General features: G+C 28.5%; 1 protein-coding gene across 2 annotated transcripts; it reads right to left on the bottom strand.

Moving 5' to 3' along the window:
- Window positions 1-21,778: 21,778 nt before the first annotated feature.
- Window positions 21,779-80,239, bottom strand: LOC122511963 (S-adenosylmethionine decarboxylase proenzyme). 2 transcript variants are annotated; one of them, XM_043627546.1, is made up of 7 exons: window positions 79,676-80,239; window positions 34,467-34,553; window positions 31,638-31,764; window positions 30,352-30,454; window positions 25,801-26,084; window positions 23,037-23,387; window positions 21,779-22,646 (listed from the first exon to the last, which is right to left on the bottom strand). In XM_043627546.1, exons 1-6 carry the CDS (start codon window positions 79,804-79,806, stop codon window positions 23,085-23,087), a joined length of 1,035 nt encoding a protein of 344 aa, XP_043483481.1. In that variant the 5' UTR covers window positions 79,807-80,239; the 3' UTR covers window positions 21,779-22,646; window positions 23,037-23,084. The 2 variants fall into 2 exon arrangements, with proteins under 2 accessions (XP_043483481.1, XP_043483480.1); XM_043627545.1 differs by lacking the exon at window positions 21,779-22,646 and having other exon boundaries at window positions 22,659-23,387.
- Window positions 80,240-141,711: the final 61,472 nt, after the last annotated feature.

Genomic DNA, 141,711 nt, shown 5'->3' with positions numbered 1-141,711 from the left:
AATTTGAACTTCAGACTCCATTTTTTAGCCGCCATTTTAATTTTTAATTTTTTCTATAGTCCTATCTTGTAGCATATAAATTTATTTCACTTCATTTCTAACATTTAGAATTATTTTTTTGCTATTTCGTAGTAGAGAAAATTGAAAATTAAACAAAAATTTGAAAAAATCGGACTTTTTTTATAAAAAACATTAATAAATTTTTTGTTTATAAATTTTTGATTTTTTTATAACGCCATTCGATAGAGCGCATATGAAAACATAAGAAATGATGATTGATGAATTTTTCTATTGATTTTTAAGTACCGAAATAAGTCCTCAAACTTCATGCCAAAATGGAATATTTCGAATGGTAAATTTTTTAAATTTCTGACATTTGTTTTTACAGAAAAATCGTGATTTAAAGATTTGTATGTTTTTGGGCCATGTGTGTGGAGCCGTACCGATAATTTCCGACGATGCATTTAAGTAATTATATTTTAATTATTTATATTTAACGGTGTTGCGCAATTTCAAACAGTGGTCGCCTTTTAAAAATGGCTGCTTGAACGTAAACATAATTTGAAAAGGATTTTTCTCCCAATTTGGACAATTATTGCAAAATAGGGAAAAATACCAGTTATCCTGAAATTTTGTTTTTTCATTTGTGCACAAGAAGTTGAAAATCCAATATAATACACGACGTCAAGAAGTAAAATGAGAAAATTAGATGTGTCCATTAGGTGCTGCCCTCTGGTGGTAAATTTATGTATCGCGCATTTGTTTAACTTTTTCCTATTTTACTTCCTGTCGTCGTAAATCTAAATAAATCTTTTACTTCTTGCGCGCAAATGAAAGACAAAATATTCAGGATATCTTGTATTTTTTCCGATTTTGCAATAACTGCCCGAATTGGGAGAAAAATCATTTTCAAATCAAGTATACATTTGAGCAGCCATTTTTAAAAGGCGATCACTGCGGAACACTATTAATTTTTATTTATGATAAAAAGACACTTTAAAAATTATCAATATTTTTAGTACAGTAATTTATTTTTTATTCACACCACCCAAGGAGCACGTTAGCTTATCTTGACATCACTGTAATATTACATTGGAGATTCGTTATATTACACTGTAATATTACAGTGATCTTACTGGGATATCAAAATGTCCGCCTGGAGGTAATATTACGTTGTTATATCAAGAGAATATTACCTGGTAATATTAAGGTAATATTAACGTAATGTTAAGGTAATATTACAGTGTAATATTACCTTAATATTACCAGGTAATATTCTCTTGATGTAACAACGTAATATTACCTCCAGGCGGACATTTTGATATCCCAGTAAGATCACTGTAATATTACAGTGTAATATAACGAATCTCCAATGTAATATTACAGTGATGTCAAGATAAACTTACGTGCTCCTTGGGCACAATCTGTCAAATTAGACTAGTTTTGTACATGAAGGAGGATAAGGAGTTGAAACGCCTATAGTATATTGCGGAAAAAGTTGACACCAAAATAGGGGGTTAGAGTAGTGCGGTATTTTCTCTGCCAACTGGTTACAGCGCTCACAGTGATACAATTTTTAACTATTTGGTCACGTGATCAAACGATAAAAACGTAAAATAACCTCAATGTTTTTGAAGTGAAATGACAGCATGAATGAATTTTTATATTAACCCAATATTATTTACTCATGAATTTATTATTTTATACTTACTTTTTATTTATACTTCCAATTTCAGTCATAAAATTCGTTCACACTTTTAATATAAGCCGATTCATTCAGCTGTCATATGTCCATAGAGATAATATAAATAGAGTAGGCAAGGTATGGGCGGCAGCGTGTGGGGGAAGTGTCCTGCCATAAACAGAACTACTCTGACCCCCCATATGAGGGCCAATAAATATAGGCCGTTTCATCTCCTTATCCTCCTTCATAAAACGTCACCTCGAGATAGTACTGTTCTAAGTTTTGCCAGAAGATAGGATTGTATCACACTGAGGTACCGCATTCGGTGTAAAGAAATAGTGCCAAAGGATCAGAACTGTGTAATTCAGTTAGAAAAGGTTCAACAATATTTGCGACATACGAGAAGAAAGCTAAGTGTGCTCCAATAAAGAAAGTCTTTTAGAGATTCATCCACAATTTTATAGCCATCTTGAAGAACAGAATTTTTTGGAAACTGGGAGCAACCACAGTAGGTGATAAAGTAATTTCTTCTAGTAGGCACATCTTTAAAAATATTATAAATAGATCGTAAAAATGAAATAATATTTCATCCTGTACCTTTGACGCCAATTTTCAAAATATTATTGCAAAAGTGTAATCCACAAAAGCATCTTAAGAATTTGAGGATCTTCTACGTCGTGTTTCTCGAGCCTATAATCATCTATATCTTTCAAAAATTTTAAATTCACATTTGGTCTATCCATCTAGATATGTAGAAGTTTTTTAAAATCCAAAAATTATACTTCTCTTCTAAAAGCATCTAACAAGTCAGTAACTGTCGCTCGATTTAGAAAGGCAGAAGCAAAATAATTTGTGCACACTTCGTCACAATTTGCGCTCAAAAATCTAATAGGTTATATCCATATATCTTTCTTCGAAATATGCAACATAGTGGTCACTATGGGGCCATTCAAGTATTACGTAAGCATATTTTTGAGGTTTTTAGACCCCCCCTCCCCCACCGTAAGATTTTTTTATATGCATTAGCGCCATTTTTTAAATGAAAATAAGCAATAGCTAGACCCCCCTCCCCCTTAAATGCTTATGTAATACTTGAATGGTCCCTATTAAGTTTTTCCCCCCCGAATTTTTTCATGGAAATAAGATGACAAACCGGAAACACAAGCGTAAGATATTTTTGTTTTCCCCAATTGCGTAATTTTTTTTCTTTGGTTGGTTCTCTGATAAAATTAAATTCTGACTTTTTAAGCCATTCTTTTAAAAAGCACGCTTTATTACTCATGTTTTTCTGAGGAAAAAGTTTTTTGCTTAATTTGCATAAAAATAATAATTCACTAAACACTGGTAGCTTAGCTGACAAGATTTTCGGGGCCGTTGAGTTGATCAACTGAAATAGAAAAAATGCTGTCTTTGGGTTTAATGGAACAGATTGAACAATTAACATTAAAAGTCTCTAAGACCAATAATTTCTACAGCATAAATAAATTAATACTTACAACACAACATGTATGAATAATTTATAGGGTATAACCCAGTCATTTTGGGACAGTACAACACTTACTACTGTATTAACGTTATAAAATCAATAAGATCTCTATTAATCGTTATTCTGCAGCTCCAATTTCTTTTTATGCAGGTGGTTAGCAAGCACCTTCTTTTCTACAGAGATTCATAAATGCTTTTCTGTCCTCCTCATATAATGGTCAGTCCAAGAGAACATGCATCGATGTTTCCTGTTCACCACAAGACCAATACTCTTTGTCTGTTAGTTTAAAGCCTTTCAACTTAGAGTTGAAGTCTCCATGTCCAGATACAAACTGAGTTGTATAGAAGTCATGCTCAAGTGTGCACCTCAGCCTCAATATTTTTTTAACAGAGGGAAAGAAGCCAAGTCGTCAGCATATGTCAAAAACTTGATGCCTCTCCTTTCCCGTCTCTTCAATGGTTCATCCATTAGGAGATTCCAGAATTCTGGTCCATTCTCGACATCTTAGTTGATACAGAATCGAGCTCCATTTAACATTGTCAAATGCCTTAGTGATATCAAACTACATGCCCAATGTCATACTTTTATCGGTTCCTCTTACTAGACTTTGCATTTCCACTATTGCATCAGTAGGGGATCTGCCTGTTTGAAAACCATACTGTTCATCCGAGTTAAATGTAGGGTGATCAAGCCAGGGTCTCAAGAAGTTCCTGATTAGCTTTTCCAACACCTTACTTAATACTGAGAGAAGGCATATTGGTCTATATGATCGTTGAAGAGTATAAACCTTCTCTGGAGACTTTAACATAACTCTGAGAACTCCAGTCTTTCTTCTACCAACTTTAAAGGTACACAGACGACTTGAGTTTTGAAATGCAGACAGATCCCACTGGGAAATAAAGGCACAGACACAATGTGCCGTACTTACATCCTTGAGAAGCATTGCCGTATACTCTGTCTGCGTTATTACAATGCTGGCCCACGGGGGTTCATCTATTTTATAACCAGTAATGATCTGGTTTGAATACTTTCCTAGGCCAACAACTTGATTTTTGTATTGATAAGGTTCGTCGCAGTTCTTCCTCGTCCTACATTTATTTACAACACCTCTAACAAAAAATGGTTAGGTTGGTTGAACACCGTAATTAGTTTTGGCTCTTAGCATTTCCAACTCTAACTTATAGGTAGGGCAGTTGGCTTTTGCTTGTTTTCACGACTCGGGCATTTGGCATATTCATGTCCCTCGTCTGCACAATATGAGCACACATTTGTCTCCTTCTGACAAAACTTGAAAATATGTCTAAACTTTAGAGACTTATAACATCTTAATATGCCACGGTACTCCTGCACTTTGCATGACTGCCAGTCGATGTATATCCTCTCGCTACCATTCCCGTGCAGGATATTTTCTCATTTTAGGTGTCATTTATTTATAATACTAAATATACCAACATATTAGCTCAGTCGGATAGATGCCTCGCTTGGCGGACGTTTTAGGACCAATGGTAAGTACCCTTGGTTCGCGCTCATTTGGCTTGGTATTTTTCCACCACGTGAGATAATCTGAGCGGGAGGTTTGACGTCGAGGTATAATTATGTGTGATCACCAGATAAGGATCCAATGCAAGCAAGATCCTATAGACCTCTTTGTCTACTATCGACGCTAAGCAAAGTTTTGAAGAAGCTCATAAGGAACTCTTTTGGAACATGGCTGAATTACTCGCACTACATAAGGCCTAAGCACAACTGTTCGGTTTCGGGAGACGGTTTCGGGATATGTAAGATTTACATACATTTTGAGGTTAGGAAGCCCATATCCCGAAGTCGTCTCCCGCACCCGACTCAGTTGTGCTTAGGGCTTTATCAGAGAAACAATTTGGCTTCAAAAAGGGTAGATCGACAGTGAATGCTATTGTTGAAATGCAGAAACTGGTTGAGGAAACAGATAATAGTATGGCTCTTGGTATTCTAATTGATATAACAGGTGCGTTTGACATTTTGATAAGTAATGTAGGTATTTCGTAAGGTATTTCCTTAAAATAAAAGAAAAATGTTAAATTTTAAGAATTTTCGATTTTCGGTGCTAGTGGTCAAAGTAATTATTTTTACCCAAGGGTGAAGGTTAAAAGACTAGTAAAGTATTTTTAAAGAGCCAAAAAATATAGAAGCAATTTGCCTTAAAATAAAAAAAAATTATAAATTTTAAGAATTTTCGATTTTTTGTGCTAGTGGTCAAAGTAATTATTTTTACCCAAGTGTGAAGTTTAAAAGACGCGTAAAGTATTTTCTCCAACTCCTGCTCTGAAAGGAGTACTTTTCTTGTTAGAAAAGTGTAGCGAAAGTAGAACTTTTCTCAACTCCTCTGAAGAGCGTGGCAAAAGTAAAATTTGTCGTGGCGAAAGTAAATCTTGACCTAATTTTTTTTCTTGTTCATAGACCGAGATATATTTTATGTCTAACTTCTTCCCCACTCAATTTTTGCGATCTCTCTGGAACTGTGACACTTGCTCCTTCAAATAATTTTTAAAAAAATAATAAATTAATTATTTAGCAACTAATTAATTTTAAATAATAAAATACAAAATGTGAGATAATATTTTCATAGGTTAATACTTACCATCTTACACACATGTGTATTACACTGTGGAAGGGACTAACTATAATAAGTGTTAGTAATTTAATAAATGAACATCAATTTGTTGATTATTGCATGAATCGAATCTTAAAATGTTCATTTTCCTACTCCAAAAGTTTTTTCAATAAATTCGTCCGATTTACTAAGTTTCATGTACTGAAACCGAAAGTGCGACTGAAGTTTGACGAAGGATTGTCACAGATTTAACAAATTACATACAATTTTATGATTAATAATTCAAATTTAAATTAATGTAAATAATGTGTATATCAGCTCTCAAAAAGTCCATGCAATAATTCCAAATACACTGGAACTCCCAAGAGAGTCCATCGCAGAGTCTTATGTGACTCTCTTGGAGAGTGACCTTGACCTTTTGAAAATGTAAACATTAAGGGCCGTAGAGTCTATGAAAACAATATTTGTACGTCCACAAATTTTATATTCCTCTAAAATTTCCTCTTTATTCACACCACTCTTAATTTTTTTTAACACTTCTGCCTTCGATTCAAAGCTAAGAAAAGTATTTTTTCTTTTTTGGCTCGCATTTTTAAAATTAACTATTATGAAACGAACGAACTCAAAAATATATATACTTGAAGTTTATTCTTTCTAATTAGAAATTATACTGAATTATCACTCGAAAATAAATAAATTCTTAGCTATTGTTTCACTTAATAATTGTATTGTGTTTATAATAAGTCTCGTAAGGACAGTAAATATTAAGATTTCAATATATTCTAAGTGTATGAAACAGTTACTATCTTTAAAAATAACTTTTTAATCGTTTGATTACAAAAATTATTCATTTTTAGATAAAAAAAATTGATAGTTCAAAATTAAATTTTATTTCAGTTAAACAAAAATTATGTTTCAGATATTTAGTTTAATTCTATGATACTATTAGATAATATTTAATTTAGAAACAAATTTTATGTTCAAATAAAGTATATGATTTGCATTAATTAAATAAACCGTTTTCTCAAAAATATTAAATAAATACAAAATTTGATCAAACTATTACTAAAAATTTGGATTAAATTATAAAAAAAATGTTTGGTATCAATTCATTGCAATTTGATCAATTTTATTTAACAGTGAAAAAAAGTTTGAAACAAAAAAATCTTAAAAAAATAGTATTTAAATATGTAAATAACCAGGGCCTTGAAGGAACACTTAAAATTTACACTCCTGCTTTTCGTTAATTGATTTTGACCCCGTCCATCTGTACCCCCCTGACGTCTCTAAACGCCGCGACCACAGCTGGTGACTCTCTTGGGAGTTCCAGTGTAGTTGTTCTCAATGTTTGCTTAATTTATCACGTTGTTTTGCTTTGGGCTGAATCCAACTGAAGTTTAATTCAATGTATACCAAACTGGATACTTATTCAATACGATAAATTCACTAGGGAGCAGAAAAACTCATACTCCGAATATATATGATATATTATATGTCATCACATGGACAATTACAAAACGTGCTGCATAATATCTTTTTAAGACATTATTGTACAAGTTTTATATTACATTTCTCGCAATATTTCCACTCCTTTGTTAATAAATGTTTAGCACACTCGTTTTTAACAATATTTTATTCAATAATTTGTGTTTGTTTATAATCTACAACTGTATAATTTTTACTAATCACGATTTCAAAAACAGATATTTAAATTTTGCATCTCTAAAAACATTTTAAAACTTGTTTTCTAATAAAGAAACTTCATTTTTGACATAAATAACTTGTTTCACGACGAACACATAGGAAATAGAGGATGTACACAAGCGCCGTAACATAATCCAATTAACCTATAGGCTTTCAGCAAATTTCATTGCAAGCATATTGTAAGTAGTAAAATGTCCTCACAATCCCACAGCATGTAACTTGTTTAGTAATTTTGCGCAAAGTAAACTTGCGGAAACTCAAATACTACAGAGTTAGAAGGACATTTTACAACATGCAGTAGCTTTCCTGTCAAAAATATTGTGTGTTAATCATGTTTGAATAGTGTTTCATATAGTGTTTATTCAGTGTTAATTGAATTTTTGTAAATACAATTAGGTATGGGATTCGCATAAGATGTTATTAAATTATTATATTAATAGCCCTACTGAAAATCCCCGTACAAGATCTTGTACAGGAAAATGTACAAGTTCATCAGGAGAACTTGTACCATTTCAGTCACAGAAACTGTACCATTACAGCATAAGAAATTGAAACAAGATCTTGTACAAGATATTGTTCAACATCTTGTACAAGAACCTATACAGGTACATTTTCATGTTCAATTTCTTGTACGGGATCATGTACTAGTACAAATTAATTAATAACTTTAAAGGCTGCGCAGTAGTTTTCTATGGCTTTTGCAGCTGCGCAGTTGTTCTTAGATCGCAAATGCAGAGAGTCTCTAAAAATAATGCTAAAAATTTCCTTATATTTTGCATCGTTTATTTTATTTTTTTATCGTTTATTAATTTTTTTATTTATGCAAAATATAAGGAATATATTAGCATTATTTTTAGAGACTATCTGAATTTGCGATCTAAAAACAACTGCGCAGCTGCAAAAGCCATAGAAAACTACTGCGCAGCCTTTAAAGTTATTAATTAATAACAACCAACTTTTTATCTTTACTAGAAATTAAAATAAAAAACTTTTTGTAATGTCTTTATTTGCCGTAGGGTGGGCAAATCCTTTTGAGCGGCACTGTACATGTGCTGATGGAATGTTCAATATTCGATGTGGAAAGAGAAAAGCTAGTTAAGTAGATTTGGATAAATGAGACAAGGCTGGCTACTAAACGAGGCACATCTAATGACGAAGGAAATTTTTCCGGAAAAATATTTGCGACTCTACACGGAAAAAATTCCGGGACATTAGATGCGCCGAGGACAGTGTCAACAGCAGTACATTTCATTTTGCACGTCTGAGGTGCAATTTCGAGATATCAGACGTACATAAAGGCCAACGCAGAATAGATCTGTAACCGGAACCGCAATCGTAACCGTAAGCGTAAGAATGAGTTAGAGAAGGATAAACAATATACCTATCCTTCTCTAACTCATTCTTACGGTTACGCTTACGATTGCGGTTCCGGTTACAGATCTATTCTGCGTTGGCCTTAATGCACGTCAGATACTCCAAACTGGCACAGATGGCGTGCAAAATAAATGTAGAAGAAAATTTGACACAACCTGTACATCTGACGTGCTGCAACTTTTTCCGTGTAGCACTACAGAAGAAGAAGAGGCTAAGATTGTCTGAGTCAGCATAGGAAAACCTCATGTTGCCTGAGAGTAGTAAAAAGGGCGCTTTACCAATAGTTTGACAATGCATACAAAACATCTAAGAAAGAATTGGAGCTCCAAGTGCATAGGTGCATTGGATGCGAGTCGTTTAGCATAAAAAGTAAAGAGGAGCTAATCCCAAGCCGAGTCACGGTGTCAGAGCCAGATATGTTCTGGGTGGGTACCTCCACGCGGTTTCCCTGGATAGCCCGAAGGGCAATCCAAACCCAACAAATCTCGTAGAGAACTCTGCTACCACTAATTTCTCCAACCGTTGGCAACACCATGACATTGGTTGAAGAGATGAACAACGGAATCAAAAATGGGACGCTTCATCAGGATATATGCACAAGACAGCAAAAGATAAATTATGTATTTACAATAAGTAGCAAACATAAAGATGCAAAACAAAGATTATAAACATCAAGACTGAAGGAAAGTATGAATAAAGAATGCCGAGATTATGTACCGAACACTGAAACCGCTGGTATATCTAAGGATAGGGTACAGCGTATTGGAATTCAAACAACGATCATCTACTTCCCCCAGAGGTTGGGACTTCGGTCCTCACTATGGGCATGGCGTACCCTGGGTGCCTGAGCTGAATGTAAGTAAACGCTGCTTATATCCTAATACCGTAATCAACAGGTGTGCTTCAACGACCCCTGTGATGCGTGACAGAGGAACATTGCACACTAGTTGACCCGGGACTTGGCTTAACCGCCTGGTCGCGAGATAGAAACCCTCTATGTCCTAAGCCCCAACCCTAAGCTTGAGTCGTGCGGCGAGGGGATGCGTGGTTGAGGGATGTGAATCCTAAGCACGAATGCTGTGATTTCTGTTTTAAATTGTAAGTATTTTACCGTCCCTCATTTAAGGGTTGGTGGGATGGCGTGATGTTCGCTATTCTGCTAGCGGTAAAACGCTGTCTGATGGGTGAGGGGTAAGAACCAGTTGATTTATGCCTAATAAAACAAGAATTCTAATAATTAAATAATTCTAATATTAATATTATATTTCTAATAATCTAAAATTCTAATTTTATATTATTAATTTAATGTCTATAGAGATTAAATTAATAATATATAATTAGAAGTAATATAAAATTAGAATTTTTGTCAAACATAAAAACATAACCAAAAAATGTTCTTTCTAGTTGATATGTAATCTTTAGATTTAAAATTTGTACTGCAAACTTTCATTTTGTCGGTTAATTTTTTTCCTGTTTTAAATGCAATAGCCTACTGTTTACGTCTTACAACATTTTTTGGAAGCTGATAAAGATTTTCTGTTTTTTTTCAATTCAGAGCGAATAACATTTGTTTCGTTCCCGTTTTTTCTTTTCTTTCTGTCCGCGAGTAACGATGCTCTTTCAAATTTATTATAATATATTTAATAAATATTTAAACAAGTAGAACAATTAAAAAAAAACTTGATTTAATAGTGAGAATAAAACTGAAAAACTATAAAAACGTTGATATTTACATTGAACACCATGCAGGGAGTCGTGTATATATTAGTTTAAACTCGGCCACCGGAGGCGCTAGTTTAGCTGTTTGAATCGCCAATAAAAATTAAAAATTTTAAAATAAATAGATCCCATCGTTTGCCCACAAACGGACAAGGTTTAAAAATTGATAATTTAGTGCTAGTTTCTTACAAAAAATTTTAAAATCTTATCGTAAATTATTTTAAAATGTTTTAAAAATATTTTTATTAAAAACTACTCGTGAAAACAAAACTTTCCATTATAGAAATGTCAAATTTGATAAATTTTTGACCGAGTTATAAGCATTTAAAAAAAATTTACTTAAAAAATGTCATTTTTCAAAAATCTGTATCTCCTGAACCGCTTTATGAAATTTTTTTTAAAAAATCAAGGTAGCTCATTTCAAAGATTACTAAAAGAAAAAAAATGTTTAAAAAAAATTTCAGATGCAAAAGCAATATGATTTCCGACTTGGCCTGGAATGCCCCATTGTTGAGAATAAAACAGAGACTAGGAATTCTCAATATGATATAGTTTTATTTAATAAGTAAAAACGAGAGTTTACAATAAGGGAAATTTACACCATGAGCGTGCAATAATCGAGAGAGAACTAACTAACCTAAACTGATTCTAGTATAAGCATGACTACTAACTCAACCCACCTAGTAACAAATGTTTAATTGTAAAAGTAACTAAAAATTTTAAATGTTTACTTCAACACCCATATATATAGTAACACTGTTGAAACACAAAGATGTGGAAAGATAACTTATTGCATGTTTTTTGTGAAATAGTATTTAGTCTGTGAACATAGTGGTCTTAAAACATTGTACGAATCTTGATATGTATGTCAGAAAAGTGTTTCATGATCGTTCTTCCTGATTATGAGGGACTGGTTTTAACAGTGTACTTTGAAGCCTGTAATAACTAGGGTAGTAGTCGACCACCTCTAAATTTTGAATAACGACAAATCCATATGAGATAAAAAATTTTTTTTTGCTAAACGTTGGTAGTATTATTATTAATGACCCTGTACATTTGCAATCGAAAAAAATATTGTTTTTAAAGGTTTTTGAGCCGGTGGCCGACTACTGTCTGGTTTACCCAACAATTTCTGTATTTAAAAAGATATTATACTGTGTAAAATCATAGAAGCGTGTTTTAAAATAAGGAAAATTGCTCTTTTGCAGAATGGAACTATTTTCAAACATTAATGAAATGTTTAATTGTTGGTGACATTTTCGACAGGGTTGCACTGAAAGTTTTGAAATCTTTCCACAAGCTGCGGATAAAAACTTAAAGGTTAATTGGGTTTGTCATATGTACAGATATCTACACAGGTGTACCTAAGGATAACAATATTAAATATAATAATTTTCAATATTATACAACAAAATAAAAAATTTCAAAACAAATTTTTGTAAAGAAATTGGTAAATCTCAAAAATTTGAGTAAGTTGTTAAATATTTTAAGCAGAACGTTGAAAATTTTTCAAAAACTAAATTTATATAGTATCTTGGTATGAAATATACGAAATTCCTTCTTTATGTTGTACTAATTTGACAAATTTGATTATCGCTCTAGTATTACCATATGCAGAGATGCCTTACTTTAGGGAAGGCACTAAATTGAAGTGTTTTTCCCACTTTCTACTTTTTATGGGAAAATAAATTCATAACAGAATTCGTCGCTTGGGTGATAAACCATACCATTTCAACTGTGATCTGAAAAACATACTATTTCGCGAGTGCGCTAAAAAACAAGCCACTTCGGAGACGTGCAATTTTTACGTTTATTTTAGTTTGATAATTATAAAAAGAAATGTATTAGGTTAAAAATTCATAGAGAAATATGGAAATTAGTTGTAACGCAATCTATTTCTTATTAATTTTTGAAATTGTTCATATTATATTATATTTGGGAATCAAAAATCGATATGAAAAAGTCCACATGTGGATTTCTGACATAGCATGTTTTTCAGCACATTCGCGAAATGGTATGTTTTTCATACAATTGAAATGGTATAGTTTATCACCAAAGCGACGAATAATTATACTCTTTAATTAGCTGATTCTATAAACCACATAGAAAGGAGTCAAATTACGTAAAAATAGTGCCTTTCCGCAGAGTGGGCTTCGATGCATACAATTGTACAAACACATCGCTGTTAGATATATGTGGCCAGGACGTAAACCATTCATTTGTTCGACCATATGAAATGGTACACATGTATTTCTAAGAGTATGACTGCAGTTATACCTTATAGACACTTTTATACGGTCGAATCAATAAATGTCTATTACGGCCTATTGACAAGTATGTAAAATTATTACGATCGTGCCCTTTGAGTAGAGAGAATCATAAGCACAAACGGGTCAAAGGCAGACATTATTTACATTAGCTTTTGAAGCTCTAGAAGTGAACGAATGTAAAGTTCTTTTTTTTATTGAAAAAATTTTATTTCATTGAAATGTTCCTTTAATGATTCAGAATTATTTGGAAAGTTGAAAGAAGGTTTCGGCGATATCTAACGCTATGTGGAATTGACCTGAACTAGGTTGATATTAGATGGTTACCCAGTTGACACGAAAATGTAATGGTTATATACTTGTTATATAACAGTATGTAACATATATGTTCTGTCACAAGCTTGTATTATTTCTTGATATCCAAGTACGCCGTCTGGACTCGAACTCTTGTTAACCATTAGTGCTCAACCGTTATGGTGGAGCTTTAATGGTATTGAACAAAAAAGATTGAAAACTTTTCAAAAAATGACATATGTAATAAATGTCGGGCAAAACTACCTTTAACCACCAAGTAGTAAGAAATTTCATTTAAATATGTACAGGGCGGAAAGTTAGAAATTCCTTAATACAGGAGAATTTTGCAGCATGCGTTCAGCTGACGTCGCAAGTGCACGAGGACAAAATTACCAATTTCGCTGTTCTGCACACAATATCTTTTGACCACCTCCACGATAAACAAGGCAATATATGCAGATAAAAAAAATACTTTTAGCTGGTTTAGAAGATAGCGGATAATAAATAATAACTACATTTAGGTGTTTTATTATTTGATTCATTAACTAGTAAAACTAAAACATATCTTATGTGAAAATTAATGTGCTTATATGTTTTTGACAGAGCGTTCTGTTCGTGTCGACACGAACCAAAGAAAAATGTAATACAAGAGGACATTTAAACAAAAGAAAAATCTGTCTTTGTCTAAATTGTTGAAAGCGACTTTTAATAGCAGCACTTATTCCAGATATACACCCAATATCATCTATGCCTTCCTTCCGGTTTGGACAACTTTTTGAAAAGTGGTGTGCCTTCTATAAGAATGTTTTAAGTCTATGGCGTAATGGAATTGAGTACGCCATAGACTTAAAACATTCTTATAGAAGGCACACCACTTTTCAAAAAGTTGTCCAAACCAAAAGGAAGGCATATATGATATTGGGTGTACACTTGATTACATTGATGCCTTCCTCGGACGAACGTGTTGCACTCATGGAAACATATGAGTGCAACACGTTCATCCGATGAAGGCATCGATGTAATCAAGTGTACATAGATCACTGGTGGTAACGTAGTTAGACAAGTTGAATAAAAAAATTATTATACATAAACGTGTTCACTTTTTTAGAGTCTGGAAAAATTCGAGAGGGCCGTTTCTTCCTGGCCCTACCTGTTTACTTCTATGCTCTTTCAGTCTGCGCTAACGGCAAACTGGATGGGAAATGCCAAACTCTTGTAGATGAACTGAACAGTTTCTCAGATGACCCTCTTGATAATTTAAAATAAATTAAGTCCTTAAGAGAAAACAAAATAATTTGTCTCGAAAAGGCATACAAGGCATCCATCAATAAGGGAAAAGACTGCAACCAAGAAAAATAGAGACAGGAAAATGAACTCGAGTAGTGGGGTTGATGAGGTTAATGGGTTTGTTCAGTTTGTTGTAAGTTTGAAATGTAGTTTGAGCGGAATGCGCCCTCTGTAGGAATATATTGAAGTTACTCCTCCTGTCTCTAGCTTTCTTGACGACATCAAACAAATTGCAAACAGAGATAACTTTACACAAGGTTAGGAATAAGCACGTGGAGGCCGTCTGCTCCAAGTCCCAGGGAAAGAACTCTTTTTAAAAGCTTATGTCTTAGTTCATGAAAAAAAAGTGATGAACAGAGGTGAGAACCCTGCCTTTGAGTATCATTCTGTGCTGTACAGGAATTTCGAACTTTCTTTCCTGATAATGTAATATACTATTTCACCGGCCTAGTGATATCATCGGGCATGTATAAACGTTTTTCAAACGCTAATCTTAGTAGGGCGGTAAAGGTACATTTCTCCACCCCTATGGAAGTACAAATATTAAATTAAAAAAATTATACACAATTTAAAAAAGCAGAAAAAACTTTTGAAAACATAGGGATCAAAAATTTATTTAATGATATTTAATATCAACAAATTTACAAGAATGTACTGTTGCGATATCCTATACATTTGAGGTGTTTATACTTGAGTAATTTGGCCCATTTATAAAATATACTTATTGTTAGTTAGTTTAAAATAAATATATAAAATATATTTATTTTGTATTATTTTATCTTACATACTAGTGTTTTTTCGCATTTTCATTTACCATTTCATAACCACTTAGGAATTTAAAGTTATATTATTTATTATTTAATTGAAATTAAACTATAAATATACCTAATAAATTGAAACACAACATGAAATAAATTATTTTCTTTCTGTGAATGGTTACTTAACTATGTTAATCTTCATATACAATTTTAAATATCAAGACATTATATTTTAAAAGTATATATTAATTACACTTTATATTTACATTACTTTTAATAAAATAGATTTTATTTACAAAGTGCTTTACAGTCTTTTGCTAGTGATAAAGATTGAAATAGAGTTTTTCGTATGTACAATAAATATTATTAACAGTAATATTTACATAGTTATAAAGACAGTGCTACATGGAGAGACTAGATCTTCTAATAATAAATATACTTATTTACTTTTGTTCTTAAAGACTTTTAGAATTTAGGGAATTTCAGTACATTGTATCTATAAATTTAACTTCAATATATGACAATATGATAAGTTATATTAGTTAATATGACAAATAATCTTCCGTGTTCAAAATTTAGTTTCTGCATTCGAATTAATCTTATTCTTATTTGTAAAAGAATACTTTGGTTATAGCCCAGTTTTTTTTTATTACAAACGAAATATATCAAGCGAGAGGTTTTACGTTGAAAATGATCTGTACAGTTAACTATTGTGCAGTAACACCACTAGAACTCTGCTGTCGATAAAACCGGTTGTACTCTATCTCTCCTCTGTCAAAAAAAACCCATTCGATGGGTGGTTCAGGCAAATGCGAGTACTTGTAACTTCATATCGTTCTGTAGACGCAATATTTAATAAGTATAGATTTAAGGCATATTTGTAAGAAAATAATACGGGGACACTTGTGAAAGCTAGTATTAAGGCGTACACGAGTGTATAAATAAATTATTAAAATCTGTCAATATTTAAAAAAAATTCTGCCTTATATAATCTGACAAATCTTCTGAAGTTCGGAAAAGATCCTGACGAGATGGACCCAAAACTTTGTGTGGGTCTATTATTTATTAAATAAATTTAAATGTATACTTAAACAGATGCTTACAGTATAAGCTTAAGAAAAAACTTATAGTAATACATTGTGCTGCGTTTCAAAAGTTTGCTTTTCCAATTGTAACGAATCCCGGTAAGAAGCGAGGAATAGAAAAGATTAAATTTCCAGAAATATTCTGTTAAAGAGGATTTTTTAATCTTTCTGAATAGGCTAATTTCCAAAAAAACCTCTGTGAACAGCAAAATATCAGAAAAATTAATTCTTCTCTATTGCTCGTGTCAATGAGATGATAAAAAAAGAATTAAGAGTTTTTATTTTTTTCAATGCGCAAAATTTTTCTGCTTCTCAACGTACCAAAAAAAATACAGAATCCTATCCTTTTGAATCGACAAAGTAAATCTTGTAAAAGAGAATTGAATAAAATAAGAAATAGCTATTCTTTTCAATCGACTTTAAGCGATTCTACGTAGTCAATTCAAATGAATAGAAATTGTGTATTCTTTTCAATTGGATGCTTCGAATTTTAGAAACGCATTAAGAGGAATAGAACTTTTGACAAACAATTTGAAAAAGCCTAATCTTTCCAATTATTTGTAGGAGCTCCTCTAGTTATTGTCTTAAAATAAAACGCAGTGACAGCTATTTTTCACGTCGTGTGAATTTCATTGTGATTTCAGTGCTAAATTATTAAAATGAAATATTAAAACTAGTGAAAATACGGTTAAAAACGGACAGTGCTTACGATAAAATAAAAAATTCTCTTACTGAAATAAATGAAAGACATTTTCAAGCGTTCAATGTTTAACGTCAAGTTTTCAAAACCTAACCTTTTTTCAAGTGAAATATTGAGTGATAGTAAAGCAATTCAGTGGAATAGAAATTTCTACTGATTTGTTGTACTCTCTCACTCTTTTGAATGCGCGTTTTATATTTTAGTGAAGTCAATTAAGAATAATAGATTTTGCTACTTTTCCTTGCTCCACCGAGGAATTGGATTATTTTGGAAATTCGCCCATTCAAAAGAAATAAACTTCTGAATTCTTTTCAATTCCTCGTTTTTTACCGGGATCGCATGATATTTGGGTTGACTTCGTGTGTCTTTGCCGTATTTTTTAACTTTCACGTCGTTAATGGCCAGTCTGTGTATGTACAAAGAGCCAAAAAATACAAACAGTAAAGATGAAGTTCCAAACTCTACAACTTTCAATAACAACATTTCCTTCTAAAATTTTAATCGAGAGCAAGGGTAACAGGAAGACCATCCCAGTAAACGAAAAATGATTGATGCGAATTAAATTGAACTTATAAACACCTTCAGTGAATTCAGCTTAGCTACAAATACGAATCGGAGCTATATTGTAATTCTCCTGAATTTGGCAAACCGTATTGAACATACCAATCCTTCTATTCGTACCAATTTAGTTGACAAAGTTTGGAGATTTTAATTTTTTTCATTCATCAGCACGAATTCAATGTATGCCTTTTATTTGAATGCGAATTTGTTTGCACAAATTGAATCAAATTAAATCGAATATATGAAGAGCCTAAGTAAATCTCGCTTTCTTCACAAAATCATAATTTATTTTAATTCATCTGAATTAGTTTTCGTTTACATGGATGTTTTCCAAATTTTAATGCTTGCTTTAAATATGTTCCACAAATGGAAATTCAAAGCAAATTCTGGGGCTTTCCTAACTACAAGAAACTACTTTGACTTTGCTGTTTGCATTTAGTGACTATTTTTGGGTACACCGATTGGTTAATTAAGTATTACGTATATTAAAAATTAAATAACAATATTTGAGGTATTTGTATGTATATCTAGTTACAATGACATTCTTCATACACTAATGTCCATCCATCATTAGCTCCAAATAAAAATGTTTTTTATTCACTTGTTTAATACTTTTTTAATAAGCACATATAAACTTTTTTAACAAAAATATACATTCTTGTTACACGGAAAATCTTTGTTCAAGAAAGATTACAAAATTTCTTCAGGAAATGAAGATATGGAAAAAATTCTTTCAAAAGATTTAATAGTTCTTTATAATTCTTTTGAAAGTATTCAAATTTTTTGTCATGTAAGATTTATATTTCTGCGTTTCTAAAAATTACAGAACTGCAATAGAATCGTTTGATGCGCAGTAAGCACTACGCAAGTACATCTGTGTGAGTGGTGATTAAGGCCCTAGCCTAAACTGACATAACTGACATGATGCCCTAAGGCCTAAGCACAATAGGTTCGCGAATGACCTTCGCGAACCTATTGTGCGTTGGATTTTACTGATTGTTTATTTTCGTTTTCTCCATCAACTTATATTAAATTTTAACATTTTAAATTGTGACTTTTAATTTGAAAAGGTTGAAAATCAATGATAAAAGTGAAAATTTTTCTAAACATACAACTCTGTCTCGTAATAATATTTTTCAGTACTTCAAGTAATATTTTTTGTAAATGACATGTGCTTGGTTAACGGATTATTTGAAAGTGCTAATAATGAATTGATTAATCGAGTTTTAGTTACTCAAAAATATTTGAGTGCTCGAAAAATCAAAGTGCTCAAAATTTTTTTAGGTTTAATACTGCACGTGTCGGATGGAATTTGGTTCAAGTTCGGATTGATTCTGCTCAGCTCTGCTAGAAAAACGAAAAGCTTGAAATACTCGATCGAGCTTTTTGCACAACTCTATTTAATTTAATAAAGAAAATAATAATTTACTTGATTTAAAAGAATAATTTGTTATTTTATAAACAAGGCAAAAATGACTTAAGTAAAAACACATTCTGCCTATTTTTTTAGTATATTCTATCGAAAAACATCTCGTGTTAAATAATTTTTCAATTTTTAATTTCTTTGAAATTTATAGAATCAGCTTACTCCGAATTTTTTAAATAATTATATTACTCCTCAAAGAGAGCCAAAATTGTTTGTCACAAATAAATTGTTCCACTTGAATTCGTAATTTATAATAGTAAATTATTATATTGGTTAGCATTGATTTAAGGAGTGGTTTTGCATATATATTCTTTAAATATTGTAATAAATAAATTTAAATGAATAAAACATTAAAATTTATATAAAAATATTAAAATGTATAAGTAAAATAATTACTAGCTTTTTAATTTCGTCAAAATATAGAATCTTTTCAGTCGAAAAAATTAGCCTTTACTTAATTATTCCATATTACATTTATTTCAATTTAAATTAATTAAAAAAAGTTAATTTTAATAAAACCTTATTTCTTCTCACAAGTGGCTAAGAAAACGCAGGTTTAGTATATAAGAGAGAGTCAAAGCAACTCATGGTATGTTATTTGCGTGCGTGCGAAAGCGAGCGTTATATGTATTCGTATAGTTGTAAGATAGTGTTAGTTTTAGGTGCGTTATTATAGTGTGTGTAATCTGTAAGAGAATAATATACTTTGTGTGTGTCAGTGTGTGCGCGACCCCTCCTAAACCCGTGTGTCTGCGCAGGTCTGTTCCTTCAGCGTAACTCACAGACATTTAATTTTTTTTAATTTTTTTTTTAAATTTTTTTTTAATTTTTCTTTTTTTAATTTAAAAAAAATTTTTTTTTTTTTTTTTAAATTTTTCTTTTTTTAATTTTTTTTTTTATTTTGTGACGCCTGACTTTGTGCGAAATCAGACATAGAACTCTTCTTTCAGATCTTAATATTAAAATTACTGAACAATTTATCAAGACCTTCAAAATTTTTCTTTATTTTATCAGAAAAAACCATTAGTAATAATTCAATAGACACTTTGACTATTTTTCTAAATTTTTTCCCATATCCTCAGTTCCTGAAGAAATTTTGTAATCTTTCTTGAACAAAGATTTTCCGTGTATAAAATTTTATATGATGCCTTTTAATTCTTAAAACAGAGTTGGTCACCCTATTGAAAATCCCCATATGGGAAACCACATGGGATCCTATGTCAAAAACCATGTAAAACCCTACTTCCATGAAGGAAACCACGTGGTTTACCATGTGGTTTCCCATGTCAAACCATATGGGAAATTGAGACAGGATCTTAGTTAGGAATAGACATGGGAAATTTGAACAGTTCATCTATGCATAAAACCATATCAAATCCCACATGTATTTCCCAGTCAGATCCTAAACCGAATCCCATGTGAAAAACAGTATCATTCATTTATAATTATTTTCCCAAGTCAATCCCCAAGTGAAAAACAGTATCATTTATTTATAATTATTTTCCCATGTCAAATCCTAAACCAAATCCCATGTGAAAAACATTATCCGCCTTATTGAATATCCCTACATGGGAATCCACTTGGAATTTTACAAGGGATTTCACATAGGATTTTATATGGGAATTGACATAGGATTTCATGCAAGATTTCACCTAGGATTTAATATGAGATATCACATAGTATTTTATTAAAGATCCAATGAAGAAATTTTCAAAGGATTAAAAATTATTTAATAAAAAATTAAATAATAAATAGTATTAGTGTTACAAGTCATCAAAAAAGTAAAAAAACGATCATTTGAAACACGTCCTCTCTGCTACAGGTTCTCAGCTTTTATATACTTCCAGAGTCGTCTCAACAGCGAGAGAAGTCACTTTCGCCACCTAGCGGTGAAAGTATAGGAGCGACAGTAATCTTTAACATTACTAAGGAAACCATGTGGAATACCACGTAGGATTCCATGTGATTTCCTACGTGGGGATTTACATTGGATTTTACTTAGGAATTTAAGTAGAAATAAATTCCCAAATGAATTCCTAAGTAAAATCCCATGTAAATCCCCACGTAGGAAACCACATGGAATCCTACGTGGTATTCCACATGGTTTCCTTAGTAATGATAAAGATTATTGTCGCTCCTATACTTTCACCGCTAGGTGGCGAAAGTGACTTCTCTCGCTGTTGAGACGACTCTGGAAGTATATAAAAGCTGAGAACCTGTAGCAGAGAGGACGTGTTTCAAATGATCGTTTTTTTACTTTTTTGATGACTTGTAACACTAATACTATTTATTATTTAATTTTTTATTAAATAATTTTTAATCCTTTGAAAATTTCTTCATTGGATCTTTAATAAAATACTATGTGATATCTCATATTAAATCCTAGGTGAAATCTTGCATGAAATCCTATGTCAATTCCCATATAAAATCCTATGTGAAATCCCTTGTAAAATTCCAAGTGGATTCCCATGTAGGGATATTCAATAAGGCGGATAATGTTTTTCACATGGGATTTGGTTAGGATTTGACATGCGAAAATAATTATAAATAAATGATACTGTTTTTCACTTGGGGATTGACTTGGGAATATAATTATAAATGATGTTTTTCACATGGGATTCGGTTTAGGATCTGACTGGGAAATACATGTGGGATTTGATATGGTTTTATGCATAGATGAACTGTTCAAATTTCCCATGTCTATTCCTAACTAAAATCCTGTCTCAATTTCCCATATGGTTTGACATGGGAAACCACATGGTAAACCACGTGGTTTCCTTCATGGAAGTAGGGTTTTACATGGTTTTTGACATAGGATCCCATGTGGTTTCCCATGTGGGGATTTTCAATAGGATTTTCAATTTTTTTACACTGCAGTGTAATCTGCTACATATAATTGCAAGTTTTCTTTAAATCATATTGTCATGGTATAATATTAAAGTTCTGTATAATATTTAGAACAAATATTCTATATAATTGGTTATACTTTCAATATAAAACAGTTACATAACACATTTTACATTTTAACATTAAAGATTTCAGTTATCATGCTATCATGTTTGTGACATTGTTGTAGCAAAGTCTTGTATCACCTTAAACCACAAATCTACTTCTTGATTGGAATTAATGATCTAGAACTTAAGTCACACTTAAATCCCATGATAAGTACATGAAAGTGTTATGTCATAAACATTTAAAAAAAATTTAATTTAATTTTTAATAAATTGCTAATACTGTTATGTAATGTCTTTGTAGCAATGCTAACTCATTGTTTAATACCTACTTAGGAACAAATATTGTAGAACATCTATTACACTCTAATTCTGTAACAGATACTTTATAGTTATAACATAATAGTTAAAATTCACTGTTATAGCACCATTGTGTAATACTATTATAACTAAGTTACAGATCACTGTTACTTTTCTGTTATATATTCATTATATATCAATATTGTAACATTTGATATGGAACATTTTTTTCATATTTCATAGAACAATTATAGAACGTGTCAACTGGGTAACTGTTATAAATTAATATGTGTAACAAAAATAAGTCCAAAACAATTTTTAAACATGATTAGTGTCCCTATAAAATTTTTTTTAAAATTTCCTTTACCTTTACAAATTGCATGACCATGAACGAAAAATTTTCTGTAAATTTTGAAAATGCCAATTGGCAAGATGTTAGTCGTGTTGAAGATATCGCACACTGTGAAGGAAAAATACTTATTACATACAAATTATTACTAATATTTATAATATTTATTTGATTTAATAATTTGAAATTCATATTTGACAAATGTTTAAGTACCTTACAAATCCATTTAAAAATAATTTTTTTTTCAGTTAATGTTAAAACATATACACAGGATGAAGAAATTAATAACGTTATATTTTTTAAACAATTTGTAATTTTTGCACTTTTTTCATCAATGTAATTTCTCTTTTTTGTGAATATGTTTATTCTACATAAGTTTAAATGTTTTTTTAATTTTGAAATAAGAAATTGAAATTTATTGCCTAATTTTATAGTGTATAAAGAATAAGAAGGAATTTTAGTTAGGAAAGAAGAATGGGATTTAAGGGTAAAATACTTTACCTCGCTTTTTCTTGACCAGCAAGAAGACGGCGAGGTGTCAATGTACCCTCAGCTTGGGAATTTAGAATAAAATGCGTATGTCAGATCATAATTTTTAAATTGACAATATTGTACATCTTCACGCAACCAACTCCTACTCTCCTCAATGTAATCTAATTGTTCTAATTCTCGAGGACAATTAGCGGATACTGATTCTTTATTCGCAAAAATTGTAACCATAAACTTCCTTGGTTTAAACGTCTTCAGGACTCTATTGATTATTTCCTTGTATGAAACTTCAGGTACATCACATTCAAAAGATACATATGAAAATTCCGGTTCAGGTGTTATGTGAATCGTCATATAGCTGCCCTGAAATAAAAAATAGTATATTACTTTATTATAATTTAATTGCTAAGCTTTTCAAAAACGCCTGATTCGTAATCAGTTACCCCAAAAACCTCCTCTAACGCTTTTCAAGCAAATCCAATAAAGTAACAATATATTAAACAACAATGTGATAAAGACAGCCATTTCTTTACGGTCACAAAAATCATGGTAAAGCAATTGGTCTGCTTTTATTACCGTGTTACTTACAATATTTTTTATTCCTAATGTACAAAAGTGTCGATTTCAGATAGCAGACGACAGGGAGTGAAAGTGATTCACTTGTTCGACTTGTATAAAAATGGTGTTTATGTGATTTGACTTTGACCTGAGGTCAAGACGCGTGATGCATGGTTAGCCTTACCTTCTCTGATTTGATGCCTTCAATGTGACTATTAATAGTGAAATGTTTGTTGATTGAGACAAACTTTTGCGTTAATATTTCTGTTCTATTTATTACACAGGTCAACAAAAAAAATAATTTTTTTATGAGATAGCGAAATGGTTTCACGTCAGGATTTTGAAAAAAGTAGGGGTAAAGACCTTAAAAACGCTTTTTTGAGGATTTTCAAAAAAAATTTCTCTTTAACCTGACGTGTTAGAGACTTCCACAAGGTCTTAAATTAAAGCTTGTAATGTGCACTACAAGACACATATCTATAAAATAAAAAAAAATAAAATTTATTTCAAAAAATGGAGTTGAAGACACTTAAAATGTGTATTTTTGGATTGCTTTAATAGACTTCTTGCAAAAAATTAAGAATTGCTTGGATTCGCTGGAAAATTGTTATTCCAGGGTTTTTGGGGTCGTTGATTAAGAATCTGCCATTTTGAATTTTTGAAAACTAATATTGGATTCGTAATCAGCGACCCCAAAAACCCCGAGTAACCATTTTCAAGCGAATCCAAGCAATTGCAAGAAGTCTATTAAAGCAATCCAAAAACACAAATTTTTGGTGACTATAACCCCATTTTTTTAAAATTTAATTTTTTAAAAAATATTTTTATAATTTTTTTATGTGTTCAGCGTCCAAAAATACATCGGAAACCATTCCGCTATCTCATAAAAAAATTAAGTCTTTTTTTGGTGACCTGTGTTATTAAATTGTCAGAACAGATCACCGAAAAATCAGTTCTCAAAATTTGACAACTCGTCAATCAATTTATAATTTTCACCTTCGATTTTAATTATTTTATTTTGAATCTCCATAAAATTATCGAGTACACTACTCACTTTAGCCGTTCTAGCTTTTAGGTTTTCAATATTATCCCAATTTTTAAATTTACTAAAGTAAATGTGTCTAAAAAAATAATAAACGCAGCTATTCTTCTCGGTTAGCAATGATATTCAGAGAAAACTCAGGTCAGAACGTTTGAATTTTGGCGACTGCTTGGCTTGTGGATTCGAACTGGACATAAGGTTAACGCAAGTTCCTAAATAAAGTTCTACACTGGAGAACTGCCCAGGTTGATCCAATATTTTTCAGCAACTGGTCAGACATTCCTACAACGAAAGCAGCGTGGTATCTTCTATGACTGGTAATTTGTCGAAATCCAAGTATAAATTCAGTAACGACACTTCATAATTTTAGTGATTTGAGCGTTTCTTCTGGACCCCCACTTCTTAGATATAAAATTTGGAGAATTCAGTCGAATTCGTTATCTTCATAGCGATAAAGTTAACTAGTTAAACAGCATAACATTAGAATTGGCGTTACGCGTGGATGCGACAGATGCAGAAAAAATGGCGTCAAAACTTTAATATGATTTTCTACGCTTGTAAAAAAATGTATACTAGTAGAGGCGCAGCTTTTTGGAATACACTTTTGATTTTTTAAGAACTTATTGGATTGGCTTGAAGTTTATTTCGGGAGTTTCGAATAACCATGACCAAAAAATTATCTTTCCAGACTTGTGTTTTTTTTGAAAAAAATCTAAAAAGGTATCTGAAATATTGCATAAGTAAACAGGTACCGATTTTGATTCATATTCGGTTCTTACGATCCGGTTATGACTCTACTTTCTGGCAATCGCCGAAGCAACCCGGGAACTTGCTGTCGGTAAGTTCTATTTGCTACACCAGCTTACACAAAAGCACAATATTGCCTTACAATTTAAAACTTGCGGTAAGTGACATTGTTTTAGTTTCTGTTGTGCAAACATAGAAAAATCATCTAAAGAGACAACCGCAGTTACCGCAGTTTTTCCGTTGTAAAGCAGAATAAAAACATTAACTTCTGCATATTACTAAACTTTTGAAAACAATAAAATAGCAGTTTATCGATGTTTTTATTATTGGAAATTTGTATCAGTAACACTTTCTACTAGGTCTAGAATACTGTCCCTACTAGGTAATTACTGTGCCCGTAGACTAATAAATAAAAAGCACGACACTTACAGATTGTGTTATTCCATTCATGGAGTATCCACATGGTTCAAACAAAAAGTCATCAAAAGTCATGTGTGGTATTAATTTACAAATTCCAGATTTTTGAGTTGCTTCAGATGCGGATGAACACTCAATACGTGTGAATATTGACATCACTTCTGCATCTAGTTGGGTCATAAGAATTTCCAATGTCTGGTCAGGTTCTTCATCACTTATCAATGCCTTTCCTTCGCTAAGTGTATATAAATACCAACAATCTGCATCAGTAGATCCCAAGCAATAAGCTTCTCCATCTTTTATTGATAAATTTTTGTATGTTATTACAGACAAAAATACATTTTTCGAATTATTTTAAAAGTGGATCAGAATTCCTGAAATCAGCACAGAAGAAAATTTTTTTATTGGAATATTTAAAAAATGTTCCATTTAGCTAAAAAAGTGTCCCCAACAAATGAAAAAAGCATTTTCTTTATTAATCTTATTTTCATCTGAAATTTTTGTTCACTCCTTACACAAAAGGTCTTTTGTTTCTAAGACATTAAATTTTACTTTAAGTGAAGTAGATAAATTAGTTAGTTAATCTTTAAAGTCCGAGATTTTTAATAAAATAAGGTAAATAAAACGAAAACATTAAGTGATTGATAAAAATAGAGTAGAGTGGCCAATTTGAGAATAAGAAATTTGTAGATGTCACAAAAATTTACCGATTTGAATGAAGGAACTCTGGATTGGCAGTTTAGTTCTTTGGCTTCAACTTTGATATAGATTGTGTTTTTTCATGTTGCATGTGAATTGAATTATATCCCTTTTTAAAAAATTTGTCAAAATCGCAATAATACTAACTTGACACCTAGCCCTACCGTATCCTATATTTTCTCTAACGTTTCGAAATCTAAATGATTTCCTCTTTAGGAAGACATAAATTAATAAGTCAAATAAATGAAGACATAAAAATGTATTAAACCCTAACAGTGGAGTGGAGTCATAAATAAATAATACGCCTTTATATAAAAACAATAAAAAAACAAAATAATATATAAATATCAGTTGACTATAAAATTCAATATAAAAAAATAAAAATAATTTGTCTGTAATGTTGAAAATTGGAATCCAGTAAAATTAAGAAAGGCTTGGAATCATTGAAGTTTTTTAACATAATTTGAAGTAATTAATAAGATGTGGATAAATTTTTTTATATGTTAAAATAATTTATTTTTGATATATAATAACGTCACGAACAAATAATCTAAAACGCAAAATTTCATTGCGTGGATCTCAACCAGTCGTACCATGACAGGGTTAATGTGTTATAATTAAGTCAACTATTAAAAATATATCGCATTTTCTTGTCTAAACATATGAAACATTTTCTGATCTAAAATATTAGAACTTAATTCCTTACATCTAAATCTGAATCAGTGAAAATTTCACTGATTTCAATTCAGTGGTCCAGTTTTCTTTGATGAATCAGTGGAATTTCACTGACAATCAGTGGTTTTTACTGATTCTCAGTGAAATCCCACTGATGAATTAAAGAAAACTGGGCCACTGAATTGAAATCAGTGAAATTTTCACTGATTCAGATTTAGAGTGTAACGGAAGACCCTGTAACAGATTATTATTTACAAAGTTCAGAAACGTCTTAAGATTTAAGAATTACATATGTGTACGTCCGCTTGAAAAACCATTTTGCCGGTTTTAGATTCCGAGATATTCGCAGTTTACTAATTTTGAAGAAAAATCTCGATTCCTTTTTGATTTTTTTAACTAATCTACATATTTTGACAAGTCGAATTATGCACTTTCTATGAATTTATTGATACTTTAATTTTTTTATTTCGTTGTTTAAAAAAATGACTAATTTGAAATTGGACAATTCACACCTAAATTAGGAAGTTTTACTGTTATATAGTTTCGAATAAAAAGGAAATTTAAAACCTATTGATTTTTCATCTTTAAGGTGTACTTGAGTTAAAATAATTCTCACCTGAATAACTTTAAAAAATATCCTGATAAATTTGCATTACGATCTTTGATTTTAATGTGATCCCTTTTCATACGGACGTACACATATTATGTATTGTGCCTTATGTTATTCTGGTTGTTTAGCTGAAACATTTAGGAAGTACATAAAATAATATTCTTTTCATGAAATAATTTATTAAAGTTTCTTAATAAAAAATATAATGTAAAAATATAAATAATATAAAAAGGTTGCGATGACGACATGCTTACTCTGTATTTGCAAAAACTAAAATCTTTCCAATGACAAAATTACCACAAGAAGGGGTTAGAAATCATATTTCAGGTTAAGAGTTATGTAAACTCTTTAATTCTTATAAATATTTTCAGGAAATATGAAATAGTTCATTGTTCAACTAGTGGTGAAAATTATATTAAATCCACTAAAATCTACGGCAGCGTACACGTGGACTTGCAACTTCGAAACTCTTAGGGTGCAGTCCTATGCTGAGCAGAAAACACAATGCAAAGCAGAATTTTGTGAGTGCAAGAGAGATAGTCAGATATCACTATCCTTTCCACTCTTACGAAATTCTGCGTTGCATTGTGTTTTCTGCTCAACATGGGACTGTACCCTGAGGCTGGAGTCCCATGGTAGCGTTTTGTGTTGCGTTTTGTAACTAGGCCATGAGTGTGAGAGAGATACAGATATATCTGCATCTCTCTCACACTCATGGCCTAGTTACAAAACGCAACGCAAAACGCTGGCATGGGACTCAAGCCTTATCGGATAATTCCAGCTTAGTTGAAGCGCCCAAATGACGCGGCAAAATTTAAATATATTAAGTACAATACTGAACAACTATTAGTATTAAAATAATATAAATTATTTTAGGAAAGAATGTTATTAACCTCCATTAAACATGTCATATCAATAACAGGTGTATGTATAATTAATTGTCTGATAAAAATAATAATGATATTAAAACAATTGTTTTGTACTAATAATAGGTATGATGAATAAGTTTAAAACTTTTTTTAATATCAGTTAAAATTTCCATTGCTTATTCAATAAATAGGTTTTGAAAATAAAAATGATTTATTAATTAATTTTTTCATTAATTAATAAAAGGAATATTTTTTAACGTATATTTATTTGTTTAAAATGACATACTATGATTATAATTAATTATTTATAATAAACACTTAATTATCATTTTATTTTATAATTTTTCTTTCTAACATATATTATATTTAGGTACAAAAAATAATATATTTTCATATTTCATTTCTGAATGTAAAATTACCAAACAAATAAATTGATAATTAAGTTTTTGCTGGGTACTCGACTTTAATCGTTTCCAAGCCGTTACCTGGGGGAAACAGCGAAAAGTTGAAGAGGGCAGCACCACTATATCTGAAGTATGCTATATACATCGCGAGTCCCCACCTCAGACCCTCTCCGCATCTACACCTGAGATAATACCTACTGTTATATTGGCACTAACACCGAAGCAGTTATAATTGTAACGTAAGCACGAAAATTAATAGTATGTACGAATATAAATATAAGCAAACTACGAAATTGAAATATTGTTACACCTTTAGTGGAAATATTATAAAGCGCCGCACAGTGGCCTCAGGAAGGTTTGCGCTTGACTACCACTTTTTTGATCATTCACAACATAACCTCAAAAAATCATTTAAAACCTATTCAATTTCATTCTACAATGTTTAACCTAAAAAAGAACTCTATACATTTGCAGATATAGTTAATCATTGTAGAATGAATTTGAATAGGATTTAAATGATTTTTTGAGATTATGTTGCAAATGATAAAAAAAAGTATCAGTCAAAGCTTATAGCGCAAACCTTCCTGAGGCTTTTAAAATAAAACTTTTAAATCCGTTAAGATTTGACTCTGTAGCAGAATTTTGTCCAGAAGCGTGCATTTTTCCCACTGTGCGTCAAGTTAGTCCTTTTCAGGACGAATTAACGATGGAATCAGCTATTAGAGTAATAATTCTGTCTCACAACATTGAGATGGACCGCCGTATCCGAAATCGTAAACAGTAATTTTATGCGCCCTAAATTTACCGTCTACCTTACGTCATCCTTTCGTTTGGTTTTGTTCAGTTTCCTAATTTACAACACGTTAAATATTTTTTTCTCTAATAAACTTTGTAATTATTTTAATTTTTGTAAATACACGCTTTTGTTATGTTTTATCTATAACTCACGCCTTATTTATTTCATCGATCCCTATCCGATGAGCTGAAGCAATTAAAAATCGTTACATAATATCAGCATACATTGATCAAGTGAGTATTATGGTATTATGGTGATTTTTATGGTTCTAACGAAGAATATGAAATTTATGCTAATTTTCTTAATTAATTTCTGAAAATACATAAGTATACAAACTTTCATTAGTCTGAGGGTGATCTATACTGAACTTCTAGCTTTTTTCGCTCAGTAACAGTAATTTTTTTGTTAAGCAGAAAATTTTCTTCAACATTTAAATTTGAACAATTACATTTTTTCTGTGCTCAATTCAGGAATTCTTACCTAAATATAAATTCTAATGTAAAAACTTACCAGGAAAAAATGTGTCTAACAAGGACACCTCCTCCTCAAAAGCTTGATGTGGTGAAGCTTGAAGTTCTGGCCTTTTGTAATTTTTATGAGAGTAATATATATTCTGAAAACAATAAAATTTTATAATTATTTTACCATACTGTTATTATTTAGTAAATACAATCAACAATTTTTTTTGGAACTAAATAATTTTAAATTAAATTTTCTAATGCATGAATTTTTCTTGTTAATATCACCATCAGTAAGCCTGTGTAATAACCCAAGCTTCCCGTTATAATAACTTTAATAAGTTATAATAACCGGAATAATAACTTTAATTTAAATTCAATTTCCAAAAATTCAAAATGATGAATCCAGTATAGCAGACCCTACTGGAAAATTCTATATAGGTCCCTATAGGCAATCCTATAAGGATCCTATGTTAATCATTATATGATTCTATCACTCTTTTCCTATCAAGAATATCATATCTTTTTCCTACAGGAAAGACATATGTTTTCTTATATAGGGTTCTTTATAGATTCGTGTAAGACTCCTAAGGAAATGTAATAGGATGACCTATAGTTTTCTATATAGGATCTTATGTAGATTTCTATAAGAATAACCTACAAGAATTCATGTATATAGGACCCTATATCACTTAGGTCAATGGAATATGCCGGTATAGTATGACGGGTCTGTATGAAGCCATAGATAAATTCTCCCTATACGTAGATAAAAATTCGACTAGCTGGGCCTAGCTCTTTTCTTTTATTTAATTTCATAAAAACAGTTTCAGTGTTAATAGAAGTTAGAGTGTAAGTGAAATTAATTAAATTTTGGTAAAAGTGATATCTAAAATAATAAATCTATCTTTGAATAATAAATGCTCATTTTGCCATATTTGATGCGCATTTTAAGCTGCACATTCTACTAAATATCTTAATTACCATGGTTTTTTCAAGAACCTCAATTTTTATCGAACTACTTTTCTTTTATAATTCGTAAATAATTTATTATTTTTGCTTAGTTTTTTTAAATAGAACTATTACGCAAGGTATTATAAATAACGTCTCCACCATGGGTATTCAGATAATCCGGTACAGAACAAATACTCAAATGTGTAGTTTCGGCACAAACTGATTACATTTTAAGTCCTGACCCGAAATGTTGAAATTAATAGAGATCTACTATTCTATATTATTAAATATATTGTAGTAAATAAAGTAACCACTGTTATAGATAAAGTTACCTTACTTTGAAATTGTATTACTTAATAATGTATTATTGTAAAATTATATATTTACCTCCACTTTGTCAAACCCGGCAACACACTGAACAAGAGTTAATAATGGCTCCAAGCATTGTAATGGTGTTGTTGTACCGCAAGTTTTTAAAATGATTCGTCTTTTCGAAATAAACATACTGCTTTCACTGCAAAACAAAACATTATCCAAGTTTAAATATTAAATTAAGTGAAGTATATTACCATAGCGTTAAAAGTGCTCATTTTGTGAATATTCAATAGATATTATAAATATTTGTTAGAGGAGGATTTTTAGTTTGCTGATTATAAAAGAAAAGTCAGTTTTTAAAAATTCAAAACATAATTGGTCTAATTCATGAAACCTTATTTCGATTTTTTATTTTAAAGAATTATTTTGTTATTATGGAAACACTTCACCATAGGAAAAGAAAGAAAGAAATTATTTAAAAACATTGCTTTTAAGAATAAAAAAGATATCTAAATAAAGCTTTGCACTTATATTATCACAAAATAGGTTACAAAAAAATATTTTTTTGGAAAAAAGTGATTTTTGACAGTAGCAAAACCACTATAAAATGAACTACGATCGGCAATAGATTTTTTTGTTTCTTATAGTTTGCTTCAAAATTTCTATTTAAAGTTTTTGGGGTCGCTGTTTACGAATTTGATGTCAGATTTTTAAAATTTATAAAATTCAAAATGGCGAATCCAATATGACGGTGGGTTTTTTTAACTGTCAAATATTAATTCCTATTAAATGTGCCATTTTGAATTTTGAAAAACTGACATATAAATTTGTAATCAGTGTCTTAAAAAAGAATTATATACAATTTTCTAAGTGGGACATATGTCCCGGTGGCACAACAAATTAGCATGGACAATAGAACCTCCTGAGATGTAGGGAGGAGTAATAGATTTGATGCGTTGGCTAAAAGTGATCTCAAGATTGGAGATATCCAGGAGATAGGAGGCGATAAGGAAGTGCTGTGAGAACGATTCCATATCGAAGGTGTTAACGACGGAGATTGTAGGCCATGTTGGTGAATTGGCGAAAATGGCGCGTTGGAGTTGTTAACAAGGAACAAGTACTTAAAGAGACTTACCAATAGCAAGGACTCACAAATATCGGTTCTTAATAAAGAGCTGAATAAGAAGAAAGATACAACGGTATCATATACAACGATAGCTATTAGCAGTGGCAACACGACCTAATTATCACCGATAAGTGGAATGAGTAGGAGAATTGGGAGTTTAGCACAAGTGGCAATAATCTCTCCGCCGGAAAACTGCAAGTAGGATGTGGAGGAAGGGAAGAAGGAGATAATGGAACGAATCGACCCAGGAAGAAAGTGTATAAAAATTAATGGTATCAGAAAGAGAACTGATGGTAAGTTGGTAGTTGTAACAGCTACAACAGAAGATCTTGTAAAGGTTATCGAGCATAGAAACCTTGCATCTGGAGGATTTACGGCAACCAGATCAGGAGCAATGAATGATATTGCGAGAAAACTATTGATTGAAAACAATAGTCACTGAAGAACGATTTCATTTCAAGATTGAGAATTGGCAAGCGAGAAGGACCGTGCACTAACTGGGTGGTAGAGGTGTCGCCCAAATCAAGAAATGTTTTGAGAAGTAGTGATAGGAACTATAGGAACTATCATACATTATAGTATATAATGTGGCAGTCCTGTAAGATTGAGGATTATAGAGGAGTATCACGTTGTTACAAGTGTCAACTATATGTGCACGTCTGAAAGTACCGCAAAGAGGAGGATCAGATTTGTTCTTACTGGTCACAGACCAAGCATATTTATACGAAATGCATGTAGAAACAGCGAATTGCATCTCCAACTTGTGCGACTTAAAAACTTTTAAAAAAGTTAAAAAGAAATTGGACTATTCTGTTAATGACACATCCTGTCCTATTTATAAGCTAGCGTTGAAGAGATTTATAACTAGAAGAGATTACGGAGTGGGATACCAGTAATTTAAAGCTTCTGCAAATCAACGCTGCTAGAGCAATGAAGACGATAGTGGAAATCCTCTATATAGTGGAGAATCATAAAATCAAGGTTCTGTCTGTCCAGGAACCGTACATGGTGAAGGGGATGATAGCAAGCTTTGGAGGACATGCAAGAGTTATATTTGGACAGAAAATGGAGATAAAGCATGGGCAGGAATACTTGTATTCAACCCGAGAATCTAACGCGTCTTCAGCATCAAGACGCAGGAATAATAATATAACACATTATAAATTATATAGTGGGATCGCTGACTACGAATCTAAGGACAAAAGTCAAAAATTCAAAATGGCGGATTAATTATTTAAAATTCAATATGTTCAACAAAATTCAAATGAATATTTTTACTCAGAGGTTTTTGGGGTCGCTGAATACGAATCCAAGGTCAAAATTAAAAAAATTCGAAATGGCAGAATTTTACGGCCATATTGATGTATGGTTGGCTAAACATCTTTCTTAGTATGATAATACAATTATTATTTCGACAATACTTTTTCAGTCAGATTCCTCTCTCTGGCTGGAGCTATTCTTCCATGTAGAAGAATGTTACAAAAAAGTGTGATGGTGGTACCAAGTCAATCAATATTTTAAAAAATATAAGTGTATAAAGTAAAAATACATTTTTTTATCTGTCTAACCGATATTTCCTTTTTATGTTCTTGTAGTGATTTTAAAGTTTCTGAAGACAACTGTTATATATTTTTTTAATTATTTCAAATGACAAACTCAATCCCTATAATATTTTATTTCTTTTAAATTGTAATTAATTTTCTTCTAATTATATTTTTTGGTGCAACAGTGAAAATCGGTGTAGCAATATAGTATAAATTTTTTGTAATACATACCTTAAGACATATGCATCAATTTGTTCATTTCGACAAAAACTAATAATTTCGCATCGCACGGACTTCAATAGGGATTCCCATTTATTTCTAAAACATAAATATATTTGCAATTTTAACATTATATTTAACATTTCAAATCTAATATTATTTAATATTATTATTAATCTTTTAATTACAAATGAAAAATTTGGACTTTTAACAGTTATTAGTGACATTTAAACTCTTTAGTGTAGAATTAGGTGTTCATATGATAAATATATCGATATGGTTGTCTACAATTAATTTGAATTAATTTTGCTTTGAAAAATAAGCTGCGTGTCAGAATGCACTGTGCAATTGCAAAGACTCGAACCTCAGTTAATAGCAACCTTTCGAGGGTCTTCTGTCAATTAATGCACCTTGCAAACACAGCCTGGACGAACAAGCAACTTATATTCTTAGAGCAAACCTGTACATACATTAGTCGAAAACTTATATAGTAATATAAGAATGAACTACTGGGATAAGAGTAATTAAATAATAAACACTCAGGCCAAACCTAAGTATCCATCAGCAAAAGAATAATATATATCTTTGGAAAGCCTGATTATTTGGCTATAATTAACAACATTTTCTGGATAGTTTCTTAATTTCAGTTATTGCATTAAAATTCAACTGTACTAGAATCTGAGGTTTAAACAGTTTTCTTCAGACGACCACCAATTTCTTGGTCAATAAGCTTCGTTTTCCATATATATAATTACGCACAAATATGTATATCAACCTTGCCCCGTCCTCCCCTACTGCGCTTTTTTTAATTGTTTAAATTCATTTGCAACTAAAGAAATTAACATTTTTAACTCAAGACTTGTCATTTGAAAGCTGTTTCCAAGCTCTACAATTATCAATAATAACTTTTTCCTCTAAAATGTAACCGTATTCAACAGAAGTGGTCCCTGTCCAAAAAATTGTTTTTCGTTTAGACAGAAATCTTTGCTTTCTGGACAGGAACCATTCCTGTACGGAAAGGACACATGTATGTCTTAGACACTAATAAAACAGACAATAGTGAACAGGATTTTATAACTTCTCTTAATATCGCTTTATCTCATTTAAAAAAGGACATGCCATATGTTTTAGAGATTTATTATAATATAAACAAAGTTTAATAAAAAGATAAAAATTACTTTATTTCTTTCTTTCTTTTAATATAAATTTTTCAGTAATTCTAAAACTTTTTAGATAAGAAAATGTCATGTTTATTTAAAAAAAAATTTCATTAACTTTATGTTAGATTTTACCTGATGGAAAGATAATCAGGTTCACAAGGTGGAGTGAAAATACCATTGTCACAACAACCATTAAGTCCCTACATATCAGAATTTTTAGAATTGTTGCTACATTTTTATCCATAGGATGATCTAGATGAAACAGAATATATAAATGAAAAAGAAGACACAACAGTTGGAGATCATGACAGTCTTCATACATCTCTTAATTCATATTCTGAAGAGTTTGATCAAACTTGGGAAATTTTATTTATTTAGTTCCAATGAAAATGCAAAATCAAGAAAGAAACTTGATGGATTTGGAAAAAATCATTCCACAGAATCTAGATATTAATTAAAATTTTTCTGATCAAAACACAATATCTGTGGAATTCAGTTCACGATTACAAGATTTTGATAGTACATGTATGCAGTTCGTTGAAGAAAATTTTAAAAATCAAGCCTAGGTATTAAACAAAATATGACAGATATTAACTCAACACCAGCGAAATTCAAGAAAGCATTCATACGAATAAAGAATTATTTCTGAAATGACAGTAATTAAACAGTGTGCGAATAGTGTCAATAGTGCGAGTTAACGTAATGAATTCTGAAATGACAGTAATAGTGCAAGTTAACGCAAATAGTATAGTATTAATATTAGTGCAGTATTAAATACTGTAGTCTAACATCCTTGTAGAGCAGACTGATTCGGAAGTGAAATACCCCTGCACTGAGAGAAGTCCGGGAACTAATACGTCCCGTGCGAGCCTTGAGTTGTACTTTTGAATGTTTTTATGTGAACCCTCGAATCGGGATGTCTCAAGCCCCGATGCGAAACGTGGAACGTCCTGAAGCGAGATTACACAGAACTTTCAGTGTTTGCCACGAGTTGTTTTCTCACATGCGAGAACAATGTTTGACTGGATCGGGGAGTCTCAGCACCCGATTCGGAACAACTCAAACACGACAAGCAGAGTAGCTCATAGCGACGTCTAGCGGGAACTATTACGTCTCGGTCTTCTCTCAGTGTGGTAAGATTACAATCTTTTTTAGTTTAAAGTAATAAAATAGCACAATATAGGGTAAACGTACCAATTGTTGTGAATGGTTCCAGTTGTCGAGTAAACAAACTTTGTATTTTATTTAAACCTTGTATCACATTGTAAATGCAAAGTAATAAATTTTCTTGTGCGTTATAAATGTTAAAAAAATATATTAATATTACATTCACAAACAAATGAGACATTTTAGACAATATATTTTTGTTGTTACCATGGTAACATCGACAAATGGGACACCCTCGGTAATTGGTACACTTGCCCTATTTTGTCAACAAAAAAACAACATAACAGATAACAAAAATTTATTTGCTTTAATTTTAAAGCGTTTTAGATCCATTTTTCGTAGTAAAAATATTGGGTGTTTCCAACGTTCACTTTGTATCAGTTAATGATTGTAAAAGGTATGTCAGAACGTTTGAACGCTAAGGAAATTTTGGCGCTATAAGAATAAACCAATATGTCTGCGCCAAACTAGAAGGTGAACTATAAGGGAGCGACTACACCGAGTAAAGCAAGACTAATATATTTCAGGTGTTTCACTGGCGTCTATATAGTATATATATGGATATATATGGAATATATATCCATATATATCAGATATATATATGGTATATATATGGAATTAACAAAACAGGATGCGTCGACAATAGACAAATATATCTTAAAGAAAATATTAGGTGTTTCAACGTTCACGCTCAGAGTGCTCTAAAAACACCTATTAACTCCTATTAATGGCAGCCAAAACTACTTTTAATTATAAAATAAAAATTCAAATATCCCACCAAATGGGTTTCAATTCGACGGTGGCGCCATCTAGCATCCTGAATTAAAAATCGGTTAGTTAGGTAGAGCACCCCTACAAAGCCACTGTGAATTGGGCTACTTATGGTAAAATAGGAATCCACATTACCGACTGTAGGTAAGTGGTTACACGGTCTCCTAGCTATACCATTGTACAGTTACCCTATAATGATTTTGAATGATGTCTTACGTTTTTTAACCCGGTTCGCTATCATTCATGTCTGGACAGGAGTGGTTTTTTTTCCAGACATTGTTCACTACTGTCTGTTCGATTAATGTCTAAGACATTACTGAGACCTTTCCGGACGGGAATTGTTCCTGTCTATAAATTGAAGAGTACTAACTAAACGAAAAAATATTTTTTTACTGGGACCATTCTTTTCCGGACAGTACCCAGTCATGTTTATTTTTTTCAGTGTATAACATGGTCACAAGAAAATAAACTTTTTTTTAAATATTGGAGTTGAGTTTGCGACCCCATGTGAGCAGAATACGTCGACCGAAAGCAGAAAATCATGAGTGCAAAAGAGATGGGTAGATATCACTATCATTTTCAGTCTCATGAAATCCTGCTTCAGGTCTTACGTTTTCTGCCCACATGGGACTGTACCCCGAGTCCTTTTCGAAGAAGTCAAATTACATTTTCAAGCTATTGTACAATCACTTTTATAACTACACTATATGAAAAAAGGACAAGTGATATACATTTTGAAGTGATGTTGCGCTACTCTACGAAGACAGGAAAATTCCAAAATTTAATAAACAGATTATTATACTTGGGCTATCCGATGTTAGCTGTAAAATATTTATAGTCACTACTAAAATGTTACAGCGAAAAGAATAGAGTAAAAAATACTAACATATCCTGTGATAATGTACTAGTGACACTATTAATATTTTGTAGCAGACACCGAATAGCCCAGGTTTATTAATCTAATTAATAATAATCTTTCCGTGTAGCTCTATGCGCAATAGATTTTTAAACAAGCACGGAATTATAATCTCAATCATAGGAATAAGTCAGGGAAGGATAAATATATGTCGTTTCTTTACTTACTCATTCTTACGATTGCGATTAAGACGCATGAATATTCCCGAAATCTTATTTGATCTAAAACCATTTAATATAAATTTCATTTAAAATAAATTTAATTTAACAAAAAATTCTATTGATTGAAAAATTTATTTGACATAAGTGCTTAGTGTATATTAAAATTACGAACATTTTTAACAGATAGATCTAGGTGACAATTGACTTGAGCATTGAAGACGGAGTGCATTGGAACGTGTTACTAGAACATAAAACAATTATTTTCAAATCACGGGTCCTCTAATTGTTAAAATTTCTTAAAGACCCAAGTAAAAAATCCAAAGAATGTCTGCAAACTTTTCACGGACTCTTGCCTGCAGAAAGTCTGGTGGTTCAGAAAATATAAAAAACTGTTATTTCATAATTATTGAATATTTAAACTACCAGACTGAAAGTCGGCGGAAAATTTGAAGACACTCTGTACTTTTTTATTTGGAGAAATTTATGGTTATGAACTAAAAGACAGAGTCACACAGACCCTGTATGTGCTCCGAGCGTTAACGTAAATTTAATTTGGTATAAGACCCATTTGTCATAAATAGAATTCGCCATAAATGTCACATAACATGATTTTCACTTTTGCATAAAAAAGTATACTTGTTTTAGATTCCATTTAATATAAAAATATAGGCTTGAATTTTAAAATGAGCTAATCACAATTTTCATTATAATATCTTATTATGGTTACCGTCAAGCAGAGAAATTATGGAACAGAAAATCTAAATTGTATATTTAAAAATATTTGAACTAGGGGAGACTGGGCTGAACCGGACGGATTTCACATACAAATCACAGTTGTTCGATTTTAGAAAACTATAGCAGCTTTGGTGATATAATTATCGCTTCGAAGGTGACTACCCCAAAAACGAAAATCTTAAAATTGGTGGGGCTAAACCGGACACCGCTAATTAATTGAAGAATGAGACAAAAATATGCGTTTTTTATGTAGAAACTTTAAATAAATACTTTTTTTATTTATTAAGTGGTTCTATGCAAAGAATATAATATAAAATACAAAATAGGTAATTAATATAATATAAAATTAATTATAGTTTTCAGACTTGTTTGTTTGCAGCAGCTCACTTGCAAACAAGTATTTATTTTAAAATAAATTCTTAATTTTTTTATTTATTAAGTGGTTCTGAACATCTTTCTTTAGAGATTTGTAAATTTTTGTTTTTGCTAAAAACAACACAATTCCTATGCAAAACGAAAACAACGTGTAAACGTTTCACTTTGTTACAGTCGCTATTGGTCGCTATACTCAGTATAACATAAACGAAGTGTCCGATTTATCCCCACTTAGTTTCTTCCCATTTAGCCCCACACCGTCACCTAAGTAAGAACACTGTAATGACTGTAATATTAATGGTATTATTGGGAATGTCCTATACATAGTGATGTGAAGGTAAAACCAACTGCTACTTGAGAAATGTTAAGGTACTGCCACAGCTCTTGTTGGCAGCTGCCTGCGCAGGCAGCTGTCCTCCATTTTGGCGGAAGATTTAAATTAAGAGTAAAATTAATAATTTTTTATTTTTAATTGTAATAATTAAATTAAATTGAAGATAATAATAAAAATTATAATAATTATTATTTTTTATTCATTTTTAATAATAATTTTCATTAAAAAAAATATATTCGCCTAATTGAGGCGACTGTCTGCGCAGGCAGCTGTCGATAAAGAGCTGTGGCAGTACCTTTATTTATATCAAATTAATTTAATGTCAAATGAAATTTATGTTTAATGGCTTTATATCCAAATGACCATTAATTATGGTTAAGAAGATATCCTGAATGTTAATGCGTCTCTTGCGATAAAAAGAAAGTTGGTGAGAGCAGAAAGTGCACAGAAATGCAATCATCAATGTCGAAGTGGTTTATGGTAGTTTGAGAGCTATGGTAGTTTTCATAGTTTATCATGCGCTATATAGTTCTGCGCGAATGTTGCGTATACAAATTAGTGCAGCTGAGTTACAAATTATTTAAATGAAATTTGTTGTTTCCAAAAAAATATTAACTATTTTAATCCGTTTTAAAAAGGTATAACGAGTCAAAGCATTAGCAAGGAAAATTAATTTCCATAAATTTACAGTACCGGTGGTAATTGTGCGACCCCTTCTTTTTTATGACTACAAAATAACTTTTAACTTGAAATATATAACTAAATTTTTTTCTTTTCATTTTCAATAAACTGATAAATTTCGAAAAAAATGACACCTATAGAGGACAAAATAATGTTAATTTTTCAATCCTTATATGAAATCAGTAGATATGCAAATTAGGTAAAGAGAGACATTCTGATGTTATTTTCCTTCAAGAGAGGAAGAAAGCAATAGCGTTACCTGAAGAGAGATAGTTTTATAATGTTTTCAATGAATGAAAGAGAGATAGGTATGCGTTAACTTTTCTGCGTTGTTATAAACAGAGAGCGATTTATGTTTAGTTACTAGAAAGAGGGAGACAGAAAGAAATTTTCACTAAATGATATATTGAATATTATATATATATAAAGAGAAATGAGAGGCCCGCTCGAGTACCTGGCCTATTGTTCAAAGGGTTTCTTTCAACCAGTGGGCAGTCTATTGAGTGAGTAGAGAGAGAGTATGAATTAGTAGTTACTCAAGTGCGAAATGCCAAGACTGCAAAAAGGGCCCATCATTGGCCCAGTAATGTCTGCCGAGAATTGGCAGTAATTACTGGGCCATTACTGGTGTTCAAAACGTCCCATTGCTGGGCCAATGATGGCGACGATGGTCAGATTTTCAAATTTTCTAAGACTGGGCCGGCTCTCAGCCCAATAATGGTACATTCACGGCAAAGTTGATCAATCTTTAATAACAAAAGACAATTGCCAGTGATGTGATGTAGATGGCAAGCAGAGTATTATAAATCTTGTAGCTAAATGATCTTAAACAAATACACAGTTTTAGTATTCTTTATAACATTTACTTCGAACGTCATTTCTTTACTGCATATAAAGCTTCTCCGATTTTTCTCGAACAACAAAATTCATAATTTTTAAAAAAATTTATTGACTTTCGTATTGAATTAAACCTATACACTTGAATTTTTTAAATCTAACTTTTTATTCGTACTCAGCAACCCCAACAACCCCGCTTAAACGTTTCATTGAAATAGACGGAGTTTTAAATATTTTTGTTCTATTAACATTTTCTTCTTGCACCCCTAGATATAAACACACCCCCTGCTTTAAGGGTGCATGCGATCAAATCGTCATAGGGCTCATGTGAAAGGGCATGGTTTAATTTTTAATTTCTGATATTAGCGAAGTTTGTAGCACGTCAGGATTTAGCTGCAAAATTTTTTAAAAATTGCCAAAAACGCAGTTTTTAGGGGTTTCAATCCCAATTTTCTCTAAAACGTAACGCGATGGGAAGTTTTCAAGCCCTGCACTGTAAATAAAAGCTTCTAAATTAGAGCTGATTTTCGGTATTAAAATAGAACCAAATCTCGATTTAGCACCAAAAATTGGTACTGAATTAGTACCTTTCTATTTTTTACAGCGTGATTCGTGTTCAGCACAAGAAGTCAGTTCGGAAACACTATATCACATTCTATTCGCAGAACCCTTGCAGGGCAGCGATATTTAAATTTATTAATTTTAAAAACAGATTACTTTAATTACATTTAATACTTTATTTTAATTATTTGAGTTCAATAGGATATTTTCAGAAATTAAATATTACAAACTAAAAAATAAAATAGGTTTGATTTATAAAATTTTTAAAACTATTTTTTAAATTATTTCCAAAATATATGTAATTTAATCAATTTTTTGTTATTATAAAGTTTCTTATAACTAATTAATTGTTACATTATTCAATATGAGTATTTATAATTAATAATAAGTAATACATTTGTTAATTTTTATTGTATTAAATTATAAAAGGATTCTTTATTTGAAGTAATATTATCTTCGATTCATTTAATAATAATTATAAAAAATTAATTAAAAAATGGATTAATTAATACCTGATAAAATTTTTATTTTAATTAATACATTAATAAACTTCAATGTACTACTGAATTAAAATGTAGTTTATAATTATAAATTATAGAAGAATTTAATAATGTCTATTCAAATTACGAGATCAAAAACATTTTTGGATCTGAGTGTTTCTGACATAGAAGTTCGTTTTGTCAAACAATTCAAAATGACAGTTTAGTTGTCAAGTTAACTGCAAAACAAAAATTTCGTTCGTCTAACGGTTCGTTTCGTCCGAATGAATCACTTGTGATTTGTCTAACTTTTTTATATGTCCCAAAAAAGTAACATTTGTTTCATAGGCTTATTTGTATCGAATTTTTTATAGAATTGATATTTTGACGAGACTTTATCTACATACGTTTGTTTAGAAAATGCAAGTAAAATGTATAAAAAATTTTAAGTTACTTTTACAATAGAAAAATAATTCTTATATATAAAATATATACTAGATATTATTACAGTAGTATTACAGTAATGTCACCGTAATAATACGAAAAAAGATCACCTTTCATATAAGAATTGTTTTTATCGTTCTTTGTGATAATACTTTCACATTACTGCAATATTACAGTAATATTACCATGTAATGTAACTACAATAACTTAAAATATCACATTGTTAATGTTATTGAAATTTCATTTTTGTATTACATTGGTATATTAATAACATTACATGGAACATTACGGTCACATTTCTGTAATGTCATGTGTTACTTAGGTGATATTTAAGAATACCCTGAATGTTTCCCATTTCTATACAATTTGGGTATCCCTAAGGTATTTGTACTCATCTCTGAATTTGAATCAGTGATAAGTCGCTGATTGGGTAGCTATAAGTATGCAGCTGATTCAATCAGCGTTTATACACTAATAAATCAGCGAATAGTCACTGATTTTTTAGCTTATATACACTGATTAAATCAGCTGCATACTTATAGCTACCTAATCAGCGATTTTTCGCTGATTCATATTAATGTTTATAGGGGATATCTAAGATATTCTACGATATCTGTAGGATATTAAAATTCTTCGCTCTACTGGATATTCGAAATATTTTATGTGAACATTTTTAAGATATTAAAGCATATGAAAATTACTTAAATGTATTGTGGAATTTGTGGGATTCGTTTCTAAATGATTGACATATTGAAAAAAATTGAAGTGCTCATTTAAAGCGTTTTTGTTTAAAAGAAGCATAATCTTTTATAGTTAAAAAACAATTAATGGGCGCGCGTAGCGCGCAGAAGTTGTACTAGTAAGATATTAAAATAAAAACCCCATTTTCTGTGATTTACCTAATTTCATTATATCTACGAAATAGCAGAAAAATAATTCTAAATGTTACAAATAACGTGACAAAAATATATATGCTACAAGATAGGGCTATAGAGAAAATTAAAAATTTAAATGGCGGCTCAAAAATGGAGTCTGAAGTTCAAATTTTTTTGCAAAATTTACCCAAATGGACGAAATTGTTGAAAGTGTTTAGATTAGCTTGAAACTTGTTACTCGGAGGTATTAAGGGTCGCTGATCACGAATCTAAAGTCCAATTTTAAAAATTCAAACTAGCGAATCCAATATGGCAGACAATTTTTCTAAAAACTCATTAGATTCGCTTGAACTTGTTACTCGGGGGTTTTTGGGGTCGCCGATCACGAATCTGAAGTCCAATTTTCAAAATTCATAATGTCGTCGGATCCAATATGGCATATAACTTTTCTGAAACATTTTACTTTTTTCTTTTTTTATTTATATTTAAATTTAAAGCTCGAAACATCTAAATTTAAATTCTTTGTTTCAATCATTAGTTATGTTTGTTAGCAAAACTCTGTTTGCAGAAAAAGGAGTTGCACATTTTACAAAATAAATGTGTTCTGATTTCATAAATTTCTGAAGAGCAAAATTTTCTGTTAAATTTGAACACATTTTTTTTTGTAAAATGTGCAATGCATATTTTTGCAAAGAGCGTTTTGCAGACAAAAGTAATTAGGGGAGAGTCTCCAGTTGTGAGACAGTCAATTTTTTTTAACATGCAATATTAAAAGGCCGATTGGTTTATATAAAAACATTTCTTTTTATATGAGCCAACTTTTTCGTGTACGCCGAAGCGAATATATAAACGGTTTTTGTTAAATACCAACACGGTGTGTGATAATCGACTAAAAAGCGTTTTTTCAATAAATGCAAAGTACTTTTTTTCCAAGTTAATTAATTGGAAAAGGTAAATGTAATGCATTTTCATTTAGTGTTTTCCTTTATATTTTATAATGCAATATTGCATTGTTCCAATCTACAGTTGAAAATAATTTAATTTTCCTTTTTCAAAATAGCGCTAATTTCTGGGTGTGAGACACAGCATATCACCAGTTGTGAGACGGTGTCAACACCCATCTGGGCAGCATAAAAAATACGACTTTGCGGGCATACTATTTAAATGTTGTTTTGATTTTTTTTCTAGTATTTTTGGGCATGTCAAGTGGAAAAAAGTCAATTGATTCAGAAGAAATCAATTTTAATGCTCTTGTTGAAGCTATTGAATTGTGTATATTTGATAGTCATATTTTGGGGAATAAATATTATTATTTAGTATATAATAATATATATTACACAGGTTTACAAATTAATAACTTTTTTTTGTCAATCGAACAACACATTTTTTTTCGAATAGTAGAAAAGCATAGTTTTAACTTTTTTCCCTCGTGCAGTTTTTCTGTAGCTTTAAATTTTGCATTTTCGAGGTTAAACGTCACTTAAACTTACTTGTAGGAAAATAAGCTTATCAAAATATAATAAATGAGGCATCATTGGAAAGGTTATTAAATTACTTTTCGATCCATAGGTTACAGACTAAAATTCAATGAAAATTAAGAAAGTTACAGTCGATTACAGATCAAATTTCATGCCAATTTTGATGATTTTTTGACACTTAAGTAACTTATACTATTTTTTCTACATCAAACAGGAAAAAATGTTTAGATTTTAATTTTTTTTATTGATAGACTATATAATTACAAAAATTTTGAGCCCTTGTGGATCTCGATTGGATTAAAAATGACAATTCTACACTAAATTTAGTGAACGAAACTACTTTCTTCATTTTTAGTATCCCATAAACATTTGCAGCAAAAATGCAAGTAATAAAATTTAGTTAAGCCCTAAAGTGACTAAAATCACTAATCAAGGGTTTCTGATGTCGTAGATTTTGAGTCCAATGTTAGTTTTTCAAATTTCAAAATGGCGGATTCAATATGGCGGACAAGTTTTTAAAAATCGATGAAATTCGTCTTAAATTCGTTACTCGGGGGTTTTCGGGGTCGCTGATTACGAATCCGATGTCAGATTACAAAAATTCAAAATGATGGATTCATAATGGTGAACGAGTTTTTAAAAATCCATCGAATTCGCACCTATTGGATCCGCCATTTTGAAATTTTGTAGTCTGACATCGGATTCGTAATCAGCGACCCCGAAAACCCCCGAGTAACGAATTTAAGACGAATTTTATCGATTTTTAAAAACTTGTCCGCCATATTGGATCCGCCATTTTGAAATTTGAAAAACTAACATTGGATTCAAAATCTACGACATCAGAAACCCTTGATTAGTGATTTTAGTCACTTTAGGGCTTAACTAAATTTTATTACTTGCATTTTTGCTGCAAATGTTTATGGGATACTAAAAATGAAGAAAGTAGTTTCGTTCACTAAATTTAGTGTAGAATTGTCATTTTTAATCCAATCGAGATCCACAAGGGCTCAAAATTTTTGTAATTATATAGTCTATCAATAAAAAAAATTAAAACCTAAACATTTTTTCCTGTTTGATGTAAAAAAAATAGTAGAAGTTACTTAAGTGTCAAAAAATCATCAAAATTGGCATGAAATTTGATCTTTAATCGACTGTAACTTTCTCAATTTTTATTGAATTTTATTGTGTGATATATGGATCAAAAGGTAACTTAATAACCTTTTCAATGATACCTCATTTATTATATTTTGATAAGCTAATTTTCCTACAGGAAAGTTTAAGTGACGTTTAACCTCGAAAATACAAAATTTGAAGCTACAGAAAAACTGCACGAGGGAAGAAAATTAAAACTACGATTTTCTTACTCAAAAAACGCCTACTATTCAAAAAAATGTTTCTTTCGATTGACAATTTCACTGTAAACCAATGTTATTAATATATTTAATTATTTCTACTAAATATAACGTTTTATGTCAAACTTATTAAATTTTATCAATTTTTAATGAGTGTCTCACAACTGGAGACATTTTTTTCTGTCAAAAGCGATGTGCTCGGAAAATGTATCTTAAAATTTTTTGAGTTCATCGAAACACTACACTTTCTTTTAATAAAAGTTGCGTATTTCTGTTACCTTTCGAACGGTGTATTTTATTTACAATTTCGTTTACCCGTTTACAATTTACGGGTAAAAAAAACCCGTCTCACAACTGGAGACTCTCCCCTAAAGGTTAAAAAAGCATTTAAGTTTAGTTTTTTTAAGATTTAAATATAAATATTATAAATAAAAAAAGTAAAAAAAATTAAAACAAGACTTTCCAGTTTACGTTTACCTCTACATTATGAAAAATGGGCAACATTAGAAAGAATTTAAACATTTTAATAGCTAAAGAACGTGATTAACGAATTTCAACGGACCGATGAGTTTTTATTTGAAAATTCGTCGGACATATTGGATCCGCCATTTTTAATTTTGTAAATTGAATTTTAGATTCATAATTAGCGACCCCAAAAACCCCCGAGTAACAAGTTCAAGCGAATCTAATGAGTTTTTAGAAAAATTGTCCGCCATATTGGATCCGCCATTTTGAATTTTTAAAATTGGACTTTAGATTCGTTGAAAAAAACTATTTAAAAAGTGTTATATAGCAAAAGAAAGTATTGATAATATAAAATGGATATTTAGAGATTCGATTTAAGCAAAAATTGCAATTAATACAGCTCTAAATAATAAATAATTACTTAAAATTCCTGACAGATTAGATAAACATAAATGTACCCAGGTGGATAGACGTTAAATATAGTGGAAAAAAGTTTATCAAAAAAACTAAAAATGTTAGAAAAAGCTCTTATATAATTAATAAATTAACTATTCTATAGTCGATTTATCCATTATTTAAGTTGAATTAAATAGTAAATTGTTCAATTACACAGCCAAACAAAAAAAATAAAGTGTCTTGATCTGGGGTCGAGACATATGTATTCCGATGTATTTCGATGCGCTGAATCCGAATCCGCCATCAGAATTTGGCCAATGGGTCCTGGTTTCGCCCTAACCTCAAAAAATACCCTAAAATCGTTAAAATGGTCACTTTTGATTTATCAAAATTGAATCAAATTTAATCTAACCGCATATTGATAATTTTCTCAGATTCCTTAATTTAAATAAACTATTCTATAAGCTTTTCTATTGAAAATTCATATAAAACATTAAATATATCGAACCCAACCTCAAAAACACATATAAGATTCCAAACAAACAAATTATACCATACACAGCGCAATAAAAATCATTTAAGCTCATGAAAGTTATAACTTAGGTGTTTTTATGATTGCTGATTACGAATCCGGTGTTAGTTTATCAAAATTCAAAATGCGGATTTAATATGTCGAACAATATAATTAAAATTTGTTTGGATTGGCTTGAAAATCGTTACTCGGGGGTTTTTGGGGTCGCTGATGACGAATCCCATGTCGGTTTCTAAAAATTCAAAATGGCGGATCCAATATGGCGGTTTTATTATTTTAACGATTTTTTTAAATTTATTACTCGCGGTTTTTCGTTACCTTTGATAACGAATCCTATATCAATTTTTATAATCTTAATGTGTTACGAATTGTTAGACAAATCCTATATCAATTTTTATAATCTTAAAGTCTTACGAATTGTTAGACAAGTCGTAAGACTTTAAGATTACAAAAACTGATATACGATTTGTTATCAAAGGTCCCGAAAAACCGCGAGTAATAAATTTAAAAAAATCGTTAAAATAATAAAACCGCCATATTGGATCCGCCATTTTGAATTTTTAGAAACCGACATGAGATTCGTCATTAGCGACCCCGAAAACCCCCGAGTAACGATTTTCAAGCCAATCCAAACAAATTTTAATTATATTGTTCGACATATTAAATCCGCATTTTGAATTTTGATAAACTAACACCGGATTCGTAATCAGCAATCATAAAAACACCTAAGTTATAACTTTCATGAGCTTAAATAATTTTTATTGCGCTGTGTATGGTATAGTTTGTTTTTTTTGGAATCTTAGATGTGTTTTTGAGGTTAGGTTCGATATATTTAATGTTTTTTATATGAATTTTCAATAGAAAAGCTTATAGAATAGTTTATTTAAATTAAGGAATCTGAGAAAATTATCAATATGCGGTTAGATTAAATTTAATTCAATTTTGATAAATCAAAAATGACCATTTTAACGATTTTAGAGTATTTTTTGAGGTTAGGGCGAAACCAGGACCCATTGGCCAAATTCTGATGGCGGATTCGAATTCAGCGCATCGAAATACATCGGAATACATAATTATGTCTCGTCCCCATATCAAGACACTTTATTTTTTTGTGTGTCTGTGTTATTAATGATAAATATGCGAGCTGTGAGACCTGTCAATGTATTGGACTATTGGTAACATGCGTGATACTTGTAGCAGACTACGATCATATTCTGAACGGCGGAACGAAAGGAAATGATTTGGATAAACGCGCGAAGTTTCAAAATGATGTGTAAATATAGTAAACATTGAAAAAAATTGCTTTCTTTGATTTAAGAGATATTACTAATAACAATAATACATTAACATAAATCATATCTTTCACTTTGAAAAAACGTTTTTTACAACAATGTGATCAAAAATTAAAAATTTAGCAAAACTTTTTCGATTATTAAAATAATTGAATTTATTTAAATAAATATTATTCAAAGCTAAAAATCAGTATTTTACTTAAAAAAATTAATTTGAATAAAAATCTTTTAAACAATTTCATGTAAAAGAATAATAACCTGAACAATTAATTTTTATTGAAAATCAATTATTATTATTATATTTAGTAGAATATAAAAAATAACTCCTCCTACATTAAGAAAGCAATTTTATTCGTTGGTTCATCAGTACAAAAAGGGAGTGAATATTTAATTTTTAAAAAGTTACATTTAGTCTTAACTCATTAAGAAAAAAAGACTTCTGGCCAATAAAAATAAGCTTCTCCTATTTTCAAAGTACAATTTCCCAAGTGCGAATAGCCAAGACTACAAAAACGGACCATCATTGGTCCAGTAATGACTGCCGAGAATTGGCAGTAGTTACTGGGCCATTATTGGTGTTCAAAACGTCCCATTACTGGGCCAATGATGGCACCGATGGTCAGATTTTCAAACTTTTTAAGACTGGGACAGCTCTCGGCCCAATAATGGCACATTCACGGCAAAGTTGATCAATCTTTAATGGCAAAAGACAATTGCCAGTGATGTGCCGACCATCTGCCCAGTAATGGTTCATTATTGGCATTTTAATGGCAAAATTTTGTATCTTTGATGTCAAATTATAATTGACAGTATTGGGGCGTAGCTTGGCTCAATAATGGCACAATATTGGCAAAGTTGATCAATCTTTAATGGCAAAAGACAATTGCCAGTAATGTGACTTGATAAAATTTTTTATGAGAATTTTAATTTTAAGAAACATTCAGGTATTCAATAAATTATTTATTTTGTATTTAAATAATTGAATAAGTTTGAAAAGGATTCAAATTAAAATATTTGAAAATTTGAATTTTGTATATTTTCAACTGGCAAGTTTGAAGAATTAATTTTTTCGAAAAAGTTTAATTAAATAGTTATTTAAAAATAACATCCTTAAAAATAACATCCCCTTAATAAAGTAAAAAGTAACTAAAGGAAATACTTTTTCAGTTAGTCTAATTATCTTTGCATTCTTATTTAAACTATTTTATGTAGTTAAAATTTATTAATTCAATTAAAGTAAATTTTTAGTTAAATTTTTAACTGCAGATATGTTACAGAAATAACTACAGAAACTAGTAGATTCTACTACTTAAAGTAGTTCGATAGGCTCCAATGACAGTTTAACCCTTAAACCGCACCCTGGGTGTGCGACACCCATATTCTAGCTTTTTACTCTAATATTTCGTTTAAAGTCGTAAAAATTGAACATATGTCGCTATTGAATGACACATTTTGTACTTAACTTTATGTTCCGTGAGGGACATTAGTCTCCCAAGTGTCTTTGTGTATTTGATAACTTTATGAAGTTGTCGGCGAAAAATTTCTGCTTGTTTGACACCCAGTTTTTGGTTTAAGGTAATTTCAGTAGTTTTAAAAAACAATTTTTTAATTATTAAAATTAAATAAATCATTATGAAACCTATTTTCCTTTAAAATAGATGTACTGAGCTATATAAGATAATTTTTCCAAAAGATAATATCCTATTCCAGCTTGGAGAACACACTTAAAAGTCCCTGGGTGTCGCACACCCAGTGTGCGGTTTAAGGATGGATTCGGCAGTGTGCGGTTTAAGGGTTAAATGTAGAGTGAAGTTAAAGGGCTTAGGGGGTTAAGTGTGCAAAAACTGACCCCGCATCTATTTTTCTCAAATTTGGCCCATATATTACTATCCATATGACTATAACTTTCTGCAATTTTGAACTCAAAATTCGCTTTTTTGGGGGAGTTTTGGAGGGGAAAAGCAAAATCAAAAAACTCATTTTTCTCGAAAACTACTGAACCGATTTTAATGAAATTTTAAAATGTTGTAAATATAGATAAGACGATTTTAGAAAAAAAAAATTTTTTCAAAAAAAATTTTCAAAAAAATTTTTTTAAATTTTCAAAATTTTTTTTAGGGTTATTTTTTGAAGTGACCACTTTCTCTTTTGTTGTAAAAAGTACCTTATAATGTCCCCCTTAACATATATTTTTTCCAAATTTTTTAAAAATATAGTTTTTGAGTAAAATGTCAAAAACCATGGTCATGCTATTTGTCACATACGGTAATGCACATATATACATATGGGTAATTTCATGTGATAGGGTATAGCCAAATAAGTATGGAAAAAGTGACCCGAATATATTTTTCCCATTCATTCCTACCCACTTAAAAATAACTTTTTTTTGAAATTTTTAACTTAAAATTTTGAGTTTTTTGGAACTTATGTATGGAGGGGAAAAAATCGAAAAACGCATTTTTCTCAAAAACTACTGTATGTATTTTAATCAGCTTTGGATATGTTGAAAAGACAATTAAAGAGATTCCAAAAAAAAATTTCAAATTTTTTTTCAAAAAATTCCAAAAATCTTTTTTTTTTAAATTTTAAAATTAAAATTTTTGGAAATTTTCAAAAAAAAATTTTTTAGTTCTATTAAAGTGACATTTTTATGTATTTTCTCATTTCATTCTCTTATGTGATCTACTTAATAAAAAAATTGTGCCCGACATGATTTCAGGGTGTGTCACGGTAAATAACTCAAAAACCCTACCTGGTACATTTTTATGTTGTATTTGAATGGTTAATTAATTAATTATTTATTTAATTACAAATTAATACTTAGGGGTTCTCTGAATACAAGTCTGAAATCGATGTCAAAAAAAATTATTTCCAAAGAAAAATCCAAAAATTTTTATTTTGCCATTTAAAATTTTTCTCTTTTTGGATCGTTAAAGCGGTACATCACACTTTTTTATTTAACTTTTTTAACAGTCTTAATTTTTAAAAAAATAATGGCCTAGATGATTTTAGAGTGCGACACGGGAAAAAAAATCTCAAAAAATCCTAAAATTTGATTTTAAAATTTTCCAAATTTTTTTGTTTGTCTAAAAATATTTTTTTATATCAACTTCAGATTTGTATTTAGCAACCTTAATGACCCACTAGTTATAAGTTGCAAAAATATTTGACAGGTTTTTTAAAATTAACCATTTACATACAACATAAAAATGTACCGGGTAGGGTTTTTGAGTTATTTAGCGTGACACACCCTGAAATCATGTCGGGCAAAATTTTTTTATTAAGTAGATCACATAAGAGAATGAAATGAGAAAATACATAAAAATGTCACTTTAATAGAACTAAAAAAATTTTTTTTTAAAAATTTAAAAAAAAAAAGATTTTTGGAATTTTTTTAAAAAAAATTTTGATTTTTTGTTTCTAAAATCGTCTTATCTATATTTACAACCTCATAAAATTTCATTAAAATCGGTTCAGTAGTTGTCGAGAAAAATAAGTTTTTTGATTTTGCTTTCCCCCTCCATAACTCCCCCAAAAAAGCGAATTTTGAGTTCAAAATTGCAGAAAGTTATAGTCATATGGATAGTAATATATGGGCCAAATTTGAGAAAAATAGATACGGGGGCAGTTTTTGCACACTTAACCCTTTAACGCCGGGACGGACACTTTTTTTGAATCATTTTCAACGTTAATTATTTTGTTTATTAGACATGTAGAAAATTTTCGGAATAACATTTTCTGACGTATTTTTTATCGCTCTTTCAGAATCTGTCATCAAAATTGGAAAAAACAAAAATTCCTAAAAGTTATGGCCATTTTTTTGGAAAAAAATCCAAATTTTTGACATTTTTGATTCAAAAATGATTTTTTTTTTCATGTTAGCAGTAACCAGAAAAATTCTTTATCATAAAATATCGCGTCCACAATATCCAAGCTTCAAAGTTATGGACCATACATTTAAAAATTTTAAGATGGCAGATCCAAAATGGCGACAAAAGAATTTTTTTCCCCAAAATTGACACCCTGTGGACTTTTTTTTTAATTCTCCTTTTATCTTCAAGACAAATAGTACTTGAATGTTTTTTTGGTCGCTGATTACGAATATGATGTCAGTTTTCAAAAATTCAAAATGGCGGATCCAATATGGCGGACGAATTTCTGAAAAATCATCAGATTCACTTGAAACTTGTTACTCGGGGGTTTTTGGGGTCGCTGAAAACGAATATGATGTCAGTTTTTTAAAATTCAAAATGGCGGATCCAATATGGCGGACGAATTTCTAAAAAATCATCAGATTCACTTGAAACTTGTTACTCGGAGGTTTTTGGGGTCGCTGAAAACGAATCTTAAGTCAGATTTCAACAATTCAAATTGACGGATAATTTCTTACTTCATTTCTTAATTCATTTAGCTAAATGAATTGTCTATTAGTTAGTCTTTGCAGTCAGTTGTTTTACAACATCATCGAATTGCATTTCCTTTAGAAAGTATATGTGACCCCATCTGAGAAAAGGGAACATCATCGAATTGCATTTCCTTTAGAAAGTATATGTGACCCCATCTGAGAAAAGGGACCTTATGGCCAAAAAATCGATTTTTTTATTTTGACAGTGTCTTACACTTAAAGGTCCTGAAAATGCATGTAGTCCTGGGTTAAAAAAGTAATTTCAATTCTTAAAACAAATAAAATATTTTCACTTAAAAAAAGTTGAGTTTGTTCATAATGTCCCTGTTCTCGGACGCGGTCACATATTGTTTCTTACTTTATTGACAACACCAGAAAGACATGGTTTCTCTAAAGAACGTATAAACTTTTAACACAATCTAATCTTTCTCTGAAATTTTCACTACCATATTAAATTCGGAATATTGAATTTTTGAAAACCGGCTTCATATTCGTTTTCAGCGACCCCAAAAACCCCCGAGTAACAAGTTTCAAGTGAATCTGATGATTTTTTAGAAATTCGTCCGCCATATTGGATCCGTCATTTTGAATTTTTGAAAACTGACATCATATTCGTAATCAGCGACCCCAAAAACCCCCGAGTAACAAGTTTCAAGTGAATTTGATAATTTTTTAGAAATTCATCCGCCATATTGGATCCGCCATTTTGAATTTTTAAAAACTGGCATCATATTCGTAATCAGCGACCCCAAAAACCCCTGAGTAACAAGTTTCAAGTGAATTTGATAATTTTTTAGAATTTCGTCCGCCATATTGGATCCGCCATTTTGAATTTTTGAAAACTGACATCATATTCGTAATCAGCGACCCAAAAAACATTCAAGTACTATTTGTCTTGAAGATAAAAGGAGAATTAAAAAAAAAGTCCACAGGGTGTCAATTTTGGGGAAAAAAAATTCTTTTGTCGCCATTTTGGATCTGCTATCTTGAAATCTTTAAATGTATGGTCCATAACTTTGAAGCTTGGATATTGTGGACGCGATATTTTATGATGAAGAATTTTTCTGGTTACTGCTAACATGAAAAAAAAAATCATTTTTGAATCAAAAATGTCAAAAATTTGGATTTTTTTCCAAAAAAATGGCCATAACTTTTAGGAATTTTTATTTTTTCCAATTTTGATGACAGATTCTGAAAGAGCGATAAAAAATACGTCAGAAAATGTTATTCCGAAAATTTTCTACATGTCTAATAACCAAAATAATTAACGTTGAAAATGATTCAAAAAAAGTGTCCGTCCCGGCGTTAAAGGGTTAACCCCCTAAGCCCTTTTGTAGTAGATTTATGATCCTAAAGTTCTGAACGTTCAAATGAACGAAATTTATTTTCTTTTTCTACAAATTAAATTTTTATTATAATATTTTATGTCACTATGAATAAAATTAATTATAAAGATTCTAAATATAAAACTTATGCTTTTAATCTGTATTGCAATCAGTAATTTATGAAAATATTTTTAATAAAAAGTATTTCGTTCATTTGAACGTTCAAAACTTGTGGATCGTGTAGATTTTACTTCTTCTGTCAGTTGAATAATTTTCGATATAATTTTTGTTAAAGAGTTTAGAAGAGTACCAACTGTGAAAAAGGTATTACCCAGGCAACCAGTTACTTGTTAGACAATTTCATCAGTGGTCACAGGTTACCAATAACGCAGTTACTAGTATGTTACAAGTTATTCAGTTAACATCATAATGGTTGACTCTTACAAGTTATACTTGTGTACATTTGTTACCGTGGAAACTTGTAACATACTAGTAACTAAAATTAGTGATCCTGAAGTGATCACTGAAAGTTTGTGTACATGAGTTTAATTTTTGTTATTTATGTATTTATTGAATATATTTCATCATTTAATTTACATGAAATATTTACGTAAACAATCATGTTATAAGATTTTGCTATTAAAACAATATTATTCAAACGTTCACGCTCTGAAAGAAATCAAATATTTTCTAAATTACACTGAAAAAATAATAGGCCTAATGTGATTTTTTACTTATTTTCCCCAAGTACAAAATCAATACATGCAAAGCAAATTGTTTCTTAAAAAAGCAATTTTTGCCTTAATTAATAAGTTACAAACTTTTGTCTTTTATCGCGGTTTATATATATATATATATACCTAATGTTAAATCGAATTTTAAAATTAATTAAAAGAATGAATACCAAAGTATGAAATTTATGCTATAGAAATGAAATTATTTTATACATTAAAACTATATTTGTAGACACATTAAACTGGTCCATTTTGCTTGTAGAGTTCACACACATATAGCTATTTTTAAAATTGACAAAGTGGTTCTCTTATTTTTCTTATTTAATTAAAATAAAGTAATAAAAATAAAAGTTTCTCTAAATATTCAAATAAAAATTTGCCTTGTGATTATAGCCTTATTAACTAAGACAAAAATTGCTTTTTTTAATGCTGTTCTATGGTCTCTTAAATTTCTAGATTACGTGCGACAAACAGTTATCACCAAACAAATACTGTAGCAATGTAATGCGAATAATATTAACAGCTGAGCCTTTACGCTCGCTGCATGCTTCTGCCCTCTAACGGCAAATGGCTGTAGTAAACATCTTTCCGCCTGTCATTACATTACTTTTGTATTTCCCATTTTCCAACCACGTTTTTGAAAGGATAAAAAAAATCTTTCGAATTTAGATAATTAAGAAGATTTATGTCATTGGTTCGTTGGCAGATTTTGTAGAAAGTTCCCGTGTGGTGAAAAATACTCGTTCGAAAATGATTGTTTACCAATTTCATGTCATTTAAACCAGGTAGTGCCGTTTTTGCTTTTGTTCTCAGACAAAAATTTCCTACATGTAAAAAACATAATTTGCCATTTTTTCAATGTCAACTCTATAGTCCACTTTCATAAAAGTATTTCCTTTTATTTGAAAAATAAATGTAATGTAAAAAAATTGATTTTTCACAAACATTTTCAAATAATAAAAATTTTCTCGCTTTTATTTTGTCAAAGTAAATTTTTTAAAAACTCTCCCATTTACAAATTAGTATAACTATTTACTCAACAAGTGAAGACAATTTTTAAGAAATACATAAATAATCATATTTGCTGAACGCTAATTTTTGTTGAAAAATTTCAGTGTACAAAAAGTTAGTTTGTCACAAGTCTAAAAGTTTGTGAATTGCCTTAACATGTGTGTAAATAAATAATTTTTGCTATAAAGAAGACATTTTTCCTTCCAAAGATATCCCAGTGGGCAAAAAACCATCATTGTTTTCATCATTGTTTTAAAAACGTTCCAAAAACGTTTTTAGAACGTTTCATGTCTGCAAAATAATGTTCCAAAAACGTTCCATTGCTTTTAAAACGTTTTAGAACCATATAACGTTTTTGGGCCATTATTTAGCAGATATGAAACGTTCTAAAAACGTTTTTGGAACGTTTTTAAAACAATGATGGTTTTTTGCCCACTGGGATAATTTTAAAAAATAGTAAAATTCATTTATTTTATATTCAAGTGTCAAAATTTTATCATCTTTATATATATTTTATTCTTATATGAGTTTTTAGACATTAATTTCAAGTTATATTAAATTGAGATGTAGTAAATTATTTTACTATGTATAGTTCACTTTTTGATTAAAACAATATTTTATTTAACGAACAGCACACAAATCCACTTAAAAGTATTTAAGGTTATCTGTTATAAAAACATAGCTAATAAATGTTACTGAATTGTGACACCTGAGACAACTAAATGTTACTTATTGGTCATGACATTTTGTTACTACTTTGAGAGAGAAATATAATGTCACCTTGTGACCACCTGGTGGATCACTTGTTACTGCTTTTCGCTATCTTGTTACAAGTTTGTTACTTGTATTACTAGTAACTGTGTTGCCTGGGTAATGCAATTATTTTAACTAGTAAAATTAAGGGTTCATACCTTACACGCTTGAAAATGAAGCTATTTTCTAGAATTTATTTTACGATTCCTATGGATTATATTGATCTGCATTCTTTTAGTTCAATAAATATACTCTTTAACTTTATAGAAAACCTTATTTTATTAAAAAAATATCTATTATTTGTTTATTTAAAATTTAACAAGTTTAGACCTGCTAAAAATACCGATGCCAGCTGCGGAATTGATTTCTCAGATTAGAAAAATCTAAAACACAAAATTCAAGTTGATTTATCTTCAGTAGAACTGTGCCTATCGCTCGAACTGGAATTTTTAATTTTTATGCAAAATTAAAAAAATGGCGTCAATTTAAAAAAAAATTTCGAAAATTAAGGTTTTTTTTAGGCAGTTTTACGGTTTCAAAAAATAGTAAAAATTAATATTTTTAAATAATTCTAGTTCCGGCGGATACCCACACATGTAACGAAGATTTTAGTAAAAAAATTTTGAGAATCGGTCCAGTAGTTTCCGAGAAAAACATCACGCAGCATGGAAAAATGAGGTTTTGAGAAAAACGCGTTTAAAGTTTGTGTTGCATACTTACATAGCCGTATACGTGCTCAAATAGCACTGACAAAAATATATTTTGCGAGCTGGGATCTATCTAAAAATTTTACACCACATTTTTGACATATTTTACTTTCGAAATCCGTAATAAAAAAAATTTGCATTTTTTAAGGTGACAAAGTGGTATGAACCCTTAAGGGGACAGTCTGGGTCTTTTGCACGTATTTCGAAGAATTTTTTTTTCATAGTGAAATTTATTTAAACATTTTAAAATTTTTACATATTATATATTATAGGTAAGTGGCAACAGCCTGAACTAAAATCATAATTTTTAAGTAATTTTTAACATGTTTTTTAAACAATTTTAGTTGCAAAAGAAGGGTTAAAAAATAAAAAGTCCGCCATTTAGTTATTTTTTATTTTAGTTCAGGCTGTTACCACTTACCTATATTTTAATAATCCGTTTGAATTTTTTGATTCCGTCTGTTCTGACTGAAGTACGTGAAAGATTAGTTGACTGCGCTTGAAAATTCTGTAGAGCATGTGCAGTGTGCGTTGCGCGTTTCTACCCAAGGTAAATGACAGCTGATCATTTCAGTCTCTTTCCATTTGTGTTAATTTCAGATGAGAATATACTATTATTTTACGAAAAACAAATAGTGTTAATATATAATTATTTGTCTTCAAGAATTGACTTTCAAAAAAATATTTTTTTTGTGTTTGTCACAAAACAAAATGTTATGTAAGTCTCAGTTTTCAGTGAAATAGCATGTCTTACAAGTCGTAAAAAGTTTCACCATGTGGTATATAAGAACAATTCGATACGTACTTTTAAGTGTTAAGTGTGTGTTTATATTTAAGTTATACGCGAATAAATGTGTGTACTCTCTAAATGTGAATAAGTAAAAATGTTTACTAATTTGAATTAGTGACTGACTTTTTGCTTTTGAATTAGTAAATTTTACTAATAAATTAGTAAAAGTTACTATTTATTAGTGAAGTTTACTATTTCAAAAGCAAAAAGTCAGTCACTAATTCAAATTAGTAAACACTAGAACCAAAAGAAAGAACTCCTGCTCCTTTAGCACACAAAATAAAACCTTAATGTAACCTTAAATTAAATCTTAATTTAATAAAAACATATGTTTATATTTTAAAAATTATTTTTCTGTTAATAAGATTGTTTAAAATTTTTTTAATCTAAGTTTAACGAATTAAATTTTCTATAAAAAATTACACGTTAATGCCTATAAAAAATTCTCATCCTGGAGAAAATCACCTTTAAAATAAGCCTAAAATCATTAAAAAGCATTCAGTATTTTAGAAGTCATTAAAATTTTTGTAAAACATTGAAAATTATCATTTTTTAAAAATGTCTAAATAAAATATTGATCAAATGACTTGAAAAATTATGTACAAACTCCAAGGATTAATTAAAAAAAAGAAAAATCAGTAACCTTCTATATTATAGAAATTGTGTAGATTTTTCTGCCAAAATACAGGCGAAATTTTTTTAAAATTAATACTTGGTGTTTTGCACATCAATACAGGGTAATTTAATTTTCCCAAAATATTGAGAACATTCTTGAATTTGCAATTGTTTTAAAGAATTGTTAATAACAATTTTAAAATTTCATTTTTTACCAATCCCTTTATTTTATCATTAAAGTATAGACTTTAAGCTTTAATTAAAAAAAATTACTTAATAATTACTTCCTCATAGAGGAAGTATTGTAATACCAACATTTTTCGAGTTCGATTTTTTGATATATCTTTATGTTATTTGACCTCAGGAGTTGCGGACATAAAGTGAGAGTACTTTGTGATAGACTAATAAAGTTTAACTAAATTTTTTTTGGATTTTTAATTTTCCAAAAACACGTTTCTTGCCCATAACTTTAAAAAAATGTTAGGACACCTATAAATGTTTTTCCATAATTTTGTAGAGTTTTTTTAAACGCATCTTTTGAGTCCTAATTGAACATTTTTCGTCCATATTAACCGGAGATATTAAACTTTTAAAAATCATAAATTTTGGAAAAAATATTTTTTTGAAAATTCTATTAAAAAATGTAGAAGTAATCTTAAAATTATCGTTACCAACTTGTAGAGCATTATAAAACGATTCGATTGACCTATTTTTTAACCTAATTCGATAATAAATTTCGAAATTATTAGTATTTTAAAAACCAAAAATTGTGGAAAATGACATTTTCTCAACTTTTTTGTTTGAAAATTTTTGTTTAACTATTAAACTATTATAACTATATTGTAGAGTATTTAACCCCTTGACTGTGGATGACGTGTATACACGTCATGAAAAAAACTGGCCCAAACAGTGGATGACGTGTATACACGTCATGGCCCAAACAAGAAAACATCTTAACGTATCCCAGTGAGAAATTGCCAATAGACTTTAATCGGTCCAATATCGGTCCAATATTGGTTGCCGTGCTGGGCGCCGATTGACTCCCAATATTGGACCAATATGGGCTGATGCTTGGGATGTAACGGCATCGCCAATCATCGGTTGTCAATATTGGTCCAATATTGGCCGAATATTGGCAACCAAGAGAAAAAAATTTTTTTAAATAAATTTTTTTTAATTAAATAATAATAATAAAAAATTAATGTTTATAATTTTTGTTTAATATATTTATTTGTTTAATTATTTATTTTTAATAATTCATGTAAATAATAAATAATTTATTATTTATAAATTATAATTATTTAAAAATGCAGCAGCTATTAGAAAATAGCATTCTGCAAAAAAATTCTATCATTGAAAAATCAATGATAGGCGAGAGAAATCCGCGTCTTTAAATAGATTCGCAGATGATAGACAAGAGATATCCGCGTCATTAAACGGATTCGCAGATATACTCTGGTCTCGCGACGAATCTCTCGATACTTATATACACTGGAGTCGCCGTGTCAGTTGCGAGAACGGTTATAGCGTCCCTCTTTCGGCGGAGATAAGAATTGTCACGTAAACTGCTAAATCGCTTTACCGACCGCCTTATTATACCCGCAGTTTACGTGACAATTCTTATCTCTGCCGCAAGAGGGACGCTGTAACCGTTCTCGCAACTGACACGGCGACTTCAGTGTATATAAGTATCGAGAGATTCGTCGCGAGACCAGAGTATATCTGCGAATCCGTTTAATGACGCGGATATCTCTTGTCTATCATCTGCGAATCTATTTAAAGACGCGGATTTCTCTCGCCTATCATTGATTTTTCAATGATAGAATTTTTTTGCAGAATGCTATTTTCTAATAGCTGCTGCATTTTTAAATAATTATAATTTATAAATAATAAATTATTTATTATTTACATGAATTATTAAAAATAAATAATTAAACAAATAAATATATTAAACAAAAATTATAAACATTAATTTTTTATTATTATTATTATTTAATTAAAAAAAATTTATTTAAAAAAATTTTTTTCTCTTGGTTGCCAATATTCGGCCAATATTGGACCAATATTGACAACCGATGATTGGCGATGCCGTTACATCCCAAGCATCAGCCCATATTGGTCCAATATTGGGAGCCTTTATTGGACCGATGATCGGTCTCTTGGCTCCCAATATTGGACCGATATTGGACCGGTGAGAAATTTCTCACTGGGATATTCGCAAAAATTCTTACTCGGGGGTTTTTGGGGTCGCTGATCACGATTCTGAAGTCAGATTTTCAAAATAAATAATTTTTAAGCCAAAATGGCCGCCAAAAATTTTGAAAAATTTTAAAAGTTGATAAATTCTTTTAAAAATTCTTACTCGGGGGTTTTTGGGGTCGCTGATCACGATTATGAAGTCATATTTTTAAATTCAATATTTTTCATCCAAAATGGCCGCCAAAATTTTGAAAAATTTTAAAAGTAGATAAATTCTTTTAAAAATTGTTACTTGAGGGATTTGAGATCGCTGATCACGATTCTGCAGTCATATTTTTAAAATACATAATTTTTCATCCAAAATGGCCGCCAAAAATGTTAAAAAATTTCAAAAGTGGATACATTCTTTTAAAAATTCTTACTCGGGAGTTTTTGGGGTCGCTGATCACAATTCTGAAATAAGATTTTCAAAATAAATAATTTTTTATACAAAATGACCGCCAAAGATTTTGAAAAATTTCAAAAGTGGATAAATTCTTTTAAAAATTCTTACCATTTAAACTTTGAAAAACTAATAACAGATTCGTAATCAGCGACCACGAAAACCCACGAGTAACGAATTTTAAGCGAATCCAATGAATTTTTCAAAATCGTGTCCGCCATATTGGATCCGCTATTTTGAATTTTTGAAAACTAACACCGGAATCGTAATCAGCGACCCCAAAAACCTCTTAGTACCTAGTGTCATGAAAATTTATTCACAAGAAGGTCTTACACATTTTGGGACCATTTTGTTATATTTTAGCTACACACTGAAGGGGTTAAAAATACATTGATAATCAAGATTCAATCACTTTTACCATATTTATAAAAAGTTATTCATATATTTTCCTATTATTATTATTATTATCTCTATGAGGAAGCAAAGTGTTCATGAAATGAGCGCACCAAAATTATAAAAAAATATACAACTCAGCAGCGGTTTCTTTATTTGCTTCAAGGTAATAATAACATGAAAATAAAATGATCTAAAACTTTAACACCAAATTACTTTAATAATAAAACTTTTTTTTTTTTGAAAAAGTTTCCCTTATTGGGAAAAAATTTTTTTTTCCTTATTGGGTCAAAACCCATTATATTAACCCTTAAACCGCACCCTGGGTGTGCGACACCCATATTCTAGCTTTTTACTCTAATATTTCGTTTAAAGTCGTAAAAATTGAACATATGTCGCTATTGAATGACACATTTTGTACTTAACTTTATGTTCCGTGAGGGACATTAGTCTCCCAAGTGTCTTTGTGTATTTGATAACTTTATGAAATTAACAGCGAAAAATTTCTGGGTGACTGATACGTACCCAGTTTTCGGTTTAAGGTGATTTCAATAGTTTTAAAAAACATTTTTTTAATTATTAAGATTAAATAAATCATTATGAATCTTATTTTCCTTCAAAATAGATGTACTGAGCTACATAAGATAATTTTTCTGAACCATAATATCCTTTTTCAGCTTGGAGAACACACTTTAAAGTCGGAAGTGTTTGCGGTTTAAGGGTTAAACCATCAAAGATGTTTTTGTTATAATTCTCTAATTAATGATTTATTACCATTTATTAAATCAATTTTAATTAATTGTACACTATCTGCAAAAATTATGTAAATGCTACATTTTAGTGCTATAAATAATTTTTTCATTTTGCAAAATGTATTAATTAACATTTTTCCCGTCTAAGACACTAAAACTCAATATAAGTATTCAAAAATTAAACTTAAAAGTAAAATTTAATTAACTTTCCAAAATCATTAAAAAATTTCTTGACTTTGTCTTGTTTAATAAAATTAATATAATTTTGGAAATACTTTACATTTTTTAATGTTCTTTGGATAAAGCTGAAATAAGCATTCAGTTTATTTTAATACAATTAATGTTAATAGTATTAATTTATGCTAATAGTATTTAACATTAAAATCTACAAGTAAATATGTAAATAAAAAAGCCAAACATGACAGAATTTTATGTATTATCATAACTTAAATGCTTGGCCATTTCTGGTTAAAAAAGTATCAAGCTAAAACAAAAATTGTCTTTTTCAAAACATTTACAATATAAAATTTTTTTAAATTTTTCATTTTTACTCATAGCAATCATAATAATACAACACTATCCTACCTAATTTTTTTACACAAAAAACATTTTTATAATAAAGATTAAAAATTAAAAAATTATATTATTTGTATTAATTTATTTTTAAATTTAAATTTATAAGAAAATACAAGATTTTTATAAAATAAAAAAAAATTGAATATTAGTCAGTTAAGGGGGTAAACCACATTAGAACGCTGTTTTTTTGCCGTTTTTCGCGAATTTTTTTTTAAAGTAAGAATTTTTCTGAATGAAATAATACATTTCCACCATGTTGTTCATTTATATTTAATTGTAACTCATATTTTTTATAAGCGTTTATATCAAAAATCTTCCAAATTGGGAGCTATTGCATATAGAGCTGCTCCGCCGGAGTTCATGACTGCCGTGCAGTCCTGAGCCCACAAATTTTGTCCGAAAGCAAAAAATCAAGTTTATTCATATTTTATAAATATTTTATTATTAAGTGAACTAACTTTTAAGTGAAAATATTAAAAATTGAAAAATTGACACTACTTTTAAAAAAAATTCGATTCTTTGCCTACTTTTTTATTTTAAAAAAGGTACTAAAATATTTTTTCTTTTCAAGTTTAGTTCACTTAATAATAAATTTAATAACGAACAGATTCCAATTTTTCATTTTAAAATCGGTCAATAACATTTTGAGCTACACTGCACGGCAATTTTAAAAATCCTGTTTTGAGAAAAACGCATTTGAAAAAATAGTATCAAAAATTGATATTTATACAAAAAAATTTTTTAAAGTGATAACACTTTAATCGGCTATTCCAACACTATATATGAGGCATTTTACGTGAACTGTCCTAAGTTGAAATTTCAACTTCTTGAAAAAAATTGAAACTCGAGGAATTTGTTGTTCTATCAAGTAGAAATGTGACCCAAAAAATATTTTTGATTTTTTCGAAAAATTGGAGGGGGTAGAGGGGGGTCAATTTGACCAATTTTGCCAACACCGGCTACTTTGTGAATTTTTTCTGAACATACTTGTAATGGGAAAAATTTTTGGAATATGTTTCTGAAAGGTTTTTTCGTCCTCTTTCCAATGGTGTATTTTATTTTTTAATATTTTAAAAATTTACCCTAATTTTTGATAATTAATAATTAATTTTCAATTTCCCAAAAATGGGTCCGTTTTTTTTTAAATAAATTATTGCAAACGAAAGCTGAGGTATTTTCCTATCGGCATGTAAATTTTTAGAATGCCCTTTTTTTGTTTTTGAGTTATTAAATTTCAAAGAATAAATTGCGTCCCGGGCGCCTCGTCTCACGCCTGTTACCACGCGGCTCAGTGCAACCGCGACGCAGCGCGCCGCAATTTATTCTTTGAAATTTAATAACTCAAAAACAAAAAAAGGGCATTTTGAAAATTTACATGCCGATAGGAAAAAACCTCAGCTTTCGTTTGCAATAATTTATTTAAAAAAAAACGGACCGATTTTTGGGAAATTGAAAATTAATTATTAATTATCAAAAATTAGGGTAAATTTTTAAAATATTAAAAAATAAAATACACCATTGGAAAGAGGACGAAAAAACCTTTCAGAAACATATTCTAAAAAATTTTTCTATTATAAGTATGTTCAGAAAAAATTCACAAAGTAGCCGGTGTTGGCAAAATTGGTCAAATTAACCCCCCTTTACCCCCTCCAATTTTTCGAAAAAATCAAAAATATTTTTTGGGTCACATTTCTACTTGATAGAACAACAAATTCCTCGAGTTTCAAATTTTTTCAAGAAGTTGAAATTTCAACTTAGGACATTTCACGTAAAATGCCTCATATATCCTTTCATGTGCTTCATAAGTAGCATGTAAGTCTAATAATTCCTCTTTTCGTGACTTTCTGCTCTCCTTAGTCTCAAAAGTGCTACGCTTATTCTACTAATCTACGGTAACCTAGAGCGCGCTCCGTTCATCGCGATCGCTAGTACAGCGAGGACTTCGAATTTTGCTCTGAAAACTTTTGCAGCCTATTTTTGAACACCTTAACTAACAATTTATGCAAAAAAGAAAAAATCGATTTTTTCAGACGTCTAATGTGGTTTCCCCCCTTAAGTAATTTTTAGTTTTATTTAAGTATTTTAACATTAAATACTATTATAAAAGGGGCCGTTCATAAACTACGTCACACGATTTTGCATAATTTTTCCACCCCCCCCCCTTCCCACGTCACAAATTTAACATGCTTTAGCGCCATTTTTTCTATAGAACATCACAAAAAATTAATTCCACCCCCCCCTCTAAGGCGTGACGTAGTTTATGGACGGCCCCAAAATACTTTGAAATTAACTGTACAGATGGTCACTCTAAGCTTTAAATTTTTACCAATTTTTAAGAATTTAAAGTTAAAAATCACTAATCAAAATTACTTTCAAAATAAGTCAAAAACATGATTCTGAAACTGGCACCTTATTATTATGGCACCTATTTATTACCTTCAAGACTCTAATTTTGAACTGAAATAAAAAATATTCTTTTTTTGTTTAAGACAACATAAACTTTTTTATAATAAAAAACTGGGTACTTGTTTAAGATTTATTAAAAAAATATTAAACCATGTAAAGTATTTCTAAAATTATATTAATTTTTTAATAAAACAAGGCAAACTCAAGGACGAGATCAAGCATTTTTAAAATGATTCTAGAAAGTTATTTAAATTTCTTTACAAGTTTAATTGTTTAAAAAGTAGATAATGTTAGTGACTTAGACGGGAAAGTTGTTAATTTATTACTTGCATTTCTTAATTACAATCATAAGTGTTGATAAACGTCGAAAAGTGATACAATAATTGTTCTGTGTTTATGTGATTAATTAATATTACATATGTGAATGAATAAGTGAATTTCAGAACTGTATGAACAAGTGGAAATTATTTTTTTTATTTTACAGAAATATACAATTTTTTTGAAAGTCAATGAAATTCTCAAGCAAAGTGCTAGAAATTTTCATTGACTGCTTTTGAAACTCTCATGCAAAAGTACTAGACTGTTTCTAGTATTTTGTGTCGTATCCAAAAGTCAAGCACTGAGTCAATGAAAATTTCACGTACTTTTTTCCGTGCACTAATTAATTTAAGTTCAAAAATATCTTTAAGGACTTATTGAACTAAGAAAAGTAGTTAAAAAGTAGTCAAATGTACTAAGAATTTTTTTCAGCGGCTGACGCTAGAAACGGCTGACCGTTTCTAGCGTTACACTTTTGGCCAGCCACTGGTCAGAGTTACAGGCCAGCCACTAGACTGGAAAATAGACGGTCTGGTCTGACTCAGGCCAGCACCAGAAGATTTTTCTACACGGACGACGCGCGTAAGAATAGTGCAGTAAAAATTTCAAAAAAACTTTTCTTAAAGAATCAAAAAACACCATTTTTATATTTACACAATCTGTTCAGTACATAATGAAGTTTATTAAAAAAAAATTTTAAATCCATCACCATCTTCATATAAAAAATTAACATTAAAACATTATTGTTTAAACAAATTGTTAAAAAATTAAGTTTAGTCATTTTTAAAAATAATATTATTTAAGTTCAATGTTTTCTCTATAATTTTGAATAACAAAATTTTTTTCTACGTTCAATAGTTTATGAGATAAAAATTCCTGAAAAAAGTTTCTAAATTATATGATTGCAAATATCCTGCAAAATGTAGAAAATTTTTCAAAATTTTTTTTTGCACACTTATTAAGGACCCTATACACTATCAAATTACAAAGTATAAGTAAAATCAAAATTTCGTCAGTGCATGGAGCCATGGAACGCCCCACATAAAAATTGCCATTACAAAAGAATTTATTGAGATAAAATAAATAATGATAAATTTATATTTTACTGAGATTTGTTATAGAAATCACTTTCAAATATTACTATGTAACTACAACATATTATTTAATATTACTAATAAATAAATAATGTAATTGTTCCTTGTGCACTGAGAAAACATTATACTTAAATGAAACACAAAAATAATGTTAGACTATTTTGTTTAATTGAAATTAGTTTGTAAGTTTAATCTCAATATACAGAAAATATCTACTGCATTGATTCAAAAGTATTATTTGTTTTAATAATTATATTTAATTCAAACATATTTTTTGTTACGGTTTAAATAAAAGTTATGTTTAAAAATTTTATGTTTGAATCAAACTTAAAAGTTGACTACAGATAATTTAAAATCAATCACAATTTATGTTTGATTTCAATATATAATCTCTTAAGCTGAACCAGAAAATATGTTTAAATTAAACTTAAATATGTTTGACTGTATAGCAAAGATATTTTAAGTTTGATTTAAACAAAATTTGTTTGAATCAAATAATTTTTTTTCTCAGTGTGGGCTCCCATTTAGCCCTAGGAACTTTGATTATTATAAAATAGAATAAAAATAAATAAATTATTTTATTATTTATTACATATATATATATATACAAATATACACTACATATATATACATATATATATATATATATATCCTGCAAAAATATAAAATATAATATATATATATATTTTAGATAATTTTCATAATACGATTTTTATATACCACTATTAGATTTCTATCAGGTCTTTTACAGCTCTCTTTAATGATACATATTATTCTTTTGGAATATGTATATTAGGATTCCATAATAGGTCATTTTCACGAAAAAGCGGACATTTTTGTTCGTGCGTCACGACATTAAAAATAGTATATCTTTGATACATTATGCTGTAAAATTGAAATTTGAATTAAACATTTTCTTATATTTCTTAATGCATCGTAGTTAAAAAAATTACTTTAATAATAATAGTGACGCATTTAATAAATAGTGACGCACGGACGCTTTTTCGTAGAAATGGACAATATTGAAATATAACCATCTTTAACAAAATATTCTTTAATATACCTATATCATATTTCTATTCTGATTAAGATTTCTTATTCAATAAAATCCTAATACATCCGAAAGAATAAAGTATACAATTCTCATTATTAAATTAAGGAAGTAACTGAAACCTGATAGTGGCATATAAAAGAAAATATTTAGTTCCAGATAATATTTTTTGAAGGTAATAGACTTCTATAATAGATCTCAGTAAAATATAATTGCATTATATTTTTTAATAAAATCGTTACACGCCATAAAGCCAGGGTGGCCGCAAGATTGACTTTATCAACTTCCCTGACATTTCCCTGACATTTTACTGACATAACAACGAATTTCCCTGACAAAAATTTTTTTGTTTAGAGCAAAAAATGTATTGCATGACCGTTTTAATTTTTTTAATTGCCCTGACAAAAAAATTTTTCCTGACATTTTCCTGATTTTACTGACAAAAAAATTTTTTTCCTGACATTTCCCTGACTTTACTGACAAAATATTTTTTTCCCTGACATTTCCCTGACTTTACTGACATGTGGCCACCCTGATAAAGCGAATTTCGCGTTGTGGCCCTTTTTAAATTTCCACAACGCGTTTTGGACTTTTTTTGTCATGCCACAACACGAATTTCGCGTTGTGGACAAATTGAAGGAGCCACAACGCGTTGTGGTCGAGATTTTCGCTCAATGAGCGTTTTCGGTCTTTGAGCCTAACATATACAATTATACTATACTGTAAGATAATTCTATTGCATTCATTTTACGAAAAAATATATTTTTTCCACAAAATTAATAACAATAAGAATTTGTGTATTTAAAATATAATAAATAAATGAAAATTTTATTTTTAAGGTATTTTACTAAGATCAGATTAAATTGATTTTTGATTTCATGGAAATGGTTTTGCAAAAAACTCATTATAAGAAAAATGAATAATATCTGTTTAATTATTTACAAGCAATTAACAATGTTTTAAAGTTATTTCAAGAAACTATAACTTTATGCGCATTCTTCTAGAAGTATTTTATAAAAGCAATGAACACTTTATGTGATAAATTAACAAAATTATCAGTTTGTTGATTAAGATTAACAATAAGTGTAATTCCTTCGAAGATGTGCATTCGTGTAATTAATTTTTATTTTTGAGACCGAAAATTAATTTTATTAATTTTATAATTTAGAATAATTTACTACATATTTATAAGTTTGTGTTAAAACTAAATTTTTGTTGATTCCTTTGTTTATGTTGCAATGTCGCTTATTTTACAATGTGGTGAGAGATTCCCTCTAAACGTGTGTCCCAGTAAGAAGTAAGGAATTGAGAAGAATTGGACATTTTTAACTTTTTACAGAAAATGTTAAATTATCAATTTTTTTGAATTCCGTTTCTGTCCAATTCCTATGTATTCCTTTTTGAGGCAAAGATTTCTTGAAAGTGAATTCCAATCAATTCCGTTTTAATATTTCTTTCATTTTTGAATTTTTGTGAATTCCGAAATACTGTGTGATACGCGGTAAGTTTAATTCCTGTCTATTCCGTTTTAATATTTTGTAATTTTTTAATTCCTTTGAAGATTGCAACACTTTGAGATAAGTGCTTCTAAAATTCGGTAGTCATAGTACAGTTTAAATAGCTGAGTGGACAAGCTGTTTGTCTCCGACAATGAAGCTTGAGGGTTCAAATCTTCGAACCGTCAAATTTTTTTCCGCTTAAAATATTAAAACGGTATTCAAAAGAATAAACTTAGCTTCTTTTCGGCTTCTCCAAATGAAAATGAAAAGAATTGGTCACAAACAGCATTCAAAAGAATTAAAAATTTCGAATTCTTATTAATTCCTTACTTCTTACTGGGTAATGGTGTAATTTTTTCTAAGGTGTGTGACGGAGGGTTAAATATATAAAGTTATCTTATTCAAAACTTCATTGTTCAAATAGTAGTTTATTTTGGTAAAAAGAGTTTTGTTTTTTATTTTTTATTCTCAGCTGTTATTGAAGACTGTTAAGAAATTTTCAATAATAATTATGTAAATTTTTATTTGATGATGATAAACATTTTTTAAAATTCTTTAAGCTTAAAAATAATTTATTTTATTTAAATATGTTTTATTACATTAAGTAATCATCTAAAATAATGTTCATGTGTCAATTAAATGGTATTTGCATAAAATGCTGAAATCTTTCGTTAGAACATAATTTATTTTATTTAAATAAACATTTAATTTACGATAATCAATTAATTGATTCCAATAATGGAGTATAAAATAAATTATTTTAATATAGAAAAAAAATTACGTTAAAGACTGTTATATTTAATGTCTTATCTTCTATCTATCTATATTAATAAAACTTCTGTCTATACATTGCTCCAAGCTTGAAAATTTTTATATATTTTTTCGTTTTGAGACATTAGAATTCGAAAAATGTAAAAATAAAAATTTCTGTCTGTCTATCTGTCTGTATGCAAAACTTTGTTTGCGCATCAATTGAAAACGGTTTAACCAATTAAAGTGAAACTTGGCAGTTTATTAGGTATTAACGTAACTTAAAATCATAGCTTTATCCGATTAAAAAATATTAACTTAAACGAAAGTTATAACATTTTTTCAAAAAATTACAAATTTTTTATTTTTTGTAAAATGAATGCAAAACTATCCTTAGCTAACTTTTTCAGATAAATACAACCCATTTCTACAATAAAATTTAAAAAAAGACGAATTTTGAAATTTTTTTTCGTTTTTTTTAGATCAACTTTTTTCTAAAAAAAATAGTGATTCTTAATTTTTAAGCAAGCTTTTCAGGAAAAGTTAATAAAGTTTCTTATTTAAAGACCAGTATGTAAAGTAAGAAATTTGCTACATTAGACAAAAATATTGTTTCATATTCAGTTTTTAAAATCATCAAAGTTATGCACGAGTTAACAAAAAAATGTTCATATGATTTGAATGTATCACTGCTCCTCAAAGGGTTAAATATTGATTAATTCTTGCATCAAGTTGGTATTAATATTTTCTGATTAATTAATTTGTATTTTGGGTAATTTTATTTTCAATTTTATCATAAAAATAGAAAAAATTAGGGATTTTAAATCTACAATTTAAAAGTTCAAATATTTTGCTTCCTCATAAAGGAAGCTTTGTAGGGTAAGTGTGGGTATTTCTGCGAATTTTTAGTGTAGGTTAACTTTGCGAAGCTCGTCTAAGTTTACGAAAAAATAAAATGCAGTTTTTTCAATTACAAATTAAAGTTCAATTATTATATTTTCCAAATCATTAAACTCAATCAAATTTCGTTACTTATTTGTATTTAAAAAAGTAAATTAAAAACTAATTGTCAACACATGTATTATTGTTGACTCGCGATTAATATTGTGTGACATTTATCAAGGAAACACCAATTATTGTGCGAGCATTATTGCAGAAAATCAGGTGTCGCATAGAGCGCTGGTTGTCAAAAAAGAGGTTATGTTTAGTATGCGTTGCGCAGTAAACGTATTTAAAAATCGCAATAATACTAACATGCAGTAAAAATTCTGCTACTAATATAGTTTTAAGTATTATTAATTGAAAATCAATAATATATGGGTAAATTAATATATTTTTCAAATAATAAAGTGTACTTCTTTGATTAGTAACACTGAAACGTGTATACTATAGTGAATATTGGAAATATCAATGGTTTTTAATATGTATTCATGACTGCCATATTTGATAATTTCACAGAATTCTGTCATAATATATTTCAAATTTAAATAAATAAATAAATAATTGTCGGAATGTACATTTTTATGAGCTATTCTATCAAGTAAGATTCAAAATAATTTTTGTAATTATTTTGAAAAAATTAGGCGTGTATTTCAAAATGAAAATAATAATTTTTTAAAAATCGCAATAATTGTGTCACTCGCAGGAATACCCACACTTACCCTACTTTAGTACTTTATACATGCACAGGAACTCCCCGTATAAATGTTCTAAATAAATAAAAAAAAATTTCTACGTATTTTGAACTCCGAAGTCCAAAAAACGGATTTTAAAAATTTGTCCCGATGTGTGTGTGTGTGTACTAACATTACATTTACCTCAATATCTCAGAACGAGAAAGAGCTAAAGGCCTCAATTTTTTTTAAATTGTAGGTCTCCCCGGGGGACATAAAATGAGAGTATTTTCAGCCCGATTCATGAAGTTTAACTATTTTTTTTGCATTTTTCATTTTGTAAAAAAACGTTTTTTGGACATTACCTAAAAAAATGTTAGGACACTTATAAATGTTTTTCTTTAGTTTTGTAGAGTTTTTTCACACGCATCTTTTGAGCCCTAATTGAATATTTTTCGTTCATATTAACCGGAAATATTAAACTTTAAAAAATCAAAAATTTTAGAAAATAAGACTTTTTTGAAAATTTTGTTGAAAAATGTAGAAGTTTAGTTTTGTTTTGTATTTAGTTTTGTAGAGTTTTCTCAGACGCATCTTTTGAGCCCTAATTAAACATTTTTCGTCCACAATAACCGGAGATATTAAACTTTTAAAAATCTAAAATTTTGAAAAATAAGACTTTTATAAAAATTTTTTTAAATTATGTAAAAGTAACTTTAAAAAATTATTACTAACTTGAAGAGCATTAAAAAACGCTTCGATTGACCTTTTTTTTAACCTGATTCGGGCAGAAATTATGAAATTATTGGTATTTGAAAAATCAAGAATTGTGGAAAATATCATTTTTTCAACATTCTTGTTTATTAACTTATGTGTAATTATTAAACTATTATTACCATCTTATAGAATATATAAAAACACATTTCTTGGACCAAGATTTAATGATTTTTAACCGTTTTATAAAAAGTAATTCTTATATTTCAATTATTATTATTTCTATGAGGAAGCAAAGTGTTTATGAAATGAACACCAAAATTATAAAAATGTACAACTTGGCAGCGGTTTTTATACCTATATAGAAATGAAAATATTGATATCTAATAATCATTTTCATTCTACTTCCCCAGTAGCACGTAATGTTCCAGTAACATTGGCAACATTCAATAAGTAAAGTATTTTTGAAGAGCCCAAAAAAATGAACCTAAATGCTACAAAACAGAAGAAAAAATGTTGAATTTTAGGAAATTCGGTTTTTCGAATTTTTGATAATTTTCAATAATTTTAAATTTTTGACCAAAGAGTGGAGATTATTAAATAAGTAAAGTATTTTTGAAGAGCCCAAAAAAATGAACCTAAATGCTACAAAACAGAAGAAAAAATGTTGAATTTTAAGAAATTCGGTTTTTCGAATCTTTGATAATTTTTGATTTTTTACCAAAGGGTGGAGACTATTAAATAGTAATATTTTCCTACCGAAATAGCTATAGAAACTAATTATTATTTTTTCCGGTCAAATTAAATTCCTGGCTATTTCCTGACTTTTCAAATTGGTAGATACACTGTTAAATGTATTGGTAGAAACTAAAGCACATAATTGATTTGCAACAATTTCTAAGTCCAAACCTCAAATAATTTTTTATTACCTAGAAATTAATGTTTATAATGATTATAAACAATAGAAAAAACACGTTTTTAACAAAAAATTATTCCTACTTTTTTGAAAACATTGAACTCACAACAGGGACGTAACAAGGAACGAATTGGCCCCCCCCCGCAACATTCCTCTTAAGGCGACTAACATTTCAAATTTACAATTATTAATGAAAAAATTAAACGTAATTTTTGAAATATTCTTAATAATATTTAATTCAATGCACTGAAAATATAAAAGTAATTACGAGTGTTTTGAAGTTTCTTAACGTATTTGATGATTTTTTAAGGAGAATAAAATAATCAGCAATTCAGAAGTATAGAATAAAATGTGATAAAAATATTAATAATAAAAAGTTAGACTGCTTTAAAAAATATATTTAAATATAATATTTTTTTTACAAAATTCATATAATTTTATTATTCGGTCTAAAATTTTCAAAAAATTTTTGTTGCCAAAGCCCCCTCGCAATGCGGGGTTTTGCTGTGTGGAAGTTACGTCCCTGACTCACAGATGAGTTCAAATCCTTGACGGCCCACACGATGGATCCTTGTGGATGGCCCACATTATTGATTTGCAACAATTTCTAAGTCCAAACCTCAAAAAAAATTTTATTCCCAAAAAATTAATGTTTACAATCATATGTTTAAAAATATTGAACTTACATAAGGGCAAATCGCCCTTATCAAAAAAGGATCGCCCATCAAAAATTTCTAAGTCCAAACAACAAATATTTTTTACACTAATAAATTAATGTTTATAATGCTTATAAACAATAAAAAATGCATTTTTAACAAAAATTTATTGACACTTTTTTTTAAATTATAAAAATATTAATTAGTAGTTAGGACGTTAGGGAACATTTACATATTACGTCACGCAAATTTGTGAAATTTTTAATTCCGTAAGTCACATTTTGTTACATAGAAATTTAGAAATAAATAATAAAAAGATCCACATGAGGGCCTTATCAGGGCCACATCTGGGTCCCACTGATCAGTTTGACAAACATTTTTTTTGCATGGGTATTTACATCAATTTATTTAATTAATTTAAATAATATATTTTTAAAAATTCTATTTTTTTATGTCAAAAATAGTCCAATTTAAAAAATATATACTTAATATTTTCATATGCGTGTCTGAATTGCGTCCTTTGGGACACAGAAAAAAATGCGAATGGTAAAAACAACCACATTTGTGTAGTTAGAAAAAAGTAGTTAAAACTACCATATTCAGCAGCATTTTAACTACACTTCCTCAGTTAGTGGAACCAAAATGAAGTAGTTGGTTTTATGTAGTTAAAATAACTACTTTACGTAGTTGAAATAACTAACAGATGCTTGTAAATGGCTCAACTATAGTGTAGTAGTAAAAACTATTGTTAAAAATAGTTAATTTTACTATTGTGGTAGCAAAAATAACTATTTTGTATTAGTTGCAAACAAAATGAGACTTACTGTTTTTATATAGTAAATACAACCTCTGAAAGTTGTTACTTTTATGATTTATGAAGTTGAAACAACTATTTCTTACTAGTTGCAGGGAAAGAAAGAAATTTACTGTTTTCATATAGTAAAATCAGTTGTTGAAAATAGTTAATTTTACTATTTATGCAGTTGAAAAGATCTTTTTTTTCTACAGAGAAAAAACGTGAGTGGTAAAAACATTCACATATGTGCAGTTAAAAAAATATAGTTAAAACTACCATATTCAGCAGCATTTTAACTAAACTTCCATAGTTAGTGGAACTAAAATTGAATAGTAGGTTTTATGTAGTTAAAATTACTACTACACGTTATGATTGTGAATAACTCAACAATAGTGCAGTAGTTAAAAGTACTGTTAAAAATAGTTATTTTCGGAATTTCTGTAGTAGAAATATCCGTTTCTTGCTATTTGCAAAATAAATTAAAATTTACTGTTCCAAAGAGTAAGAACAACCGCTGAAATTTGTTATTTTTGTGTTTAATGTAGTTAAAACAACCAATTCTTACTAGCTTTTAATAATTTATCTCTATGGTGGTAAGAAACATTTATTTTTATAACTACAAAAGTCATAAAAGTAACAATTTTTATGTTATTTTTACTATATGAAAATAGTAAGTTTAATTTTTTTATAACTAGTAAAAAGTGGATAATTTTACTACAGAAATTCTGAAAATAACTATTTTCAACAGTACTTTTAACTACTGCACTATCGTTGAGTCATTTAAAATCATATGCTGGCTACATTTCAACTAAGTCCTTGAGCTTAAAAAATTAGTTACTGCAACTAAACGGAGTAGTTATTATGACTGAATCTAAGAAGAATGTCCTCAAGTACAATGCCAGTCATCGTAGCGTGCGAGCGTGGTTAGGTGGTTAGGTTATCGGTTTGCGAATGTTAGGGTCGTGCGTTCAATCCCCGGCGTTTGGGGATTTTTCTCTGTTAGGTGTATAAGAATTTAATATATAAATTATATATGAACAAAAATAGGTAAGAGAAAATATAAAAAAATGGACCTCAATAATAATAAAAAACAAATAAATAATTTCATTTTACTACTTTAAATAGTTAATTTAACTATTTTTTACAGTTGTTTTAACTACAATTTGTTACGGGCGCCTATAGGAACTATGAAAATTTAGTTACTGCAACTAAATGAAGCAGTTAGTATGACTAACAACAAATAGTTAAGATAACTGTTTTAGTAGTTAAATTTACTGTAAAAAATGGTATTTATTACTACATTTTACAGTTAGACTAACTATTCTGTCATAGTTCATTTTACTAAATAATGTTACGGGCGCCTATAGGAACTACAGGAAATAGTAAAAAAGTAGTCAAATTTACCATATTTTTTTTTGTGTGGACTAAGGTTCGATCCCCCGTGCGTGCAAGATTTTTTAATTTTAATTTCAAGTGTTATGTTTACAATGTTTGTTAATAATGTAAAGCGAAATGTGTGTTTAAATAATAATTTATTGATTAGTAATAAATTAAACAAAAACTTGGTTTATTAAAATTAGTAAAAAAAAGTTGAATAAATTCAAAAAGGATATTTTTTTAAAGTAAATGCAACAAGAATAATTATTGAATAATTATTTTTTTGTAGTTTTAATTTTCATAGTATGTTTAAAATTAATAAATATTTAAATTAATATTTAAAAGCAAACATTTTCTGTTATTAAAGTGCTTAAATAATTTGGTATTTTCAGAAATAAATATTAAAAAACGCCAGATCAGAACCCCACTAGGGATAATCCTATCTAGCCCTGATCAGGTTAGGCATTTTTTATTTAAAATACAATAAGAAATGTTATAAAATTAAATTTGATAAGGTTAGGAGAAAAAAACTGTTTGGTTGTTTTAGAAGTGTAACGTGAGAGTGGTTCTTTTTAAATGAAGATATCAATTTCGTTTAAGTTTCTTCCTCTTTAAAGAAAGAATTAAAATTTTAGAAGAATTTTTTGTTTAAGAAAATGTTATTAATGTGTTTTCTGTGCTTTAATTTACGAGGCAAATTTTAAGAAATTTTAATTAAAAAGTAAAAATTTAATTAAAATTTATTCACATTTTTGATACAAATATAATTTTAAAACAAATTTTTATTTAAAAATACAATTTTATCAATACTCTTTTCTTGCTTAAATGTAAAAAAAGTTTTAATGAATATTATAAAGCAGAAATTTCAATCAAAGTTTCTTTCTTTTCTTTACCAAAAAAATAGAATTTTGTAAGGAAATTCTATTAAAATGTATAATTCAAGAATTTTTTCTTTTTTATATTAAAATAAAGAATAGAATTCTTTTTATTTGAAAAAGGATACAATTTTGTCAGTGTCTTATTTTCCTTGATCAGTAAACCAATAGTGTCTTTAAGAAATAAAATTAAAATGAAAATATCAAAAGAAGAAGATATTAACAATTTAACACTGACATCTGTTGAGTAAAATACAAGACAATATGTTCGCATTTTATAATATTTAACATATCTTAAACACACACATCGCATTATGCAACAATGTGCATGAATGAATGAAAATCCACGAATGTTCAATTTTCAATTCTAATAATTTAATATACAATATTTAAGTAATTTACTTTAATTTTTTTACTCAAACCGAATCTAACCGAATTCGATTAACCCAATTCGACAGGGTAGGAGCATACAAGGAATAACTTTTCATTCGGATGGTTTCTTCCTATTAAGTTGATACAAACTTAATGAATCCTCATAGAAAAATAACTAGTAAATTATTAATTATCTAATACAATCTCTCAGGAATTAGCAACAAAATTTTATAATTTCGAATTCGAATTTAAACCTAATAAAGAATTAGAGGCACTATTTGTATGGAAATTGAAGTTAAAACTTATCTAATTTTCTAGGTAAAATGTATAAGAAACTTATTTGCCATTTAGTAGGTTCTAATTACTTTTTATTAATTTCTATTAGACATTTTTAATAGTGAGAAGTACCCTGCACATTAAGGCCACATTTGGACCAATGAAATATCACGATATATTTTTATTGTTGAAGAAAACTGTTGTGAGCTGCATAAACACCCTATTATTAATAGGGACTGTAATGGCAATTTCTATACGGGTACTCTTGTTTATTTACTTTATTGACTGAAGTGCCCTTGTTCAGATATTTCCATATACACGTGCACTTGCATAAGAATCAATCGGTCCTTTAATATAAATTCTAATTTATTTATTTCTGTAAGTGGTGAAAATTCTTTCGCTTCGTAACAACTTTATTAAATTTTTATACTCATATAATTATATATTTTAATAATTTTTCTAAAATTAACATGTACGTAATACATAAAATAATCAATATATACAATATACATATAAAAATTTGTTAATATGTATATAAAATGTTTTTAATAAAAAAACAATTAAAAATTATTTTAAATTAATTAAAATTTTTAAAGAAATTCTTTTTAATATGAGTTTTGAGATATTTCACAATGTTACACTTACGAATACTTTTCTAAATGTGTAGAAGAATATTAAGCTGAAGTAATTTAAAAAACGCGGGATTTTAGCTCCAGTTTAGAAGATATTAATAATTCCAATAAAATACAACAAAAAGTACAATAATCAATAAGTAATCTGCTAAGCTATACTCACCGGGGAATTTGTCTTAGATCTCGCTGTTTGCTTTTAACATCACTGCTAATAAACCAAATTTCTAAGAGTTTCTCTGCACCTTCAAAAAACTGTGTATTTTCACTATTGTTTTTATTAGTAGCCGCCATCATTTGACAACTGAATACACGATAAGTCTAAAATAGCTTAAAATGTTAAATTATATGAAATACGAAAAAAAAATTCTAATACTGTATTGTGCTTTTCATTTTTCATCTATTTTATATTGATCGTGAAAAGATAATGGTATGTCAGAAAACGAAAATGAGAACCGAGGAAAAATTCACACTGACTGCTTGAAGTAGAATTGCTGTCGTTTTCCTTTAAGCATGTTGTCACACACGAATACTAGCAAAAATTTCAACCACGTCTACTCAACGATAGCTGTAATAACGCAAATGACTAGCGCGTGGCGCATCAGTACAGCGTCTCCATCGCCAATCACAGATATAAAACTACACATGCGCAACTCTTCAACAAAGCTCAGACGTCTCCAATAACGCTTTATACTATGCTACATATATAAGTAACAATTATTTAAATCTCTTTTCGTATATATTTACGCCTCTTCAAAGCTTTTAAACTTATAAGATAGCAAGTTATTTTTTTAATATAACATTAAGAGAAAAGTTATAGTCTGAAATATAATAAAATGAAGATTACTTTTTTCATAATTTACGTGAGCTTTCAATTTTATCAATTTTATCAATTTTATAAATAAAGAAAGGACAGATTTTTTCATTACATTTTAAGATTTATATTTTCTTAATTTCTATTATAATTGCAAATTATGCTTTCTAAATTTCACCAAGTGGAATTTCATTTACTCAAATATATATAAGTCGCCCTCTTGTTCAATAACTCAATATACACTTCTAATATAAGTGAAGTCTTAATGAAGGTAGAAATTTCACTTATCATAAATGAATATACACTTATGAATAAAAAATACTCATAAAACATGGAATCTTTATAAAAATTTTAAATTAAAAATTTCGCAGAGATTCATCCTACTTAGGGCAAAACTAGTCAGGGCCTTGCTTGTTTTCTCGACATTTGCAACATTAACAATAATTAATATTCTTATAATACATATTATAAATATTATAAATATGTATTATTATTAATAAAAATAGATAATAGAAATAATTATTAAAATTTCTTACTTTGAAATAAGTTTTAAAAAATATTGTCCTCATTTTCTTTCATTATTATTTTTAACAGGTTATTCTATTTGAATTCTAAGTAATCATTATTATTGTTATGAATTATTTACTATTTAAACTTACATTATTAACATTGAAAATAGAACACTTAGAACTACAATTTTAAAATCTCGCATGCATGGAGGATCGAACCTTAGATCTCGAGGACGCCATCCAAATAGGCACACCGCAGAGTGACGCAAGCTTGGAAGGCGTGCATATACTTAAATACTTTGTTTTAAATTATGGGACAATGGTATCCACTGTTTTAATAATAGGTCTCGAATAGAATGACTTTTTAAACTGTTTTATTTATTTAACTGTTTTAAAAAAAGGCGACTTTTTTTATTTATTTTTAAAAAATGCGACTTTTTCGACTAAATATTACAACAAAGTACAATATTTTTTGGTATAAAATGCAACTTATTTCAATTTTTCTAACCTTTTCGACGTCTCATGTCGAAAAATGTTATTTCAAACGTCAGTGTAATATAAATCTATCTCAGAAACAAGATCAAAGTGAAGTTAACTGACAAATTTATGCATTCCAATTCTAATTCATTCTTCAATTCAAGATAATGCTATCTCAAAATTATATATAATAATCGTCGTGATTCCAGATTTCCGGATCTCTGTCCACACTTGAAGTTAGTTATAGTTATTCTTTTGTTTTTTATACGTTTTGATAGAAAATAGAAATATACATATACATATACATACATTATAATAATCGTAAGTTTCCTTTCCGTTAGCAAATTATCTGCATTCATTTGTTTATTTTGAAAATTTAATTTTGTGGGTTAAGTATTGGCATTTTTTATATATTTTTTAATGTCAAACTTTTTAATGTGGAAAATACTTTACTTATTAAATTGTCTCGACTCTTTGGTAAAAAATCTAAATTTATCGAAAATTATCAAAAATTCAAAAATCCGAATTTCTTAAAATTCAACATTTTTTCCTCTCTTTTATAAAATTTAGCTTCGTTATTTTTGTGCTTTTGGAAAATACTTTACTTATTTAATAATCTCGAATCTTTAGTAAAAAATCTAAAATTATCAAAAATTCGAAAAAATTCAAAAATCCGATTTTCTTAAAATTCAACATTTTTTCCTCTCTTTTATGGCATTTAGCTTCATTATTTTTGTGCTTTTGGAAAATACTTTACTTATTAAATTGTCTCGAATCTTTAGTAAAAAATCTAAAATTATCAAAAATTCGAAAAAATTCAAAAATCCGATTTTCTTAAAATTCAACATTTTTTCTTTTTTTTTATGGGATTTAGCTTCATTATTTTTGTGCTTTTGGAAAATACTTTACTTATTAAATTGTCTCGACTCTTTGGTAAAAAATCTAAAATTATCGAAAATTATCAAAAATTCAAAAATCCGAATTTCTTAAAATTCAACATTTTTTCTTCTCTTTTATGGGATTTAGCTTCATTATTTTTGTGCTTTTCGAAAATACTTTACTTATTTAATAGTCTCGACTCTTTGGTAAAAAATCTAAAATTATCAAAAATTCGAAAAAATTCAAAAATCCGATTTTCTTAAAATTCAACATTTTTTCCTCTCTTTTATGGCATTTAGCTTCATTATTTTTGTGCTTTTGGAAAATACTTTACTTATTAAATTGTCTCGAATCTTTAGTAAAAAATCTAAAATTATCAAAAATTCGAAAAAATTCAAAAATCCGATTTTCTTAAAATTCAACATTTTTTCCTCTCTTTTATGGCATTTAGCTTCATTATTTTTGTGCTTTTGGAAAATACTTTACTTATTTAATAGTCTCCATTCTTTGACAAAAAATTAAAATTATGGAAAATTAGCAAAAATTTAAAAAACTGAATTTCTTAAAATTCAACATTTTTTCCTCTCTTTTATGGCATTTAGCTTCATTATTTTTGTGCTTTTTGAAAATACTTTACTTATTAAATTGTCTCGAATCTTTAGTAAAAAATCTAAAATTATCAAAAATTCGAAAAAATTCAAAAATCCGATTTTCTTAAAATTCAACATTTTTTCTTTTTTTTATGGGATTTAGCTTCATTATTTTTGTGCTTTTGGAAAATACTTTACTTATTAAATTGTCTCGACTCTTTGGTAAAAAATCTAAAATTATCGAAAATTATCAAAAATTCAAAAATCCGAATTTCTTAAAATTCAACATTTTTTCTTCTCTTTTATGGGATTTAGCTTCATTATTTTTGTGCTTTTGGAAAATACTTTACTTATTAAATTGTCTCGACTCTTTGGTAAAAAATCTAAAATTATCGAAAATTATCAAAAATTCAAAAATCCGAATTTCTTAAAATTCAACATTTTTTCTTCTCTTTTATGGGATTTAGCTTCATTATTTTTGTGCTTTTAGAAAATACATTACTTATTTAATAGTCTCGAATCTTTGGTAAAAAATCTAAAATTATCGAAAATTATCAAAAATTCAAAAATCCGATTTTCTTAAAATTCAACATTTTTTCCTCTCTTTTATGGCATTTAGCTTCATTATTTTTGTGCTTTTGGAAAATACTTTACTTATTTAATAGTCTCCATTCTTTGACAAAAAATTAAAATTATGGAAAATTAGCAAAAATTTAAAAAACTGAATTTCTTAAAATTCAACATTTTTTCCTCTCTTTTATGGCATTTAGCTTCATTATTTTTGTGCTTTTGGAAAATACTTTACTTATTAAATTGTCTCGAATCTTTAGTAAAAAATCTAAAATTATCAAAAATTCGAAAAAAATTCAAAAATCCGATTTTCTTAAAATTCAACATTTTTTCTTTTTTTTTATGGGATTTAGCTTCATTATTTTTGTGCTTTTGGAAAATACTTTACTTATTAAATTGTCTCGACTCTTTGGTAAAAAATCTAAAATTATCGAAAATTATCAAAAATTCAAAAATCCGAATTTCTTAAAATTCAACATTTTTTCTTCTCTTTTATGGGATTTAGCTTCATTATTTTTGTGCTTTTCGAAAATACTTTACTTATTTAATAGTCTCGACTCTTTGGTAAAAAATCTAAAATTATCAAAAATTCGAAAAAATTCAAAAATCCGATTTTCTTAAAATTCAACATTTTTTCTTCTCTTTTATGGGATTTAGCTTCATTATTTTTGTGCTTTTGGAAAATACTTTACTTATTAAATTGTCTCGACTCTTTGGTAAAAAATGTGAAATTATCGAAAATTATCAAAAATTCAAAAATCCGAATTTCTTAAAATTCAACATTTTTTTCTCTTTTTTATAGAATTTAGCTTCGTTATTGTTGTGCTTTTGGAAAATACTTTACATATTAAATTGTTTCGACTCTTTGGTAAAAAATGTGAAATTATCGAAAATTATCAAAAATTCAAAAATCCGATTTTCTTAAAATTCAACATTTTTTCTTCTCTTTTATAGGATTTAGCTTCATTATTTTTGTGCTTTTGGAAAATACTTTACTTATTAAATTGTCTCGACTCTTTGGTAAAAAATCTAAAATTATCGAAAATTATCAAAAATTCAAAAATCCGAATTTCTTAAAATTCAACATTTTTTCTTCTCTTTTATGGGATTTAGCTTCATTATTTTTGTGCTTTTCGAAAATACTTTACTTATTTAATAGTCTCGACTCTTTGGTAAAAAATCTAAAATTATCAAAAATTCGAAAAAATTCAAAAATCCGATTTTCTTAAAATTCAACATTTTTTCTTCTCTTTTATGGGATTTAGCTTCATTATTTTTGTGCTTTTGGAAAATACTTTACTTATTAAATTGTCTCGAATCTTTGGTAAAAAATCTAAAATTATCGAAAATTATCAAAAATTCAAAAATCCGAATTTCTTAAAATTCAACATTTTTTCCTCTCTTTTATAGAATTTAGCTTCGTTATTTTTGTGCTTTTGGAAAATACTTTACATATTAAATTGTCTCGACTCTTTGGTAAAAAATGTGAAATTATCGAAAATTATCAAAAATTCAAAAATCCGAATTTCTTAAAATTCAACATTTTTTCCTCTCTTTTATAGAATTTAGCTTTATTATTTTTGTGCTTTTGGAAAATACTTTACTTATTTAATAGTCTCGACTCTTTGGTAAAAAATCTAAAATTATCAAAAATTCGAAAAAATTAAAAAATCCGATTTTCTTAAAATTCAACATTTTTTCTTTTTTTTTATAGGATTTAGCTTCATTATTTTTGTGCTTTTGGAAAATACTTTACTTATTAAATTGTCTCGACTCTTTGGTAAAAAATCTAAAATTATCAAAAATTCGAAAAAATTCAAAAATCCTATTTTCTTAAAATTTAACATTTTTTCTTCTCTTTTATGGGATTTAGCTTCATTATTTTTGTGCTTTTGGAAAATACTTTACTTATTAAATTGTCTCGAATCTTTGGTAAAAAATCTAAAATTATCGAAAATTATCAAAAATTCAAAAATCCGAATTTCTTAAAATTCAACATTTTTTCTTCTCTTTTATGAAATTTAGCTTCATTATTTTTGTGCTTTTGGAAAATACTTTACTTATTAAATTGTCTCGACTCTTTGGTAAAAAATCTAAAATTATCGAAAATTATCAAAAATTCAAAATCCGAATTTCTTAAAATTCAACATTTTTTCCTCTCTTTTATAGAATTTAGCTTCGTTATTTTTGTGCTTTTGGAAAATACTTTACTTATTTAATAATCTCGACTCTTTGGTAAAAAATCTCAAATTATCAAAAATTCGAAAAAATTCAAAAATCCGATTTTCTTAAAATTCAACATTTTTTCCTCTCTTTTATGGCATTTAGCTTCATTATTTTTGTGCTTTTGGAAAATACTTTACTTATTAAATTGTCTCGAATCTTTAGTAAAAAATCTAAAATTATCAAAAATTCGAAAAAATTCAAAAATCCGATTTTCTTAAAATTCAACATTTTTTCCTCTCTTTTATGGCATTTAGCTTCATTATTTTTGTGCTTTTGGAAAATACTTTACTTATTTAATAGTCTCCATTCTTTGACAAAAAATTAAAATTATGGAAAATTAGCAAAAATTTAAAAAACTGAATTTCTTAAAATTCAACATTTTTTCCTCTCTTTTATGGCATTTAGCTTTCATTATTTTTGTGCTTTTGGAAAATACTTTACTTATTAAATTGTCCCGACTCTTTGGTAAAAAATCTAAAATTATCGAAAATTATCAAAAATTCAAAAATCCGAATTTCTTAAAATTCAACATTTTTTCTTCTCTTTTATGGGATTTAGCTTCATTATTTTTGTGCTTTTAGAAAATACTTTACTTATTTAATAGTCTCGACTCTTTGGTAAAAAATCTAAAATTATCAAAAATTCGAAAAAATTCAAAAATCCGATTTTCTTAAAATTCAACATTTTTTCTTCTCTTTTATGGGATTTAGCTTCATTATTTTTGTGCTTTTGGAAAATACTTTACTTATTAAATTGTCTCGACTCTTTGGTAAAAAATGTGAAATTATCGAAAATTATCAAAAATTCAAAAATCCGAATTTCTTAAAATTCAACATTTTTTTCTCTTTTTTATAGAATTTAGCTTCGTTATTTTTGTGCTTTTGGAAAATACTTTACATATTAAATTGTTTCCTCTCTTTGGTAAAAAATGTGAAATTATCGAAAATTATCAAAAATTCAAAAATCCGATTTTCTTAAAATTCAACATTTTTTCTTCTCTTTTATAGGATTTAGCTTCATTATTTTTGTGCTTTTGGAAAATACTTTACTTATTAAATTGTCTCGAATCTTTGGTAAAAAATCTAAAATTATCGAAAATTATCAAAAATTCAAAAATCCGAATTTCTTAAAATTCAACATTTTTTCCTCTCTTTTATAGAATTTAGCTTCGTTATTTTTGTGCTTTTGGAAAATACTTAACATATTAAATTGTCTCGACTCTTTGGTAAAAAATGTGAAATTATCGAAAATTATCAAAAATTCAAAAATCCGATTTTCTTAAAATTTAACATTTTTTCTTCTCTTTTATGGGATTTAGCTTCATTATTTTTGTGCTTTTGGAAAATACTTTACTTATTAAATTGTCTCGAATCTTTGGTAAAAAATCTAAAATTATCGAAAATTATCAAAAATTCAAAAATCCGAATTTCTTAAAATTCAACATTTTTTCTTCTCTTTTATGGTATTTAGCTTCATTATTTTTGTGCTTTTGGAAAGTACTTTACTTATTAAATTGTCTCGACTCTTTGGTAAAAAATCTAAAATTATCGAAAATGATCAAAAATTCAAAAATCCGAATTTCTTAAAATTCAACATTTTTTCCTCTCTTTTATAGAATTTAGCTTCGTTATTTTTGTGCTTTTGGAAAATACTTTACTTATTTAATAATCTCGACTCTTTGGTAAAAAATCTAAAATTATCAAAAATTCGAAAAAATTCAAAAATCCGATTTTCTTAAAATTCAACATTTTTTCCTCTCTTTTATGGCATTTAGCTTCATTATTTTTGTGCTTTTGGAAAATACTTTACTTATTAAATTGTCTCGAATCTTTAGTAAAAAATCTAAAATTATCAAAAATTCGAAAAAATTCAAAAATCCGATTTTCTTAAAACTCAACATTTTTTCCTCTCTTTTATGGCATTTAGCTTCATTATTTTTGTGCTTTTGGAAAATACTTTACTTATTTAATAGTCTCCATTCTTTGGTAAAAAATCTAAAATTATCAAAAATTCGAAAAAATTAAAAAATCCGATTTTCTTAAAATTCAACATTTTTTCTTTTTTTTTATAGGATTTAGCTTCATTATTTTTGTGCTTTTGGAAAATACTTTACTTATTAAATTGTCTCCACTCTTTGGTAAAAAATCTAAAATTATCAAAAATTCGAAAAAATTCAAAAATCCTATTTTCTTAAAATTTAACATTTTTTCTTCTCTTTTATAGGATTTAGCTTCATTATTGTTGTGCTTTTGGAAAATACTTTACTTATTAAATTGTCTCGAATCTTTGGTAAAAAATCTAAAATTATCGAAAATTATCAAAAATTCAAAAATCCGAATTTCTTAAAATTCAACATTTTTTCTTCTCTTTTATGAAATTTAGCTTCATTATTTTTGTGCTTTTGGAAAATACTTTACTTATTAAATTGTCTCGACTCTTTGGTAAAAAATCTAAAATTATCGAAAATTATCAAAAATTCAAAAATCCGAATTTCTTAAAATTCAACATTTTTTCCTCTCTTTTATAGAATTTAGCTTCGTTATTTTTGTGCTTTTGGAAAATACTTTACTTATTAAATTGTCTCGAATCTTTAGTAAAAAATCTAAAATTATCGAAAATTATCAAAAATTCAAAAATCCGAATTTCTTAAAATTCAACATTTTTTCCTCTCTTTTATAGAATTTAGCTTCGTTATTTTTGTGCTTTTAGAAAATACTTTACATATTAAATTGTCTCGACTCTTTGGTAAAAAATGTGAAATTATCGAAAATTATCAAAAATTCAAAAATCCGATTTTCTTAAAATTTAACATTTTTTCTTCTCTTTTATGGGATTTAGCTTCATTATTTTTGTGCTTTTGGAAAGTACTTTACTTATTAAATTGTCTCGAATCTTTAGTAAAAAATCTAAAATTATCGAAAATTATCAAAAATTCAAAAATCCGAATTTCTTAAAATTCAACATTTTTTCTTCTTTTTTATGGGATTTAGCTTCATTATTTTTGTGCTTTTAGAAAATACTTTACATATTAAATCGTCTCGACTCTTTGGTAAAAAATGTGAAATTATCGAAAATTATCAAAAATTCAAAAATCCGATTTTCTTAAAATTTAACATTTTTTCTTCTCTTTTATGGGATTTAGCTTCATTATTTTTGTGCTTTTGGAAAGTACTTTACTTATTAAATTGTCTCGAATCTTTAGTAAAAAATCTAAAATTATCGAAAATTATCAAAAATTCAAAAATCCGAATTTCTTAAAATTCAACATTTTTTCTTCTTTTTTATGGGATTTAGCTTCATTATTTTTGTGCTTTTAGAAAATACTTTACTTATTAAATTGTCTCAACTCTTTGGTAAAAAATGTGAAACTATCGAAAATTATCAAAAATTCAAAAATCCGAATTTCTTAAAATTCAACATTTTTTCCTCTCTTTTATAGAATTTAGCTTTATTATTTTTGTGCTTTTGGAAAATACTTTACTTATTTAATAGTCTCGACTCTTTGGTAAAAAATCTAAAATTATCAAAAATTCGAAAAAATTAAAAAATCCGATTTTCTTAAAATTCAACATTTTTTCTTTTTTTTTATAGGATTTAGCTTCATTATTTTTGTGCTTTTGGAAAATACTTTACTTATTAAATTGTCTCCACTCTTTGGTAAAAAATCTAAAATTATCAAAAATTCGAAAAAATTCAAAAATCCTATTTTTTTAAAATTTAACATTTTTTCTTCTCTTTTATAGGATTTAGCTTCATTATTGTTGTGCTTTTGGAAAATACTTTACTTATTAAATTGTCTCGAATCTTTGGTAAAAAATCTAAAATTATCGAAAATTATCAAAAATTCAAAAATCCGAATTTCTTAAAATTCAACATTTTTTCTTCTCTTTTATGAAATTTAGCTTCATTATTTTTGTGCTTTTGGAAAATACTTTACTTATTAAATTGTCTCGACTCTTTGGTAAAAAATCTAAAATTATCGAAAATTATCAAAAATTCAAAAATCCGAATTTCTTAAAATTCAACATTTTTTCCTCTCTTTTATAGAATTTAGCTTCGTTATTTTTGTGCTTTTGGAAAATACTTTACTTATTTAATAATCTCGACTCTTTGGTAAAAAATCTAAAATTATCAAAAATTCGAAAAAATTCAAAAATCCGATTTTCTTAAAATTCAACATTTTTTCCTCTCTTTTATGGCATTTAGCTTCATTATTTTTGTGCTTTTGGAAAATACTTTACTTATTAAATTGTCTCGAATCTTTAGTAAAAAATCTAAAATTATCAAAAATTCGAAAAAATTCAAAAATCCGATTTTCTTAAAATTCAACATTTTTTCCTCTCTTTTATGGCATTTAGCTTCATTATTTTTGTGCTTTTGGAAAATACTTTACTTATTTAATAGTCTCCATTCTTTGACAAAAAATTAAAATTATGGAAAATTAGCAAAAATTTAAAAAACTGAATTTCTTAAAATTCAACATTTTTTCCTCTCTTTTATGGCATTTAGCTTCATTATTTTTGTGCTTTTGGAAAATACTTTACTTATTAAATTGTCTCGAATCTTTAGTAAAAAATCTAAAATTATCAAAAATTCGAAAAAATTCAAAAATCCGATTTTCTTAAAATTCAACATTTTTTCTTTTTTTTTATGGGATTTAGCTTCATTATTTTTGTGCTTTTGGAAAATACTTTACTTATTAAATTGTCTCGACTCTTTGGTAAAAAATCTAAAATTATCGAAAATTATCAAAAATTCAAAAATCCGAATTTCTTAAAATTCAACATTTTTTCTTCTCTTTTATGGGATTTAGCTTCATTATTTTTGTGCTTTTGGAAAATACTTTACTTATTAAATTGTCTCGAATCGTTGGTAAAAAATCTAAAATTATCGAAAATTATCAAAAATTCAAAAATCCGAATTTCTTAAAATTCAACATTTTTTCCTCTCTTTTATAGAATTTAGCTTCGTTATTTTTGTGCTTTTGGAAAATACTTTACTTATTAAATTGTCTCGAATCTTTGGTAAAAAATGTGAAATTATCGAAAATTATCAAAAATTCAAAAATCCGATTTTCTTAAAATTTAACATTTTTTCTTCTCTTTTATGGGATTTAGCTTCATTATTTTTGTGCTTTTTGAAAGTACTTTACTTATTAAATTGTCTCGAATCTTTGGTAAAAAATCTAAAATTATCGAAAATTATCAAAAATTCAAAAATCCGAATTTCTTAAAATTCAACATTTTTTCTTCTTTTTTATGGGATTTAGCTTCATTATTTTTGTGCTTTTAGAAAATACTTTACTTATTAAATTGTCTCAACTCTTTGGTAAAAAATGTGAAACTATCGAAAATTATCAAAAATTCAAAAATCCGAATTTCTTAAAATTCAACATTTTTTCCTCTCTTTTATAGAATTTAGCTTTATTATTTTTGTGCTTTTAGAAAATACTTTACTTATTTAATAGTCTCGACTCTTTGGTAAAAAATCTAAAATTATCGAAAATTATCAAAAATTCAAAAATCCGAATTTCTTAAAATTCAACATTTTTTCTTCTCTTTTATGAAATTTAGCTTCATTATTTTTGTGCTTTTGGAAAATACTTTACTTATTAAATTGTCTCGACTCTTTGGTAAAAAATCTAAAATTATCGAAAATTATCAAAAATTCAAAAATCCGAATTTCTTAAAATTCAACATTTTTTCCTCTCTTTTATAGAATTTAGCTTCGTTATTTTTGTGCTTTTGGAAAATACTTTACTTATTTAATAATCTCGACTCTTTGGTAAAAAATCTAAAATTATCAAAAATTCGAAAAAATTCAAAAATCCGATTTTCTTAAAATTCAACATTTTTTGTTTTTTTTATGAGATTTAGCTTCATTATTTTTGTGCTTTTGGAAAATACTTTACTTATTTAATAGTCTCGACTCTTTGGTAAAAAATCTAAAATTATCAAAAATTCGAAAAAATTCAAAAATCCGATTTTCTTAAAATTCAACATTTTTTCCTCTCTTTTATAGAATTTAGCTTCGTTATTTTTGTGCTTTTGGAAAATACTTTACTTATTTAATAATCTCGACTCTTTGGTAAAAAATAAAAAATTATTAAAAATTATCAAAAATTTGAAAAATTGAATTTCTTAAAATTCAACATTTTTTTTCTCATTTATACCATTTAGCTTTATTATTATTTGAATTTTTATTCAAGAGAAAAAATGGAAAACTGAAAAAATTTAGAATTTTTTAAAAATTACAGGCCTTTTCCATGATTTACCTGATTTCCAGAAGCCTTTTAAAAATTCCATACTATTTCCATGATTTCCAGATTCTGTAGGAACCCTGCTTTTGTCTGACTTTCTTCTAAATTATCGAATTCAGTGATTTCTGGGGTGAATTTGGTTAAGTTGTAAAATGATTAATTTCTATTTGAATTCGTTTTTTTTGAATGTAGAAAATCTGATGTTAATTTAATTCTTTTTTCGTTATGCACGGCAAAAAATATTTAGCTGGATGAACTACAGATTTCACTTTAGTAGCGAAATTATTCAGTGCTTCAATTAATAATTTCGTTATTCTAGAGAAACTTATCGCTATTTCAAGTAAAACTTTTTTCAGTGTGTAATAATTATTATTTCTTTAAAAAGTATTTAATTTAAAATGGCTTTATAAAATAAGCAATGCAAAAGATGACCCAGATACTAATTGTAATTGTTCTAGCCATAGTTTAAGTCTAGTAATGTAAATTCTATTTAAATTGAGACCATTGAGTGAAATTATTTGAATTTTAGTTAGTTAAATCTCTTTGTTAGGTTATAATAATTATTTCTTTGAAATTTTTTAAATTGTTTAAAATAAGCAGCCCCATACAACATTCCCGCGCGCTTGCGCGCGGATAGTTTGGCTAGTTCAAAGTAATAAACTGAAACTTAAAGTTGGGGTAAAATATGATACTCTCGAAATATTTTAATACAATATTAAATTAGAATTAATTTTAATATGTTTATCTCAATAATATATGTGTGCAAAAGGCCTGAAAACTCGAGATATGTAAAATTTTTCAAATCCAATACTGGAACTGACGATGCTTGGCTTGACTCATATATATCATAAATAAATAATGAATATAATAATAAATAAAGAATATAATAAATAATAATTAATCTTAAAAATAAAGAGTAGGCAAAAACAGTTATTTATATTAAATTTTTTTTATCAAATTGTGAAACATTATTATTTTGCAAATAGTTAATATATGTCTAAGTGAAAATTTGATTAAAAGTTATTTAATATATTAATAAATATAAAATATTTAAATAGTCAGACTTCGCACTCGATAATTAACTTTAAAAAAGTAGCAAATAGATAAGCTTTCACACTAAAAAAGTAGTAAAACAGTAGCTATCGAAAAATTAAACTTGGCAGCCAATAAAACTCGTTTTAGACACTTCATAAAACTGACAAAAATTCCATTCTGTTTTTTATTTTCCTGCAGGGTGTCTAACAAGGATTGAAAAAAAATTCCCTGACTTTTCCCTGACTTTTCTTGACTTTTTCCCTGACTTTTTTTTAATTTTATTTTTGCTTTCTTGGGCCAAAAATATGGTAACTGATATATTTAACAATAAATTAGTATCTAATGATAGAAATAAATGGTAATAAAAATTTTTTAAGATTTGTTAGATTAAAAAAATTTTTAATTAACAAAAAATTTTGATTTTTTTATAAATTTATAGAAAATTCCCTGACTTTGAATGAAATTCTCTGACATTCCCTGACTTTTCCAAGACTTTTCCCTGACCAAAAAAATTCCCTGACTTTTCTATGACTTCCCTGACCGTTAGACACCCTGTCCTGACTTTTTCCTAATTTTCATATAAAATATGTACTTCTTTCTTATCTTGCTAAAAAAATTGAATTCCTGCCATGAATTTTATTATTCATGAAAGAATTTAAATATTTATAAAAATAATTTAATTTTGTGAAGAGTTTTATAATTTGATGATTTTGTAATTGAATTCTTGAGAAATTTATGAAAATGGTAAATATATTAAGAATCATTGAATTACGAAAAGTTTTTAAAAATAATCCAATTCTACAAAGAATTCTATTAAAATTTTTGACAATAATTCAATATCTGTGTGATATTTTATTAAATTTTTTTGAAAATAATTGAATTCCTAAAAAGCATTTTATTATTTATGAAAATTATTGAATTTTTGCAAACAATTTTTTTAAACTTTTGTTAAAATAACTGAATTTTCTAGAAGAAATTTATTACTTTTAAAAATAATTGAGGAGCTGGATCGAAGAACTGGCTCTTTGCTTGGACCGCACGCGCTGATACCAGTCGGGTAGGAGTGAGTGGCCCAGAAACGCTCACTGTCACCCTACTGATATTAGCGCTTGCGGTCCGAGCGAAGAGCCGGTTCTTCGATCCAGCTCCTCAATTGCATTCTTGTGATGAAAATTGTTATTTATGAAAATAGTTGAATTTATGTAAATAATTGAATTCTTAGGAAGAATTTTATTAATATCTAAAAGAATAATTGAATTATTTAAAAAAAATTTAATTAAAATTGTATTTAAAATAATTGATTTCTTTTGAACAATTTTATTAAAATATTTGAAAATAAATGAATTCCTGTGAAAAATTCTAATACTTTTGTAAATAATTGAATTCTTCATAAGAATTTTATAAACATTATTTTAAATAATTTATTTTTCGAAATATAATAAATATTAGGGAGCATTCACAAATGATGTCACGCAATTTTTTAAGATTTTCAACCCTCCCCCTCCCCCATTCACACAATTTCATGCAATTTCACTTGTGAAAAATACTGTGTCTCGATTAGTAGAGACCCCTCCTTCCCCAAAAACGTAACATCATTTGTGAATGTTCCCTTAGGAAAATTTTATTTTAAATAATTGAATTTCTGTGGAAAACTTTATTTGTGAAAATAATTGATTTTTTTCGTTTAATTAATTTAAAATAGTATTAAAAATAATTGAAATTCTTCGATGAGTTTTATTATTTATGAAAATAATTAAATTCTTGATTAGAATTTTTTAAAAAAATTAAATTTTCATGAAAAATGTTATTACAATTAGTGAAAATAATTGAATTATTATCAAGAATTGTATGAAAATTTTGTTATATAATTAATTTTTCGAAATTTTTTTGTAAATGCTATTATCTAAATTAATTGAATTCCTGTGGAAATTTTATTATTTATGAAATAATAATTGAATTTTGGATAAATTTTATCAATTTTTTTAAAATAATTGAATTCTTTTGAGAAATTTTATAAAAATACTAGATATTGAAAATAATAGAATTTTGAATATTTTTTGAAATTAATTCAATCGTTTTATAAATAATTTGGATTATAATTTTTGAGAATAATTTTTTAATTTCTATAGTATTAGCGAATTTAAAGTAGTGGAAATTCTCAAAAAGAAAACAAAAATAGTAGCTTTTAAGTGAAATATAAAGAAGTACCCAAATAGTAGCATTACATAAAAATTAGTAAATTGTAGGTTTTAGTAGATGAGCGCGAAGCCTGAAATATATTAAATAAAATATTTTGAAAAATTAAAACATATTTGTAGAGAGAATAATATTGAATGCCAGCCCAAGTAGCACGTTATATTGCTGCAATATTAGTGTGGTAATATACTGTAACACTACTGCAACATTACAGTAATATTTTTTTAAATTATCACAGTGATATTATTGTCAATTAAAATTTTCCATCATAGATATAATATTTTAGCCATTAAAATATGCTTTTTAATTATGTTTTCATGTAAGGGGTGTGGTAAGTATATAAGGTAAGGTTATTATTTATTTTAAGTCTAAAGTTTTGGCTTGATTGTAAGTGTTAACACTTTCTTCTATTAGTAAAAAATTTTTGAATCAACTTTTTTTTAATTTCAAAAATACCCCACAGGTGGTGTAATGGGAAAAAAGTATTTTTTTAAATTTTAATTTTTCAAATTTACCTGCTTTTTTAAGTTTCTAATTTAACATAATTAAAGATAAATAACGAAATAAGTAGAAAATGATCAAAACAGTATATTATAATGATAAGTTTTTTTTAATGATTTTCCTTAAGGGGCTCCAATTCCCCACCTTCCTCTAACCCATTAATGCCCATGAGCATACTGATAACCACTGACGCGCATGCCAACTATTGGAATGAGGACATTAAGTCATAAACTTGAAGAAATACGTTTAAAATAATTTTTTTAATTTGTTTAAGCAATTCCTTTGTTTATTTATCATTTAAAATATTTAGTATTTTTTCCTGGAGTTCAATAAATAGAATTATCATTATTAATTAGGTGTCTGAAATGAAGAAACAAAAATTATTAACCCTGTCTATTTCTTAAAACTATTCTTATTTCAAGAAATAACCTCTAAGAGTACAACTAGCAGTATTTATTGGAAAAAAGTATTTTGTTTTATTTTAACATACCAGTCCTTACCTATAAAACCACCATTAAATATTGATCAAAAGAATTAAAAATATGTTTAAAGATTCTGCAAACTCCAAAATGATTTATGAAAATTTTTTTTTACTTTAAAGTTTATAACATAGATAAATAACCCTTTAGTATTTTAAATTGTTAAAGCAACGGGATATTTATTTTAATATTAATATATGAGTAGTTCTACAAACGAAGGAAGAAAATGAAGAAAATTTTGGCACAACATTTCTTTTACGTTCATGTTTTAAAAAGTAGGTTAAATTCAAGTTAATAGTATTATTTATTTATAAACTTTGCAATCTCAATGAGAATCTCAAGGCGTTAGTGTTACCTAAAACTAAACTATCAAAGTTACCTGAGAGTGGCTAGTCAAGAAATTATAAATTGTAAATTTTACAGCTATTTATAAACAATTCAACCACCCGTGTGGAAAATGAAAATTGGTCCTAGCCAGGTCCTACCTATTTTGCCCTGTTAATAGCTTGGTCCTAGGTTGGCAGTGTAGGTTGGACCAACAATGGCTGGTGATGCGATTCTAGCCTGGTCCTAACTTGGGAGCCTAGTTAGGACCAGTTTATGGGTCCATTTTAGGACCTAGAAAGGACCATCTCAGACAGTATTTTCTATTTCATTATAATTTTAATTAGTTAATAATATTTGTTAAAGAAATAACCTAAATTATTAATAATAAGTATTAGTTTTAATTAATTATTATTTTTTTCAATTAAGTGATGACCAAAAGCGAATTTATAAATAATGTTAGTATATGTAGAGATTAATATATATTCCTCTAATATATACATTAAAAATTATAAAAAAATTATAAATTTGTTAATTAAATTATTGTACAGTATATATAATCATTAAATTGCATACTTATACGAATGCAATGCAGAAAAATCGGAATACACGCAAACCTAAGAAGTAAATAAAATCTAACGCACGCGAGAATCGAACCTACGACCTACGGACTACGAGACTATCGCCCTAACCACTATGCTAATGAAACTAGTTGAGATCAAAATTTTTATAGTCAGTGACTTGTTGACTTGCTTTTGATGATTCAATATAGTATTTATTGACACCAATACACGATAATAAATAAAAAAAAATAGTTTAACAACAACAATAATAATAAAATAATATTTAAATATAAAAATTCAAAAATTAATATTTTTATATTATATCAAGAAAAAAAATATCTATACATTTTCGTTAAAAACAGATTTTTCATTGTTCTCAATCATTTTTAACATTAATTTGTTGGTCTAAAAAAAATATTCGTCTTTTGGACTTGGAAATTTTTCCTAATTAATTAAGCGGGTGATCCACTTTTTAAAAAAATGTCAAAAAAAATTATGTTAAAAACACGTTTTTCATTGTTCTAAATCATTTTAAACATTATTTTTTTGTTGTAAAAAATTTTTTAGACTTGGACTTAAAAATTTTTGCTAATGAAACTAGGAAGCCCAGGTAGGTCCTGGGTTGGACCTGGGTGGGTCAGCCCACATTCGAATTGCAATATCTCTTAGTGCTTAGCACCAACTTAAACGAAACTTAAAATCAGCGAACGAAATTAAAAATATATTTTACTAATGATAATTATATTGCAGTCTGTATCTGTTTAAATAAATAAATAAATTTTGCTGTTTTATTAACTTTTGTAACAAATTACTTAAAAATTTGCAGTTTTTTTTATCTAACTTCGCGATTATTACACTTGAGTAGTGAAATATTAGAATAATTTATAATTTTAACAATTCAGTATTTATTTAAACAAAAAATTGTTGTTATTTATCAACTCTTGAGACAATAAACCGTCTAGACACTTCCAGTCTTTTAAAATTTTGCAATTAACTAATCTGAGTATGTACTTATTGCAAAATTAGAAAAAACTGCTAGTTTCTATGTTGATTGTGTGAAAAGTTAGTAAATTACAATTATTTGGTTAACCAATTGATGAATTAATAAATTAATAAATTAACTTTATTTTATACTATTTGTATAATTTTCTGATTTATGTCAAACAATAAATTGTTTAAACAAATATGATTATCAATTAATTTTATAAATACTAATTGAGAATATTTATCAATTTTTACATGTTTTTCATGTATCAATTTTGACACTTTATTTACCTAAAAATTTTTCTAAGTCATAACTGGATCTCCTAGCTAGTACCAAGTTAGGACCAACCCAGGATATATAAAAAGGGGTTGCCAAGTTAGGTCCAAGCTAGGGCCAATAATCATTTTAGGCATAGCTTGGTGATTTCTACACGGGCACTAGACCCAGGGTATGAAAAGAAAATAAACCATAACTCACAAAATAATGTATAGATTTCGATAACTTCTGTTACTCGGGTGTTTTTGAGGTCGCTGATTACGAATCCAATGTCAGATTTCCAAAATTCAAAATGGCGGATCCAACATGTCTGACAAATTTTTAAAATTTGCATGCAATTTACATGAAATTTGTTACTTATAGGGGTATTCAATGTCGCTGATTACGAATCCGATGTTTGATTTCAAAAAATAAATATGGTGACCATTTTTTTAAAGTTGACAGATTTGTGTAAGAATATTTATTCTGGAGATTTTAAAGTTATGAAATTCAAATTTAATTTAAAATTGAGGCCTTGGATCGAATAATTCGCCCGACTCTCGGAGTAACGTACAACTACCAGTCAGTGAGCAGTAAGCGCCTCTGGGTCACTCACTGCTACCCGACTGGTATTAGTGTCTGCCTCCGAGCGTCAGGCGAGTTATTCGATCCAAGGCCACAATTGTTAATTATAAAATTTGTTGTTTTCATTTTTTCAATTACTGAACTATTCGCTACTTCTGATTAGTTATATATTTTACAAACCATTTTGCATTTTTGAAATCTGACATCAAATTTTAATTCATTTTTAAAATTTTGGTCGTCATATTGACGACATCAATTTTTAATTTTGACATCAATTTGGATTCTGTGACCCCAAAGCGTTCGAGAGTAAACATTTTAGACAAATCCGGCAATATTAAAAAAAATTTGGTTGACATATTAGATACGCCATTTTCAATTTTGAAAAACGGGCATCAAATTCAGGTAAATTTTAAAATTTTTGTAGAGGCCATTTTAGGTCCGCCATTTTGAAATCTGACTTTAAATATATGAGCCATGGACTGTCAAGAAGTTAAAAACTAACATCGAATTCGCAATCAGTGTCCCTGAGAACCCCCGAGTAACAATTTTCATTTAAATTGCACACAATTTTTTAATATTTTTGCGCCATATTGGATACGCCATTTTGAATTTCGAAAAATTGATTTCGGATTCGAAATCAGTAACCCCGAAAACCCCTGAGTAACAAATGTTATAGAGATTCTTAATTTTTACGTCTTAATTAATAATTTGTTTATAACAAATTGCGTGTGTTCAATAACACAATTCCATAATACAGATTAACTGTAGAAGTGAATTTAAGTACTTGACAATAAAACAATTATTCTTTGATTTTATTGAAATAAATATTTTACATTGGAAAAAGTGCTTTTTTCATTTGTTTATAACAATATAAATATTTATGCAAAATAAAAATTAGAAATTAGATTTCACCAATCTTTTACAAATTTAATGAGGATTATTAAAAAAAATTTGTTTGAAACGATTGAAAATTGTTGGCTCTATACGGTATTTTGAACATAAGTACATATATGATGTGTATTCTGTCAGAAAGTGCCAGGAAACTGAGAATTTGGTCATTTTTCGTCTAAAAAATTGAAAAACAACGCTTAATGACAAAATTCTGAATACTATAGTCAACAGGGAATGAATAATTTAAAATTCGAGGGACAAAATTTAAGATATTATTTTTTAAATAAAATATAAAGTAATGTAACAATTATTTAAATCTTCGTAAAGTACAACTATTTTAAATTATTATCCAAGTGTAAATTTGTATTTAATCACTTGAAAATAATATTTATGGGCATATATCTAGAACTTTTAACATTTCAATGAGAAAAAATTTGTTAATTTTTTTTAGCACAGTATTGAAACTCGGTCTACATAAACTTTAAAAAATAAGCTTTCAAAATATGCAAGAGGACAGATAAAATGATTCGTCTTCAAAAAAATACTGAAAATACTCACATGGGATCTTACGTGGGTTCTTATACAAAAACCTGTATAAAATCCCAGATCCCACGTAAGAATCCACATGGGATCCCATGTAAAAGCTCATGTATATTTGGGACACAATTTGGAGCAGGAATTCATGTGGGAATTTGAGTTTGTGTATCTACATAAAAGTCCACATGGATTCCTATGTGAGAATACATATAGGATTCCATAAAGGATTTCATAAAGGATTTTATATGGGTTTTCATGTTACATATATAAGACCCAGTAAAAAAGAAGTATTCAAAATAGAGAAAAAGTATTGGTGGAGACGTTTGGTGAATGCGTTTTCGCGACAATACGGTGAATACATTTTGCTTACCGTGAATACATTTTTTTTAAACTTTCGATTTAAAGATTCCTAAGCAAAGTTGAGAATATTTATAAAGAGCGTAAGTGACCTGAAGTATAAAAATGACGATTGCAAGAAGGAAATAAGAAATTTTGAGAAAAAACGAAAAATTAAATGTGACAAACCTACAACGTGTGATGATGAAAAGGAACATTGACGATACCGACAGAAACTTGAGAAATCCAAGGAATGTATGTGAAACAGTAAGTTCCGTCGGTAACGACAAAGTTCCTTTTAATCATCATACGTTGTAGACACAGAAAAGAATATGGTAATTGATCAACATTTGACAATCTGTTTGTCACATTTAATTTTTCGTTTTTTCTCAAAATTTCTTATTTTCTTCTCGCAATAGTCATTTTTATACTTCAGGTCACTTACGCTCTTTATAAATATTCTCAACTTTGCTTAGGAATCTTTAAATCGAAAGTTTAAAAAAAAGTATTCACGGTAAGCAAAATGTATTCACCGTAACCCACCAATACGGTTTTGTGTCGCAAAAACGCATTCACCGAACGTCTCCACCAATACTTTTTCTCTATTCTGAATACTTTTTTTTTACTGGGCGATTTCACAAAAGATTTGATATGTGATTACATTAGGGATCCATAGTGAGAATTTTCAAATGATTAAAAATTATTTAATTAAAAATTAAATAATAAATTGTATTATCATTTCAAATCATCAGTAAGAAAAAAATTCAATAATTTGAAACACTTCTTCTGAGCTATAAACTCTCAGTTATATAGTGTTCAAAAATCATGAAACCATATGGAATCTTACGTAGGATTTTACATAGGAATGAAGATTATATGAAATCCCAGGTGAGATCGTATATTATTTCCCATATAATTTTCCACATGGGATCTTACATAGGATCTCACGTGGTTTTTTTTATTAATGATACAGAATACCACAATCCATATACTTTCACCGCCAGGTGGCGAGAGCGACTTCTCCCCCTGTTAACCCTTTAAGGACCAAATCTACAAAAATTTTATCCGAACTTTGGGAGAAATTTTTAGTATGAAAACGGATTGCTAAAAATTTTGCAATAGACGTTTCTTAAAGCTCAGGAACCGCTCTTTCGAATGCTGCAATAAAAAATATTGAAAATTTATAAATAAACAAAATGGCAGATCAAAAATGGCGAATCCAATATGGCGGACATTTTTTTCAAAATTTCATCGGATTTGATTGAAACTGATTACTCGGGGGTTTTTAAGATCGCTGATTACGAATATGATAAAAGTAAAAATTTCGGAGCATATCAGGGGCGTAGCCAGAAATAAGTTTCGGGGGGGGGGGTTATGAAATTTGATTAGAGGTATACTCAGAAAAAATTAGCACTTATATAGGTTTTCTAAGATTTCGGGGGGGGTTTCACCCCCCCCCCCTGGATACGCCCCTGGAGCATATATACATTATTCAGGTTAGAAATTATAAAATTTAAACCTTTTTTTGCTTTTAAATAATTTGTGTAATATATAATAGTAATATTAAACTTAATAATAATACTAATCATAACTATTTCTTTTGTTATAATAATACTAATAGGAACTGTTCTTTGTTATTATTTAGTTTTTTCTGTCTTTGAAGCCTCATAATTAAAGATTAATTATGTTTAAGGGGCAAATTTTCTCGAGTGTACCAAAGTCAAAATTGCAAGTTGTTGGATCGGGCTAATATTTTCACACACGGAGAAACTTTTAATACCACTAATTCTTAAAACTGGTGAGACATTTTAGTATGTTAGGTTAGATTCAAGGGAAAAACGACATAGGTTATAGAAATTGCTATTGAGACTATCAAAAACACTCATTCAGTATATATTTTACAGTTCTTCATAAGGAAACTAACGAAAATTAGTATGTTGTTTTAGAAAGAAAATAATAATTTTTGCAAAGTTGGGAAAGCCATGAATTAAAAATGAAACACAACAAATTAATTGTCTATAGATACTCATAGAGACGATAGTGATACTTGGATCTGATGGTAGATGGCATTAGTGAATGTCACTGTAACTTTAGGTAAATATATTTAACACGACGTAAGAACCTAACCTATATTAATAACGCACACACGCACACGCAAGTAAAGACACGACGATTGGTCACGGAAACCGAAAGATCGCACAATTCTTTAGAAGTACACAGCTGAATCGTCCTTATATATTAAACGAGTGGAAAAATATGTGCCTTCGAGAGAGAGCATTTTTTAAAATAACTTACTAATCAAATTATGTAAATAAGTAAAAGTCGTGAAAAAAATTATGTTATATTGAGGAACAGTTCTTGAATTTAATTTGGCATGAGGAGACATTCACGTTTATTAATAAAAGGTTTTTTTCTTTCATAAACGTGTGAATTTCAACTTTGAAAACATTAGGGTTAGTTCGCGACGTCAGGTGATGGACTCGGTGATGCTCGGGCGAAATCGGTTAAGTCCGCCCGCAGTCCTTCCAAAATTGGTATGTTACGTTAGAATGTCTGTTATATATTCTATCTATATGTGGAAAAAAGGTTAGAATTACCGTATTATTTCACAAACAAAAACTAGCATTTTATTCTTTTCTAAAGAAAAATAAGACTATTTCTAATGCAGATAGTAATTTTTGTACACCGAAGGTTGCTTAATATACACTGTAAAAAATTTGGGGATTTTTCCCTGAGGTTCCTTGTGGAATATTCCACAAATTCACGGGGAAAAGTATTTTCACTACGATTTTGGGGAATTTTCCACAAATTAGTGAAATTTTGAACAAACTTGGGGAAAAGTGATAAAATATTAGGGAATTTTCTACAAAGCGAAGGGGAAAAAATTTTCCACTACAATTTTGTGCAATTTTCCACATAATAGTGAAAATTTCAACAATATTATAGGGAAATTTGTATATAATTTTAGGGAATTTTCCACATATTAGTAAGAAAATGTCATTTTATGAAAGCTTTGTGGAATTTTCCCAAATTTAATGAAAATTTCCACAAAGTTGAAAAAACTTTTTTAAATTTTATAAAATGGGTTAATTTTTACTAAATTGCGTGTACAAAATTATTAACATTTTTACAAAATGTATGATTTAGGGACTAAAAAATTAATATTTATATTACAGTGAAATGTTTTTTTATAATACTTCATTAAATTAATGTTTTAAACAAATGAGCTTTGTCTAATTTATAATTTAAATAACAATTTTTACTAGAAAAAGCATTTAGAAGAAATGAAATTAATTAAACTTTACAATTATTATAATTTTAATAATTTAATAATTATATAATAAAAAATACTTTCACTATGAACTACATAAATTTTTTGTTCTACTTATAGTAAAAATTTTATCTTAAAAATACAATTAATACTTTGGTAAAAAATTTTTTAATAAAGCATGTTTAACAAACAATTATAAACTATTTTTTACTTATAAAAAGCATTGCCATAAATAGTTAGGTTTATTAAAAGATATATACTATGGGAGGCCTTAAAATTTTTTTGCTCTTAGTCAAAAGTATAAAATGTTTTGAAGCATTTTCTCATTTTGAAAGATTTGGCACATCTGGTTTGTCTTTGGATGACCAACAATACCTAAGGGTTTCTCGTTGCAAGGGGACGTATTTTATGAGTTTCTCGCAGGACCCGTTTTTTTCTTATAAATTTATTTAGCTAGAATGTTTGAGAAATTCTCAAGAAGTCTTCTTCGAAAAGTCTTTCAAGATGATTTTACATGTTAGTTGCTTTTCAGCCTTCGTAAGAGTAAAACCTTGAGTGAAAAAAATATTCAAAGTTATTAAATATATAGTGATGATTATATGTATAATAGTGAAGTGGACAATTCGACAATATTTAATAATATTCTAGAACGATATTTAAGGATTATTTAAAAATTATTAAAAAGGTAAATAATATTTAAAGATATATTATAATTATATTGTAAGTGTAACATATTGTATTGTTAAGTTTTTTAAAACTATTTTTGGTGTTATCAAAAAATTTAGTTAGTTATTCATATTTTGCCATATAATGTTAATTTAACAATTAACTTATAGAATTCAATTAATTTTTAATATTTTAGTTAGATAACGTAGTTTAGGTATTTTTTATATTTTAATCAAAATAAAAATTTTTTAATTTATTTTACAAATATATAAATAAAAATATGAAATATAATATTGAAGTAGAAAAGTCATAACCCCATTACTACTATATATTCATAGTTTTTGGTAAATATATTATTGTTCAATTTAATTTTTATGTATTTTTTTGTCAATTGTAAAAGGTAAATAATAATTTATTTTTACAGTATGTTGTTGGACAATCAACCCCCTAAAGGCAATATAAACGAAGAACTTTCGCATTACAGAAAGACTATTTGCGATCCGAAAGCAAAAAATTAATTATTAATGTTGTAAAGTTCAGATGTAGTACTTTTAATTGAAGTACTTATCGTTCACTGACAGTACCTAATATAATAAACAGTATTTAAAAAATTTGTTCAAGATTTATTCAACCTTACAAACCAATCTTTCCAAATATGAAAGGATAAAATTTACTGAAAAATTCTGTACTATTTTACAGTAAAAATATCCCAACGTTCGAAGAGAAAAATTCCATAATAAGTAATTTAAAAGAGAAATTTTCTAAGAATTTACAAGAAAAATTTTCCAAGGTTGCAAAGGGAAGATTCCCCAAGATTTCAAAGGGAACAGTTCCCAAGGATGCAAAGGGAAAATTCCACAAGATTTTAAAGGGAAATTTCCTCGAGTTTCTTGGGGAAAATTCCCCAAGATTTCAAAGGGAAATTTCCTAAAGTTTTTTGGGGAAAATTCCCCAAGATTATAAAGGGAAAATTCCCCAAGGTTTTAAAGGGAAAATTCCACAAGATTTTAAAAGGAAAATTCCTCTAGTTTTCTTGGGGAAAATTCCCCAAGTTTTCTTGGTGGAAATTTACCTTTTTTGGTTAAAATTGCGTCACCAAGATTTTGGGGAATTTTCCCCAAAAATTTTTTACAGTGTATAACGAACTTATCATATTTTCGTATTAATGTTGAAATTATTAGCACAACGCACGAAAAATCCTCACATTCTAACGTACTTTTAGAATAAAGATAACCAAATATATTTAATATTAGAAGAAAAAGTTTCTCCGTGCAGTAGAGCTGTGCAAAATTCGAACCGAACCGAGTTTTGTTCGGTTTTGGGGCGCCGAAATGTCGAATATTCGACATTCGAACTAGGCGAAAAAATTCGAACAGTTCGGTTCGAATTATTTTATTTTATTTAGAGAGGGGAAGGGGGTTGAAGATTTTGGATAAGTATGAATAGTGAGTTTTCTAAAAAATCGTAACTTCTATACAATAAAGTAAAAAAAAATTTTACCTATATGTTTTTGGTATAAAAATTTTTTTTGATTTTTTTCAAGAAGGACCCTTTTTCCTTTTTTTTTACCAAAATAAAGCTTAAGATGTATACTTTCAATATCTAAAACGAAAAGAATTACCTTTTTGTTTGAATTATTAATTAATTAATAAAAATTGAAATATTTTACAACAAAATAAAGTTAACGCAATTCTGAAGTTACTACTGTAAAACATTAAAAAATCCGCATCCAACAAGTCCAATATGAAATATTTTGAATAAATTGACGTTTTATAAATAATTATTAATAAAAATTAATTAATAAATGAATATCATTTATAAAAACAAAGATAAAGTGTTAGTTTTTTTAAAACAATTGTTTATACAATTCTACTTTTAAAAAAATGTATTCTTGTTATTTACATCGATTGTTTAAATCAGAAGAAGTTTTAAAAAAAGTATCCGCCATATTGAATTCGTTAAAATTTTTATAATTTCTAACCTGAATAATGTATATTCTCCGAAATTTTTATTTTTTGAAAACTACTATCATATTCGTAATTGGAGACCCCAAGAACACCCGAGTAATTAGTTTCAAGTGAATCCGATGAAGTTTTAGAAAAAGTATCCGCCATATTGAATCGCCATTTTGAATTTTTAAAAACTATTATCATAATCGAAATCAGCGACCCCATAAACCCCCGAGTAATTAGTTTTAAGCGAATCCGATGAAGTTTTGAAAAAGTGTCCGCCATATTGGATTCGCCATTTTGAATTTTTAAAAACTATTATCATAATCGAAATCAGCGACCCCAAAAACCTCAGAGTAACCAGTTTCAAGCGAATATATGAGGTTTTTAAAAAAATGTGCACTTGCTGTATATTATTTATTAAAAAGCCCTTATGAAAAAGAGTACTGGAATGAGTATTGGAAAAAGTACTGAAGTTAGTACTGGTTTGAGTATTGGAAATCCAGTACTTTTTTCGCCTTTATATAATCTAAAATTCTTTTACTCGAATATTTGCAATCGACTCAATTTTTAAGCTTGAAATATTATAAGTAAAATTCATTTTTCTTATTTTTATTTCCTATAATTCTTATTTTTCTTAATTCTAATTGTCAGAATAATTTTCTGTCATTTCTGTCGACTTTTTAATGTCCACATAACCTAAGATTTATTATTTATTTTATTTAAAAAAATATATATAATAATTTTTTTTTCTAAAAATTACATAATCATATCCACTAATATTGACATAATTCACAATTTACTTAAAAATTAAGGAGGTTGTGTACAGGTATGCAGACTTTTAGAAAAAATATTGAATCTCGACATTAAAATTTTTTTTAATATTATTGTTATTCGTATCTTTTGGAATAAAAATATCAAATTTCAAGAAAAAAATTTGCAACTTGCAAAAATTGTTTATTCAATCATTTTGCATATGATCAAAGTTTTCTTCATATTAAAAGGTTAAACTTTTTCAAAACTGATTCGATTTAAGTCAATGATGGCTTATTTTCTTCAGAAAATGGTTCTCTATAACTTGACCGTTCAGATTTATAAACAAATACACCGTTTTGAAAATATGCTTATTTGTTCAAAAATTTTTTTTAAAATTAAATCACTTTTTTTAAACAAATAAGCATATTTAAAAAACGGTGTATTTGTTTATAAATCTGAGCAGTAAAGTTATAGAGAATCATTTTCTGAGGAAAATAAGCCATCACTGACTTAAATCGAATCAGTTTTGAAAAAGTTTAACCTTTAATATGAAGAAAACTTCGATCATATGCAAAATGACTAAATAAACAATTTCTGTAAGTTTCAAATTTTTTTCTTGAAAATTGATATTTTTTTCCAGAAGATACGAATAACAATAATATTAAAAAATTATTTAATGTCAATTCAATATTTTTTCTGAAGGTCTGCATACCTGTAACCAACCTCCTTAAATGTCCTATTTTTTATTTTACCAATTGTTATTCGTTCTTCCAACTGTCTATATAAGTCAGACTTTTTTTTTATTAAAAATAAGAATTTTTTATCGTCACAAAAATACACAGTGACAAGCGAAATAAAATAAGAATAATAGTTTATTTCGCCCGTCAGAAGAATATACAAAAAAATGGGCGTAATAAAAAAAACATTAATTCGCCCGTTAGAGAAATTATAACACGATTTATTATAGAATAATGGATTAATTAGGAGAATTAAATTATTTCGTCGTATATATAAATAATTAATCATAATTTCTAATTCTTAACAAGTTTTGAAGGTGCGAATTAAATTGTCAAGTCTCTGAAATTTGTAAGTTATGTGCGACCTGTGCGACTTACAATTATAAAAAAAATCGGCACTGCCTGGTTTAAACGACGTGAAATTAGTAAACAAATGTTTTCAAACTAGTTTTTCTCTGTACACGGTCATTTTTTAGAAAATCTGCCAACGAACAATGGATAAGCATCTTCTAAATTACAATAATTGAAAAGATTGTTTAAATCTATGCAGAAACGCGGTTGCAGAATGGGAAATACATGCAATTATGACAGGCGGCAAGACGTGTATTATTGCCATTTGCCAGTAGAGGGCAGAAGCATGCAGCGAGCGTAAAGGCTCAGCTGTTAATGATTCGCATTACATTGCATTGCAACGATTACAACAAAAGCGAAATAGATACTTTGAAGAACGAACAATAATTAGTAAAATAAAAAATAGGACATTTAAGTTTTCAGTAAATTGGGAATTATGTCAAATAGCAGTTAACCTTAGTGAATGTTATTATGTGATTTTTAGAAAAAATAAATATGTGTCAAACGCCTATTCGTTAAAATAAATTTAAAAAAAAGTCTGACTTATAGACAATTGGAAGAACGAATAACAATTGGTAAAATAAAAAATAGGAATTATGTCAATATTAGTGATATGATTATGTGATTTTTAGAAAAAAAAATATATATATACACTACCGTCGGGAATTATCGGTACGGCTGCACGCGCACGGCCCAAAAACATACCAATCTTTAAATTACGATTTTTTTGTAAATACAAATGCCAGAAAATTAACAAATATACCATTCAAAAGATTATTAAATTCTGCGATTAATGATACAAAAATGAAAATTTTAATAATTTATACAAAGTTTGCAGCAATCGGCAAATTTGACAAAAAAATTTAAAAAATAAAATTTTTTTGGAAATTTTTTCAACCCCTGCACATTTTTTAAAAATTGTAGAAAAAATTTGAAACTTATATAGGTGTGATCATTCAAGTCTCATCTTTAATTTAAGACCAAAAAAGTTTAAAAATCTTATTCGGTTCGTGAGATATGATTATAAACGTCCGAGCATGTTTTTTGACAAATGCATTGAATTAGTCGATTTTGAACGGATTTTGGCTGAAAATGCTCGGCCATTTATAATGATATCGCGATAACCGATTAAGATTTTTTAACTTTTTTGGCCTTAAATTAAAGATGAGACTTGAATGATTACACCTATATAAGTTTCCAATTTTTTCTACAATTTTTAAAAAATGTGCAGGAGTTGAAAAAATTTCCAAAAAAATTTTATTTTTTAAATTTTTTTGTCAAATTTGCCGATTGCTGCAAACTTTGTAAAAATTATTAAAATTTTCAGTTTTGTATCATTAATCGCAGAATTTAATAATCTTTCGAATGGTATATTTGTTAATTTTCTGACATTTGTATTTACAAAAAAATCGTAATTTAAAGATTGGTATATTTTTGGGCCGTGCGCGTGCAGCCGTACCGATAATTCCCGACGGTAGTGTATCTTTGATGGTAAATTATAATTGACAGTTTTGGGGCGTAGCTTGGCTCAATAATGGCATATTCACGGCAAAGTTGATCAATCTTTTATGGCAAAAGCCAATTGCTAGTGATGTGACGAAGATCGGCTCATTAATGGCACTTTAATGGCAAACATGTTTGCCAGGAGTGGCACATTAATGTCTAACATTTTGTATCTATGATGGTAAATTATAATTGCCAATATTGGGACGTAGCTCGTCCCAATAATGGCACAGTATCGGTCAGTGTAGTGTAGCTTATAATAACCCTTTTGCTTCCTCGACTGCACGTCAGAGTAGCAGAGTGTTAGGCTGTGGTGCGTCAGGTTCAGGTATCGATCCCCACGAGCGGTAAGAATTTTTCAAATATTTGTAAGTTTGCGTTTAATTTAGGGAAATAAGCCGTATAAATATTATAAATTAATTAGTTAATTAAATAAAAAATATATTTATTTTTTTTAATTTTGTCAACACTGGGGGAGTAATGGCTACCAATATTGGGCCATTAATGTCTGCTGAGATCTGGCAGCCAATAATGGGCCATTGATGTCTGCCAATATTAGGCCATTAATGGGCCATTGATGTCTGCCAATATTAGGCCATTAATGTCTGCCGAGATCTGGCTACCGACGTCCAACCGTGGGCGTGGTTAACACCACAAAATTCGGCGCAAATTCAGACCAATATTGTCTGCCAAAATTCGATGCCAGCTTTGCCAATACTGGGCCAGTTTTTGACCGGGTTGGTTTAGGAATCCACTTGGGTAGGAATCCTTATTACTTTTACTAAGTTAAGGTTAACTATAGGTTAATAATTGAGGCTCCGGATCTTAAAAGGGCACACGCGCGAACACACGGCAAATAATTTGGCCCCTGGAGATAAAATTTTGAAGTTGTTCAAAATGAATTTTAAATTATTGTTTCTTATACAGAATTTCAAGGCGAAACTTTTTTTCTAATAAAAATTTTTTATATAATTTCTCGTTTTCACGTAAATTGAAAAAAACGTGATTTTTTAAGTTAAGAAATTTTAATGAATTTTTGACTTCAACTCGTGACTACTTCGTTAAATATTAATATTTTTCCACAAAATTTACACACAATATTCTTCAAACTATTCCAAGAGTGAAACAATATTTGGAAATTTAAAAAAAAATTGTATGTCAAAGTAAATAATTATTTAAATAATTTTGTCGGAAAAATGACTCTCCTATTTTCAATTGAAAAAGTTGAGTGACGAATTTTCGTTTTCGGAAAACTTTCAGCGACAAAAATGTTCATTAATATGTTAGGAAGTTTTTTGGAAAATATCTTGCCATTTGATAATAAATTAAAGACAATAGAGCAATTTTAACATCGTCGCGCTCTGCTGTAAAATTGCGGCGTGGCGGCACACGTGTAGCATGGCCGCCATTACAAGACCAATGTATATATAGTTAGACATTGTTTACGTTTACAGCAGAGCGCGACGATGTTAAAATTGCTCTATTGTCTTTAATTTATTATCAAATAGCGATATATTTTCCAAAAAACTTCCTAACATATTAATGAACATTTTTGTCGCTGAAAGTTTTCCGAAAACGAAAATTCGTCACTCAACTTTTTCAATTGAAAATAGGAGAATCATTTTTCCGACAAAATTATTTAAATAATTATTTACTTTGACATACAATTTTTTTTTAAATTTCCAAATATTGTTTCACTTTTGGAATAGTTTGAAGAATATTGTGTGTAAATTTCGTGGAAAAATATTAATATTTAACGAAGTAGTCACGAGTTGAAGTCAAAAATTCATTGAAATTTCTTAACTCAAAAAATCACGTTTTTCTCAATTTACGTGAAAACGAGAAATTATATAAAAAATTTTTATTAAAAAAAAAGTTTCGCCTTGAAATTCTGTACAAGAAACAATAATTTAAAATTCATTTTGAACAACTTCAAAATTTTATCTCCAGGGGCCAACTTATTTGCCGTGTGTTCGCGCGTGTGCCCTTTTAAGATCCGGAGCCTCAATTAATAATACCATCGAAATTTTTTTCGGTGTAAGAATAATATATTCTAAAAATCATCTAGAGGATTAATTTTAAAAAATTGCCAATAGGAAAATTTATATTATCTAAATTGTTTGTTTGGATTATTTATATTCAATTACCACAGCTGTCAAAATAACTTATTTTCTATTCTACTTAATTTTAATTTTAAATATCAAGATAAATATATAAAATTTTATTAAATAAATGTCAAAAATGAATTGCGCAAATAGTAAATTTATTTATTTCTAAATTATCAGATTTTTCTAAAAAAAGGTCATAACCACTTTAGGTAAAATTTAAAGAATTAATCTTAACCAACTTCTACATAAATATTTCTAATAGAATTTCTTTTTAAATTCGATTCAATTTTTTACCTTGCTAGTAAGTAAAATTTAATTTTAAAAAAATGTTGCAGTCATAACAAAATTTTTATTAATTTTTTAAAATAACTTTACATTATTACCTAGGTAAGAAGAGACACCGAATTTAGGTTCCCCCAAACTTTTTTGAGGATTTTATTTTTAATTAATTTTATTTTATTATTATTATTATTTAATAATAATAATTTATTTTAATTTAATTAATTAAATAAATTTTAATTAATAATTAAAACGCTGGACAAAAGTCATTATTGAAAAAATTCTAATACCCCAAGTGCGAAATTAAAAACGGCCCAAAACTGGCCCAGTGACGGCATATACATATATAATAGTGGCCCGACTGTCGGGAGGTTAACCGCGGTAGGCCATCGGCAGCCAATTATCGTCCGATCCTCGGTAAACATTAGTGGCCCATTATTGGCTGCCATTACTCCCCCCTGTTTAGAAAAAATTAAAAAAAAATATATTTTGTATTTAATTAACTAATTAATTCATAATATTTATACAGTTTATTTCCCTAAATAAAACGCAAACTTACAAATATTTGAAAAATTCTTACCGTTCGCGGGGATCGATACCTGAACCTGATGCACCACAGCCTAACACTCTGACCACTCTGCTACTCTGACGTCAATTTGAGGAAGCAAAAGGGTTCTTATAAGCTACACTACACTGGCCGATACTGTGCCATTATTGGGCCGAGCTACGTCCCAATATTGGCAATTGTAATTTGCCATCATAGATACAAAATGATAGACATTAATGTGCTATTTCTGGGCCAAGCTACGTCCCAATTCTGCCAATTATAATTTGCCATCAAAGACACAAAATTTTTCTATTAACACTGCAAAAAGAAGTATCTTATTTAAGACGTTTTGGTAGTCATTTCTAAGATGTTATTGTAGTCACTTTTTAGTCATTTAAAATATCTTAATTTAAGATACTAAAAGCATCTTCGTACATATTTTCAGCAAATTTTCGGGAAAAAAGTTTTGAGGTTAACTATGGGCTTATATGTAAGACATTTTATGTATCTTAGTTTTTAGTAACTTAAAATTTTTTCGCATCTTACAATTCACAAGTATCTTATCGCTAAACATCTTATTGAGACAGAAACATCTTAATTTAAGATACTTTAAAAAACTTACAGAAGTATCTTACTTTTTTAAGATAGAAGAAATATCTAAGACGTATAAAACATCTTAAAAATCAGTAAGATACTTTAGAAAACATCTTATTTTAAGATGTAAGATACCATTTTTCCATCTTACATCTTATTTTAAGATATCAAATAAGACACTTATTTTTGCAGTGAATGGGCCGATCTTCGTCACATCACTGGCAATTGAATATTGCCATTAAAGATTGATCAACTTTGCCATGAATGTGCCATTATTGAGCCAAGCTACGCCCCAATACTGGCAATTATAATTTGCCATCAAAGAGACAAAATTTTTTGCCTCTAAATTGCCATTAATGGGCCGGTGGTCGGCACATCACTGGCAATTGCTTTTTGCCATTAAAGATTGATCAACTTTGCCATGAATGTGCCATTATTGGGCTGAGAGCTGGCCCAGTCTTAAAAAATTTGAAAATCTGACCATCGGCGCCATTATTGACCCATCAATGGGACGTTTTTAACATCAGTAATGGCCCAGTAACTACTGCCAATTCTCGGCAGACATTACTAGACCAATGATGGGCCGTTTTTGCAGTCTTGGCATTTCGCACTTGGGACTTTTTGAAAATTTGAGAATCTAATGCAGAATTTTTTTAAATTTGAGAAACCCCTTTTTTAAGACAGTACCTATAGTAATTTTTGTAATAAAACATGTTTTTAAAAAAGGAATAATTTTGTTATAAATTATATAGGTTTTTTGAAGCATTACAATATTTAGAGATTGCACTTCCCCGAAACCAAACGTCACCGAATTGTTAAACAAACATGTCGCACTGAAATTCAAATGGAATTGTAGTCGTAATTAATTTTTAAAAAATTTACAACGTAAATAACCTCCAGAATTTCTTTGAATTCCTAGTAGGCGTAATTTTTAAAATATTTATTAAATTAATTCATTAGTAATTCGCATGAATATCGTACAAAATTCCTACAGAAAAGTGGTCCTATTTTAAAAAAAAAGTTACATAAAAATTTACGTGCGGAATTCCTTTTGAATTTCTGGCGGACTTTAAAAAAAATATGCGAAACAATTTGTTAGTAAATCGCACGAATGTCGTACAGAAAAGTGGTCCAATTTTCAAAATAAATATTAGCAGCAAATTTTAAAATAAATAGAAATGAAATGAAATTTTTTAAAAATTATTAGGTATGTGGGTAGTTCTATAAACGAGAGAACATATGAAGTCCAAGGTTGTTTTTTAAATTAATTTTGAAAAAATAAAATTATTTTTAATGAGAACTGTAGTGCTTAATGATTTCTATTATGTCACAAACGTTACCCTATTTTAAAAAATATTTTTTGCAGAAAATAAGTATTCAAGTGCTAAATTCTCAGTTTCCTGGCATGTCCCAATGTGAAAATGAAAGTTAATAAATTATATATGGGCATATCTCTGGAACCTTTAAATTTCATGTCCCTCGCATATATTTCGATAATTTTAATAACTTTTTACTTTATTTTTGTTGGAAATATTAAAGCTTGATAAGATGAATCAGTTCCAAAAGGTTTTGTATTAATTTATTAAATAGATCAATAATTATTCCAATTTGTGTTTCCGATTTTTTACAATATATTTACTTGTCCCTAACCATACTTTCGGATAGGTTAAACGATAAAACTTTGTAATGAATAAGAATGACTAATTCTAAGACGCATCTTTTTAAAGTTAATTAAACAGTGAACACTTTTCCGTATGAAAATTAAAAATTTGTTAATTGTGAAAAAAGTTATAAGCTTTTAAATGTTGTCCCTCACTTTTAACCTCTTTGATCTTAATCGACATATTTATCATTTTTCATTAATAGGGGAGAGTGGGGCAAGACGGGGTGCACAAATGAAGCAAAAGAAAAGAGAAATAAGAAAAAGCCTGAACAAGTTTTAAAGAAGTTTGCTTGGAATTTCTAGGAAATAAAAAAAGCCACAGATATAGAGAAATTGTAGGAAAAACGGTAGAGAATTTTAAAAAGCTGAGATGTTTGATGAGTTATAAAATTCACTTTTTGGATTCACATTTAGATGAATTTCCTGGAAATCTTGGTGATTTGAGCGAGGAACAAGGCGAGAGATTTCACCAAGATTTAAAGGATATGAAGAAACGCTAACAAGGGAAATGGAGTAAGAATATGTTAGCGGACTATTGTTAGACGCTAAAAAGATACATACCAGAGACTAAAACTTCAGAGAAGAGAAAGAGAGCTCCTCTCTGGAGATAATTTGAAACCAAGAGGGTAAGGTACTCAAGACACAGAAATTAAGAAATCTGCTCTTTTTTGTCCGCCATATTGGAACCGCCATATTTGAATTATTATAAATTAACATCATATTCGTAATCAGCGACCCCGAAAACCCCCGAGTAACGAGTTTCAAGTAAAAGCGAGGAATTTTTTAAAATTTCGTCCGCCATATTGGATCCGCCATTTTGAATTTTGAAAATCTGATGTCAGATTCGTAATCAGCGACCCCAAAAACCCCCGAGTAACAAGTTTCAAGGAAATCTGAACAATTTTTTTTTAAATCCACCATTTTAGATCCGCCACTTTTATTTTTTTCTATATATTTAATTCTTATGTTATTAAATTCAATTAAATTCAGTTTTATTTATAGAGACTAATTAAATTCCCATAAAAATCAGTTTCTCAAACATCACTCCCCCACCAAGCCTGTAAAAAGAGAACACGAACTAACTTTTAGGTGGGACAATTTTTTTCTCTTTAGATACACCTTAAGGAAGAAAACCTACCACATGGCAGTCCTGGCACATCAAAATGACTTACGAGAAATATAAGTTCAAATTATTACAATTTTTTTGAGACTCGTAAATTGATATGCATCGTGTCTTCAAAAAACTGTTGTAATTTAAATAAGTATGAAGTTGTCGATTCTCATTTTTTATAGAAACTGTTTAAAAATTTTTTTACACAGAATAAATGATCTAAAAAAATTAATTCTGAAAAAAATAAAATATAAGAAAATAGAAAAATAGAAAAAAATGAATAGAAATTGGAAAGTTTATAAGTGTTAAATTTAAATAAAATGTATCTGGAAAATGCAAGGTAAACTATATACATTATAATTTCATATTTTTACAATTCAGTTTAATTAAAATCTATTTTTAAAATAAAAACCATTTTAATTTTTTAGTAATTCAAACAAAAACTAAAAGGAAAGTAATGTTAATGACTAGTAATAGGGGAGAGTGGGGCAAACCGGCCATACTAACGATCTTGTTTGAAAGATCATTTAATTGTGCAACTTTTTCCCAGAGACACCTATACTTTATCTTTTATGGTTTAGTTGCTGTGTTAACTTTAAAAAATTTTGCAAACTGTCCGGTATGCCCCACCCCCTGGGGTAAACCGTCCAGTTAAGATTCATGTGAACAATGGTTGTAATAATGTAAATAATAATACAGGATTGAATTTTAATTAAATAAATAATGTTTTTAATAACAAAACAAAAATGTTTGAAATTATTAGAGAAACAATATTAAAGGGTCTAATTCTCATTGGAAGACAATTGTTTTTCATTGAAAGTAAATATTTTAATTAATAATAATTTTCGTGAAACTCTGATACAATGAATTTATTTACTATAATTTTACAATTATTTTTCATTAAAAGTAAATATTTTAATGAAAAAAACATTTTAATTAATAATAATTTTCGTGAAACTGATACAATGAAAATATCCTATGGCCGGTTTGCCCCACAGGTTCATTTTGAGAATAAATATTTGTTTAAAAAAACGCTTTGCAAATTCATCAAAGTTTTTGGTGGTAAATATTCCTGAGGTGTGTACCTTCAAAACCTAAGACCTAATGTTTGGAAATATTACACGATTTCCTCAAAATTTTCTTAAGAACAAGTTCGTAAAAGTACTAAGTAAACTAAAAAAAACTTTTGCTCACAGCGAATAGTTTGTGTATCTACATAAAAAACCACACGGATTCCTATGTGGGAATACATATAGGATTCCATAAAGGATTTCACAAAAGATGTGATATGTGATTACATTAGGGATCCATTGTGAAAATTTTCAAAGTATTAAAAATTATTTAATTAAAAATTAAATAATAAATTGTATTAGCATTTTAAATCATCAGTAAGAAAAAAAATTCGATAATTTGAAACACTTTTTCTGAGCTATAAACTATCAGTTATATAGTGTTAAAAATCATGTTAAAGTGCCACTAATGTGCCTTTAATGGGCTGATCTTCGTCACATCACTGGCAATTGTCTTTTGGCATTAAAGATTGATCAGCTTTGCCGTGAATGTGCCATTATTGGGCCGAGAGCCGGCCTAGTCTTGGAAAATTTGTAAATCTGGCAATGCACTGAGAGAAGAGTTATAGTCGTGACAACAAAACGCGTTTAGTAGCAGAAACACATGGAGAGCGATTATAGCGCCCCTCGCGGTTTAGTTCCTGTTTAGTATCCCTGACTAAACTGACAGTCGTTCCTACTATACTGTAGTAGATTAGTTATCAGAACTGAACCGATAGTCGCCTTCACTATTCTCTTCTCTCCATGTGGGCGCCATCATTGGCCCAGTAACTACTGCCAATTCTCGGCAGACATTACTGGACCAATGATGGGCCGCTTTTGCAGTCTTGACATTTCGCACTTCGGTAATCATTGTGGTTAGGATCTCTTGATTGATTCAACAAATCCAAGCCTTGTAAAAACAACCCTGTAAATCCTGGTTAAATTGGCTAGAATATGTAGTAATTTTGCCTATTTCCATAATGCGCATGAGTCTGCTTCTGTTTTGACAGTATTTATCTGTAATATTTTCGTGTGAATTATCGTGGTTTCGTAAAACGATTGTTTATTATATTTCGTGTCTACCTTTTGTACATACAGTACCGCTCAATAACTTTTGCCCACCCTACAGCGATTAAACACCTTACAAAAAGTTTTGTATTTTGTTTATTGTTAAAGTTAAAAAGCTCAAGGAGGATTCCACGGGTAAATCAAACAGTTGTACGTGACAAGTTACCGATTTGTCTCAAAGTTTTTAGGCGTATTCTACCTTCAAAAATAGTGATCTAGCCAAAATTGTAAGTGCCTATCTCATAAAGATCACTCACAATCATCAATTTCATGAAAAGTGCCATTTTTCAAAACTAAGATTAAAAAATCCATTTTTGCTTGAAAAAATGTCAATTTTGGTCTAAAAAAAATCTGAAAAGTACTAGTCGATGGGAAATTTTCCAAAGAATCCAATGCCGTTGGAATTTTTGAGATATTTCAAAACGCATGCGCAGTAGATTAAAAAAACTACTTTTTTTAAAAAAAATTTATAACTCAAAAACACCTTTCTCGATTTGGCTCAAATTTTCAGAAAATATAGTTGAAAAGACATACTTTAAAATAATTATTCCGGAAATCTGGGTATTTTAAGTTTTTAGTCATATTTTTGCAAAATAGTGAGATAATTCGATTTTTTTCAATGTTTCCTTACGGTTTTCCCCATTTTCTGCTTATACGCAGCTATATAGAAAAAATTTGAGCCCAAATTCACAATCCTTGGAAAATTTCCAATCAATTATATATATATAAACTTATTTTTATTTATTTTAGACAAATTTTAACAGCAAAAACAAATACAAGATATAATTAAGAGTATTAAAAAGTTGCGCATGACGATTAGGGTAACCCGAAAAAATTTTTGAGGGGAAAAAAGCAAGAAACTCCCGCAATTTGTTCCAATTCCAATAACAATAAATACGTATTTTTGTATTTTAAAAAATATTGATATTAACAGGTGCCACCGAGAATTTCAATTTTCCCATGTAGAATGCATATGAAAAATTTCAATAAATTTTCGAAAAATCATAATCATTTGCGAGGGTTTCAAAAAAGTTAACATTAGGCTATTGGGATTTATAGAGCGCTTTCCGCCAAGTAATTTGACTTATATAGCTTTCAATTTTTACCATCCCTACCTTCTAGAGCCCGGCCCCAAAGTTACCCATTTTTTGGAAAATTATAATTTAAGGGTGTTCGATCAAGAAAGGTATTTAAAAATGGCGGTCAGACACATTGATAGTTATTTGAAAAGAATCAGCCAGAATTTTGAAAATCTTTAAGAAATTTTTTACAATAATTTTAAAGAATAATATGATTATTTATTGTTTAATAAATTAGACATTTTTTTCAATTGTTGATAACTCAAAAACGATTCATTTAAAAAAATTTTTAAGAACATAAATTGTTCATTTTTACATGTAGAATCAGAAAAAAATATACAAAATTTTTTAACTTATTTTTTGAAAAATTTTCTTTTGCATTTTTTATATTTTTAAGTTTTAATTGTAGAAATTCCCCATTTTATACCCACTACAATAAAGAAATAAATTTATTATCATATTTATGTGATTATTTTTAACTAAGCAATTGTTTAAAAGACGAGTAAAGTATTTTTATATAACCCAAAAATAATGAAGCAGTTTGTTTTAAAATAAAAGAAAAATGTTGAATTTTAAGAATTTTTTATTCTTGGTGCTAGTGGAAACGGAAGTTTTTTTGACCAAAGGGTGAAGTTTAAAAAACATGTAAAGTATTTTTAAAGAGCCCAAAAATAATGATGCAATTTGCCTTAAAATAAAAGAAAAATTAAGAATTTTTAGAGTTTTACATTATTTGTGCTAGTGGGCCGAGTAGTTTTTTGCCTAAAGCGTGAAGTTTAAATGACGACTAAAGTATTTTTGAAAAGCCCAAAAATATTGAAGCAATTTGATTTAAAATAAAAGAAAAATGTTAAATTTTAAGAGTTTTAGATTTTTGGTGCTGGTGGGCAAAGTTTAAAAAACAAGTAAAGTATTTTTGAAGAGCCCAAAAATTATTGACCGATTTTAATCTTTTTTTTTAATTCCGTGTATTTTTTTCTGCTGAATCCAAATATGAATTTATATATTTTTTAAATAAAATATTTTTTGCAGAAATAAAATTTTTTTTAACAACAAATTTTTATTATTATTTATTATATTTAACAAAAATTTTTCTTCGTACATCTTATTTCATTTAATTTAAAATAATGTTATTTAAAAAAAACTGAAATTATTTACCAATAAGCGTGTAGCATCGAATTTAAGCGTTATTGTAGTGGCAAAATAATTATTTTTCATAACGCGGTGCAAAAAGGGCACTTTTTTGCACCTTATTATGAAAAATATCGTTCGTAACTAGTGCTAGCAGTTGCCAATTTTTGAACGAGCACTTTTTTTGGAACAAACTGTAGGCGAAGTTTCGCTTCGTCTACAGTTAGTTCCAAAAAAAGTGCTCATTAAAAAATTGACAACTGCTCGCACTCGTTACGAAATATACTATTTTATGGGTTAAAGTAATTTTATTAACTTTTTTTAAAAATAAGAACAAAGGTGTGTTATAAAATAAACAATATTATATTTTTTATTAAATACTAAATTTACAATAAACATATTTTTAATCATAATGATAATGTTAAAATGAAATATGCGTGTATGGATGATTAAAAATATGTTTATTGTAAATAGCATTTAATAAAAAATATAATATTGTTTCTTTTATAGCACACTTTTGTTCTTATTTTAAAAAAAAGTTAATAAAATTACTTTAACCTATAAAAAATAATTATTTTGCCACTACAACGCTTAAACTCGATGTTACGACACGCTTATTGGTAAATAATTTCAGTTTTTTTTAAATAACATTATTTTAAATTAAATGAAATAAGATGTACGAAGAACAATTTTTGTTACATATAATAAATAATAATAAAAATTTGTTGTTAAAAAAAAAATTTTTATTTCTACAAAAAATATTTTATTTAAAAAATATATAAATTCATATTTGGATTCAGCAGAAAAAAATACACGGAATTAAAAAAAAAGTTTAAAATCGGTCAATAATTAACGAAGTTATGACCATTTTTGCGAATTTGAACGGCTGAATTCAGTTTTGTGGCGGGCGAGAATCAAGCGCCACCGAGTTCCCCCACTCCGCCGTCCGAAAGTTGAAAAAGGATGCATGTACTTTCACTGGATATAAATGAAAAATAAAAGCACAAAACGTTAAGTTCAATTTTTTTTCATAAAATACATGTTTTGAACTAAAAGTCGTGCGAGTTTCAATAAAAAATATTAGTAATTAACTTGTCAGGAATTTTTTTTAAAAAAAAGTTAACTCCCCCCCTTCAAGTTAGGTCGATTTTTTTTACAGTTTTGTGGAAACAAATGGAATTATATGCCGTTTATAGCTAATTGATAAAGTGAAAACTGGCTGAGTAATTCCATTTGTTTATGACAAGAAACACACCCTTTTTTAACCCTTTTTATTATGCACTTAGATAAAAAAATCATTTGGCCATTTAAATAGGATGAAAGTTTGACTTGTTAAGTGTGCTTTCCAAATAAAATCGAAATTCGATGTACCAAAAGTGGGGAAATTCCGTTGAAAAATTACATGCTTTTAGTTAACAAATGGAATTATGCATAAACTATTTCTCCGATCTAGTTAATTTTTTTGGGGATTTATTCAGCTACGCAAGGAGAACATTCCTGATAAGTTATGAACAAATTCGATAATTATTAACAAAGTTATTAAACAATTATTAAAGAAGTGCTATTTTTAATGGTTTAAATTCATTTGCAACTAAACTAATTATCATTTTTTAACGTATGACCCATCATTTGAAAGGTATTTCCAAGCTCTATAACTTTCAATAACAACTTTTTCCCCTAAAACTTACCCGGAAGCAACGAGCATCGAAAAACCATGATTTCCAAACTTTGGCGATTGTTTACACTGTTTTTCGCAACCGGAAATCGAGAGCAAACTGTGGGGCTCTTATAAGGAGCCCCCAAACTACCAGAAACCGTTGAGACTTTGCTGTTTGTATTTTTGGGCAGTTTTTGAACTCACCGACTGGCCTAATATTCAACATTTTTCTTTTATTTAGAGAAAAATTGATTAATTAATTTTGGGCTGTTCAAAACAATTTTACTCGCCTTTTAAACTTCACCATTTGTTAAAAGAAACTACTTTGACCACTAGAACCAACAATCCAAAATTCTTAAAATTCTACTGTTTTCTTCTATTTTAAGGGAAATTGCTTCATTATTTTTGGGCTCTTCAAAAATACTTTACATGTTTTTTAAACTTTGCCCACCAGCACCAAAAATCTAAAATAAGGAGCCCCCAAACTACGAGAAACCGTTTAGACTTTGCTGTTTGTATTTTTGTGCACTTTTTGCACTCACCGACTGGCCTATATTAAGAAATTTTGTTTTTTCGTGATAGTGTTCAAAAAAGTCTTTTTGACCAAAGGGTGAAGTACAAACGGCGACCAAAGTATTTTTAAAGAGCCCAAAAATAATTAAGCAATTTGCCTTTAAATAAAAGAAAAGTGTTGAATTTTAATAATTATCGATTTTTGCTTGTGGTCCAAAGTAGTTTTTTTAACAAAGGTTAAAGTTTAAAAGACGAGTAAGGCGGGCATTTTAATATTATACTTTAAAATTCCTGGAACATTCCACTGAAATATTTTGAATAATTTTTATAATTTTTTATATTTTATTTATTTTTATATATATATATATATATATATATATATATATATATATATATATATTTATATATATATATATATATTTTATTTTTTATATATTATATATATATATTTTATATATTTTTTTTTTTATAATTTTTATATAAGATTTTGTGTGGGATATGACATGGTATTTTATTAGAGATCCAATGAAGGAATTTCCACACGATTAAAAATTAAATAATAAATTGTATTAATGTTACAAGTCATCATGAAGTAAAAAAAATTGATAGTTTGCAACACGTTTTGTGAACTACAGTTTCTCAGCTCTTATATAGAGTTCCAGGATCACCTCAACAGCGAGAAAAGTCACTTTTGCCGCCTAGCGGTGAAAATATACGAACTATAGAGATTTATTTTATAACATTATAAAAGAAAACGCATATGAGATCTTACGTAAGATCCTATATGAATTCCTATGTGAGAAAACATATTAGATCTAACGTAATAAGATCCTATATGAATTCTTATGTGAGAAAACATATAAAATCTAACGTAATAAGTTCCTATATGAATTCTTATGTGAGAAAACATATAAAATCTAACGTAATAAGTTCCTATATGAATTCCTATGTGAGAAAAAAATATGAGATCTTACATAATAAGATCCTATATGAGAAATTACATGGGGTCTAATATGTTTTCTCTTAAGTTCGTATATTTTCACCGCTAGGTGGCGAAAGTGATTTTTCTCGTTGTTGAGATGATCCTGGAACTCTATATAAGAGCTGAGAAACTGTAGTTTGAATTTTTGATAATTTTTAATAATTTCAAATTTTTTACCAAAGGATGGAGACTATTAAATAAGTAAAGTGTTTTTGAAGAGCCCAAAAATAATGAAGTTAAATGCCATAAAAAAGAAAAAAAAAATCTTGTATTCTAAGACATTCGGTTTTTTGAATTTTTGATAAATTTTTATAATTTTAGATTTTTCACCAAAAAGTGAAGACTATTTAATAAGTAAAGTGCTTTTGAAGAGCCCAAAAATAATGAAGCTATATGCCATAAAAAAGAAGAAAAAATGTTGTATTTTGAGAAATTCGAATTTTTGATAAATTTTGATAATTTTAGATTTTTTACCAAAGGATTGTTACGTCCGTAACTTCTTAATATTGTGGACGTCCACATGAAAAGAACCCATTTTGGCACTATTGGAGTTATCTATATGGGCGTATTCCTGGCAAAATTTTAAGTGGTCTTAGAACTTTTTTGGTTTAAAATTCGCTGAGTTACGGAATTTCAAAGTTTAGAACGCCAAAAATCTCATTTCGAGAAAAACGGAATTAAAGATTGCGATACCAACTAATTGTTGTATCTCTGGTTCTTCTTGGAAGTTATTCAGATATGAATTGTTCCTAGTTCAGGGCACCTTGAAAATAAAAAACCAATAGGTTTAAAATTTTTAAACCCCCCCCCCCCCTTCTTAATTTTGAAAATACGAAAAACCGACAATATGGGCCCTTTTCTAAAAAGGACCGTTTTTCTATTAAAAAACAATTTTTTACAAGATTAATTATTAGGTACAATTTTATTGTGTCATTTGAATAAAAAGAATAGATATTAAACTTATTTAAAATTTTTTGACAGTCCCCGAGTTGAAATTTAAGCCCTACTTTCACCCTGAATTTTCAGGGTCTATTGAGTGTTAGGAGTAGTAAAGTAGGGTTTAATTTTAATACATTATTAGACCCCCCAACTGAAAAAGTTCGTCTGGATTTTCCACATGGAAATTTACGCAGAAATCCATGAGGAGATTTGAAATAATTCACATGAAAATCCACATGGAAATTTTCTATTTCTTCTATTTTTAAGTATTTTCAAAAATAAACATCAAATTCGAATTCTGAGACCCCGAAGGGGTCTCACTCACTACTTTCTGCATTTTTAAAGAGGTTTTCGTTCATATTTTGGAGTTTATTAAGAATATAAAAAATCCATGCGGAAATCCACATGGCAATCCATATGCGGATTTCATGTGGATAGTTTCAAATCTCCATATGGAATTTTACCTGAACCTGAAAAGTCCATGGGAAAATCCAGACGATTTTTTTTAAGCTGGGCCTACTTTGACTCCCAAAACAGGCTGAAATTTGCCAATCTTCCATTTGGAGAAGCAAAGGAGGGTCTACTTCTAAGAAACCTATACCGTACTTTTATACCTTGTAGACCCTACTTTCATACCCCGTGCAGAAATTTTGACCGGGGCCATGGCACTTTGCCCGATCTGGCCGCCCTGTCGGGACCCGGTCGGGGCCATGGGATTTCCCCCGATCTTTTCGCTACCCAGGTAGAATTCCAATACTGACTGCATTTTATTATATTAAAGCTTGTTATTTGATTATTAAAGAATGGGGAGTATTTACTTCAATATTAATGATTATTATTAATATTTTTGTAGTAAATAAACTTTTATGAGTGTCATTAAAAATGTAAATAGTTATTAGAATTGCTTTTATTGGACTAAGTTTTTAAAAAAAATATTTTTCTTATTTTCTTTCATTAATTTAGACAGACTATCTTATTTAAATTAATAATTATTTATAATTATTATTATTGTTAATAATTATTTAAACCTATACTTTATGTAACATTATTAAGAATTATACACAAAACACTTAAAACTAAGACGGAAAAATATCGCACGCACGGGGGACCGAACCCTAGACCTCGAGGACGCAAGTCGAATACACATACCGCATAGCCACGCAAGCTTGGAAGCGACCTCGCTTAAACTTCCTTTTGAATCATGGGACCGTTATATACAGTGTTATCATAATAAATTGACTGTATCATATTTATTTATAGAAAAATTATTAAAAATGTATGTTATATATATATATATATATATATATATATATATATATATAAATTAATATGTTTATCATAATAATATGGTAAAAATTGTTAATTTAATTATTTATTCTATATTATTTATAATTTAACTATTTTTTAAAATAATAAAAATTTTTTCATTATTAATAATTCACAATAATACTAAAAATTATTAATTAATAATAATTTATTTTTTTGCCTTAAACATGGAATTTCAATTTAAGTGTGAAAAACAATTAAGAGTTTTTAAGAGTTATAAATGTCAAAAATAATATGTTAATATTATAACCACAAAAAAATTTAACATTTTAGGCAATATTTTTGGTTATCACCATGATAACATCGACAAATGGTTCACCTTCGACAATTGGTGCGTTTGTCCTATTGTTTTAAATTAAAGGAGAATAAATTCTTAAGACATCCCTCGAGGACAATTTTTGAGTTTTTAATTGTTTATAATTTTTATTTTCAAATTTCAATCAAAGTTAACAAATTAACACAATTTTTTAAAAACGGACGTTTATTTTCTTATTCCGTTACTGCACATGCTCTAAATCAGTTCAAATTAATCCAATATTACCAGCAGACAATTAAAAACCCATAAAGTAATATATTTCAATTGTCATAAACAACATTAATTAACAAATAGTTAACTTATGATCCTGTCCAACAGAAAATTTTTGTTGCAAATTTTCTTTTTTACTTAGGTTCTTTTAAAGAATATATGTCTTTTTTGCTTATAATATAACTTATTTAAATATTTAATATTATATATCCGTGGTCTTTTAACATTATCTAAATAAAAAAGTAAACGTGAAAAAAAAATTTTTGGTGGAAAGGAACAAAAATTAACTATTTGTTAATTAATATTATTTGTAACCATTTAAATAAGTTATTTTTTAAACAAAAAGGACACATATTTTTAAAATGAACTTAAATTAAAAAGTAGACGTGAAAAAAAATTTTTTTGGTGGACAGGAGCATAAGTTACATAACTATTTGTTATTTAATATATTGTTTATAACAATTTAAATAAGTTATTTTTTAATCAAAAAGGACAAATATTCTTTAAATAGACTTAAATTAAAAAGAAAATGTGAAAAAAAAATTTTTAGTGGAATAGGAATCAATGTTAACTATTTGTTAATTAATATTGTTTATAACAATTTAAATAAGTTATTTTATAATCAAAAAGGGCAAATATTCTTTAAATGAACTTAAATTAAAAAGAAAAGGTAAAAAAAACATTTTTTAGTGGAAAGAAATCAAAGTTAACTATTTGTTAATTAATATTGTTTATAACAATTGATATAAATTACTTTCTGTTTTATTAATTATATGGTGGTCATATTGTATTAATTTGAACTGATTCAGATCATATGCAGCAACGGAATAAGAAAATAAGCCTCCTTTTTTGAAAAATTGTATTAATTTGTTAACTTTGATTGAAAATAAAAATTATAAACAATTAAGAACTAAAAAATTGACCTTAAGGGATGTCTTAAGAATTTATTCGCCTTTAATTTAAAATAAAGAATACTGAAACCGGTTAAGAATTGTAGGCTGTAGACAGTTTTGAACAGTAAATTGTAAAAAAAATCCCATTGTGCGCTGTTTGTAGATCCTTGGGCAAACCCGGTCTGGTCCTGGTCGGGGCCACGAAGTCGGGGCCAGATCATGAAATCCCGACCGGGGCCAGGGCGGTAATCGGGAACAAAAGTGGCGATTTCTGCACGGGACTCCTAGACCCTACTGGAGAGAGTCTGCGGAGAGTTTTCTTGTCAGTTTGTTCGGTGAGGACAATCCGGACAAAGACACAGAGGAACAACAGCATATAAGGGAACAAATGAACGAAGAGCAACCGCTAATTTCCGAAGAGCACGCGTTTACGGAGACTAAAGTTAGTAAGGCGATGATCAAGATCAAACTGGGCAAGGCTCCTGGTTAGGATAGGATCGAGGTGGTTGCATTAAAGAGAGCATGGGTCTTGAGAAGACAAGTATTCCTGGAGATAATTAATGCATGCTGGAAATATATTGTAAGGTATGGTGGCGGATTTGGTGTATTCAACTAAAATATTATGTAGATGTTAAAATCATTTATTAAAACTACTAGAAATGATGAAAAATAACAAAAAGAGAAAAAACTGATGATTTTACATTATAGAAAAAAAGTTTCACTTCAGTTATGGTTACAATTCGGACATGTGAAGTAGCTGGTGACTGTTTTAACGCAACTAGAAGAAGAGAAGACCGCAAGTGTGACATATTCGAGAATTATTGCGGTGGAGCACAAGAGGCATTAGTACACAAAAAATGCAAAGACAATTGAAACTCGTGAAAAAAATGATCCGCCACTGTACGTTACAAAAATTACGCCATCATACCTTACAAGCTATTGATGAAAATATGATGGTGTTACTTTCATACAGCGCGAATTGAGAAAAATGTAAAATACAAAAAACTGTTGTCCAAGGTCTAAACAATACGTTCCATACATTTACCTGACTCAATTTTCAAAAAATCTTCACTTTGGCACTGTTAACACACATATCCAATAAAACTTTTTATTTTTTTTTACTACTTTTTTATTCAAAATCACTTAGAGTACAAAGCCGCGTTTGCTCATTAATACTACTGCATATAAAATGTCATCACGATAAAAGACATCGACCATAGTGATAAGACGCTTCAGATGTGATGTTACATGCCAGATTTGACAAGTCCGCCACCATACCTTACACGCCACGATACCTTACATTCCCCTATCTTTCCTAAAGAATGGAAAAAGGCAATGGTGGTTACACTGCTTAAGGCGCAGGATAAGGCGAAATATGACACGTCGTCATATAGATCGGTATGTCTGTTGCCTGTCACCAGAAAAGTACTGGAGAGCCTAATATTGCAGAAATAAGTACCTCTAACGGCAGCAACACTATCTGAAAAACAGTTTAGATTTCGACCAGGTAGGTCGACGGAGGATGCATTACATGAAGTAACAGTGGCGAGAAAAGTGAATCAGCAGGTGATTGTTAGAAATTCAATGGTAATTTTTTCGACAACTTTTCTCTCTAAGTAGGTATGTAATATATTGAGCTGAAATTTTATAAGAAATTCTTAAATATAATAAAGAAGAGCAGTGATGTGCAAAAGTTTTAATAATTCATAAATTATAATATAAAACACTTTGAAATTGATGAAAAAGAGAAATTGATTAGAAGTGACCATAACAACTGATAATTTTTGAGTAATTTGTAATTTGGAATAATTAATTTTTAAAAATATTTAAAGTTTTGTACATTATTGGCCTTCTTTATTGTATTTTAGACTTTCATACAAAATTTCAGCTTAATTTATGAAACATTTAAAGATAAAAGTGGACGAAAAAATTAACATTTTTAAAGTATTTTAATTGCAAATATAAAAATAAATGCAGAAGTTGAAATAAAATATTAAAGAAACAATTATCTTTTAATAAATTTTATAACATTTTCAGTTTTAATAAATATTAATAATTATTAAATTATTTCTAGAATTGGGTAGTGGAAATGAGAAAATGGAAGAAGGAGGTGGATAAGGAGCGTTGGTTGGCAGAAAGGAGAGAAAGAGATAGTGGCGACAGGGATAAGCATCGGCAATGGCGGCGTTTCTAATTTTCTTTTTAGTTTGTGAGACAGTACAATATAAAATGAAAAAAAATGTCATGACAAATAACAAAATTTTTATATCTCGTTTGTTACGATTGACTTTCTTTAAATTTTTTATTTTACTTGTTTTTTTCTTTATTATATTACAATTATTTTCTAAAAAGTCATGTTATTCAGTAGTCACTTATTTTCTTAAACGGAATTTTTTTCTGAACTGCCTCAAGCCAAAAAAAATTGTTTAAAATTATATAATATTTGGGGTTTAGAAATTTTCATCACTTGGGACAGTTTAATTATTAATTAGTATATTTATTTATATATACACAGTAAAAACGGTAGGCCTAACTTGTCATTTGACCAAATCCCAATTTTACACAGAAAGAAGGTTAAGTTTGGAGAGACTCAATCTGAAAACACATTTGCTGTGAAAAATTTATGTGATTTTGTCAAATGGCAAGTTAGTCATTGGCCACCACTGCGTATATAAAAATTAAAATTTTTTCAATAAATAGATCCCATCGCTTGCCCACGATCGAACCAGGCTTAAAAATTGTTAATTTAGTGCTAGTTTCTCACCAAAAATTTTGAAAAAAATTGATCGATACATACATTGCTAAAAATGAAATTTTATTTTAAAAATTTTTAAATCTTATAGAAAATTATTTTAAAAATATTTTTATTAAAAACTACGCGTGAAAACAAAACTTTTCATTATAATAACGTCCAATTTGATCAATTTTTGACCGAGTTATAAGCATTTAAAACAAAAATTTATATAAAAAACGTCATTTTTTAAAAATCTGTATCTCATGAAGAGCTTTATAAAAAAATTTGAAATAAATCAAGGTAACTCATTTCAAAGAGTACTAGAAGAAAAAAAATGTTTAAAAAAATTTGAGATGCAAAAGCAAAATAATTTCCGATTTGGCCTGGAATGCCCCATATATATGAGGGATTTTACGTGAAATGTCCTAAGTTGAAATTTCAACTTCTTGAAAAAACTTGAAACTCAGGGAATTTGTTGTTCTATCAAGTAGAAATGTGCCCCAAAAATATTAAAACTTTAAATATTTTTAAGAATTTACCCTAATTTTTGATAATTAATATTTAATTTTCAATTTCCCAAAAATCGGTCCGTTTTTTGAAAATAAATTATTGCAAACGAAAGCTGAGGTTTTTTCCTATCAGCATGTAAATTTTCAGAATGCCCTTTTTTTGAGTTATTCAATTTCCTAGAATAAACTGCGGCGCGCTGCGTCGCGGTTGCACTGAGCCGCGTGGCAACCGGCGTGAGACGAGGCGCCCGGGACGCAATTTATTTCTTGAAATTTAATTTAATAACTCAAAAGCAAAAAAAGGGCATTCTGAAAATTTACATAACGATAGGAAAAAACCTCAGTTTTCGTTTTCAATAATTTATTTAAAAAAAAAACGGACCGATTTTTGGGAAATTGAAAATTAAATGTTAATTATCAAAAATTAGGGTAAATTTTTAAAATATTAAAAAATAAAATACACCATTGGAAAGAGGACGAAAAAACCTTTCAGAAACATATTCTAAAAATTTTTCCCATTACAAGTATGTTCTACTTTATAGAACAACAAATTCCCTTAAAATCTCTTATTTTTCAAAAAAATTTGTAACTAAAAATATTAGTTACATTTTCTAAAAAATGTAAAAAGTAAAAGAGTGTTATTCTTTTACCTTTTATATAGGGTGATGTGGGGTAATGTGAAACATGGGGGAATGTGCAACACCGCCGATTTCTGATCTACAGTTTGATATTGAACAGGGCCAAGTATTGCCATTTGCTTGTGTTCTCAGTAGCTTGTTTTTGATATATAACTCACGAGACAGCTTGCAGCACGGTTTGCTGTGCGTAAGTTGACTTAAATTTCTCGAGCTTGAAATATTTCTCGCGCTTTATATTTGTAGTCGTTTCGTGAAGGGTTTTAATTTATTTTATAGATGAGAATGTGTTTATTGTTGGTTTTTTAGGTGTTTTTAAATATCTGTTTATATTTTGTGTTTCCATTGCATTGTATTGCGTACAAATCATTTTTCGCAAAATATCACATTTGGGGTGATGTGCAACACTTTTCTCTTTTTTATACTTTACGTGCAATAACTGTAATTCACATGATGAATAACAAATTCTGAGTTATTTTCCTTTAATTATATTCCTTATTCAGTTATGAATAAATAAAAAATTAAACAAAAAAAATTTTTTTTTCTTTGGTGAAATCTCCACTTTTTAGAGCTCAACTGTACCTTAGTAAATTTTTTTTGGCAGTTTTCGATTAGTTTGCATTGAAAAAGCCTAAAATTAATAAGTAAAGAGATTTTCATCAATATTTTTGCATTACATACCTGAATTTTACAGGTGTTGCACATTACCCCAACTTTTTTGGAAAATGCAAAAACAGACGTTTTTGAAAAAGCGAAAAATTTGTAGGAAAAATTTAAAATTCTGAAAATCTAATAATGCAGGAATATTCAATTATAATGCCTCTAAGTCATTCAATTTTAAAATATTCAAAAATTTATTTATTTGACATGTTTTTCGTCCAACGAAAAAAAACGTTGCACATTACCCCACATCACCCTACGTCTTCTAAAAATCGAAAAAATTAATTTATGTTTTCTATTTAATTATTAAAAAAGAATTTTTGAAAGATGGAGAACACAATTTTTATAACCTCCAAAATTAAAAAGTTTATTTATTTAAACAAATTATATTTTTTAATTAAAAATTTAATAATTTATCTAAAATACAATTCTTTATTAATCTCTCCTCCAATGGCTAACTTTGCACTCTTTGTTGTTTTACTCAACCAGTTTTGTTTTAATTAAATGTTTATCTCTTCGAAAAGTTACTATGGCATCTCAGCTTTCTTTTAAAAAAACAAACGTCCCGATATGACTCTTACAAAAAAAATATGTTTTTGGTACTGCTATAAATATGGCTAATTCTCACATATTATATTGATGAATTTGGAACAGCCATACAGTATTGCTGTTTTAGCCGTGGAAACAGCCATTTTTTAGTGCGGAACAGACATATATGTATGTGAGAGACAGTAATATGTATATGTGAAGAACACCAATACTGTATTTCAGTGGCGTAGGAACCGGGGGGGGCAAGGGTGCAGTTGCCCCCCCAGTTATATACATATTACATTGTTAAATATATCTATGAGCCTGTTTACACCGCGTCGCATAAATGTATTCCTCCGCGCGCATAAACGTATATTCCTCCAGGAGAATAAACTCGCGTCTGCGCAAAGTGCTTCCCAGCGGTTTCTAACTCTTCACAACACAGCTGGGAAGCACTTTGCGCAGACGCGAGTTTATTCTTCTGGAGGAATATACGTTTATGCGCGCGGAGGAATACATTTATGCGACGCGGTGTAAACAGGCTCTAAATATATAGTTTGCCCCCCCCGGAAAATAATTTCGTTCCTACGCGGCTGCTGTATTTTAAGAACAGCAATACAGTACTGCTGTTTCAGCTATACGTCCTAACTACACGAGAATGTCAGAAATGACAATATCATATTTTTCAGTATACTTTTTTCCTACAATGATTTTTCTGGAGCAGTGCAGAGCTATTAAATACACCTCAAGCAGAGAGTAATTAATAATGAGTTACAATTATTATTTACAGTTTCCAATCTTATTATATATTATAAATTAAAGTTCCTGGATATTCCGTGAATGTTATCTTTATTAACACTGAAAAAATGATAATATCAATTTTGACATACGTATGGTTAGGATGTTTAGCTGAAACAGCAATGCTGTGTATTACTGTTCTTAAAATACAGAATCGGTGTTGTCCACATACATATTACTGTATCTCACATACATATGGCTGTTCTACACTCCGTATGGCTGAAACAGCAATACTGTATGTCAGTTTAATATTATTTAATGTGTCAAAATTTGTGAAGTGAGCCATCATTTTTGGATAGGTGAGTATTTTCTATGATTTTAACTTTTTTCTACTCTATACGATAAAACAAAAATACAAGTAAATGTCGTTTACGCCTGTCACGCATGGCGCGTGGCGCGCTCAGAGAAAAACCTGAATAACTTTTTACTTTAAGAATATTCACTTTTCCTTTTTTAATTATTCGTGATTAAATAAGGAGTAATATTCAATAAAAAAGTTTTTTAAAATGTTGGGAGAACATGAAAATATTTTCAATTGTTTAAATAAATTGTTTATAATTTTCACAATTTTTTAAATTTTACATAATGACAAATATTAATCAAAAGTAGTATTATTCCTTATTATCCAATCCAAAACTCAAATAGATTCCTTTTATAGAACGATAGATAATTAATAATTTCGAAATTCATACCAAAAAAGTTATTAACAATAACTATTATAAAAATTAAAATTTCGCAAAACTGTTTAACTCGTATTTTTGTTTTATCGTATACAGTAGAAAAAAGTTAAAATCATAGAAAATATTCACCTATCCAAAATATTCCCTTTGGCCGGGAATAAAAAATACCTTTGAGTTATCAAAAATTCGAGTTATCGAGGTTCGAATTATCGAGGTTTCACTGTATTTGCATTTTATTTGTATTTAAATAATTGAATTCTAGTAGAATTTTCTCATAAAAATTCATTTTCATGTCATAAAAATGAATTTTGTAATTATTTTTTATGAAAAAGTTGAATTGCTTTTTTTAAATATTATTTTTAGTTTGTATTTTCTAATATATGTATTTAATTAAAGAATTTACGAATTATTGAAATTTCATAAAATTGAATATTGTAAAGAAGTGAATTTGAAAATTGTCAAAGAATTTTTGCGAAAAATATTAATAATAATCGATATAAAGAAGAATTGTAGATGGGTGATTTTCAAATAACTGTGATTTTTTGAATAAGACATTTTTCTGCTAAAATAGTGAACCAAATTTGACATTCATTACATATTTTAGTACATTTTTGTTATTGAAGTATATGTTCAAAAGGAAACTATAAGATTTTGAATATTTCTAAAGTTACGATGGAAAACGCAAACAAAACGCAAAAGTTACATGCCGCGGACCTGACATTTTGCCACGGTCCTGACATGTGTGTCACAGTTAAAATACGTAAATAAATAAATAATCGAATAAATATTTTCTTTTCAATGTTCGCACTTCAAAATAATACCAGTAGAAGTCAATTAAAAATAAAATTGAGTAATAAAATCACGATGTCGTTAACATGTGTAGATAGAAAGTAATTAACAATTTAAAACATGAAAAAAGTGCTCGTGTACGTAGAATATTTATTTATTTATTTATTTATTTGTTCCATGTATACCTAAAAGGTTTTTACATTTGTTCCCGCAGATGATTAAAATTATATTACATAAATTAAATTAAAATCACAAAAAAGAGGTTCGCAGAAAGTTATACAAATTTAGGAGATAGTTACAGTCCTAGATTTTAGATCTATTTCCCTCATTTTGTTTTCGAAGGCTCTAAAATAGCGGCAAAGTGGCAAGCTCGGATCCCGCCTAAGTTCATTGTATAATTTTCTTTTTATTTGTGATTTCGAATTCCCATTTATCCAGTTTTCTAATTCTCTTATTACCTCTCCGTCGATTAGTTTTTTTATTTGATCGCATGTTAAAATGTGAACTAAGTTTTCCTCTTCCCCCTTGCATATTCTACATAGGACGTCTTTGTACCCTTAATTTCCTGCTTTTCCTACGTTACCACACCTTAATCTGGCCCATTGTTCTTTTTCATTTCCTTTCATAGTTCCTAAGTCCCAATATTCTTCCCTTTCTGTTTTAAATTTTATTTCTTTATATTTATTGCAATATTTAGATTTATCAATTTTGCTCCAATCGAGTTGTATTTCTTGGTCTTGTTTTATTGTGTACGTAGAATATCATTATAATAAAAATATTTTTATATGTAAAACATCTGGTTAGATTTGGCCTACAAAGTACTTAAAAGATAGTTTTAATATTTGCTTACGTAAAAATTTCAGAACCAAATTTAAAAAAAACGTATGCCACGGACCTGACAATTTGACCCTATTTTCTTAATTTAAACTATGATAATGATTAGTTAATGAACTGAATATTAAGTATCTTTAAGAAGAGACTTATATTGAGTGATTTATGAAGTGAATGTCAAAAAAATAATTTTATTAGTCATTTATCTATGTGGACATGCAAATATGACAGTTATTTGAAAATCACCCAGATATAAAAATTCTTAAAAATAAAACAGGCACACAAAAAAATAAAAAAGTAAAAACCCAGAGGTCACACCCTCTTATCCCTATGTTTTTGGGGTCGCTGAAACCGAATATGACCATGGAAAATTTTTTTCATCGACCATTTTCCCGCTGCCACACCCTTACACCTGTTCCCGGGGGTTGGAATTTCAGTTTTAACCCCTTCGCTGTGAAGAGAAAAATCTATAAAGTGGGTCCAAAATGTTAAGAAATTTTTTGGCAACCAAAATTCGTGAGATTTAGTACACTTAAGTTTTGGGGGTCGCTGATGACGAATCTGAAGTCAGATTTTCAAAATTCAAAATGGCAGATCCAAAATGGCAAACGTATTTTTTTGAATTCATCGGATTCGCTTGAAACTTGTTACTCGGGGGTTTTCGTGGTCGCTGAGTCCGAATATAAAGTTAGTGTTTCAAAATTCAAAATGGCGGATCCAAAATGGCGGACGAATTTTTTTAATTTCTCGGATTAGCTTGAAACTCGTTACTGTAACTAACACGCGTAATAAATAAACGAAAGGTAAACACTTAGAAGTCGGATTAATACCTATTGTTTCTCGAATCAATTTGAGTAAATTAAATCTAATGAATATTATAAATGTAGGAGTGTCCAAAATTTTAATAAGACGAATATACGATATTAAGACGATTTTATTATAGAAAAGTTGATTAATGTGAAATATCAAAACAAAAGACGATATGCCTTGTGCAAATTACATTCTAAGAATAGGGAGTGTTCATAAATCATGTCTTTATTTTGGACAATCTCTGCTTTTATAAAAAAAGAAAGACTGAACTTAGGTATTCATTTATTTATCATGTATTTTTAAAAAAATTATTATTTTTTTCGTCTTTTTACAAGCGATTTCAAGCGTAACGACTAGTTTCAAGCGAATCCGATAAATTCAAAAAATACGATCACCATATTGGATCCGTTATTTTAAATTTTTAAAAATCTAACTTCATATTTGTAATTAGCGACCTCGAAATCCCCCGTAGTAACGAGTTTTAAGCAAATCCGAGAAATTAAAAACATGTGTTCGTAATATTGGATTCGCCATTTTGAATAAAAATGGACTTTAGATTCGTTATCAGCGACCCTGAAAATCCCCCGAGTAACAAGTTTCAATCGAATCCGAGAAATTAAATATATATGTTTGCCATATTGGATCCGCCATTTTGAATTTTTAAAATCTGAGCTTAGATTCGTTATCAGCGACCTTGAAATCCCCGAGTAAAAAGTTTAAAGCGAATACGATGAATTCAAAAAAATACGTCCGCCATTTTGGATCCGCCATTTTGAATTTCGAAAATCTAACTTCATATTCGGAATCATTCAAAACAGTCTACTTTTGAGCAGCCATATTGGATTTTGGTTTTCGAATTTTCGAAATTTGACTTCAGATTCGGATTCAGCGTCGAAAATACCATAAGTAACGTTTGTGTGACGTAAATTTACTTGTTTTTTTGCCTTTTATCAATTTTTTTGTATGTACGTCTATAGACGTACCTCACACTGGAAGCCCACTTTCAAATGTACGTCTATAGACGTACCCTCACAGTCAAGGGGTTAAAAAAGTGGAGTAGGGTGTCTATTCCTATGTTTTTTGGGTCGCTGAAACCAAAAAAGACTACCAAAATCAAATCCTTTCTACCCTCGACCCCCTACAACCCCCTGCAATAATTTTTTTCAAATAAAACGAACCGATTTTTGGGAAATTAAAAATTAAATATTAATTATAAAAAATTATTGCAGGGGGTTGTAGGGGGTCGAGGGTGGAAAGGATTTGATTTTGGTAGTCTTTTTTAGTTTCAGCGACCCAAAAAACGTAGGTTTAGACACTGTAATCGACTTTTCGTGAAAATTCGAATTTCGACCCCCCCCCCCCTTTCGGGTGTTAAGGGAGTTGTAGGGGTTAAGGGAGGGAAGAATTTGTTTTTGGTAGTCTTTTTTGGTTTTAGCGACCAAAAAAACATAGGAATAGACACCCTACTCCACTTTTTTTAGACTGAAATTCCAACCACCGGGAGCAGGTGTAAGGGGGTGGTAGCGGGAAAATCGTCGATGAAAAAAATTTTCATGGTCATATTCGGTTTCAGCGACCCCAAAAACATGGGGATAGAGGGGTGTGACCTCTGGGTTTTGACTTTTTTATTTTTTTTGTGCCTGTGTAATAATTGAATTGATAATGATTTTAATTATTATAAATTATTTTTATTAATAATTATTATTAATTATTATAAAACATGAAGAAATTGATGACTTCGAGTCGTAAACTCAGAGTTAGCTGAGTCTTCGACTCGAAGTCATCGATTTCTTCGTATTTTATAGTTAAGAAAAATTGAATTTTTAATTTCAAACAAAATATTCTCTTATTTCATTGGGCATGATTCTATTTAAGGTAATATTAAGGTAATATTAACGTAATGTTCAGGTAATATTCAGATAAAATTAGAATAATTTTATAATTTAGAAAAAAACATTTCACAAAGCTGGACTTGAACCCTGAACCTTGTGCACAGTAATCAAGAGTCTTACCACTGAGCCAAACTTACTTGTAGTGTATTAAGATTTTTGATGAAATATGAAGAACTTTAAAAAACTTACAAAGATTTTATACCGTCGAGAATCTTAATACACTACAAGTAAGTTTGGTTCAGTGGTAAGACTCATGATTACTATGCACATGGTTCAGGGTTCGAGTCCAGCTTTGTGAAATGTTTTTTTCTAAATTATAAAATTATTCTAATTTTATCTGAATAGTACCTTAACATTACGTTAATATTACAGTGTAATATTACCTTAATATAACCAGATAATATTCTCTTAATATAACAACGTAATATTACCTCCAGGCGGACATTTTTATATCCCAGTAAGATCACTGTAATATGACGAATCTCCAGTGTAATATTACAGTGATGTCAAAATAAGCTTACGTGCTGCTTGGGAGTAGTTTTTAAACTACACTATTTTTTAATACTGTGTGACATATATAAAATTACAATTTTATTCCCCAAAAAGAGTTACGTATTTTTTTTACGGACCAAAATTATAAAAATTAATTAAATGATAATAATAACTTACCTGCATTATGAAAATGTAAAGATTGGTTTGAATGAAAAAACTGTTAAAACGAATAATTTATAAAAGAAGTGGATGATTTTTTTTACTATTGACGAAAATAGTAATGTAATAGCAAGATGAGTTGACAACAGGAAAAAGTGGACCAGTGTTGGTCACGTTAGTGTATTTCAATAAGACTAGAAACAGGAGGTGAAACCTGGCCGTTTTGCCATAGAAAGTAGTGGCGCTGCTGGTAAGCCATCAGTGGGAATGGCTCTAATCTACAAATCGCAGTTACATTTTTCTCAATTAAAATTGTAATTAAAATAATTTTTGTTTATAATAATTATAAATCAACTTACTTTAACACATTCGAACATTTATAATCTTTATAATTATTTTAAAATAGATGACACAATATTATTACAATTAAATATAAAATTGTCAAAGAAAAAAAATCGTTCATCTGAACACTCAGAGCATGACTAAACTTACCATAAAGACAGATGGAATGCTTCCAGATCAATAATGTTTTACAATATTTCACATAACCGTTTAGAAGTTTAGTCTCTGCGTTTGTCTAAATGTCAAAAAATTCTATTTTTTTGGGAAAAATAAAAAATTTTCAATAAATACGAAGTGAATTAAAATAGCCTGCAATATATATCGAGATTTTAACCCAATCAATAATATTCTAGAATATTTCACATAACCGTTGAGAAGTTTAGTCTCTGCGTTTGTCTAAATGTCAAAAAATTAAATTTTTTGAGAAAAATCAAAATTTTTCAAAAAAGTTTACGCTCCACGTTTGTCTAAATCTCAAAAATCACTATTTTTCGGTTTTCCTAGCCTAAATTCTATAAAACTATATAAAATATTGAATAAACTCAACAGAATTCTTTATTTTTTGATTCTTTATCCAACGAAAAAAGAATGAGCCAAATCGGTTAAGATTTACTCAAGTTATTCAATTTTATCGAAAAACAGCCGTCGGGAATTATCGGTACGGCTGCATGCGCACGGCCCAAAAACATACCAATCTTTAAATTATGATTTTTTTGTAAATACAAATGTCAGAAAATTAACAAATATACCATTCGAAAGATTATTAAATTCTACGATTAATGATACATAACTAAAATTTTTAATAATTTATACAAAGATTGCAGCAATCGACTAATTTGACAAAAAAATTTTTAAAATAAAATTTTTTTGGAATTTTTTCAACCCCTGCACATTTTTTAAAAATTGTAGAAAAAATTTGAAACTTACATAAGTGTGATCATTCAAGTCTCATCTTTAATTTAAGACCAAAAGAGTTGAAAAATCTTATTCGGTTCGTGAGATATCATTATAAACGTCCGAGCATGTTTTTTGACAAATGCATTGAATTAGTCGATTTTGAACGGTTTATGGCTGAAAATGCTCGGACGTTTATAATGATATCTCACGAACCGAATAAGATTTTTCAACCCTTTTGGTCTTAAATTAAAGATGAGACTTGAATGATCATACTTATGTAAGTTTCAAATTTTTTCTACAATTTTTAAAAAATGTGCAAGGGTTGAACAAATTTCCAAAAAAATTTTATTTTAAAAATTTTTTTGTCGAATTTGTCTATTGCTGCAATCTTTGTATAAATCATTAAAATTTTCAGTTATGTACCATTATTCGTAGAATTTAATAATCTTTCGAATGGTATATTTGTTAATTTTCTAACATTTGTATTTACAAAAATATCGTGATTTAAAGATTGGTATGTTTTTGGGCCGTGCGTGTGCAGCCGTACCGATAATTTCCGACGGTATATAGTGTATATATTCGCGGTTTTTGCTTTTTACTTGGCATTCAATTTTAAAAATAATATTGAATTCTTAAAAGCTTCGAAATTATAATATTTAAAAGTTTTAATTTTTCATACCTTTAACTTAAAATTTTCTAGATTTACTTTTTTAAAAAAAATTTACTGGAACTTTAGAAATTATTTAAAATTTTTATTTCCTAATATATATGGGTAAGACTCCGTCAGAAAAACTACAATTTGCATGGGGTCTTCGAATTATTCTGTAATTTGGTGAAGTTGTTATATTTAATAACAAAAAATAAGGGTACCAAAGGATTTTTAAAAATTTTCAAAATTGAACCCCTTGATGCAAGAACCAGACGCAGCCCATTTAATCTCAATGGTCTATGTCTAGTTCTTGCATCAAGGGGTTCAATTGTAAAAGATACGCCATTTTGAATTTTTTTATAAATTTTTTTTCAAATGTGAATATTTCCAAAACAATTTAATGGATTTTAATAAAATTTAAATATGTTATACTTAAAATTATATGTCCTTTTAGAATTTTTCAAAAGAAAAAAAATTTTTTTTGTTTTTTTCAGAAAAAAGTAAAAAAAAATTTTTTGAATCGATTTATTAAGCACGGGACCAATTTTTGAGTATTTTTCGATATATAATAAAATATTCCTTATAATTTCACCTTTCATTTACAAAAAAGAAAACGATAGAGACTTTCATAGTTTTCGAGATATTGCAATTTTTGTGGAAGCGCGACCACGTTTCAGTGCCAGCGCAGTATCTTTTACCCGGGACGCCTCACAGTGAGATTTTTTACACTTTACTCTTCAAGATTGTCTAGAGCCTACAAATTTTATTGGATTTTGATGTTCTTGGTCTTAAATGAAAGGGGATAAAATTTCTGAGAGATCCCTTTAAACCGATTTTTGATTTTTTAATTGTTTATTTATTTTTCTGTTACTCAAAATTAACAATTTACAATATTTTTGTAAAAAATACTGTTTATTTTTTATTTTTTTATTGCACAAGATCGAAATCAATTTAAATTAGTCTAGTCTGACCACCTGACAAATAATAACGCAAAATACAGTTTATTTAAATTGTTAAAAAAACAATCTAAATTAACAAATAGATAACTTTGGTCTCTTTTTTAAAATTGTTTTCTTTGTAGACAA

The sequence above is a fragment of the Leptopilina heterotoma genome, unplaced genomic scaffold (assembly GCF_015476425.1).
Source record: "Leptopilina heterotoma isolate Lh14 unplaced genomic scaffold, ASM1547642v1 Lhet_92, whole genome shotgun sequence".
Taxonomy (NCBI): domain Eukaryota; kingdom Metazoa; phylum Arthropoda; class Insecta; order Hymenoptera; family Figitidae; genus Leptopilina; species Leptopilina heterotoma.
The sequence above is the reverse complement of the archived record's forward strand: the minus strand, read 5'-3'. Positions and strand labels throughout refer to the sequence as shown.

Excerpts from the sequence above, each read along its gene's own strand:
- LOC122511963 (XM_043627546.1), bottom strand. The coding sequence starts at position 79,806 with ATGATGGCGGCTACTAATAAAAACAATAGTGAAAATACACAGTTTTTT. Across the intron at positions 34,554-79,675 it reads GATCTAAGACAAATTCCCCG|AAATAAATGGGAATCCCTAT; the intron begins GTGAGTATAGCT and ends TTTATGTTTTAG. Across the intron at positions 31,765-34,466 it reads ATTGATGCATATGTCTTAAG|TGAAAGCAGTATGTTTATTT; the intron begins GTATGTATTACA and ends TTTGTTTTGCAG.